General features: G+C 40.8%; 8 protein-coding genes across 15 annotated transcripts; 2 read left to right on the top strand and 6 right to left on the bottom strand.

The window, feature by feature from the left end:
* Positions 1 to 4,313: 4,313 nt before the first annotated feature.
* On the bottom strand, positions 4,314 to 9,048 carry inab (internexin neuronal intermediate filament protein, alpha b). Its single transcript, XM_010734202.3, has 3 exons — positions 7,807 to 9,048; positions 7,149 to 7,273; positions 4,314 to 7,008 (listed from the first exon to the last, which is right to left on the bottom strand). The coding sequence occupies exons 1-3, from the start codon at positions 8,848 to 8,850 to the stop codon at positions 6,738 to 6,740; spliced, it is 1,440 nt and encodes a 479-aa protein (XP_010732504.2). The 5' UTR covers positions 8,851 to 9,048; the 3' UTR covers positions 4,314 to 6,737.
* Positions 9,049 to 12,707: 3,659 nt separating this feature from the next.
* nt5c2b (5'-nucleotidase, cytosolic IIb) lies at positions 12,708 to 32,264 on the top strand. 2 transcript variants are annotated; one of them, XM_019260180.2, is made up of 18 exons: positions 12,708 to 12,963; positions 14,162 to 14,281; positions 18,321 to 18,394; positions 24,679 to 24,796; positions 25,012 to 25,107; positions 25,220 to 25,311; positions 25,392 to 25,449; positions 26,051 to 26,144; positions 27,051 to 27,104; positions 27,286 to 27,369; positions 27,487 to 27,528; positions 27,626 to 27,733; positions 28,117 to 28,183; positions 28,270 to 28,440; positions 28,735 to 28,786; positions 29,138 to 29,198; positions 29,425 to 29,601; positions 30,276 to 32,264. In XM_019260180.2, the coding sequence occupies exons 2-18, from the start codon at positions 14,181 to 14,183 to the stop codon at positions 30,534 to 30,536; spliced, it is 1,710 nt and encodes a 569-aa protein (XP_019115725.1). In that variant the 5' UTR covers positions 12,708 to 12,963; positions 14,162 to 14,180; the 3' UTR covers positions 30,537 to 32,264. The 2 variants fall into 2 exon arrangements, with proteins under 2 accessions (XP_019115725.1, XP_027138564.1); XM_027282763.1 differs by lacking the exons at positions 12,708 to 12,963; positions 14,162 to 14,281; positions 18,321 to 18,394; ... (1 more) ...; positions 25,012 to 25,107; positions 25,220 to 25,311 and having other exon boundaries at positions 25,889 to 26,144.
* A 3,127-nt stretch (positions 32,265 to 35,391) lies between these two features.
* cnnm2b (cyclin and CBS domain divalent metal cation transport mediator 2b) lies at positions 35,392 to 73,741 on the bottom strand. The gene is made up of 8 exons (XM_019260110.2): positions 71,712 to 73,741; positions 47,892 to 48,035; positions 46,267 to 46,404; positions 44,107 to 44,276; positions 42,856 to 42,949; positions 41,588 to 41,650; positions 39,188 to 39,366; positions 35,392 to 38,789 (listed from the first exon to the last, which is right to left on the bottom strand). Exons 1-8 carry the CDS (start codon positions 73,207 to 73,209, stop codon positions 38,508 to 38,510), a joined length of 2,568 nt encoding a protein of 855 aa, XP_019115655.1. The 5' UTR covers positions 73,210 to 73,741; the 3' UTR covers positions 35,392 to 38,507.
* A 467-nt stretch (positions 73,742 to 74,208) lies between these two features.
* as3mt (arsenite methyltransferase) lies at positions 74,209 to 79,385 on the bottom strand. Its single transcript, XM_010734204.3, has 11 exons — positions 79,243 to 79,385; positions 78,899 to 78,947; positions 78,615 to 78,742; positions 78,376 to 78,526; positions 78,094 to 78,230; positions 77,401 to 77,470; positions 77,215 to 77,296; positions 77,000 to 77,131; positions 75,944 to 76,083; positions 75,732 to 75,854; positions 74,209 to 74,790 (listed from the first exon to the last, which is right to left on the bottom strand). Exons 1-11 carry the CDS (start codon positions 79,257 to 79,259, stop codon positions 74,683 to 74,685), a joined length of 1,137 nt encoding a protein of 378 aa, XP_010732506.3. The 5' UTR covers positions 79,260 to 79,385; the 3' UTR covers positions 74,209 to 74,682.
* A 257-nt stretch (positions 79,386 to 79,642) lies between these two features.
* wbp1lb (WW domain binding protein 1-like b) lies at positions 79,643 to 95,147 on the bottom strand. Of its 3 annotated transcripts, none has more exons than XM_019260105.2 (4): positions 94,697 to 95,147; positions 89,157 to 89,259; positions 85,523 to 85,684; positions 79,643 to 84,109 (listed from the first exon to the last, which is right to left on the bottom strand). In XM_019260105.2, exons 1-4 carry the CDS (start codon positions 94,781 to 94,783, stop codon positions 83,262 to 83,264), a joined length of 1,200 nt encoding a protein of 399 aa, XP_019115650.2. In that variant the 5' UTR covers positions 94,784 to 95,147; the 3' UTR covers positions 79,643 to 83,261. The 3 variants fall into 3 exon arrangements, with proteins under 3 accessions (XP_019115650.2, XP_019115652.1, XP_019115651.1); XM_019260107.2 differs by lacking the exon at positions 94,697 to 95,147 and adding an exon at positions 94,341 to 94,684; XM_019260106.2 differs by lacking the exon at positions 94,697 to 95,147 and adding an exon at positions 91,008 to 91,168.
* A 567-nt stretch (positions 95,148 to 95,714) lies between these two features.
* poll (polymerase (DNA directed), lambda) lies at positions 95,715 to 102,650 on the bottom strand. 4 transcript variants are annotated; one of them, XM_019260216.2, is made up of 9 exons: positions 102,585 to 102,650; positions 100,962 to 101,105; positions 100,493 to 100,790; positions 100,267 to 100,378; positions 99,840 to 100,178; positions 99,491 to 99,664; positions 97,992 to 98,120; positions 97,195 to 97,363; positions 95,715 to 97,096 (listed from the first exon to the last, which is right to left on the bottom strand). In XM_019260216.2, the coding sequence occupies exons 2-9, from the start codon at positions 101,074 to 101,076 to the stop codon at positions 96,735 to 96,737; spliced, it is 1,698 nt and encodes a 565-aa protein (XP_019115761.1). In that variant the 5' UTR covers positions 101,077 to 101,105; positions 102,585 to 102,650; the 3' UTR covers positions 95,715 to 96,734. The 4 variants fall into 4 exon arrangements, with proteins under 4 accessions (XP_019115761.1, XP_027139049.1, XP_027139050.1 ...); XM_027283248.1 differs by lacking the exon at positions 102,585 to 102,650 and adding an exon at positions 102,011 to 102,137; XM_027283249.1 differs by lacking the exon at positions 102,585 to 102,650 and adding an exon at positions 101,860 to 101,985.
* dpcd (deleted in primary ciliary dyskinesia homolog (mouse)) lies at positions 102,240 to 106,004 on the top strand. Of its 2 annotated transcripts, XM_027283250.1 has the most exons (7): positions 102,240 to 102,337; positions 102,799 to 102,929; positions 103,573 to 103,653; positions 103,763 to 103,887; positions 104,009 to 104,142; positions 104,301 to 104,403; positions 104,911 to 106,004. In XM_027283250.1, the coding sequence occupies exons 2-7, from the start codon at positions 102,866 to 102,868 to the stop codon at positions 105,013 to 105,015; spliced, it is 612 nt and encodes a 203-aa protein (XP_027139051.1). In that variant the 5' UTR covers positions 102,240 to 102,337; positions 102,799 to 102,865; the 3' UTR covers positions 105,016 to 106,004. The 2 variants fall into 2 exon arrangements, with proteins under 2 accessions (XP_027139051.1, XP_010732508.1); XM_010734206.3 differs by lacking the exon at positions 102,240 to 102,337 and having other exon boundaries at positions 102,797 to 102,929.
* Positions 106,005 to 106,705: 701 nt separating this feature from the next.
* On the bottom strand, positions 106,706 to 112,090 carry fgf8b (fibroblast growth factor 8b). Its single transcript, XM_010734207.3, has 5 exons — positions 110,925 to 112,090; positions 110,783 to 110,819; positions 109,981 to 110,161; positions 108,343 to 108,449; positions 106,706 to 108,047 (listed from the first exon to the last, which is right to left on the bottom strand). Exons 1-5 carry the CDS (start codon positions 110,981 to 110,983, stop codon positions 107,751 to 107,753), a joined length of 681 nt encoding a protein of 226 aa, XP_010732509.2. The 5' UTR covers positions 110,984 to 112,090; the 3' UTR covers positions 106,706 to 107,750.
* Positions 112,091 to 117,309: the final 5,219 nt, after the last annotated feature.

Here is a 117,309-nt window from a genome sequence, read left to right as displayed (position 1 = left end):
CGACCTTCCCCTTTGTTCTGGGAAAGACATTTTCTTTCAGTCTGTCTGTCTGCATTTCATGTCTCTGCTGGCTCCTCTGTCTCTGCTATTATTAGCACCAAAGGAAAAAAAAAAGCGACAGGCTTGGTTAACAGAGAAACCGCTACGTCACACACAGGGCCTACCTCAAAATGATTCAGCACTTTGTGGCAAGGCAACAGATTGAATGGGTAATTTAATGCTAAATACAGTATGTTTTGAAGTGTTTTATCCCAACAGGATAGTAAGATACTGATGCTTTACAACATAATTTTAATTTTTTGTTGCTTCCTCAGGTTTTAGGTTTATCTAATTTGCATTAATCTATCCTCTGTGTGCTATTATTATATTTAAATTTGACAAATCTGCTCTCCGTCATCTGTTTTTTGCCATCATTTTGTTTTGTGTATCTGTGTATGTGCCTCTGTTTAGACCTTTTTGTCTGCCCATCTGGACGACAGTGTACTCTGTCTCTCTCTGTGTGAGTGGTAATTCCCCAATGCTGCCGAAGCACAGCAGGATGCTAGCAACAGATTCCAAGGCAACAGCAGCAGAAGCAGCAGCAACTCACACATAACACTTTGTTTACAGGTACAAAGGGTGAAAGTTGCATAACCATTTGTGACTGAGTCAAATGATACAATGATTCATACACTGAATTGCATCAATTACATTTAGGCAGATGCACAGAGACAAACAACCATTTACACTAACTTTCACGCCTACGGGCAATTAACTGCTAAGTGATCAGCCAGTAATTTGGACTGTGGGAGGAAGGCAGAGAGAAAACTTGCAAACTCCATACAGTGGATGGGTTTAAACCAGGAACCTTCTTGCTCTATGGCGACAGCGCTAACCACTGCACCATCTCGCCTCGCTCAATACCTCAATACTTTTACAGTTTTCTGAAGTACTGCTGTGACTGCTGCCATCTTGGCAGTCCCGCCTCCTTACGTGTAAATCCATAAATAAGCAAAATAATGGATTGTGGGTGGAGCTGAGGCGGGCTAAATGAAGTCTGGCTGCTAAAACAAGCTGCCTGTAAACACACCCACCTGTCAATCAAAGTGGCATAACTTCAGGCCTCATTACAGTTTTCATGACTTATGGGGACCGACTCATTCTGTAGCCAGCCTCAAGTCTCAGTCATGTTTTTAGCACTTCCACATTGGCTTCACATCACGGTCGCCACTTGGTTAAAAGCAGTGTAGCAATGATAATGTAAGGAAAAAAATGTGTCATAATTAAATACTATTTTACATCTGAATATATTGCCACCAAATAATTTGCCAAACAGAAGTTAATATTCTCTGTTAGTTACTTAATCATATGTTTATATACAATGCAGTTTTTGATGGTAAATAAAGAAAATGTTTATTACATAAATAATCACTATGTTCATACATCCAACAGCAGCCAAGATGGAAATATTGCAGCAATACAAGAATGTTCATGTGTTCAGGATGTCATCTAACATCATAATAATATAAGATTTGATACTTTGGGGATCGATTAACCCTTCCCAAGATGTTTTTTTTGTTGTTGTTTTTTTGGTGGAGGCTAAGTGTTTGCCAATAATACTAATATCTGTGACAAGCTAAGCTTGCAAAAAGGATCTTTACATGTAATTCACCCGTAAGACGACAAACAAACATATTTCTCAAGCAGTCAATGTCCTTGACAGAAAGTGAAGTGAATTTTAATATCTTGTTATTTGCATTGAGCCTGTTTGTTCACCTCAAACAGCCAATTTACAGACTGTACAGATGTTAGCTGTAAGTTAATTAACAACCAACAATACCTTGTGTGGGAGTGTGCCCGTGTTGTTTGCATGGCAGCTCAGCTTCTGATGGATCTCACCAGAAAAAACTGTTTCTTTCTGTAATGTCTTTCGTCTTTTGTATAATTTATAAAGTTGATTCAGAAAGGCCAGGGAACGACACAAAGTCTTCGCTCACGGGGATGCTTCACGTCAGTTTCATGTCTCTCTTTACATGCAGTCACGCCACATCTGAAATTCACCCCTCTTTCTGTCTAAACAAGCTTTCACAAAGATTAAAAAAAGGATGGGACTATCTCCCTCATTCAGGGAGTAGCATCCTTCTTTTCTATCAGTGTGATACTTGTGTTTGTGTGTCTGTAAGGTCACACACAATCACAATTTAATATGTCTGCGGAGACGACAGTGAAGAGGAATAGCTTTGAACCGAAAGACACTGACAAACAGGTGAAATTTATGACCATGGCCCCCTCGCTCCACCACCTGATTCACATTTCCACCACCATCAAAGCCCCACGCAGACACTTATTACCAGACAGAACATAAAACATGCGTCTCCCTTAGCACAGTCTCCTTTAACCCAAAGGGGATGACATGAAAAGGAAAGATTGCCACAGTCAGTAAGGAGTGTGCATGCACAGATGATATTTATTAACCTCTCAAACCTCTCGTACTATGCCTTTAAACATAGATTGATTTTAATTGATTTTAATTTGTAAGGGAGATCCCAACATTTAAGAACTTGTTCAGATATATCAAGCTAAATTTTGTGAAAATATGTATAAAACAATGCACGAGAACAGCTATAAAATGTGCATTTGACGGAAGTGCGTAGAGAGATGAAACAAGTCATTGGACAACCTTAAATCTACATAAGGGAAAATAAAATGAGGAAAACTGGATGTTAATACAACAATAAAAAATGTGTGTTTTGTATCTATGAACTTTATGTCTCAGTTTGTTCTTAGCTCTTTCTATATCAGCATAAAAACAAAGATTTCACAAAACAATGCGAGTGCTTTAAGACAAGCATGTGTGCAATAATTATAGAATGACACACTTGAGAAATCAGCCGACTGCAACATATGCTGATTGCAGTGGGACTGCATGCTAAACACCCACAGATAGCTTGTAGCAGCTATAAATCTGAAATTAATCCCAGAGTTTGCAAAATTCTTACGTGGTGGCAGTCAGTACAATTTCTCATATGATTTTATAGCCTCATAATGCTCCCGTGTGCTTTCTATGGTTATGAAGAAAGGGCAGGGCAGCAAAAAGTGAGACTTAAAGGAGAAAGTTGAAGCGCTCTTCAAGTTTGAAGCCAATTGAGGGAGGGCTGTTTCATAACGGTTTCACTGTATGTCTCTCACCACACCTTCTACTCAGCAGCATTGCAGGGGTATAAATCTTTGAAGAACTGCAACCTGCGTCACACATGCACACCCAGTGCTGAGGTTGTCCCACCCAGTTTGGTGGTTGAGGAGAGATGAGCTAATCAGAGACGATCCAAGAGGCCCAAGGTCTCAAGGTCTGTGGGACTGTGTGTGCGTGTAAGGTGTGGGGCAATGGCGGGAGGTACAAAGATCAACATACAGTACAGCAGCAAGTCATACATCATATCATTTCAACACATATCTGCACTGTGGCCCTGAGAAGCAAGAGACATCTCCAAGGAAGAGGTCAAGGTGACATTGCAATGTGATCTGTATTGATCCAAAGCAATATTTACTTTCACAGATAAATCAAAGCAACAAAATTATTTTCCTCCAGCTTGAAAACATGCTAGAAGAATATTACAATGCAATATTGGCACTTAGCATTGAACCCCAGCAGGTTAATGGATGAAATAACTTTTCTTTAAATACATATTTTTGCATATGATTTATTTGTTGCATCATTCTAAGTGTGCAACAGAAAGAAGATAGCTAAGAATATTATTATATTATAGTTGTTGGCGCATTAATATGTACAGCACTTTAATGTTGCAGCTGGTAAAGGTAGAGCTAATTCCAGTTATTTTATATCCCACTGGGTGGCTTGGTAGCTTCCACACAGGGGGTCAGTATCTTATCTTAACCTCTAATACATCAATTCATTTTCTGTAACCTCATCAGGGTCACGGAGGGCTGGAGCCAATCCCAGCTGACTTTGGGCAAGAGGCAGGGTACACAAGTCACCAGTTCGTCACAGGGCTCCTTTAATGCATCATTTGTTTATTATATTTTGTCTGATTCATCTGAATCTGCAGAATACTGAAGTAAAGTACAAACACAGAACACAGAATACTACTTAAACACTTCAATAAATCTACTTAGTTGCTTTCCACCCATTAATCCTCAGTTATCACCAATCAACCAAGTGTGGTTTGAGTCCATGTAATTTACTGTGATATCATTAATGGGATTGATCACATGTTTAAGTAATATGATCTGTTCTACACTTTTCAATATGGTATCCTTGCCTCTAAAGTGTGCGATGCATACAAATAAACTCAACAAAATCATATGCAGCCTCATTAATGTCAAGATCTTTATTGATATGGTGTCATACAGCAATACATGAGTAGTAATAACAGTAAAGAGAATAGCATGACAACTACATTCAATCCCTATGCTTTTTATAGTCATGGAAGCTTTCATAAACACTAATAAAGAGATAATAATGATTAAACACCCCACTGGACAGAATAATACACATCACACACATGGCCAGAATAAAAGCTGCTGGTGTTTTAAGGCATTTTACGTCCTACAGTATTTGTTCTATGGCTAAATCTTTGACTGTTGGTTTTGGATAGGTGACGTACTGTATCTTGAGAAAATACTTGTCATGAAATGGTGTTTGCGTGTGCACTTAGAAAAGTTTGGCAGTGCTGTAAAAGTAGTATTGACACAGATGCAAACTCGCTTGGATTACAGTGTAAAGATAAAGGCTTGACAATTGCACCCATGCACCATTCACCCATTGTTATAGCTGCATACTATAAAATGCTGCTTTCATATAAGTTCTTGATATTTTTTCACTTTGCACTCAAACAACTTTCAGATTTGACACCCTTCAACTAATCCCAGTTATGATAGGCCACTGAGTAGAGATACAAACAAACAGCTACAGTACTAAGATACGTCACAGGCCTCAATTAAACTAACAGAAACCCAATCCAGAACAGTCTTACGTACAATCACTAGTTTTTTGTTTTCTTTGCAAGTGTAGTTTGTCAGGGCCAGCAGCAGCAGCAGCAGGAGCAGCGACAGAAAAAGAAAACTGTGTTAAAGTTGGCAGTGCACAAGCAGAAAAACAAGCTCTAAGTCTCTCATACTAAAGAATTTCTTGTGGTGATATCACACTACAACAGACATTTTATCCAGTCATGGCCACAAGTTATAAAGAGTGAGGTCAAGTTGTTTCAAACACATCGTGGTCTAGAATCCTCTGACTGAATTTGTGATGTATTTTGAGTGTCGATGGTATTTGCTCTGGCTGAGTGGTATGGTACATATTCTGGGGCTCAAACGCGTCATCGATGGCACATGGGAAATGATGTTTCAATGGATGGATCATACAGAATATTGTACATTTGTGCTAAAGCGTAATTTACAAAAAAATCACACCCTCTTTCTTTTTATATTAGCTGCATTTTGCTGGTCATTATTACCAAATCAGGTAGTTTTGACAATCCTACATAAGTGCCTTAAAGAGGACCTTCACTCCTTCTCCTCATAGCATCAGCAGCAGAGATCTGTAGCCTACCTACGTCACACATCTTACAGTAAGAGCTATAACAGTAGTCTTCAAATCAAGCCTACAGGCTAACAAGCACATGTCTATTACAAATATTAATGAGCGCTGTGTGCGATGATGCTCAGCATGGTAGATGGCCGACGTTTTTTTAACTCCAAACAACGAGATTCGTGTCGAATGAGCAATGGGCTGATGGATTCCATGCAAGCGTGACATCTACAAACACCATGCAAATTATCCTCCATTAATACATTTTGTTTTCTTGTTGGCTTCTCGTTTAAATAGCCACAGTTATCCACTTTTGAGTGAGATTTTACGGGGAAGTTGCAAAGGAGGACTGAGGATGTACATCCTCCATCATGCAGAGCTGACTGTGATCAAAACATTTGTGCAAGAGGAGTTGTTTTGCTTATGAACTCCATTTTTAGGAAGGAGACTCAGAATAATGGCTCAGCAAGACATTATCACATGTTCATATTTATTTTTGGCTGGTTTGCTTTAACTGTAGACTGTGTGCTTCTTTGCTAAACGTGTTATTATATCAAGAATAATTTTTTATCGTATCGTATAAGTGGATGCAGAAAGAGTAACCGACACCAGCTGATGTGTTTTGAGTATTTTGTTCTTTAGACGCGCACAGGAACACTCGCACACACATGCTTCCATTGGAATGTGTTGAGAGTATCTCACAGCTTGTGGTAGTAGTGAATGACCAGTTATTGTCTCACATATTGATGCAATGTTTTCCCAAAGTGTGAAAGACCAGTTGAGTATTACATTTTGAAAAGACAGATGCTACCTAAGTGCTTGTTATTGTCTGATGTTGAGTGTGTGAAGTCGAGACAACAGATAGTACAGCGGTTTTTGTGTAGAGTGATGCTTACGGTAGAGTTACAATGGATTTCCTTTGGGGAACACATGTGGGGGACAAAGGGGGACGAGGAAGAGTAAACCCACGTAAAACAAACATCCAGATGCCACACTCTACACACTTGTGGACACAACAGTAGTTCAGACAGAAACTATGATGATCTTACCGTGCTTATAATAAGAAGGCAAAGCTATCGTATAAGATCCCCACAAGTGTTCAAGTGTAAAGGCTCAGGGTTTGTTTTAGGATGGGGAATGATGAGAGGTTTGGGTTTTGCGGGGACAGGGGGGAAGCTGCAGGGGTCAAAAACAGGCTTACAGTAGGCTTTTAGTTTTTCTGATTGGTGGGAATATCACTGGCCTCTTGCGGCTTCTCGATCTTCTTAGTGGTGACCACTGTCTCCTCATAAACTTCACGCCTGATTCCAGACTTGCTCTGCTGCTGCTGGTGATCCTCCTCTTTGCCTTCCTTCTTGGAGCTCTTGCTGGAACTAGTGTAAATGCGAGGCTGGTAGTTGTAGCCTTGCCCAGCACCTGCGCTCATGGAGGGATAGGTGATACCTGTCCCGATGCGGGTCTCTTCGCCTTCCAGTAGTTTCCTGTCAAAGGAAAGGTTTAGAAAGGATGAGATGAGATGAGAGTGACTCCCAACATTACCAACTAAAAATCTATATCTTAGTGTTATAGAGGTTATCACAACTGATCTGAAGTGTGAGTTATCTTTGAGAGAGGAGCCTACCTGTAAGCTGCAATTTCAATATCCAGAGCCATCTTGACATTCAGCAGGTCCTGGTATTCCCTCAGGTGGCGAGCCATCTCGCTCTTAGTGGTCCTCAGCTCATTCTCCAGCTCTGCCATGTTGTCCTGAAGACAAATACAACAAGAAACGTAGGGCATATTAGGGGAATAAGGTTTATATATATATATTTTATTTTATTTTTTTAAAGAGAGAAATTAAGTTAAGTGTGACCCGTAGCATGCAGAGGAATGATGGTAGAAAGACAAAGAGCTCTGTCAGTCCTATTGTTAACCTGAGCAGTGTGTAGCTGGAGATTTTAGTCGTTTATTAGCAGTGCGAGTTGTAATGTTTGTCCTAAAACCTATTCTCAGCTGTGAGTGCTGAATCAAACAAAGCACTTGAGTATGAAATTGCTCATTTAGTCTCCACAGATTCACTGAGTGGGCGTTGTCAGATGCAGCTGCTGAGCCGCGCTGTCCCATGGGAGAGAGTTTCAGCACCACGGACAGAGCCCGAGCTGCAGCAGCTGCTCTGATGTTCAGAAAATAGATAAATTAATAAATACAAATACTCACTGATTCATTTCAATGTACGTAAACTAAATCTTTTTCTGTAACCCTTCTGATAGGCGGTTAACAAGTCGTTAAAATCTGATTACCTGGTAGTTTGCAACCTCCATACTGTGCCTGTCCTCCATCTCCCGGAGCTGCTTTTCCAGAGACTCGTTGGTTCCCCTCAGACTCTCTATCTCGATGGTCTTGGATTGGACCTGCCTCCTGAACTCGTTTATCTCCTCCCTGCTGGCACGCATGGCCTCGGTACTCCGGTTTGCCTGCTCCGCCAAGTCGGCGAACTTGGTCTTGTACCACTCTTCGGCGGACTGCAGGTTCTTGGACGCCATGGACTCGTACTGGCCTCGAATCTCCTTGAGGGCGGAGGTGAGGTCCGGTTTGGACACCTCCATCTCCACAGACACTTGTGCAGCCTGGATCATCTCCATCAGCTCGGCCACCTCCTCTTCGTGCACCTTCCTGAGGAAGTTGATCTCGTCGAGCAGAGATTCAACCTTCTTCTCCAGGTCCAGGCGCACCATGGTGGCATCATCCACATCTTTCTTGAAAGCCTTCAGGGTGGCCTCCGCCTCCTCCCTGGCACGGAACTCCTCTTCGTATTTCCCCCTCAGCTTCTGCAGGTCATCTTCAATACTGTCCCTCTCGATCAGGAGATGGGACTTCTCCCCGTTCAGCTCTTCGAGCTGGGAGCGCAGTTCGCGGATCTCTTGCTGGTAAAGCTCGGCCAGGCGGGCGGGCTCGGTCTGCCTCTGGCGCAGCGCACTCAGCTCCGTCTCCAGCACTTTGTTGTGCTGCTCCAAGTTGCGCACTTTCTCGATGAACATTGCAAAGCGGTCATTGAGACCTTGCATTTGTTCCTTCTCATTAGTGCGGATGATTTTAAACTCATTGTTGAGGACGTTGCTCTGTGTCAGGTCGAAGGTCTCCACTGGCATGGAGGAGGAGCGGCCGGACCTTCTGTTGTACGAGCCCAGGGATGAGACGTTGCTCCGGGATAGAGAGGAGGACCGGTACCCTCCTCGGGAGGAGACGATCCCCGTAGTCCGTGATGGAGAGGATGCATAACGGGGAGATTCCCCGAAAATCTTCCTATAGGAGGAGGAGGAAAAGACTTCAGATCCGTAGCTCATCTTGGCTTGTATGCAGACAGAGAAGAGCAGTGGGCGCGTCTCGTTTATATAGGGGGACCTACCCAATCACTAATTAATGCCCGATGGCAACATCCGGATTTATCCGTTCCTCATGCGTCAAGTAGCACAGTGATGAGGATAAATGATGAATAATGTGCCAGAGATGAGTTTTTCCTTGATCATTATCAGTCGACAATAATGCAAATATTAGTGCAGATGTGCGCAGTTCTTTGTGTGGAGCAGATGGAACTGTCCTTTTTGGCGCAGTGGTGATGCGTCAGCGTTTGATCGCTTGTTGCACTGAAAACTAAAAAAAAATAATATTGATACGAGGCAAATTTTCAACTTTTAATATCAAAGTGACCTCCAGCAAACTTTGAGTGTTTCTGCTGCTGAAAACAGAGGCACCTCAAGTGCAAAATAGTGCTTTTCAGGCTATGATGATGGTGCACTTTTCCTCAAAACTTTTTTTCTGTTGCACATAGTTGCAACTGGTTGCTGAGAACTACCAATATCGCATAGTACTGTTCTCCAAAACATCGCACTGACAAAATCACATCTACAGTTATTTTCTGGTGACATGTGAACTTAAATCAGTGTTGTTTTACAGGATTACATTAATGTAATCTTGAATGAACATGTGTGTTTCGTATCTCATCTCCTCAAACTAAAATGGATGAATGAAGAGATGCTTAAAATGGTGAGAACAGAAGGGAAGAGTTTCACTTTTACTTTCAGACTTATGCACCTGTTGACCCTTGAGATAACTCTTCAAGAGTTGAATCATAAAGCACATGAATTAATTCATTCCTGTTTAAAGTTAATAAATTATTAAAGTTTAAAATTATTAGTTTTGTTTGGTGTGTATTTATTTATCCCTTGAACACAGCATTCCACTGACAAGCCTTTGCTGCCCTCTGTTGTCAAACTACAGGACACTGCAAGCCAACACGAATATATCATTAGGACCACTTGGTACTAAATTATAATAGTGAACACAGCCTACTGGCTACTGGATGTTCAAGTTAATTGATGATGAACTGACATATAGATGGATGTGTCCCCAACAAGGAAACAAGGAGCCGAGACAAACCCCATCAAAACAACAGTCCAGGTTAACGCAGGTATTAAACCCTGTTGGGTTTTAAGGTGCCAGAAGGGGTCATTGTTAATTAACCTGAGCAGCTTAAACTAATATACACACGTTACACACAAATAGTATACACAAGTATGTAGAATATTCAAACCTGAGACAATGAGATGCCCCACTAGTGCCCTGAAGAAGTTTTTGTGCTTTACTCACATTTTTTTTGCAGATGTCAAACAATGTGATAATAAAATTTGTGTGAATAAAATGACGCTCTGCAAGCCAAAGCAAATAAGCTTGTGGCAGAGGAGGTATGAAGTTATAATGACAATGTCAATAAAAAAGCTTTTATTTCCAAAATTATCTGAAGAAATGCATTTTTGCCTTTGTGCTGTCTTGAGGAAGTGTGTGGTTCTCTTGAGACGTAGGTCAGGTCTGACCTCCATGGAGGAAATCTCTTGTGATGTTATTGAAACTATTGTAACTGAGTATTTTAGACCTCCAACAAACAATGTGTCATTGTCCAAATATTCTTACTAAAAAAAGTCAAGTAACTTATTACATTTATAATATTATTAAATACTGCACAAGATTATGAGGAGAGTATTTCCATTTTCTGCTGCTTTATACTTTATACACTGTATTTATATTTACACTGGATTATACTTTTTACTCCACTATAGCATAAATTAAATAAACCATTAAGAACATGGTTAGAAAAAGAAGAAGAAGAAGATAGAAGAAGATAAAGATAAGGTTAAAAGCAGTAAAGCAGGCAAAACTCTGCATAATTTCACTAAAGATTAGATAAATTTATAGTTTTTTTTTTTATTTCTGCCCCATTAAACATGTCATGACCCCCCAGATTAATCTTGTGACCCTTTGTAGGGGTCTGACCCCTATGTTGGGAACAACTAGGATAAACCTGGAACTCTTAAGTAAGCACCACTTCAACCATGCACCATGTATTAACGACCTAATTATGTCATACTGTACATATAACAGTTACAGGAGACTTTTTTCTGCAGAACGAATACTTCTGCTTTAGGTACTTTTGATACTTGAAGTACACTTTGTTGATGACACCTGTGTAGGATTTTGAATGAAGGACTTTTACTGTAACAGAGTATTTTTACAGTGTTGTATTCATACAAAAGTAAAAGCAGTGGTGCCTGGAGAAGTTGGTTGGTTTACTCTTGATGCTTTTCAAAGTGGCCCATCCAGCAAAGTCAAAACGCCCTGTGTTATAAACACTGACATAATTACATACGCTGGCATGTTTAAGCTTGTTCACCCAAAAATAGGTCAGTAGTATTTGCACATTGTCACTCAACTTCTGTTGCTTGACTTTAAAGATCATTATGAAATCCACATTAGCCACAGAAGAGGTGCAGATTTTATAATAAATACTGGCTCACAGATGAGTGAGACAACATAAATATACATTTTGTTTCTCATTCCTTAAAATCAGACAAATATATCATGCCTTTGCCTTTCTGAGAAAAATAAATAAATTTAGCTGGCAGAACACTGGGTGTGCATCAATGGGGATTTAGAGGCTGGTATATTTATTGTTTAATACAGAGTATGCTTCACCAGAAATATTGATAATATTGTGTGAATGCATGTAAGTAACCAACAAACATGAGACAACTAATCTTTAGATAGATAGATAGATAGATAGATAGATAGATAGATAGATAGATAGATAGATAGATAGATAGATACTTTATTGATCCAGAGGGAAATTCAAACATCCAGGAGCATAAACAAACATTTAATTTGACCTATAACACAGTAACCATAAATTGACCTCGCAGAAATGTGAATTTAGATTAAAATCGGTGCTAAAAAACTTCATATACGCTGCACAATGTATACCCGCGCTACACCATACCACAAATATTGTACATTTAAAAATATTGTTGCGTGTACGTGCATTTAAACAGGTGTGAATGCATGTAAGTAATCAGCAAACACGAGACGACTAATCTTTACTTTGACCCCTATGGATGGAAGGAAATCTCTTGTGATGTTGTTGAAACTATTGTAACTGAGTATTTTAGACCTCCAGCAAACAATGTGTCATTGTCCAAATATTCTTACTAAAAAAAGTCAAGTAACTAAGGCTGGTATATTTAATGTTTAATACAGAGTATGCTTCACCAGAAATATTGATAATATTGTGTGAATGCATGTAAGTAACCAACAAACATGAGACAACTAATCTTAAGATAGATAGATAGATAGATAGATAGATAGATAGATAGATAGATACTTTATTGATCCAGAGGGAAATTCAAACATCCAGGAGCATAAACAAACATTTAATTTGACCTATAACACAGTAACCATAAATTAACCTCGCAGAAATTTGAATTTAGATTAAAATCGGTGCTAAAAAACTTCATATACGCTGCACAATGTATACCCTGCACTACACCATACCACAAATATTGTAAATTTAAATATATTGTTGCGTGTACGTGCATTTAAACAGGTGTGAATGCATGTAAGTAATCAGCAAACATGAGACGACTAATCTTTACTTTGTCCGTGCAGTTTTTTGTGATTGAATTAAACAAATAAAAGCAAATCCATTCTTGCAACAAGACAAACGCCTGCAGGTCATCTCCTTGTGTGTCTCTCTCTCTCTCTGCACCCAGATGCAATCAACAACACCGTGTGGTCACGTGTCTGTGCCACGCAGCCCGATGGTCCCGCCTCCTCTTGATAGACGTGAATTAAACACCGCCCCCTGAATGTCTCGCAACAACAGCTGGCTGCACACACACAGACACACACACACACACAGAGAGAGAGAGATAGCAGAGAGCAGAGAGCAGGCAGAGCACCAACACTCGTCTGCTGCCTGTCTTCACAGTGTACACCTCCGACCCTCTGACTGCCGCTTTGCTGTGAGAAAAACAAAAACACCAGCAGCGACTCCGACCGACTTTCACACAGCTCAAGGCGCATGCTCAGACCGACTGACGGTGCAGTTGTTTTATTCAGGAACTCAAGAGGTGAGTACAGTAAGAGCCAGGCACAGCTGAAAACAGACAAATCTGACCGGATACTTTTGTGTTTTTTGTTTTCAAGCAGAGTCAGCTAACGCGTTAGCCTCTCGGCAGTGTCAGATTAAAAACAAACAAAACAAACAAAGAGCAGTAGCTTCACAGGACAGAAAATAACAAGACGAGGTCCCGCTACGACGCTTTTCTTCTCTGTTAGCTTGTAAAGATACTCGCACAGCAGCCTCAGCTAACCTCCCACCGCCGCTTTCCTTAGCTGAGATAAAGCATTCACATAAATGACACTTGGCGTTACGTCCACTATTGTCGAGACAACACGTCAAACCCTCTGCGCGGACACTGACCCGAGGCAGCAAAGCCCGTGTCACAAGTTTCGCCTTGTTTGTGTTTGCAGTGCTGCTGTGCAGGTTTTGCTTATCCAAGCCAGAGCTCCCCTCAGACCCCAGTGGACCAAGTTCACACCGTGGGCCAAGCTGTGACAAAAGAAAGACATGAGCTAAATAAATAATATATAAGAATGCATTAAAACCAGGTCTGTTATCTCTAACATATGTTCATAATGCATCACAGGTCAGATGTGACAACAAACATGTTAGATCTTGTTTGCCCTCCTGTAAAGCTGTAAAGTTAACACCGATGACACTGTTTCAGTGCTGTGTGTGTTTTTTTTTGTGCCTTGATGAGAACAAGTCTCATTTGCATTTGTGCTGGCACCGATCACAAGAAAGCTGACCTTTCCCTCTCCAGTGACAGCAGGAGAGTGACAGAGTGTCCTCACGGGAGGAAAAGTAAACTTACATCTATGGACATTTAAAAAAAGAAAGACCAAGACATTCTTTCCACAGATTGTTTTCTTCTTTGGTTTAAGATTGTTTGTGTGTGACCCGATCCATTAACCAAACAAGGGTTTAATTATATGCTGTTTCTGTAAATATAGCCTACCAGCGTCACCCTGTGTCAAATAGTTTCATGGGTCTTAGGGTCGGCCTTGCTCTTGGCTTTTTCTTAGACTTTGCCTTGTGAGTTAGACGGGATGTTTGTGTGCCAGACTAGGTTGGATCTCAGTGACTTGTTCACCGTGACCCAGCTGACGCGACCTCTATTCTCTGTTCGAGAGCACCATGGGAAAATCCCGAGTTGATTGACGATGATTAAACTGTGGATCTGTGTTGCTTTCGTTCTCCCTCAGACACTGAAAGGCTTTCAAGATGACGACTTCATGGAGCGACAGACTGCAGAACTATGCAGACCTGCCTGCCAACATGGACGGGCTGACGATGAAGAAATACAGAAGAGAGCCATACCACCGGTGAGAGACACACGTGTGTAGTACAAGGTCCATTTCTTATTGGTCAAAAAATCTGTGATCAAGACTACATCAGGTCCACTGCTCTATGCAGCCTCATCAATGACTGAACTAAACGTCACCGAGCAGTAAGAGAAACGGGAAGTTCACCACGTAGAACTGAGTAATAAAGTTCAAGTGTGTCACATAACTGTTGAGGCCTTAGATGAAACTCAATGTGACCATATTTAAAGTGTAATCATCACGTCTTTCTAAGAATGTTTATTCCCTACTAGGGTCGGCTCATATAGCTAAACACAGGCGCTCTCTGTTCATTTCACTGGGACAGCACGACTGGAAAAAAGTCAATGCGTACACAAGATAATGCTTCCATTAAGAAATATTTTTATGCAGTCGTGATGAAACCGAGATTCTGTTCAGACGCGGAACAAATGCAGACACATCTTAAAAGTACCTGTCCAAAGACCTGTCATGTGATTACAAAAGGAAGCGGAAATACGTAAAGCCCTGTGAGTGTCAATCGATAATACAATGAACCATGTTTGTGTGTAATTACTGAGACAGAACGAATCAGGCTATGATCATCACATTGTAGAAACTTATTGTTTAGCTGTAAAACTCCCATTAAGACCAGAAAATGTTGGGCTGAACTTTTGACATTGCGTCGATTCTTTATGCTCATTATAACAGAGTGAAATGTCATGACAGACAGTGAATATGGCATTTAGTTTTTCTGACATTTACGGGCTTTTAATTGGACAATAGCAACCCAACATTATAAAACGTTTCTCTACTTTGACCTTTCAAGAGGCTGAACTCTTGATTATCACAAGTTATTGAGGGTTGCTATTACTGTGCAGTCTTTTTATCCACTTATTTGCGGCCTTTCTTCTCACATGCCTGTCATTAAGTGGAGCAGGACTTAGGCCGCATCGACGATCTTTGGAGCTTGAATTGTGAAATAAAGCTGGCTTAGATTTGACATACTATCGCGTCTTGGGTGTGTCTTTCTGGCTGTTATGCAAAATTCCTCTCCGTCTCATGGCAAAGTATCACCAGGCTGTTGAGGTCAAGGGAGCGAGTGCATGAACCCAAAGCTTGTAGTTGGCTTGAAGCTAAATACCACCCTCTACGTTTACTGTAAATAGATTGCGTTCTTTTGACACTGTGTTGTTTTATTAACTCGCGCAATAGGCAAGTCCCACCAGAGATAGACTCCATTGTTTCCGTACCTGTTGACTGTGGTCATACAAGTTTGAAAGCAGGAAATTCATTCCATGTCAGAGTAATAAAACGTGTGTCGCTGTTTAATGTTTAACTCAAGCCCCTCGACTGTTTAATCACCTTTTTTTTTTTTGATTCAAAGGACCATTTTATGCAGCCTTTTATCTCACAGACAGACAAAGACTATTCCTTCAAAGTAAGAGCTTAGCTGAAACAATGCAGCCCGATAGTGAGCTGTGTGTATCACATAGCAGAGGGCTGACGACTCTGCCCAGCGCAGATAAACTCTCTGTCACAGGCACTCAAATCACTGTCTCTGTGAGATTAGAGAGCAGTGGAAAAAATCTGGCAGATTGTCGCACAGCTGCACTCAGGCGGAGGAAAAGTTGTTAAGGGATTCTGCTGTAGGTGTGGCGCGGCCCATGTGGCCTGTTTGAGGCAATAGTTTTGTCAGCAGGACCAAAGTCGAGGCTCACTCTGGTAATCAAGTCGTCTCCACCCATCCCCACCCACTGTCAATAAACTCTAAGGAGTCACAAGTTATTATTCATGGCTGTCTTTTACTGCACTCTGCTCACTCATTGTAAAGTATTACACATATATAAACTGTGGAGGCCATAATGATTTGATATTTAGTGCGTACTGTTGAAACTTAAATACGACAGATCGCATTGAATTATTTTAACATTCAAGATTTGCTATTTCAAAAACAGCAGAGTTCAAGAATTCAGATAAAATAAATCTAGTTTTTGTTGCTCATCTGAGCTTGTTTTTCTTGGATCGGAACATCTGACATCATTTATATAATAATGTAATAAGTTATTGCAATTTAAGCCACTGGCAAAATACTTAGATTTTCACTTAATTTATCTGGATTTATAAGAACTATTAAAACAAAAAACAGGTGACTAGTGATAACATTTCTCAGTCAGTCTGTTTTTGCTTCCATAAAAAGAATCCACGTCTGATTTAAAATAAAAATAAAATGAGAAAAATCTGCTGCCTCCTGCTCCGAGATGAGATTGAGATTCTTCTAAAAAAAGAAGTCAGCTCCTCCCGTAAGTGTTTACATTAAAACCAAACCTCAGTATGGTAAGCAGCTGTCGCTTTGGGGCGGGTGGGCCGGTTGGGGGGGCTTGCTTGATTCTACCTGACTTGTGATTGTTCTGGATGTCTTTGAGGGCCCAACAAACATCATGCTGCACAACAACAACAACAGCCCTTGACTGAGAGCACACAGCAACAACAGAGAACGACGCGGAATAGCCACAATCATTTTTGCAACAAGTCAGAAAATTTCTGAATGGCAAGAAGGCAAAGAGAGAGAGAGGAGGGGAGGGGGGCGAGCATTGTTTGTGGACCAGAGCTGCCCTGTGTTGCTGGAGCAGGTCAGACCAGTGGAGAGTCAAACTGAAGTTTAATTTGGCACAGAATGCATCGCCAGTCGTCTGCTGGACTAAGATCTAAATGGGAACTTGTTCACTATGGATCTGCTGCCAGGTATTTGACAACTGATTTAGAGATCAGCGGAGATGTTATGGTCATCGTCACAGATTAATGTCAAGATGAGTTGACTTGCAGAGTCACTTTTGAGCTTGTGTGTCAGAATGAATGTGCTACCTGTGAGTGATGTAACCTAGTTATTATTTTTTTGTGTGTGTTAACTTTAGCTGATGTACATCTTATTTCTAGCATGACTAAATATTGACACGGTGTGGAAATATCCAGGAACACAGCTACACATCGAGTTCAGTCACAGATGTGGAAGATAAGCTATGTCGGTCTGTGCCAACAGTCAGAGTTGAGCTAGCAGTGCGTGCTGTGTCAGCCAGGCTGTGTAAACATTGTCAGTATCACTGTGCCCACCGTGGACCCCCCCAGTCTATGGGCTGATTTATGAGAGCCGTTTCCTGGAAGATTGTCGTACTCAGAGTTAAGTCTGTAAGGTTTTAGGGTTTTATCGTCTCCTGACTTACCAAAGTTCATTGTACTGCTGCACTGTTGTGTAATATTGTGAATTCATAGTTTCTTTTATTTAGTGTGCGGTCACCACTGTGTGGTGAAACTGAGAACCAAAATTGTAAAAGCACAGTTGTGCCTTGTGATATTCAGTGTTTCACTGTACTTTATGTACCAATGTTTTCAGATATATGATGGATAGATACGAGGTAAAATGGGCTTAACTTTTTTGAATGGTTACTGTTCATTTTAGAAATCCTGCAATGCAAAACTCTGCCACCTTTTGTGACAAAAATGATCTATTTTTTATGATTGAATCATTAAAAAACGTAGGCAAAAGTCAAACTTAACTACTAATTTATATACAGTTTATGCTTGGCACCTTTTTAGGTTTATATGGGCTCCACTGACAGACACTTGACAGATTTTATTGTTAGCCCAAAGCCGAAGCATCCAATGTTAACATTCGACAGATATAAATCTAACTGACACATAACCTAAGGACTATTTTAACATGTCACGATGTCCACAATGTGTCCACACACTAACCAACATGATATACAGGAAAATAAATTGCTTAACTGAGCTAACATTCAAGACACTTTTGCTACCCAAACATTATTTTCTTTAAGTCTGACTGTCTCTTTGTGTGTGTAATTGACTTATTCAGCTGCAGCAGTATTTTGGTACATTATTCTGGACACTGAATAGACCCACTGTAGTCCATAGTCTCGGTTAGAGAAGGTCTATTCAGAGAATAGTGTCTCCTTTTGTGTCTGTCAGAATAAATGCTAATCTTATTATCGAATGTTGCGTCACAACTAAAACATTTACCTTCACTTGTTTTTTTTTCCTCTAGAGTGTTTGTCAACAGAAGCTTGGCAATGGAGAAGATTAAGTGTTTCGGCTTCGATATGGATTACACTTTAGCGGGTAAGTTGAATACACATTCACCTAACTGATCACATGCTTGTTTACAGTGTGAGGATAGAAGTGCTTTATCTCTTTCAACATTGAATTTAGCTTTGCTTCTAATCATACAGGTACAGTCATAGTGAAATGTTTTCATTTACCTCCATCAATCATAACGCTGTAAATAAGTGATGATGATAGTTGATGAGTAAATAAGTAAGTAAAGGGAATTTTAATCTTAATAGTAAGCTAAACAAATATAGTTTTAACTGAAAGACAATGATACATTGATTGGTAATTAAATAATCATCAGCACTGCTATTTGTGCTTTTAAATGTTTGGTATTAAGTCCAAGTTTGCTGCAAGATCCTCACTTTAGACAGGTCCAAATGATCCAGATGAATCCAGTGTGACTGAAAAGCTTCATAGATACAGTAAATGTATCAAAAAGAGAAGAAATGTCAGGGTACATTTTGATTTTGAGGGAGCATTTTTCTTATTTGTCACCTTTTGAAACTGAGAAACAAAACCCTAGTTGTTGACTCTCATTTGGCCTTTTGTGTTTTCCTTAGTACGGTATCACCTCTTTTCAACTCTATATTTGGTTACCTCTCCATCCCCCCAAAACTTGTTGTCCACAAAATATTATTTAGGTCAATGCTGGAGACACATTGAGCAGACTATAACACTTGGCTAACAGGGCGTTAAGCATAGCTCCCTGTAAAGTTGATAGTACAGGGATGTTCTTTTTCCTACTGACCAGTAACTGGGCCAAAAATATCCGGATTTTTCATGCTACTTTGTTCTGTGACTCAGCTCCAGTTTTTGGTCTCTCTGTCTCTATAAATAAATCCTCCCTGACTTTGAAAAGCAGGTCACGTTTGTTTGTTAAGTTCACCAGTGATGGCTCCCCTGAGAACGGGGATCACTCGTAGTCCCTCTGTGGCTCTGTACCCCTATCTCAATTCAGAAGGCAGGAGATTTCATGGACGCTCAGCTGTTGACATGCCTCTCTTTATGGGAGCCCATAACCAAGTGTTAATGTTTGCTAGAAGCGTGGCTATCATGTATCTTTGGAGGGCGTTCAGGTTTTAACCACAGACGTACTTCATCAGCTCTGAGGAGCTGGTGGTGTCGCAGAATGGCTGCTGCTTAACCACAGCACTCTTACCCGACTGCAGCATTTATTTTTAGGGGCTGTTAACAGCAGGTCAGATGTGTTTAAAGTATCTCCTTTAAAAAAAAAGACTTATGGATGAAGCTAGCTGCCATTATGAAATGTTGACACAGCTACTAACATGGAAATGTGCCGATCTGATGATTTAGTATGTCATGGAAAGTTGCGGGTGTATGATTTAAAAATATGCGGTGGTTTCTAATTGACCGGGACACAGCAAACATAACTCCTGTCAACAGTTTACACAGTTTAATAACCTCTGTCAATCAATACTCATGGTAGCCTATTAGACTTTAGGATCAATACCAATGTTTACACTCTACTGGAGCTCATACAGAGCATGTCACAGATCATCAGGTCATCTGATGTTTAAACCAAAGATAAATGCCATATTAGTTTTCTTTGGTAAATGATGACCCTGTAAAAAATATGGTGAAAAACTGCGGTCATATATAAAACCTATTTATATGAATAGTATATAAAGTAGTATTTTATATTACAGACTGCTGATTGTACAGTAAAACACTGTAATATTTAATGGCAAAACCTGCATTCATTAGGTATTTTCATGTCAATAAAAATAAGTAAAATATGGAATAAAATGCCAACCATAACCATTTATTCAATTTGATTAGCAGTTGCCTGTCCCCAGAAGCAAACAAACCAACAACTCTCATCATATTCTGATTCAAATATCGGTGAACTCTTTTCTAATCGAGCTCTGCACAGTTCAAATCCTATTGTTCAGTCATGACGCATGGTTCGCACAGTTTTACACCACAGCCACGCAGTCCAGCATGATGGTGTTGCGAAACACACACAATCCTATTAAATCTCATTAAACGTTGTCGTTTTGAGCAATAGGTTTGTTTGCCACCTTATCAAGTGCAAGAGGTGAAGATCTTGGCAGGCAGAACTCGGCCCAACACACTTTTATTTTACTGCTGTAAGGCACTTCCAATAAAATAATAATGATTCATCGCCCAGACAATTAATGGTGAATGATGAAAACATTTACAGCTATTACAGTGCATGCAGGCAGATCACATGTTTTAGGATTTGTAAACGAAATCAACATTGCCTTGTGTGTTCTTCGTGCTCCCTTTTTGGAGCACATAACAGCCTGCAGGAAAAAAGGTTGCTCAAACACACATTTAGGTCCAGATTGCATGGCGAGATCCACACAGTTTTGTCCTAGTTTTCCAACAGACTTTTGGCTGGAATGTAGGCCCCCGAGGCTGTGCTTAGGTTTTCTAATTTTTCCACAGTCTGCTCGATAGTGCCATAAATCTGTGACAAAGCCCTACATTTGATTATTAATGGCTACAGATAACATATTTAAAGGTGTTGGCTGCTAATATTGCTACATGACATGGTTCTGATAAAGTCTCTGTGTGGGACGTTTCTATTAGTGGAAGAATGCGGGTTGTTTACCGTGTGTGAGAGTGTGTTACGTGCAGGCTTGCGGTGACCTGGCCCCTAAACTGTGAAGGGACACCACACACCTCAGCAATTGGAGCAGTAGGAATATAATTAACTGGCAACAATCTCATCAGACAAGCAAAGTAATAGATCCCTGAAGCTATGACTACTTCTCGCCTCAACTCTAAGTAGATGATCATGTGTGTGTGTGAATACTTTGTGAATACTGACAGCGTGAGAAATAGGAGAAGAAACTCGCAGCAGGGGAGTAAGGACCCCTAAAGAGAAGAAATGCAAGAGAGTCAAGGACACTGTAAGCAACAATAACACGACTTCCGGTGTGCACACAACCGCTGTAAACACAAGTTTTCAATAACATCTGTTGATGATATTTTTTTATGCCCCATTTACTAAAATATGCAACTTTCCATGACCGTAGCTTCCAGTGTGGTTTTCATGGGAAAAAAAAAAAGATCTACAAATCACTCCACAGGTTCGAGTCTTCAAACATGTGAAATAGAGCAGAGCTTCTAGAATTACTTTAGTAAAGGATATAATGTAGGCCATGGGTGTAATGTGTCTGGAGTGTTTTTAAGGGGGGGGGCTTGTTGCTCAGAAGTAAAATGGTTTTGGTGTCATTAAGGTCACATCTGAAGGGAAAAACCTGAAGGATAAAACTAGAGCTGTTGTGCTGTTTGCATCAGTGTCGATGGAATCTGAAGTCACAGAGACGTGATGAGGCAAATTCAAAAGTTTGAGTTCTAAACTCTTAACAGACAATAACTTTTGCTTGGACATTGAAGGTTTTTAGAAAAATAGTACAGGCTTGAAAGTTTTGAGGGGCTTTTAAAGATATCAGAATCAGAGATACTTTAATAATCCCAGGGGGGAATTATTTTTGTTACAATACTCCAGTATACAAACAAACAAAAACAACAACAGGACACGATGCTGACATGCAGGATCTCTCTCAGCAGATAGTATGGTCGGAGTCCAACGGCTAGCAGGTCAACATCCAGGCTACAGAGCTGTTCTTTGGTTGTGATGTGGCCAGGATTACACCATCTGCTGTTAGCTGGAACGGCAAACCTCTCACCTTTCTGTTTACCGCTCTTGGTACAATCCCGGTCGGCCCGGACAGTGTGGAAGCCATCGACAGAGATGTTCTGGTCCGTAGTGTCCCTGTGCAGCCATGTCGTTTCATGTTGTTCCATGTCAGTTTCATTTCTAATTGTTAAACCCTTTTTAAAAACACAAGAGTAGTAGTTGTGGTTGTACAATAGTTAATGTAAACTGTGGCCAGTATACATTGTGTAACAAAACAAGTTCCTCATCCTAAATGACTAGCCTGACGTTTTTTATTACTTAGATTGAGATGTGACTTTAAGTTGTGAAAGTGTAAGACACACCAGTGTCCCACCAAGGTCGACATGTGAAAAGCACCACCCGGTGAACTAAAGAAAGAGAGAGTGATGATAGAAAAGGTGACAGAGGGTGACGAGTGAGGAGGGAGGAGGAGTAGGAGTAGGAGGAGGAGAAGGGAAGGCAATTTAGTTGGTGTATGCTACTGCTCTGGGCAGAGGGCCCAAACCCTCAGTTTTTTGGGAGACCACAGCGGGGGGTGAGAGAGAGTGAGAGAGAGAGTGAGAGGCAGGGGGGTTAACTGCAAGAGGTTACGTGATTATAATGCACAAACAGGCTCAGGCTTACAGAGTAGGGCTGTCAACAAAAGGACAAAAGCTTTACTGAACCCAAGATTTTCCTATAACTCAGTGCACGCTCATTATGCTTCTGTGTGTAACCCAGCATTAGACACAAGCGCACTCTCTCACATTTCGCCGAGTAGGACACAGATGTTTTCCTGTTTGTCCTGCTGTTCTGTGTCCCCCCCCCCCCCCCCATCCAGCCATCATCAGCCAATAATTCTTCCCCTCCAGGGGCCTCGCAACACGCCTCTGGGAGTGCAGGCAACAACACAACTGCATTCTCTGTTTCGTATTTATAACATCTGACATATTCTTTTCCCAGTGTCAGATAGCATGGTAATCCTCTGCCAGCCTTTTTTTATCCGAGCATCAATCTGTGTTATTTTATTTTCAGGGCCCTCCTCTGTCAGGGCTTTAGGTTTGGCCCCTGGGTAAATATCTCTGGCTCTGGCGGTGACAAGGTGGGGTGGGGGTGGGGACTCGTCATCTCAGCACGTCTCATTAGAGCTGCCGCTGAAAGTTGAGAGATTTCTCATTCTCACGCCCGATCCCATTTCGTTTTCGATTTGCGTGCAGAACATCGAGACTCTTGTTGATCGCAAGGAGACAGAAGGGCAATGAGTGTGTGTGTTTGGGGAGGGGATTACTGTAGAGTGAGAAGATGTCGTTATCAGAATCCTGAGACAACCCCACAGACTCTTGAGTGTGGGTGCGGGGGGGATGCTTAGAAAAGTCACATGTCTGTGTTGTGTAACATGAGTGAGCTCCACTCACTGTATGTCACCTCTAATGAAACACAGTTTGCTGTGTAATCACAGCTTCACCCAGGGGTCAGGTTCCTTGACTGTATATATATACACCACAGTGTTTTATGTAAAGGTGATGTGTACCGTATGCACTCGATGAACTCTTCTGTAAGCCAGATAACAAGTTTAAATAGATGATTAGGCAGTTTTCTTTCACAGGGCATGTGTCACTGTTTACCTGATCTCACCTTTTGCAAAAATGTTTCATCCATCTGGACACAATCTGGATGAATATAGTTTATCATGTAGCTGTGAATTGATTTTGTTTTATTATTTTTATATATAAAAAGGTCATTCTTGAGTTTTAATTTTTCTGTTTTTTAGATGAGCAGACAGGGTCTTCAACTTGTTTGTTTTGTTTGAACAGTCCAAAATCCAAAGATATTCAAATTACAATGACCTGGAGCAGAGAAAGAAGAAAGCCCCTCATGACAGGCTAAAAATCAGAGAATGTTCATGAACAGTCAATCAACGTTACCAGGCCTTGTTCAGACTAGCAGCCAGCAAATTGCGATTTCTGCAAATCTGATCCAAGTCACATTTGGCCGTGTTTTGAAAGGCAATTCCTATCAGTCCACACGCACTGGCTGCTCATATTGGATTTCAGTGTCTTTGGAGTGACTCGAACCGCAACACACAACAGTGACATCTAATCCAGAGTGACGGAAGTGCAGCGGAACAGCTGAGCAGAATCGTGCCACTAGTAGCAGAGCTGCATGGAGGTCAGCATGGAGAACAACAGTCTGTGGACAGACGCTGGAATACGTTGTCTGGAGGCTTCTGTACAGATGAAGCTGCACCGACATACGTAGTTACTCGTGTTATCGCAGCAGCTCGTGTAGATAGTTTTGCTGGTTTCCGGACACAAATGTGATCTGATCGCTTGCAAATAATCATGCAGACAGTCTGTCTGAATTTAATTTGAGAAACTAATCTGAAATGCCGCAGTCTGAACAAAGCCCGACTGTTTCTGTTCTGATTCAGTTTACAGTCACGACAAACCAATCGATTCATTCATCGGTCATGAACAAACATCATGGCACAAGCCTTTAGACAACTGCAAAATTATTTGCAGCTTTTATATAGAAGATTAGACACCAAACTGCACTGTGTGTATTGTGCGCTCCTATTGGGGCAAAATTTAACATTAACTGTGTCTGTGTGTGTGTGTCTCTGTGTGTGTCTCATTTCCAGTGTACAAGTCACCAGAGTACGAGTCACTAGGTTTTGAGCTCACAGTGGAGCGGCTGGTATCCATCGGTTACCCTCAGGAGCTGCTCAGCTTCGTCTACGACCCGTCCTTCCCCACCAGGTCAGACCAATCACAATCCACCACACAGACATGATGATGATGATGATGATGGCCATCAGGGTCGTGACCCAACTTCTGCTTCTCTAATCATTTCAGTCTCTCTTCAACTATCCTGATAACTGTAAATAACAACAGTTATAAAGAGATGAGTTATAAAAGTTAATTTAATTCCGTGTTGTGGACTTACACAAGCGTTTATTTCCTCTTTCTTTTAGGGGCCTTGTGTTTGACACCATGTATGGCAACCTGTTGAAAGTTGACGCTTATGGTAATATCCTGGTCTGTGTTCACGGATTTAACTTCCTCCGAGGGTAAGCGCTTCCAACATTCTGCTTCCAACGATGCAAGGATCTCTGAAAAAGATTGTACATTAGACCTGTATGTCTGATTGTATGACTGTTTTTTGCTTTTCTCTTTGTCCAGCCCAGAGATCCGTGAACGGTACCCAAACAAGTTCATCCAGAGAGATGATACTGAGCGCTTTTATATCCTTAACACACTCTTCAACCTGCCAGGTGAGATCTCTGAACGCTGAGGAAGATATCAAGTGACTGCTAAAGAGAAATTAATTTAATCTTTTTCTGTTTCTTCACAGAGACCTACCTCTTTGCATGCCTCGTGGATTTCTTTTCCAACTGTGACAGATACACAAGGTAAGAGACTGTCTGTAACACTACCCGTCACACAGCAAGTTTCTGGGCACCGCATGGTGACACAAAGACAATTGTGGGCCAAACAGGGTCGAGCCCTACAGCATGGGAGGGTCCAGGTGTCTCAACTGCTAATCTAAGCTAATTGTTTTAAAGTGGAAATCAAATGAGTTCAGTCAAAGAACCCATTTTTCTTTATTTGTAACATAATTGATTAATCTCTTCTACTAATTGTAGAAAAGCATGGATTCTTATCAGAATAAGATAGGAATGAAAAAGTGTTCTCACTAACTATTTTCAGAGAATGAACTCTAAGATAACTATAAGATAATCGTTTAAATGTTACTGTCAGGTGATACAATGGCCTGTAAATTTGTTGAGAATGTAATCTGGAATGGCTGCATGTCCTTTGTCCTCTGAAACCTGGTTGTTGGTCTTTTAGGGGGAGATTGCTTTCCTGTTTGGCTGGGGACCCCTCCAACAAGGGAAGGCTATCCCATTTAAAAGCAAACAAAAAACAAATGTCATGTTTTTGAAAACCTTCTGTAAAGATGTGGCCTGTCCGACGGCTCTGTACGTGTGTGTCTTTGCTCCTCTCCTCCAGCTGTGAAACTGGCTTCAAAAACGGCGACCTCTTCATGTCCTATAAGAGCATGTTCCAGGACGTCCGCGACGCCGTCGACTGGGTCCACTTCAAGGTAAAACCTCATTTTTATTACACCTTTTTACAGGTGCTACTCAATATAGCCACAGTCTGCTTCTGTCTGCACATGAATATGGTCAGTTGTGTATGGGGAAACGTGCCAAAGTTGAGTTCAAGCAAACAGATCAGGTGTGACAGCATATTAAAGTTAATCTACTTGGACTGCAAATCCCCACATCCCTAGTAAATCCCAATATCAAGGCAACTCGTCAAGGGGAAAGCTCACCGGATGGTGGCAACAGACCAAATGTCAGCGAGTCATCAAAATCATAAATAGTCGCCCTCTGGGGCTATTAATGTCAGTGACAGCATTGCAAAAAAAATAAAAATAAATAGCCATATGAAACATCTGTGGTGGACACACAGTAAGTTGTTGTTGTTGACAGAGTCGAAGAGCAAGCATGTCAGGGTGTCCCTGTGGCCTAGTGGTTAGGGTGCACACTGTACTGTGGGACAGACGTCCCCAGTTTGATTCTGTACGGGGACTTTTGTTATAAATGTGTCAGCAGTAAAGAAACACATTCAAATTCATAAATACCAGCACAAATACACTTCATCTGCACATGCATACACACTGAAGTAATGTAAAAAAAAAACTATTATTTTTAAATGTTTATTATTAAATTGAAGCAAACACGACAGGGGTTCATATATTCTGCATGTATTAGTTAAAAACCATCTGGCTTCATTATCGCTGCCGTTATCAGTGCTGCTCTTTCCGCTTCATCCTGTAGAACCCACAGCTGAAACCCACAGGTCCTGACGTGTTCTGCGTGGGTTGTCACTGATGACTGTTACTGAATCAAATGACTGCTATTGATGCTGCTAGCTTCAGGGGGTGATATTTGTGCGTAACTGAAATGTTTCAGTGTTTGGTCTGACTCCTCTGTCTCACATACAGGGTACTCTGAAGGAGAAGACGGTGGAGAATCTTGAGAAGTATGTTGTGAAAGATGTAAGTAGTTTGTATTCATCAAGGGCGCTACGAGTGTAGAGAACACACACACACACACACACACACACACACACACACAGTGTGTCACATTTTTGTTTTATTTGTGAGGAGGCTGGTTTGTAAAGATGCTTTTAGAGCTTCAGTCTTTTTTCTTTCTTTGCTTCTTCTCTGTTCCCATCAGGGGAAGCTGCCTCTTCTACTCAGCCGAATGAATGAAGTCGCCAAGGTTTTCTTGGCTACCAACAGTGACTACAAATACACTGATGTGAGTTTCACTTTTTACACAGTAAAATGTGCGTTTTTTAAAATTTGAGACAGATAATCATGAGTTAATCCTGCTGCGTTTGGTTCGACTGACAGTCTATCTGTTGTGTTCTCACAGAAAATCATGACCTACCTGTTTGACTTCCCCCATGGCCCAAAGGTAAAATACAGCTTTCCCTTCACCACACTTTGAAATGTGAAAAGTTTTATCTTCATATGTGTAATTTATGTATGTCATGTGCTTGTATCCGCCGCAGGCTGGTTCCTCCCACCGGCCCTGGCAGTCCTACTTTGATCTGATCCTGGTGGATGCCAGGAAGCCGCTGTTCTTTGGCGAGGGAACGGTGCTCAGACAAGTCGACACGGTGAGCAGACGCAGCTCAGAAGACAGAGAAGACGTTACTTATAGCTGCAATGCATGAGAACGTGACGTATCTGGACATGTTGCAGCCTTGTGGCCTGTCAGCTTTTTAAGCAACAAGGGGGAAAAAAATGTGACAAAGCGGTGAATGTTTCAGTCAGAGGGGTAACGCCAGCGTGACTTACAGCAACAGCCGACCATGAGGGGCCATTGCCTCCTCGATTCTCTGGTCTTTTAATTGTGCTGATGATGATTCTGTGATTGAACACAACATTGAACAGTTTTTTTCATGTGTTGAAAAGTAATCAGTCTTATTAAAGGACAGATATTAGAGATTATAGAGGGTCCTCTCACTAATCTGATGTATATTTGTTGTCTTTATTTCAGACCACAGGACGTTTAAAGATAGGAACCTACACGGGACCTCTGCAGCATGGCATAGTCTACTCTGGAGGTGGGACTTTAGTTTCTTGTCATTCATGTCTGTCGTTGGATTAAGATTCTTTCAGTTACGTTAACGTCACATCATTTTCCTTTTAGGTTCCTCCGACATTGTGTGTGACCTGCTGGGAGCCAAGGGGAAGGACATAGTCTACATCGGGGATCATATCTTTGGAGACATCCTCAAGTCCAAGAAACGTCAAGGCTGGAGGACGTTCCTGGTTATACCCGAGCTGGCCCAGGAGCTTCACGTGTGGACCGACAAGAGCTGTGAGTCTGTAGACATGAATGCGAACATGAACGCGTCTATGTGCAGCATGTAGCTGCATTTTCCAAGTACTGCAGTCCTACATTAGAAAACAGTCTCAACAGGGACCTGACCTAGAACGGCAGCTGTAACATCAGACCTGGAAGTTTAGAAGGAGACATGAGTACATAAGTTAAATGTGATGGAGATCATAAATTCAACACCGACTCCTCACTCTTAACTAATACTAGGACACTGTATATGCACGATGAAGCAGCGAGAAGACAGAGATTCACTCTTTTCTTGTGTTTTTCCAGCGTTATTTGAGGAGCTTCAGGGCCTGGACATTTTCTTGGCAGAACTCTACAAGTAAGTTATGACCTTTTTAACTTATTTTTCTCCACCCCCTTTCATCCTATCCTACCTCATCTCTTGCAGCAGTCCTGCTGCTCTTTGCTCTCTGCAATAACGGTTTGCCGGTTTGTTTGCGTGCATGTGAGCGCGTTTGAAAGAGAACAAACAGGGTCAACAGGGTAAAGTCTAAAGGGTCGGCTCTCGCAGGCCGCCTGATAATCGCCTCGCACTGATGTTATTTATAGCTTGGCTCCACTCACTGTTGCAACCTCCTCTTTGACACATTACCTTTCAGCAGTCTGATATCACTGTCCTCTCCTCCCCCCACCCTCTCATGTACTCGTCTTTCTCCCCGTCCTTCCCTAGACATCTGGACAGCAGCAGCAATGAGAGGCCAGACATCAGCACTATTCAGAGAAGAGTCAAGGTACGGCCTTAATCACCTCTGTCTCTATGACAGCAAGAGATCTGTCCACATGTTTTTAACAATGGCCGCCAGAGATGGCGTGCTTATCAGTGCCCGTGTTTACATTATGTCTGATACAGTATCTCCTACAGTGTAACCATTAACAATAACCCACTTCCTTATTGTTCTCTCGGTTGCTAAAGATACTACCGGTGTCCTCTCTTCTTCTTCTTCTTGCCTTTTTTAGAAAGTGACACATGACATGGACATGTGCTACGGCATGATGGGTAGCCTTTTCCGCAGTGGCTCCAGACAGACCTTGTTCGCCTCTCAAGTGATGCGTTACGCCGACTTGTACGCAGCCTCCTTCATCAACCTGCTGTACTACCCCTTCAGCTACCTCTTCAGAGCTGCACACGTACTGGTGAGTGTCAGTGAGCGTAAAAACCGCACGACCTCAACAATAAACAATAAAGGAGTGATTGTGGTGACCAAAAGCCAAGATTCTAAAACTTTCTTTAGAGAGTCATCGGCCTTGAAACAAAATTTAGAATCGACATTTTTATTGTCCACTCATGTTCTCTTTCACAGACCTACATACATACATATAATATCCTACTTTAGCCTGCAGCATTAAACTCTCCGATTCATTAATAGCTGCCCTTCTTCAAGGAACCAGTCTTATCCTTCCTTCTCAGATTATACAACATTAGACCTCAACTGATTTTAGACATTAAGGTCTGTTTTCAGCTCTTGGGGAGTAGATATGACTGCATATGTGAAAAACTTGACAATAAAGAAGAATGTGGAGAATAAAATAGACGATCACAGTAGTGCATTATTCCTTCAAAATAGCTGTCAGCGATATTTCTGTTATTGATATTGGTGATGGTCATTCTGGGACAGAAGAGGAGTGATTTTATCTTCCTCAGTGAACAGAGAGAGGCTTTATTCATAATTACTGAATTTTACATCCGAGGGTAACAAATTAAGATTTACCTGCTCTGTAAGACAAAAATAAAGCACAGGCTCTTTCAGTAAGTCAGCTAGTGTTGTCAAGTAGCTTCTCACATTTTGTCCTACCTTCTCCCGTCCCAGATGCCCCATGAGTCGACGGTTGAGCACACCCACGTGGATATCGACACGGAGTCGCCGCTGGCCACACGCAACCGCACACACTGCAGCGACTGCAAGGACCTGGAGTGCAAACGCAACCAGCTGACCCGCTCCTTCAGCGAGATCAAACCGCCCAACCTGTTCCCCCAGACTCCCCAGGAGATCACTCACTGTCACGATGAGGATGACGATGAGGAGGAGGAGGAGGAAGAAGAGGAAGAGGAGGAGGAAGAGGAAGAGTAAAAGCTGCACAAGGAGAGAATAGCCACGTTCCTGTTTTCCTCTTCCTGCCTTAGATATATTTTTTTTGGCCTTTTTTGAGCTTTATTGTATAGAGACAGCTGAAGAGTGACAGGAAATGTGGGGAGAGAGCGAGAGAGATGGGGAATGCAGGAAAGAGCCACAGGTCGGATCTGAATAGATTCGAAGGACTAAGCCTTTGTACATGGGGTGGCTGCTCTACCAACTGAGCTAAACAACATCCCCTCTTCCTGCCTTCTTATGTTTCCCAGTAGAGTCAGGTAGTTATATCTTTCAAAGTGAGGCAGGGAGGAAAAACGTGTGTGTGCTTGTGTATGTATATGTGTATATATATATATGTATAGATACACACACGCACACACGCATGTTCTGGAGATTTCTGCGAAAAGTAAAAAGGACCAGTAGCGAGACAGATTATATGTCAGAAAACAGTATGCATGCTTGGTCCACTTAATTTTTCCGAGCTTCATTATCAAAAAAAATAAAACATAAACAAAAAAACAAAACAAAAAAAAAAAAAACATTTTTAATTTGATTTTTTTTAATGATTTTTTTGCCCATCAGACAGACACATAACTCCATTATTTTATAAGCTGGTTTTTAAGGCCCGCTGGTGGATGAAGTAGATGTAGTCACATTTACATTTAAGTCCATCAGTCCTAACAGACTATCCTTGCTGACACAGTGTGCAAGCTATAATCAAACAAAAAACACTTTGCAGTCACAGTGTTGAATAAAAAGGGAAAAAAAAGATGCACATACTGTATGCAGATCCTTTTTTTTTTTAATGCAACATGGGAACAACTCTGTTTTTCATCTGTTTTAGATTCATTTTTGTTTTCTCGCTGTTACAGAGGAGTACTTTGTTCTAACTTCTTCTGTCTGTGTGCGTCTGCCAGAGTAGACTCACTCGGACGACAGCAGCCTGAGCGACAGTAAGCTAAGAGTCCATTGTACTAAAAAACTGAAGCACAGGAGCACTGAAGCACAAGCTGGCGTTAAACCAATCAATAACCAGATGCATTTCATGTTTGAGGTCTGGCTGAGAGAGCATGTTGTGGTACACGAGTGGCTCTGGAAGTGATATTTTGTTACCAAGCAACAATAACGCACTGTAAAAAAAAAAAGACGCTATGACAACCAGTCATGTTTCTGTAAATATCTATCAGGTGAATGGTTTAACGCCACAAGCAACCAACATGCAGTATTTTCTCTACTTGGCTGTTTAGGAAGATGAAACTTATTATATTTCAGAGGGTTTTATTTTGGTACAATGCAAAACAGTTGTGATCTGTTAAAGCAAAGTCGTGTGAAGTGATCTTAAGTGTGTAATAGCAGCTTGAAAGTGGTCTCAGTATGCAAAAAAAAAAAAGGCTTTTTAAGATGTACAGTATAAAGCTCAGTTCAGTAGGTCTGCTTGGCTTCAGTCTGCGATTATCTCGCTTCGTTTATCGCCTCGCTTTTGGAGCTTTGTTGGCTGTTCTTTTTATCTGCTGACCCTGAATCGTGGGCGTCATCCACCACGGGAGTTGTGTTGATAGAGAGTGTGCTGTTGAGTGTGTACAGTATTCTTCTGTTGGGCCTCTGAATAGACTAAAATCTACTTTTGTACTTAATTTGGATGGAAACCTTGGTAGTGACCAAACAACTCACCAACGGTCCTCAAACGCTTCGCTAAATTGTTTAAATTGTTGGTGATTAGGAGAATATGACATTAGCTTTTTACAAAAAAAAGCCCCACACACACTAGCGAGAAGAGCCCAGAGAAAAACAGAAACTCAGATCTGTTTAACACGCATGTCTATGTCCAAACGCATCAGTGTTAGTGTACAGAACAACAAGAGAACTGCCCTAAATTCAAACACGACGACTTAATCGTTTTTATTTTCTTTCCATGTATCCTGTATGTTAACTTTCCTCACCTTTTTATATTTAGTCTTGACACGTTTGCATCAGTCCTGTAAGTGTTGAATTGGCCTGTTGATTAAGGCCATAAAAGGGAAGGAACATGCCGTCTACTTATGTTTTTTGCATCATTTTTGGGTTTGGCTTGATGTGGCGTGGAGAATGATGAATGTGTTTAACTGTAACTCTGTGATGATTCATTGGATAAAACCTTGTAGGAACATTGTAAGAAACATTTGTTATCTTTTCTTCTTCTTCTTCTTTTTTTATTTTTACAAGTGAAATATTTGTATTCTCGGTTTTTCTTTCATTTCTTTAAAAGAAAATAACTGGATGTGCTATACGAGGCAGCTGCTGTGCAAATAGTTGAAATAGTTGACTGTCTTTTCTTTGCATAATTTGCATATGCATGTGACGATAAGCATATCTGTTCTGGGTTATGGTAGCATTGGTTTTTACTTCTATGCGGCCTGCATCATTTTAGGGAAAGCTTTTGACATTTGTCATTGTAGTTTACATGCAAAAAACAAAACAAAATAAAACTGCAAAGCTGTAAAAAAAAAATAAATAAAAAACTTAAAATGAAGGGAAATGTGAACAGCATGTTAAGTATCGTAACAGAAATGTTCCTTGTATCTGACACCATCGGGTTATTTTTATTTTTCTAAGCTAGTGTTTTTAAATGGTCCTGGTTTACAGAACTGTAAATAGACATTTCCATTTTCTTTTCTTATCTTTTTTTTCCCCCAGATGACTTTAACTTTTTCCTTTTTTTTTTTTTGGTGTTAACTTTTATATCATAAAAGTCTGACTTTGAACTTACTAAAGCCTGGCGGACAGGTTACAGTGCTTTGGAAGGTTTTTATCCATTAATGTGATGCCCGCAATGCATCCACATTAACAACAGGTGCCAAACACAGTCACCTTTTGATTTTCCAAACCACAGTAATCTTTCATTTTTATGCATATCAATTCTGTTCTCCCAAACATGTTATGTTGTTTGTTTGTTTCCAGAAATTATCCTACAGAATGTACATTGAGGTTAATTACATAAAAATGTAGAATAAAGATAGTTTTTCATAATTTTCTTGTCGTGCTGTTGTTTCTATCCTTCTTTTGTGTACGTTGGTAGCAATTTAATTAATTTTCCATTTGTTTGTTAATAATATATTCACTCTAAAAACACAATATAAACTGGGTAAAGTAACAAGTTCTTTAGGTGACGCCTACAGTAGTACCTAACATGGTATGCACATTATGCAACATGTGGTCAATAGGGGCCCTCGGCTCATTTCTGCCCCAAGGTTAATCCGGCCCTGTGGCTGTTGTAACATGGCAAAGCAGTCGAATGAAACAAAAAGACGGAGGGGGAGAGGCTGTGGATGCTTCTAGAAGTTGATATTTTCATTGTCCTAGGACTTATGTAATGCATCTCATGGTGGTTCACGCACAAGCTCAAGTTCAAGGACGGCAATGACAAAACATATTCATTCTGTGCGGCCAAACACCGCTCAGACCTTTTCTTCTTTTCTGTGAAAAGTTGTCCTACGGATGTCAAAGCCTGTAACTTTAGCTGAAAAGTAGCAGCATTGGTAACTAGTCACAATAAGGGAATAATAGTATGTTAAATGGAAACACCTTACAGTAGCAGAGGTAGAGAAAATAAATGATATCGTCAGTCATGGTAAAGTTTGTTAACATTAGTGACTGCTGGTCATACTAGATCAAGAAGGACCGTAGCAGCAAAAAAAAAAGTGTGCTGTATTAAGCAAGTGTGTTTTCTATTGCAGTAGTTCAACTTCTTGTTTGTAAGAGGAAGACTGTCATTTCTCCTTTCTAAAGTCAGTGTCACTTTAACGTCTAAATGCAACAACACAGCGAGTCGTAAACAAAGTATTCTCCTGGGTTTAACGTTCAGACCTGTAAACTTCTTCAAGGTTTCATTAACTCACTCGCTCCATTAGACTTGAAGGCGTTATCGTGTAATGGTTTGTCACACTTGTAAGTACAGGTCATGTTTACATATCAGGAGGGAGAGGGTGCTGCTGCAGCATTTCCTGACTCAGCATTTTGCCTCAAGTCAGTACAGAAGAAGTTTCTATCCTTCATCAAGCGATGACAACAACAAATCCTGAAATTATACATAGATGCATAGATTTTATACTGCACACATGTATCTTATTACTAGGTAATAACTAAATATTCTATTTCCTGACATGCTGCACTGTATTGTTGCTTATCTGCAGGTAGCTTTAGCTGAAAAGCAGCCACTGTAGACAAAAGTGACAATTATGGGATAATATTAAATAATAGTGTAACAGTAGCACAAATAGAAAGGAGTGCCATTTTTAGAAATATTTAAAGTTCAGTAAAATTAGCCACTGCAAGCTTCTGGTCACACCAGACCAGGTAAGGTTGTAGTGGAGGAAGATTGTGTTTTTTCTTCATTTAAGTTACATAGTCTGACTTTAACTGTCGTATTTAAACTACTCTGATGTGAGCATGGTGTGTTTATTATTAAGAAGAAACCCATATTTAGCATAAATCATACCAAAAGCCTGATAAGAGAACATTTAGAAGCAGCAGATAGAGTACATTGAGCCATCAACTGTCTGTCTGTTAATCATTCACTTTTTTATTAAACCACCAGCTGGTGGAGGCAATGGGAATGTTGTCTTCAGGTAGAAGAAGCATTATGGACAGCATATGGGTACAGTAGCAGCATTGGGATGGACAGAAGACCAGTTAAACACAGGCCTGCAAAGCATTCACACAATGGAGGGATGATAATCTGTGTTCAGCAGAGGACGGAGTGTGTGTGTGTGTGAGAGAAAAAAAAAAAAGACAATATGTATGTATCTGTGTGTGTGTGTGTATCACAGGAAAATGAAATAACCCAGTCCCAGCTGATGCTTGCGTTTGGACTTTTTGCTTCTTGTTCTCCTGTCAGGCACTGAGATCCACCAACTTGTAAAGCAAAAAACAGTATGATCACAATCAGGTCATCATTCATTGCTTCATCTGTGGAGTGATTGTCCCTGCAGAGCAGAGCGGGCCTGCTGCATAGGAGCACGTTCAAGTAAACAATAATAAACAACAGCGAACACAGCTGCAAACAATGCAGACGTACTCTGTGTCTGGTTACACAACCGAGACGCCCCTCATGGCTGAACAGATGGAAGGGCTGTTTGTCCATGTGTGCTGTTTTCAGAGGCTGTTACATGTGGAAACAGCGACCACCAGTGGTTACAAATGGCAACTGAATATTACAAGAAAGGCATTCAGCTGTAGGACACTGATGTTGCCTGTAAGGTGGCAAAGAAAATTGCCAGCATACAGTACATATAATGTTAATGAACAGGCCTGGAAGTGAAATCAAAGTACTTTCATAGTTAAGGAGTTAAAATCTACGCACCTACAGATATGAAGTAAACAGAATTATTCTACGCTAAGACTTAGGAAGGAAACATTTCAAGCACACGTACAGTATCTTAAAACTCATTCCTGTCTTTATGAGGTAAAACAATAAGGGCAAGAACAAAACAAACAAGACTTCAAGGAATAGATCGACATTCACGCTTACTTGCTTTCTTGCCAAGAGAAGATTGACACCACTCAGATTAATTTACACTAAATATGAAGCTGGAGCCGAGGGATGCTAGCTTAGCTTAGCATAAAAACAGCTAGCCTAGCTCTGAAAAAAGAGTTTGCTGATGTCACTGTGATTGTCCATTAAATCTATGAAATAGTTGTTTTCTGTATTAATAAAACAAAGTGCTAATAATGTGCTAATTTAGTGTAATGTTGTGGTATTACAGGGGTCATGTGCCGCACTATTTCTTCACCTTTCAGCAGCAATAACTGAGCTTTAAAGGCTAGCTGTTTCCAGATTTTATGCTAAGCTAAGTTAACCAGCTGCTAGCTCTAGCCTCGTATTTAGCGTAGCGACGTGAGAGCGATATATCGATCATCTCTTCTAATTCTCAGCAAGAAGGAAAATTAGCGTACTTCCCAAAATGTCAAACCATTCTTGAGTTGTTGGTGTTTTTGAAATAGTGGAAGAAATAAAACATATATGGCTACAGTGTCTCTAGGATAAAATGAAATCAGTATAAATATCTCTCTTTAATAGCAGCCAACATTTGTGAAGAATAGTTTAGTTTTTGATCTGAATTAACACAAGAATTAGAATTAAACCTGGATTATAATCTACATCATGTGGGGAGCCAAAAACAAGTAAAGTCTAGTCTCGTTCACATTCACTACTGTCAAAAAATAGCCTTCATGAACCGAACCGCCGGGCTATGTTTTGTAAGACACAGACATGCGAGTGCCACGCATGCAAAAAAACAAACAAACAAACAAACAAAAAACAAACCAACAAACAAACAAACAAACACGTTCACACACATAAACAGTGGAAAAGCATAGCTGTGTATCATTCATGGACATGTTTAATGTCGAGGTTACTTTTTGTGACGTTGATGATGCTCAACATGTTAGATGAGGTCATTAATACTGTGCAATTATCAAGTTTGATTATGCGTAAAATTGGCAAAAAAATAAAATAAAATAAAATATATAAGACACATGACCTCCACATGCATAGGTGCCCGTGTTGGCACTTTTACACACCCCCACCACCCGGTAAACCTACCCCGCCCTGCTGTGGTGAATAGTCTAGGCATCATGACATCATCCCATATGAACTCTATAGTAAGACATGTTTGAGGTCAACAGATGCAAAAACATGGAAGAGACAAAGAGAAAGAGAGACTGACTAAGGACAATTTTGCTTGTGGATGGCTGCAGTTTAGCATTTTTCAAAAACAAATATACATATACATACAGTACACACATACAAACAAATATATCTGTCAATTTATAATACAGTGATTTTCTTTTTTTATTCATAATCATCTCTTAAATAAATTGCAGTTCATTGCACTTTGTTAAAATAATTAATTATATGATTTCTCTTAAAGGCAATAGTGTGATTTTTTTTAAAGGTGAAAAAGATAGTGTACCATAAGCCTGATTTAGGATAATAGTAAAAATAACAAGATCTGTAATATACATACTGTATCTGTAAAAGACCCTCACCTCCTCATATACATGAATGGATGTTCGTCTCCATATATGTAGCATGTCCTTTTTGATATGACACGTGTGCCCTACGCACACACCTCTGTGTTACATGCTCGTGCATGCTCGTATGCCAGTTTATGTCATATCATGTCTCCACGCATACATATATACATACAATATTATAAAATAAATAAATACAGGAAAACATTCTTGGTTCGTGGTTTAACGGTTTTCTTTCAAAGCGGTTTTTGGTGCAGTCTTTGACCAACCGTTGCTCTCTGCGTGTTTGGGTTTGAGTCCTTGCTGATGGGATCAACAGTCGACTGAGCCTCCCTGAAAGCTGCACGGGTGTTGGGGTGGGGTTCATTTGTGTGTGTGTGTGTGTGTGTGTGTGTGTGGGAATGTGACTGTGTTTGAATATATGTGCGCAAATATAGTCCGTGTCCAGTGTAAGAAGAGGGGGGGACCAAAGTCTTTGGCCTGAGGAGAAAATACAGCAAGTGTTGTGTTATGTATGTATGTATGTGTGTGTATGTGTGTGTGTGTGTGTGTGTTTGTGTGTGTTTGTGTGTAGGGAAAAGGGGGACAGGGTTTGCATGCACTCTGTCATCCTCTAGTCCAAGTCACCGCTATGAAAGTGTCAGATTGTCCCGAAGAAGAAGCTCAGTCACAGGTACTGTCCAAGTGCGCCCTCTGGAAGAGGGTGTAGTACAGCAGGGATTCTGACAGCGTTCAGGTGGGGGTGTTCAGGGTGACGCAGCACCCGTCTTCCCCACTGCCCCCTCCATGAAAGAGTCTCACTGACTGACTGACTGGGGGCTACTGGTTGGAGCAGAACCCTCACTCCACCTGCCTCCGCTTCCCCACTTTCCCTCATCTCCATCTACGCCACCGCTCCGCGTGTGTGTGTGTCCATGAGACAGGGTGGAGGGTCTGGGTCTCCACCGGGCTCGGCGGGGTCTAGATGGGTCCCTCGTTGTGGGCGCTGTGGTTGCTCCTGCTGAGGCCCACACAGTTCTGCTGCTGGTTGAGCAGATGGGACGTCTCGTTGGCCACGACTACGGACACGGCAGGGGTGGTGCTAGTGGTGCTGGCTGTGGTGGTGACGACGGTGGGGGTCTCCACTCCGTCATGGAGCTCCGTCAGCGTGAGCTCGATCTTTGTGAACTCGCTGTCTGTCGACTGGGGCGTTTTGTCCATCCGTGACGCCATTACGGCATTCTGGTACTGCTGGCGTGTTACCTAGGAAACAGAGACGAGCCATGAGGGCTGTGATTGGTTGAACTTGTGGGGATGGTAGGTACCAACAATCCTTTTATATAATATAACCTCTTTTATATTGTTTTTAAACATATCTTATTCTACGCTTTGTTTTATTTATTCATCACAATGACTGTTACGTCAGTAGAGTAACCCTACAACTAAATGAGGTGGTTTTCTGAAGACTGTACATGAATTAATAAAAGAATAAATCAATATCTCACCAAAGTACATCAATATTGTTCATTTAGAGTCCTGTTTCTGTCAACATGATGAATATAAATCCAATATTTATATTACACATACTAATTGGTCCGATCTTTATGTATACACATGTGAGCCTCAGTGTGTATTTCTTGCTCACCCGTGTGTGTTCTCACCTTTATAAACTGCAGGTCTGAACGCGCTCTGACTGAGTAGTCTGGTACGTAGATCTGCAGGAAGGAGTTGAGCTGGTTGTTGCTGCTGCCAAGAGTCGGGGTGATGGCGTCGATACGATCACTCCTGTTCAGGGAGTCTGAGTGGTTGAGTCCAAACGGCCGCGGAGGAGATTTATTCTCTGAAAGGAGGTGATGTGAGAGGTAAATGCATTTAAACCCCCCCCAAAAACATGAAAGACCAAGTCTGAGTAAAGAGCAATATAAGATACGTAACATAGAGGTATTCCTTAAAGGGAGGAGACACATGATATTGAGATATCGCAGATATCAGAGTTGTCTCGCTGCAGGTTATTTCTCATTACGATTGGTTTGGAGCCACTAAAATATTCCTTTATTCCTTCACTGTTGTCTTTCTTTGCTATTTGTCTTGTTGCCGTTCTTTGCCTGGTGCTGTCACAATAAATCCTACAGCTGATGCAGCTAGTCTTCCTCTAGTGCTACCATGAGATTAAAACCTGCAATGAAGTGATTTTAACATGTATTAGATGGAATGGCAGAATATTTGGTACAGATATTTATGTCCCTCTCCTTCTCTGACTTTTCTTCTAGCCGTTCAAACGTGTCCAGAAATGGATTATGATCATATAAACATTCCCAACAGCCTCAGTTGTACTTTGAGTTGAATGCTAATTAGCTAATGTACTAACATCCATCCATTATCTGTAACCGCCTATCCCAGCTGACTTTGGGCCAGAGGCGGTGTACACCCTGGTCAAGTCACCGGCTCATCACAGGGCACAACCATTCACACTCACATTCACACCTACATGTAATTTAGAGTCACCTTAATTAACCTATGAAGTGCATGTCTTTGGCCTGTGGTAGGGAGACACAGGGAGAACATGCAAACTCCACACAGAAAAGCCCCTGCCACTGCAACATACAATTACATGCTAAAGAAATATTGTGAACATAGTAAACATTAGCAGTCTCACAACGATGCTATCATTGTTCCTCTAATCTAATACACCTCTAAGCTGATATGCCACTTGCTATTGACCAGTTTGGTCTGGTTAGGGGCTCTGTATTACCTGGATGTGTTAATAATGTTTGGACATATTTGGCAGATGGAAAAACTCTTGTGATGTGCCTGCTCGAACTCACAGTTCTTTGAAAACTCGTTGAGCTGCTCAACAGCTTCATCAGCACTTAGGATCCTGTGTTTTGGTGACATTTTTCCGGGTCAAGTGTCAGATCTTAGCACAGACGCTTGCTGTGATGTATGGAAATCTAATTTCTACATAAGTCTTGAGTTGGTGGTCTCCAGTGATGCTGCTTCTTTCTATGTGCAACCACATACAAGACTTGTTCTGTTTTTTTGTTTTTTTTTTGTTATTTTTTAAATTTTTTAATTAAAGCCAGATTATGTTTTCCACTTCTTAAAGAAGCCTAGTGAAAATCACACACAACAAAGTGGAAACGGCTTGGCCAACACTAATGCTACTACACCGACTGGAATGTATGTAATCCCATGTAGGAATATGTGTGTGTGTGTGTGTGTGTGTGTGTGTGTGTGTGTGTGTGTGTGTGTGTGTGTGTGTGTGTGTGCTGACCGAGCGCAGTGGGCCAAAGACCTGGCATGTGAACTCTTGCGGATTAGTACTCCACTTTCTAGGGGCCGCAGGGCCAGGTCAATACAGAAAACGGCGGTGCGTGTCAAGGACACACACTTAACGCATTTACGTACACGCAGACACACACTCAAACGTGTGCGCGGCGGGGTGCCAAAGTGGGTGAAAAAAACACGTTAAGAGGTGCACTGCAGGTCACTGCTAAAGAGAAAAAAAGAGAGTGTATTTGTTCAACTGCATTTCCGGGTACATGTGGGTGTGTTTGTGTTCCTGTGCAGCATGTCTGTAGTTATGTGCAGTGTGTGTGTGTGTGTGTGTGTGTGTATGCGAACATATGTGTACGTGCATGTCTTTGTATGTGCGCTCAGTGGTGTCCGGCAGGGGGCTGTAGCTGTAGGTCTTGTTTATGTAGTCGGAGGGTTAAAGGTTAGGGGCGAGTGGGGCGGAGCCTGGGTCTACTCTGGGGCCTCCAGTCTCCAACACCATTCAGCCACTTGACTAATGGCTCAGGGGACGAGGGTGTTAAAGTCTCAATCTGAATCTGTTTTCCTCTCTCCTTTTGTTTCACATACACGTTGCATTCAGGTGCTAACGGACATCGGGGCCACAAAAACTTAGACTCTCATACAAGTTTACACAAAACAATCTTCTGTGCATCTTTAAATTTCAGTAATTAACAGATGGTATGATGTTAGTATGGTGTTAGATTTGAACGTGTGTGTGTGTGTGTGTGTGTGTGTGTGTGTACAGAAAGAAAAGGTCACTGTACCTGGAGATCCTGCTAGCGATTCAGCCCTACTGACAACAAACGTACGTGACAGGGACAGAGGCACTTCATGGGAGAGAGGGACGATACAAGAGAGGAAAAGAAAGAGGAGAGTCTGTCAAAACTGAGAAATAATAAATACATATACACAAACAGTAAACTAGATTAAATCTGGTAGAGAAGCATCTGTAATATAGCCACAACGGGAGCGAACTGTCGCTCAACTGCACTGCTACTGAGCAGCCAAAGATGAAGAAACAGAAAATGCCTCATCATAAAGTATCTGATTTCTGACTGCTGAGCACCTGCACTCACGCCATGAAGGTCATTCTGCTATTTCACCAGTAGGTGTCTCTCAGATCCCACCGCCCATGTGAATCAGAATAGTTGGGAAAAGGCTGAGAATAGTACTGTAGTTTATGAATGAACTGAGAGGACTGAGCGGATCGGTAGGTGACGCTTTCTCATGATGTCACTGCAGGAGAGCCTTGTCAGTCTTGCAGTCATTGTTGATCGACATTCATCGAAAGGAAATGAACGCTTTTAATCCGGAGATCTTGAACTGATGAGGACTTTGCTGGCTTGGTGACTAACACAAATCATAAGTGGCACGCTGTGACGAATTTAGGACATAGAGGTGACACAGAGGTGATTAGCTTTCATCAAAACATTGCTAGTTAGGTCAAGTTACAACACGGCAGATTTGATGTACATTGCTGGCAAACATCTTGCTTGTTTATAACATCAAGCAATGTGCAATGGTCTTAAAGTAAAGACCAATAAATATGTTATAAATATAGTACAATGTGAGTGTGGCTATTGCCGAAGGATTTTCAATATTGTGTTAATATTACAGTTTTAAAGGAATCAAAATATGTTTCTCTATAAAACCCTTTTTTCATTTAACACAAGGAGCCAGAGTTCTCAAATGTTGTTCTCAAATGTGACGCTTAACTTTGCTTTAAACTTCAGCCTGAAATTATGATTTGATCAGAAGCTGTCTGAGCAAAGAATACATAAAAAAGGACAATGAATCAGAGCCAGCTTTTAGGTGCTTGGCACTGTGGACACATTTCAATGAGGTGCTTTGTTTGTATTGGACATAAACTACAGCAGATCTCAATATGGCCCAGGTTTTTTATGGTGTACTCACCAACAACATCTCAATCCAACAGAGGATTTTCCAAATGTCCAAATTTTTGAAGAAACACTCAAAGAAACTTGACGGTGCTCTTACTCTGAACAAAGACCAGGTGTGTCAAAGATCTTACCTGGCGAAGCTGTCAGAGCCATCATCCCATAGAAGGAGAACGGCCCCGCTTCAAACTTCATCCCCTCTTTTCCTGCCTCCACCTCCACCTTCCCCTGTGACGGTTAAGATTCAGAGATGACAACATGTTACTTAAACAACACGTTATATTTCAAATACAACTTTGTTCACGTGTTAAACCACGAATAACAAGTTTAACTATGCGTCTTACTCATCTTTTTCTTGTCTTATTACACATTTTATTTCTAATTAACTCTCCTGCACAAATTACACATTTATCCATCCTGCCTGTGAGTTTAGAACAAATCTATCCACCCTCCCCTCTTTACTTCTTGTAGAACATCTGTTTAAAAGCACCAAATCTGATCCTAAAAAAACGGCCTCAAGGGTAGTGAGTGACCCAACACTTGTCCTACTGGATCCAGGGATATTACACACATATTGACTAAATGGACTGAAAATATACAAAGTATGTGAGTACCAATCTATGTGCCAATCTATTTAAGTGGCGTTCCAGCTGCAGTCCAAGTACTGATGTTAACTACATGCATGTTATGTAAGTGTAGTATTTCACAGACTTCCCTTGATCTGTTCAAAGACCTGATACTCTCCCTGAGGCCAAAGAGGAAGACTGTATGTGTCACACCAGCAGGATATTCAGATACAGAGCACACACTTTCAAACTGTAAGGCCACTTAAAGGTCAGCAGCACATGTTTTGATCTGCTTTTGAATAAAGAGATCAGGATTTCTTTTAGGTGTCTGCAAAGAGAGAGAGGAAGGGAGAAAAGAAGTGGGATGGGTGTACAGTAGAACCACTACTGATGTACTACTATCTTCACATTGTGAAGTGCAGTAACACCACAATTTATGACCTGAAACACATATTTCACTTTCTGTTAGCGGTGTTGATGACAACTAACTGTGTTTGTTTTGAAGAGCTGTATCTCTTCAGCCAGGAGTTACTAGGTTTATCTATGCTATTGTTGTTTGCTTTAATCCGCACTGCCCTGCAGTACAGTCATACCATGCATACCTTTTTTAGGTATTGGTAGGCCCCTGTGGGAACAAACCTGCAGTACAGCTCTGTTAGATGGATGCCTATAGTGTGAAAAACTGTAGGACGAGTAAAACAATAGCTTGTAGTATTAACAGCAGCGTGTCACTGTCTTAAATGGGTTCAGCGTATCGTGTAGTGTAGTTTCCTTAGGTGCAAACACCGTGACAAATGTCTTCTCATTGCGCCCACATACCTGCAGTACAAGGATGAAATAATCCACGGGCTTGTTCCTGTGGAAGAGGTAGTGCTCTGCCGCCCGCTTGTTCTTCTCATCGTATTTCAGCTCCTGGATGACGTTTGGATGCTTTAACAAGCGCAGCAGAATCTTTTCTGACATTTGCACCGGTGCGAACGGTTCGACCTCTGAAAAGACAGAGAGGGAGAATATTCATTACTGTCCAACTGATACCAGGTTTTGGGGCTGACATCAATATCAATATTATTTTGTGAAAATAAAAATACGGACAGAAATTCAGTTAGTTATATATTGGCCAGCTGTCAATGAATGATTCTGATGTGAAACAAAAATTGTCAGTCAATAAAATGGGCCTCACATACAAACAGATGTGTGCACGTGCAAGTGGCTTTCATTTTTCTAGGTACGGAAGAAAATGCTCGGGTTGTGCTAACCTGTTGTACAACTGGTGGAAAACACACACTTAAGGATGATAATGTCTTAATCTGAACCCCCCCCCCCTTTTTCTTATCACATATGACTAAAGTCCAGTAGTCGTTGCAGTCCAGGTGAACATCCCCGTCTAGTATCTAAGTGACCGTCACTGCCTCCCATCCAGGTCACGGACCAAGACTTTTTATAGCATCTAACTTGATGTCGCCTTCTTGTTTCTGTTACTACTACATCCTACTTCACACCCACGGATGCTGCTTCATTTTTTAAATGATTCACTCACTCTAATGTGTCAACTGCATCTTATTTTATTAGATACATTTTTTATTTTCATTTTATGTTTCAGGTCTCCTGCGACTGCAGTGTGAAATTCTTCTTACTGTTGGATGTCATTTTTATGAACTTGCCCAACAAAACAGGGAAAAAAGCAGCTTTATATAGTAATTTTAGATGCATTAATGATAATATCTTGATGTACATGCATCATACATACGTCCTCATGAACACGTTCAATTCATCAGGTTGAAGCAAGCAAATCACGACAAGTTTGTGTAGTGAAAAACTAGAAAAAAAACTAAAAGAAGAACTAGAAATTTAGGATGAGGCCTAATGTTTCTTCATATTATAATTTTATTATTCTATATACTCTCTGTACATATTCTATTGCATGTCTGTGTGTGTACTCCTGATCTTCCTTTGTGTCCCATTAAAGAGTTTATTTTGCAAAATCTAAGTTGACACATTGTATTTAAATAAATAAAATGAACTTGACTGGACAACAAAAAAAAAAAAAACTAAATTTAATCTTATGCTCTTACTGTTGGTTTTAAGCTGTTACTGCATCTGTCAAACGTGCCCAAAAACTCATTTCTAACTTTTAAACACTGTAATCAGATTGTGACTGGTCTGCTTCAACCACCTAATGGGCCAATCAGCTTCTTCAACTCAGCGGCGGTGATATGTGTCAGCTGGCTGCTGGCTCCACCACCAGGAACTAAACTCCCTAATAGCCTTTAGAGGAACTTAATCAACGCTTAGCTGCTAGGTCAAAGTTCTAAAGCAAACCCATCTGCAAGGAGGCTGTAGTCAAGTGCTGCTGCTGCTGCTGCTGTAGTAGTACTTGGATATCCTGCAGCCTGTTCAGAAATCCATTTCCCAAGGGAAAGCGGGTGAAATATTTCACATTTTACACTAAGTATGCCGACTTGTGTGAGAACCCCGATCATAGGCCAAAAATGCTGGACGTGATGTCACTGAGGAACGAGAGTAAGCAAACAGGGTGGTGTTTTTAAAGCTGTGAGCTAAGATCCCAACATGTAACCTCCAGTGCATGACACGCAAGCAAATAGACGCCTGCGTTTTCCTTTTTTTTTTTGGATCGGCGCACAGTCTACACAGACATCCCGTGCCGTGCTCCCGAGAGGCCTACCACCTCCTCACAAACACACACACACACACACACACATGCAAACCAACACCCTTGTTGTGAGTCCTCACACAACTCATTCCCTCACACACACAAACAACAGATACTCATTCTACACACATACTCACTCCTCCCTACACCCACTTGCCCAAAACTCAAAGCCCATACGGGCACATACACACACAAACAGCTCTCTCTCTCTCTCACACACACACACACACACACACACACACACTTTCCCCACAGTGAGGGGCTGAGGGCACACTGGGGGAAGTCAAGCAGCAACGCAGCCCACTTGCCTGTTGCTAGGAAACGCAGGGTAGCCAGCAGAAGCTGAGGTGATATTTTAACCTTCATTTCATTGTCGGTAGGCTTGAAGGCCGAGAAATCCTGCTTCCTTTCCCGATGGGTGATTTTCTTCTTCGTCTTGTTGTCAGCTGAGGAGGGAAAATGAAAAGCCGAGCGTAAGACAGGACAGCAAACTTTTTGTGCAACAGGAAAAGGACGATCTACTCCACAGATATCGAGCGAGTCCTCCCGGGTCACCGGGTGACTAAACTTGAGTTACCCAAAGCTTATTGCTTTTTCGAGAAATGTAGCTGTGGCGTCCTTCTCAGAACTAAAAGAGAGCTATAGGGGGCTACACTGTCAGCTTACCACATTCTTAGCATTACTTCAAGCCATATGTATTAGGGCAACAAATAGACTGGCACGTATTTCATGTCTGCAGGCCATTAGAGGTGTAACAGTACAGTACAGCTGTACTGTACAATATGATACATGAAACAGAGTTTACAGAAACTTTTAAGAAGTAAAATAAATAATGTCTATTTAAAAAACTAAAAACAAAACAAAAACAAAAATAGTATTACATTGCACAATACAAATAAGATAATTTCTTAATTGAAAAACATAAAGCAGTTATTTATTTATCTTATCTATAAAGGATAAATCAACTCTTACTGATATGCAAACTGATTTTACATTTCTGGTTGAAAACATTTTTAACGCCCCTACAATCAGTATTTTTGAATTAAGATTAATGCACATGTAATGTCAAAGAGGTCACTCGTAGTGATGAATCCGCAGCTCCCACAGCTCTTTATCATTTTAGCATCTTTCAGCTCTTTGTTTTGGTTTTTCCGCCACACAACTTGACTGTTTCTTTTCAGTCTCACAGCTCTCGTCAGTGTTTTTTTTTTCCAGACAAATCTGTAAAAACCAACCTGCACACTACCTACTCAGCTCGTAACAACAGACAGACACAGTTAGCGACTACCTGTAGATGGTGAACATTTAGTCGCTAAAGAGGCTGATATTTTCTCAGTAGTTGGTGGAGAGCAAATTAGAGCTACAAAGGTAGATAGTATTGCAATAAGTCTGTCAGGTGGACACAAACACAACTCCAAATAAATTCTAATGCTCTGACAGTTCAATGTTAAAGTCGTTATGGCTAATGCGTCTGCAATCAGTTTCTTGTTTCCACCTACAGCAGACATGGAGCAACATGGACATTCATTTGCAAATTTACGTTTTCGAGTTGTGTACATTCGGTTTATCAGAGCTTTTTCACTGACAGCTGCAAACAGCGTTGATGAAAGCAGAATTTTAGGACCGCAAAACCAAAACATTGCCCTGAAAGACACTAAAACACTTGCTGTAGGAAATTACAGGGTCAGGTGATAATTCTCTGTGGGTTCATCAATATAAAAATACTGATTAGTGCAGCTTTAATTGTGGACTTTAATGTATGCAAAGTGACCAAATTGACCTTTTCCACATTCATTTCTCATGATATATTACCACTATACATTTATAAACATTAATCATAAAACCTTTGTTAATGGTCAAGCAGAGCTATTAAATAGAGCCCAATTGCTGTGCCTGGATCAGTGCTTGGAGCAGGTATGAGAGGGGAACCTACTGTACAAGTCCGTCTCGTCCAGGATCTCTGACTTGATGATTTCTTCAATGACGTCCTCTAGGGTGACAATACCCAGAACCTCGTAGAAAGGGTCTCCCTCACCCTCATTGTTCACCCTCTGAACTATGGCCAGGTGTGATTTTCCTAGAAAAACATACATGCACACACACAGATACACAAAGACAGGTTAAAAAAGTTAGGTTCATATAATGATAAAGAGAGGTAAACATAGGTCAGGCAGTGAAGGTAGTACAAGGGAACACACATGGCAATATTTTAGTGTGATTTAACGTGTATCACAGGTGTTTTATACTGTGAAATAAGAACTTTAAATCACTCATATATAGACAGATAGTGTGACTGTCATAACAGTGATGCAGTCTGACAATCCAAATCACAGACATAGCAGGTGACACAAAGCGATCTGAAGGACTAACTGTTCTCTGTATCAGTTGAATGACCAGGGATGCAGCAGCACAATGTGTTAAGAGTGCCAGCACAAACTCGAACAGCCAGAGATACAGACAGACTGACAGTCAAACAGCCTTAAATTTCATCATACAAGTCCCCTCAGCCCCCCCCTTCCTTCACATCTGTGTTTCCCAGGACCCTCCTGTGAGCTGTACCATCTGAAAAAACTGCCGTGTATGCAGAGAATACTGTCAAGCAAAACGCTAAACAAATTCTTTGCCTTTTCTCAGCTTGTGATCATTTAAAAGGAATTTTCCAGAGGCCCGGGCTAATATTAGCCCCTGCAAAATGAAGTTTCCATTCCGCCCCGGCGATATTCTCACCGAGCGAAGGAACAGACCGGGCGAAGCCTCCACTGTGTGATCAGATTGTCTCGAAATGGGCCGTTTGCATGCAGATACACCTGGGTGTAAATAATGGAGGACGTCAGTGTGCCTGTGTGTACGTGTGCATGCACGTGTGTGCATGTGTGTTTATTTTTGGAGAACACCGGTACATCACTGAGTCAGTGCTCAGATGCTGTTTCAGCTAATGCCCGTGCTGCTTTGGTGCAGACAAGCACAGACTGAAAGGACTGAGGGCTGATCACCAAGAGTGTTTTATTGCACTGCAGCTCGCTGCTTCCACACAACACTATGACAACACGCCGATGTGCAGGGTACAGAGCCGGAGAGTCTGAATATGAGAATGCCGTGAGCATTAGACACAGAATTGATGCTTTCAAGAAATACACTCAGGTTACACCTAATAGGAGGGCAGAGTAAGATCACCAAAGAGAGATATTAATAATGTAAACACCAAACATCCACCATTACAAAGCTACATTACATACATTACAAATTTGCCATTGCAAATGGCAGGCAATACTCTTCCTGTTATTTTCAAAGTGTCCAGTAGTTTTCATATTTCTATTAAGGTGTCGACGATATCTTAAGCACGTCTCTTTATTACTGAGGGTTGGATTTAACTAGGACAAACACAAATGGAGCCTGAGTGGGTTACAGCAATCAGGCCTCAGAAGTCCTTGAGCAAGCAATTACTATAAACTGCCCAGAGAGGGAAAGAAGGCAAATGGAGAGGCCAGCGCAGCACAGTGAAATAATCAATACTCACTTCCTTCTCTTTAATGGCATCTCCTCCACTAGTGTCTGGTTTGTAAACAGAGCTTCTAAGTTTAGTCTTCGGGGGAAGCTAATGTTTGGTTTTTCCTTTAATATGGAAGGTGTGAAAATTCAGAAAATGTGCCAGCAAAGTGTGTGATTTAAAATGATTCATTTTGTTTTGTTTTAATGAAACTGATGTCATGTTAATAATACACGTATGATGATATCATGTAAAAAAAAAATTAAAAAATCCAGCACGCTTCTTTACATTCCCACTTTGAGGTTCACACTCTGCAAGTTGGTTGCCAGTGTTCTAGCCAAAAAAAGAGACCGACACAATAAAAGTTAAAGGTCATGAGTTTGACTTGAACAAAATCTCCATACATATTACAATAATATCATTATTGATATTGTGACAGACCTAATTTCAAGATTTAATTTTCCAAAGTATCATTACAGTCTCCTGTATTTGTTTCATGAAGGAATAGTTCAACATTTCGAGAAACAAAACAATTCTCTTTCTTTTACTTAGATGTGACGGTGGATACCACTGTCATGTCTGTCAGGTAAATATGACGCCATTGTCAGCAGCCGGGTAGCATAGCTACATAGGTAATCGCAGGTCCAGCTTTGGAAACAGCCAGTGGTTTCTCCCTGTTCATATGCTCAGCTAAAAAGCTTCTTGTGGATGACAGATCTACAACCTGCAAGTCCAGTTGCTCCAGATTTAACCCTTCTCAAAGAAAGATGACTTGGACAACTGAGAACCTTCACAGACCAAATTAACCAGCTTCTTGTCAGTCTCTGGGCAGAACCAAGAATTAACCCTTCCACTTACGTATTACGACTATTCTAACTGATACATCATCACTGTAACTACTGTTAAAAGCTAGCGAGTGGACCTAGGATAGAGATTTTACCAAAGGAACTTTCATGTTCAAGAATCCATAGCAGAAAATGTTTGTTGTTTTCCAAAGTAAAACACTGATTCATATTTAACATAGAATTCCCAAATTCCCAAATCAGCAAAAATTAAATACTCTTTAAACGCCCTACAAAATAGACAAAATAAGAGAAAACGTCTGAACAAGGTAACACCACAGACCACAAGCCCAACAATTAAAAGTTAGAAGTGAGATTCATTCAGTAAATCATTTGCAGGGATGCAGTATTTGAATATATTGTTACACTGTTCTTGTTAACGTGTCCACCTGTGCGTATAGGAATGACAGGTTCAGCGTTATCAGAAGAAAAAGAACAACCAATAGAAACGTGCGTCAACATAACCTCACCTTTCTGACACGAAACAAGGCCTGACCTCCGACCTTTATGTGAGGTAACTGATAAGAGTCGGGGGTCATCGCTGAGATCAACACACAATCCGTTCTGCTCTTGAAGCAGCCGTGTGCTTGCGAGCACTAAACACACAAATGTAACGGCACGGCTCACTTGTTTGACAAGTTAAACTAATCCCGTCAGGATGTTTGTTCACATCAAGAACACTTTCAGTCACCTCCCTTTCTACTTTATTTGGGGTTAACCATTAGAGATGACCTGCTGTAAGTGCTCTAACAGAGAATGCAAAGGTCACTACTTAGAAAAAAAGGAAAAAGGATAGAGGAAAAAACTGAATGGGAAGTTATTCAGTAGAAATGATAGAGAAAAGCATGTTTATGCAAGTTTAATAGTGTTTATTCATAGTCTGTCCATCGAATATGGTAATCATTAATTTAACTTGTGACGTGTAATGTTTAGGGTGAACATTGCGCTAGTGTCGTGGCTCTAGGGATGAAAATGTCACGTAGTGGACTGAATGACCACTTTTTTCCAGCGAAATATCGCAACAACTACTGGATGGAGTAAATGTTGTCTTTAAATGTTGTGTAACCAAGAGGTAAACTCCGTAGCTGTGGAGTGAAGCCAATGCTGACATGCAGTCAAATAAAACAAAACGTGTTTAAACAAATATTAGCTACCTGTGTCTTAACCTAGCGAGAACCTCCGTGGCTCTGAAGCAAGGCCAGTGTGGAAGTGCCAAAAACTGCAGTTCCTTGAATGGCCACTTGAGGCTGGCTACAGAATGAGTCAATCTCCATAAACCCCTATATTAAAATGTTCACAGCAGAAATAAACATGTTTACAACCTGGTACAAAAATCAGTTTTGGTTTCTACAGCAAATTTTTCCCAATCATGACAACTTTACTTTTTTTTATATCTCCAGTTTAAATTATGATAAGGCTTAAAGTTAATCATAATTATCAACGTGATTTTTGGCATGACTGCCAACATGGCAGCGGTCAGAGCCACCACACTCTGAGCTCCAAAATGGCTCTTCGGAAACCAGTGGGTGATGTCATGGATGTTCATTCTACTGTCTATAGTGCTAACGTCAAGTTGACCTCACTTTTTGTTCAGAGTGACATTCAAGTACTCCTCATTATCAGTTGTAGTTACTTTGGTGATTCTACATTTTTCATCTAGCACCATTATCAGTTCAAATTTTAGCCAAACACCTGTGAAACTAATGACATTCCCATTAGCATCCACTGTACTCTGTGTGCAGACCAGACAATGTATCTCAGCCTTTGAAAAGATGTAAAGATGTTTTGCTACATTATGTATGTAGGACAGAAAGAAGGAAGATAGCTTTTGAGTTTTGATTCAAGGACAGACAACTAGCTTTGTGATCTGTGATCTCTGAACCAAGCTGAAGTGGATCTAAACAGGAGAGTCAAGAGTCAGAGCGACCTGCTAGAACCATTTATGAAAAAATCCACTTTCGCTCACAATCACTGTAAATCAATTTCAAATATTATATTGTTCATTAATGACTGTGTAACTGTGTTTCAATACAGGTTTTTGGACATACAGAATTTCACTGGACAGCGACGACATGTTAGCATGCCAACACATGGCAATTGAACCATTTTACTAGTTGTTGAGATATTTTAATTATTATTTAGTTATTTTAGGATGTTGGATAGCATTATGTATATTGCAATACATATGTCAGGAGTAGTTAAGCCATATAACTGAAGACTGGAGCATGCCATGTCATAGTGAGATAAAGAGGCATCAAAGTATCATCTGGTAAAATTGGACTTGTCTTGCTGACAACCATCTCAGGGTCATGAATGGACAAACAGAGTTGCATACTTTCTTGCTTTAACTGCATTACTGTTATTTGATGCCATTTACAAAACATACAGGAGTGACTGTTTTATGTAAATGATCTAAAAGTTTTAAGAACGGTGCCCATGTAAACTCCTCTGCTGGTGTTGTTGTCTGCAGTCTACCCAAAGTCTATTTCTGTCCCTCTCAACGTTACACACACACACACACACACACACACACACACATTTTTTGCACAGTAGCTCCACGCTGCATCATTTTGTCTCACTGTCTCACAAGATGAATGCATACTTTTCAGTTTCCCACAAAGACAAAATACCACACAAGCGACAGAAAAAAATGCAGCTTCTGTCTTCCATAAATATATTATGAGACAATGACAGCCTGTTTATTCATAGCTCTTTAGCTGCTGTTATGGCAGTGCGTTTTGTTTTGTAGGGGGGAGGGCGGTGGATTGGAGGTAGAGTGGGGAGGCTGACCCTCTGGACCCACTGGAGCCTGGAACTTGGAAGTAGGCCATGGGGAGAGCGTGTCCTTGAGAAGACCAGTCGTCTGGGGTCCTATAAGCCACCACTGCTGCCTGACATCTGGGGCTGTCTAGCTGGGCTGAGGCTGAATGCATGCTGGGTAGTCCAGCACACAGGCATGCTGCACACATCAGGGTCGGGGGTCAATTCACTTTTCTTTTTCACTATTTTTTCACAAAGTTTTTTGGGGTCAAAAACTGCAATGCGTTAGTCAACATTTCTGAGAATGATGGTTGAGTCATTAGACCTATAAATGGCTGTTTCAGTTTACACACACACACATACAGGATTATTTGGTTTCCCTTAACAACAAAGAGGCAGATGACTATGGTACCAGGAAGTGCTAAATCTCACTGAGGAGACATTCAGGGACCAACACACGTGTTCAGTTGTGTGCATTAAAACACTGCCTGCAAAAAGATGAGCATCCACAGCAAGTGATCTACTCCACAGAGCTGAAGCCCCATTCATTTTTAAAAAGTTTACCTGCTTTATTTGATCTGCTTTTTGTTTGATTTTTTATTCATTATAAACTACATGTCCCAGAGTTACCCCTCACAACATTCTTTTAGCTTTATAACAACTTTTTCCCACCTGTTTACAGGTGAGGTCACAGCTCTGTGAAGCTGTACTTAATGCTTTAAGATAAATGCTAATGGTGGAGCGCTAACATACTCACTGTGACAATGCTAACATGCGATGTTAGGCAGGTGTATGTTTACTAGGTTCATCATCTTAAAGTGTTAACACACTAATGCTAATTAGCACAAAAACTAGCTGTGGAGGCCTTAAACAGCTCCCACCATGTAAGAAGGATGCTACCACAGGTCCTTCATTCCAACAGCTGTAAGACACCAGCATCACTTTATGACTTTATTCAGCTTTACCTTTTTTCTATATATCTCTTTTTTATTTCTTATCAACCTTGTGTATACGAGCTGCTGTGATAAGTGCATTTCCATAGTGTGTGATCATTAAAGTCTTAACTCTTATCTTATCTTAGTTTGTACTAAAATGGTGGACCAACTGTCCGACTGACCGCCATCACTAAAAACCATGGCTTAAATTGGGCATGAACCACAAAAGTCCCACCATATTACATTAAACTGTAAATAATATGTGTAAATTAGACACCATGTCCTTTAATTCTCAAGAAAAAACTCACAGAATATGACTCTGGCATTGGATTGAAGATTGAAGATTGATGGCACACAATGGTTGGAGACAAAATGAGAACCGGGAGAAAATAATAGTATAAAAACATAACTTTTAATGGCCATTGTGCCAAAAGTGTCTGTCGCCGCAGTAATAAATACAGTGGAAAATACTCAACTGAGAATACAGCAATATTTTCAGTGGACTCATTTCACCCTTGCCCAAATTAAAAGCACTCCAGTTCTTGATAGCTGCACTGGGCCAAACCAACAATCCATTTATCCATCTATCCATCTATCCATTCATCTGTAACCCAAAGCCAAGCCTGAGAACCTCCACTCAGGCCTTCAGAGACCGAGCCGTGTGCTCTTTTCCACCATTCCCAGCTTATTTATGGAATGCAGCTTTGTCATATTTTTCCATAGCGCAATTTTCCCCTATAAATAGGCATGTAAGGCTCTGAGCTGGGGTGGGAGTATGAGGGGTCAGTATCTGTTGTGGACACTCATCACTGCCCCCCTCCCTGTCTTGCTCCCCCCCCTATTTTTCCAAATATTTGAGCACTGACAAATATAGTGCAATGTTAGGGTGATGGGAACCCACTGGATAGTCTTTCTTCTAAATCTACCTCCAGTGAAAGTTTCCAGTCATTCTGACCCATTTTTCCATTGACATGGGCAAAACCTTAACCCTGATGGCAGTAACATGTCGACTATTTAAAGATTCATTTACATAAACATTTAGTCTGATTACACATGCAATAACACAATTCTGCGTCTCAGACAGTATTATTGGGAGATACAAGTGGAATGTGTGCCTGTCTGTAAGTTTGTGTGTATAAGTGTCTAGTGTTTAGTGTGTTTAGATAACACAGATAAATGAAATGCTTTGTGAGGCATTCAGAAGATTAATATAAATAAGGGAACAAATTAATCTCAATCGGGCACTTAAAGGGGAAGTAGGGCTGCTGCTCTGGAGAGGTTTTGTAAAATTCTGAGAAAATACCACAAGTGATGTCCAGTGAAAGATTTAAGGGACTCTTAGATTCTCTCAGTCCACAATGTTTTGATCTGACACACCTGTCAATGAACATTTATTGTGTGCAAGAATTGTGTTGAGATTGTTACCTGTATAGATTACAAGTTGGGTGCAGAGTTTAGAAGAAGTTGGTGTTTCCCTCAGAGTATTAGTTAAGATCACTGACAGAAAGGACGTTGTATCCGTGATGTCACTTACAGGTTTGCAGTCAAAATGTTTAACCGTATTGACCAATGAAAAGATGTTTTGTTACATCATATACATAAAATCTAAAGAAGAAAGAGAGCTTTGGATAAATAACGTTTCACATATTGATCATAGACAGTATAAAGAATGGACGTCATACCCATGATGTCACCCACAGGTTTCTGAAAAGCCATCATGCCGCCATGTTGGCAGTCCTGCCCATGGCTAATCTAAAACTCAGTAATGATGCCTGGGTGCTCAAATAATCCACCTGTAAGGGCACCCACCTGTCAATCAAAGCAGGCATGCTGTTAATTATGCATTTTTAAGTTAAATCAACCAATCAGCTTGTTTGACGTGGTGGGCCAGCATATTATTGAGTGTGCACGTGTGTCTTAGCAGAACTCTAATTCTTGTGTTAGTGTAGTAGTCGGTTGGTATCCCTCAGAATGGGAATACTACATGACGGGAACACGGTCTGCAAAGTAGCTTAGCACCAACACACGTCATTATTCCAACAGTCAGTCAGTCAGGCACCTTCTCTCCAGTTGCCTTAGAAGGAATACAAAGGCAACCCTCATGTAACAACAGGACTCAAAGATATCAGTATATTTAAGGTCAGGAACAATAATATAACAATGGCGGGGCAGGGTGTTCCACAAATATTTTTCCTGTTTCCCCACTTTGCATTTGAAAGTTCTTTTTTTAATTAGAACCATAATGATCCTCAACAAAGGAACACAAGAGTCAACTAGATAATTAACCAGTGCTTTGGTATTATGGTTATTTGTTTCATTAAGTCTTGCTGGAGCTTTGATAATCCTCTTCTTTATACACTTTGCATCTGTATCTGTAGAAAGTTGTAAGAAATTGTGTTTGTCCATCTGTTTGGTATTGGGAATGAATACTAAATACTACGTTTACCTGAGCATCAGTGGACCAGTTTAGCCCGTCGTGCCAAAAAAAAAAAGCTGGCAACATTTGTACCACAGTGTTTTGTGCTTTCCCCTTAACAGCATTCATAAATTGCTTTGGAGCTCAGATTGTATTAATCGTCACTTTTTCACAGAGTCATGCGCAACATGAAGAAGAAAAGTCCAAGAGCAGAGCACTTCATTTTCTTGTTGACATATAGATGTCAACTTCCATGGCAATTATACTAAGTTACAGGGATGGTCTGTAAATCACTGGCCATCTTGCATACACACACACACACACACACACACACACACACACACACACACACAGCTCAGGCAAAGATGAAAAAGACCAACCTAAACAGTCCTTGACAAGCAGACACAAAGAATTACAGATGAAAAGCTAAAGCTCTATTTAAATTTAATGTCACCACATTCATATATCCTACTACAACTATTACATGTATAATGTATATATGCTATTATTCCACCTCAATACAAGTGTGTGTTCAGATAGAGCACGGAGACTGAAATGACTACTTCTGACCTAAGAGGACCTGTAACTATTTTGAAAACCCGGATGGACTGAGAACCTGAAGTACTGTAACGACAGATCGTAATCACATAAAATAATTATAATAGTGTAACTACCATAAACAAGGCACAAACAGATGGCAGCTCCCAGTTTCTACACTGATACTGGATTAACGAGTTTCTTGAACAATTCAGCTTCAGTGACTAACACCACAAAGGGAGATTTCTTTATGGTGGACATGTAAGCGTTCTTATTACAAAGGGGGTTATGGGAAATGTAGTTGCCCGCATATAGGAAGACATGGTGGTCCACAGAAAGTCATAAGCTTTTCGCAAGTCCACTCTGTGTGTGTGTGTGTGTGTGTGTGTGTGTGTGTGTGTGTGTTTTTGTAAAACAACAAATCAATCATCATCAACACTGGGAAACTGAAATGCACCATAATGCTGGAAGGATTATTTCTGTGTGACGTAAACCGGCCTGTTGTTTGAGTTCAATCACTGATGTGTTGATCCCTGTGCTGTGGTTGGCCTTTGGGTCAATAATACAGTTAGCAAGATATGGACTAATCATTGTAGTGCCGAGAAGTTAAGTCTGCTCACAGCTCCTAACCGTCATTAAGGGGCCTTGGTCACAAGATCACTCTGCTGCTACTAGCCAGTGGTGTTTCACTACACACACACACATACAGTACAGTCACACACACACACACACACACACACACACACACACACACGCTCACACTGCTGGAATGACATTGTTGTTCATTCAGAGAAGCAGCTTGCTGTCGTAGCTGGCTGCGTTTGTTGTTGAAAGGTCCCCTGGGTGGAGATTCCTTTGGGCCTCAGTCATAAGGAGAGGCATCAATGGGAAACCAGTGGGGATAAATGAATGGGCCTGTGGTCAGGTGCTGCTCTGTTATGTGAGTGTTTCAACTGCTGAATGGTGAGCATATCACACAACGATGACAAGAACTCAGTAGCAAAGTAGCAAAACACAAGTAGAACTGTGTCTGTTAGAAATTTGAACTTTAGACTTTGAGCAAAACAAAACTGTCTTCTTATAAGCATCAAATATTTGTTTACCAGAGCTCAAATAAATTAAATCAAAGTCTATAAATCATTATGTTTCATCACTAATTCCTGAATCTTTTCATTTGGTCCAGGTTGGAAATGCAAGTTTGGCTGCTCACATCTATCTACACTAGCAGATGTTAGCGTACTTTCTTTGACAACGCTCAAAGAAATGCTCTAACTTGGTGCAACAGTGACACCCTGGACATGAGGTCAAGATCTGCAACTGCAGTCGGTTGCATTTTCAATAAAGTCTGTGTTATCTCATGATTGTGGATCGTGCTGAAACAAGAAACACACAAAGATCTAGTAAATGCTTTCACATGGTCCTTTATATTTAAAAAGAAACGCAACACTTCCTGTCTGATTCTACAGTTTTGTACTGGGGAAGAGATGATCAATATCAATCTCTTTTCTGTGCATTGAGTACAGAGCAGAAATGGATGTTCAGGCTAGCTTGGCATATAGACTGGAAGCTGGGCAAAACAGAGTGAAAGTAAGCCTACCGAGAGCTTTAAGTCGTGTCTTGTAACATGACTTGTACCTCATTTGTTCAGCATATATTTGGTGGAACAATTAATGCTGGGTGTCTTGACTGACAACAGCTGGGTGCAGTGACTGTGCACACATCCCAAAGTCTTGTCATCACCGAGAGGTTAACAGATTTGGCACAACTGTGCTGGTAAAGACGCAATAACAAAAACCTGTTCTCACTGAACAAGTGTTGTAAACTACAACATATCTGAAAAAGCACAGAGTTACGGGGCAAATGGGTAAAATTGTCAAGAAATAGTTACGGCATGCAAATCTCACTAATATCAAAGATTTTCTAAACACAAACTCGCACCAGCTCTGTAATTGAAAGTAAATATTATATTCAATCTCTGAAATATTCTGTAATTAGAACCCCCTTGATGTTACACCCACAAACCTGTAAAGACTATGAGAACAGCAGACCATGTAACTTTTTTACAGAAGAAATAAGACAGATAAATAAAAGATGGATCCATTAGCAATACAACACAGTCTTACTGCTACAGCCTTTCGTGTTCTTTCCAACTTGGTCTTCTGTTCCAGATAAACATTTCAATAGTTTTATCACAAAAGTAAAACAAGCAACTGACTCGGGGGAATCTTGTAAAAGACACATTTGCTGCGTCATTTTCCTGTAATTTCCACTTCCCACAGCCACTGTGGCTGCTGTTTGGTAAAAGTCTTGCTTTATCTTACAAAACACAGAGATATCAGTACTTTCACCTCGTTTTCGGAATAACAATAAACAAGTATAAGGTAACAAAATGTTTAATTACGTCTTAAACAGTGTTCTGGGTAACAGTACTCTAATTACTTTTTTACACGTGTAACGATTAACGTAATGCGTTAGTTTCATGCGTTAAGCAATCAGTAACTTTTAACAATTAAAAATAAGGAAAGAAAAATTCCGACAGCAGCCTGCTTTTTGTCAGACAGTACTGTGCCACCTGCAGATGTGTCAGCGGAGGCGCAGCGCTGTGATGACCTGCGTTACCTGTGTGTGTGTGTGTGTGTGTGTGTGTGTTTTCGAAGGCAAGATGGCAGAGAGGACAGCTTTCGAGTCGTGGAAGTACGCACATTATTTTCAATTCACCAGCGAAAAGGTCAAGAACAGCATAACAGTAAAATGCACACTGCATTGGTAAAAAGCTTCTGTCGACAGCAAAAAAATCCACTTCCAATTTAAAAAAACAAAACATCTTGTATCCAATGCTGACTGTCTTTCCTGTTATTGTTATCCTGCAGAGTTCATTTGGTTGGATGACTGACGTTATTCATTGTCAGGATGTCTCGGTGCATTTAAAGGAGGCTGTGTGTCTGTCAGTGAAGTTGCAGCATGTGTGAGGCGCTGCAAACGGCTTTTCATTTTTGGTAATGTGTGAGTACTCTAACATTCATAGGTGACGCTGTAACGTAACAGATTACTTTTAATTGATGGTAACGTTGTAACCTAATTAACTATTTTCCAGAGTAACTATACCCAACACTGGTCTTAAAAGACATTACAACAGTTCTTCGTCTTTTGTCCCTGTGTTAATTATCCCATTATTTTAGTATTTAGAGTATTTTCTCTTTTTTCCTGAAAAATATTTCTGATCATTTGAACTTGGGGGGCATATACATAAATGAATTCAATAAGTTATGATTTGAGTGATCAAAGACTGCAGATAAAGTATCATTTTTAAAACATTTCTCCCTCATGCAGCATGATGCATGATGGCTGTAGGTGGAGGAAAACGTATTTGTACAGCCCTGTAGCACGCCATATTTATTGAGTAACATCCACCTTTGAGCAGTCCAATCGAATTTAAAGGATTTAATACGAAGCCCATGCATAATTATACTGTACCCACTATGGTGTTTCACTTGAAAATAGTTCATGCTGTGCAAGCTAAAGACACTCTTCTGTTTTTAGTTTTGATTTAATCCCCGGCTTCTTCAGTGTCTCTCCTGATGGTCAGACCAGTGCACTGCTGCCACTGGTGTGTGTGAATGAGAGGCCAACTGTGAGGTGCTTTTTGACATAAGTGCTGTACAGGTATTCACTCTACAGGTGTGATACTGTATTAAAACAATGGTGCAATAAATCACTAACAGTTTTTTTTAAATACTTCTAATAATAAACTTTGTGAGTGAATATCAACAGAATCAGCAGCAGTAATACGCCTCACAGCACCGTCACCACTGCAGCCGGATCACTTGATGCACTCTTCACTTGTGACACAGAACCAGCGAGCTAATTAAACACCTGAAAACACACATTTTTGGCACAAAGTACTTGGAGCTTTAAAACTCATAATTAATACCTCAATAAAAACAATTAGCCGTGGCAAAATCCTTAAAGCTAGAATGAGCTAAGTACACAATAAAAAAAAGCTGCCGTGCTTTGTGCAATAAGCTTTGAGAATGTGGGTTGCTCAAGAAACCTCCAAGAACGTCCTGCATCCTGTGTGGTTTTTATTACAGTACCCATCCACACAGAATCACCTGCCAATGCTGATTATCCTCAAACCTGACTCATCATTAATCCTCAGAATAAGAAACATATGAGCATTTCTTTCTCAATATATGCACTCAACATCATTTTTGGTTAAATCTGAACAGTGTGTTAAGTTTCATGTGCTCCCTGTTCAAAAGATGACCTTGTTATTATATACAGCATTTCATGGTGTATTAATGGCTGGCTGAAGAGAGAAACTGATTTTAGTATCTCCTTTAACAAATGTAGCTTATCGCCATGTTAGTAATATATCAACATTTTAACTGAGTATCAATCAGCAGTGTAAAAAGAATCATTTTCACTGGGGTAAGTTTGTGATCACTAAAATGCATCAACACCACGTTTTCTTAATGCATTTCCTAGAAATGATCTGAATTCATATTGTTCAAACAATTACACATTGACCCAAATGTGTTACAATTTGTGTCCTCAAAGGGAAAATCCACCCAAGACCAGAACTGCTACTCCAGTGATTTTGTCCATCAAAGTAAATATTCTACCAACACTGATAGATAGCAAGACTTGAACTAGCGAAATCACCGTCTGCAGTGGATGCAAAAAGGGCAGGAATAATAATTTAAGCTGCAGGGTCAGATGTGGATAGACTTGAAAGCTTGGAGGACTGGATCTGGGTCTGAGGGTCAGCTGGAGCAGTGGCAGGGGTCTGCGGACCATAGTGGGGCTCTACTAGCAGTTTCCCCCCCTTGCTGTTATTTAAGTTAGGAAACACCAGAGAGGGAAAAAGTGCAGGCATACTAAAGAAAAGGGAATTACCTTTAAATACATCTGTGCATTTACAACAAAGCGGCATCGGCACATATTTTGGATGTGGTACAAAACTTAAATGAAAACTCAAACTGCTTTTTGTCTGTACATGTCCCATCCATGTTACAACACATGTACTTCGTTTAAAATTTGAATTGGTGATGAACACCCTGACACTAACGTTTTCATGTGAGCTGTTATTGGCTTTATATAAAAGTAGGAGAGGAATGACCCTGAGCTGAACAGTGTGAAACTATTTTAATTTGCAAAAACACTGCGAAAGAACATCATGTAATGCCTGCAATGTCGGTGTTTTGCAGGGCAGAAAGAAAAAGTCACTTTCAAATGAACCATGAGATGCCACTTTTAGTGGAACTACTGTAATGATATCCATATATTCTTTGTTTGTGCTTTTATTATGTAAAATCAAATGAGCTGATGTAGTGTATTTATTCTCAATTTAGAAAAGTCCTAGTTGTCATTCAGGGTGGATTTTCCTTTAATATTACTTTGGCAGTGTGAAGACATGAAATAGTCACATGCGAACTTTTGAGAATCACACTTCACGGCTCATTGGCTTTTGCTAATAAATGCTTACGGGTGGCTGCTGCCAATTTCTCAGAAACCAAAACAGTGGTGTGAGAATTTTCCAAATGTCCCCCAAAATGACTTTGTTTCCCACAGACATCTAAAATTCACAAGCTTTCATAAATAATTCAATCACAAGGCATCGCGTAAGAGTAAGCATTAAGACTGGACGATCTATCCTTTTTTTGTTTTATTTATTGATGTGTTTTACATGGCCGGCTGAAATGAAACACTACCGCTGCTGAAGTCTCAGAAAAGTAGGCTCCATCAGCTGATTGTAAAAAGCGCTGGTGTCTTTCGGGCCTGTGAAGGGCCCGTCTTGGGCTTTTCCTCCTGCCAGTAAATGGAGAGACGGACAGTGTGCCCGGTGTTATCAATGAAGCCAGCCTCTTGGCTCTCCAAAAAGTGCAGCTTGGAAGGCGTCCATGGCAGGGCATTAGGCCTGGAGGTTTGTGTCGTTTGTAATTTATAACACTGAGGGAAATGGGCAAGAGGACAATATGGAGAGAAGAGGGAGAGAGGGAATGTGGGAGGAGGGGGATGGGACTTGCTGCACAAGCAAGTGGCTCTGCTTCCCTGAGTGTGCTGCACAGAGCCTGGTTACTAGGCTGACCAAGCTGGAGGGCTTTCTGTCCCTCTCTGAGGCACAGCCTGAATGGGCCTTATTTTTCCCTTTTGCTCAAGTTAGACAGAAACGATATAAAGATATAGTTGTTCATACGTATAAGTGCAAACGCAGACACAACTAACTGTGGGAGGAAAAGAGGCCTCGGTTCTAAAACAGAAATGAAATATCGTCAGGCCTACGCTGTACGAGACACGATATGTTTGATAGCAGCTAGCAGCAGCTTTAGTGTTCATCAGAGACTCGGAAGATGTCAAAGAGAAGGCAGTAAATCAAAATGGACGACTTTAATAAAGTAATGTAACACTCCTGCACGGTGCCTCTGGAGCTCAATAGCTTAAACCACTGTGACAGACCGTTACTGTGAGGAGAAATGGGCCTGATTTTCATAGCAAGTACAGAGCGAGCTTTATAGCTTTGCACATCTCAACCTCAGCTAATAAGACATGACGATCACTGTAGCACATCATCATCATCATCATCATCATCATCATCATCATCATCATCATTCTTCTCCTCTTCCAAATCATCACACAGAGACACTAATAGCAGCAATTTCCCTTGATTTCATAAGAATGACATAACACACAACACCCAAATTACCATGATAATATCTTAAAGACATAACTGCAGTCAAAATAACCACGTCTATGATGTTTTCCTCTCAGGAGAGACAAAAAGAACATGACTTTTTTTTACTAAAGACAGTATCAGATCAGATTTAGGAAAATATATTAAAGGACCCATATATAAGAATTTAAAACATTCAAAATGAACTGAAATCATCAACAGCATGTGAACAATAAGAGTTTAAACACTATGTGAAAGATGTCTAATGTGTAAATGTATAGTGTTCTGTCTCGTAATACCACTTTGTACCTCAAGAGATGATAGTGAGTGACGTCCAGTTTGCCCTCAGTTCAACATGAGTGGATAAAAAAAGTAGCGCTGCCCCGAGGGAAAGAAACTATGTTCAGCAGCCAAGAAAAAAGTAGCCTAATAAAAATAGAAGCAAAAAAAAAAAAGGTTAACACTGGCGTTGATTTCTGCCCCTGGAGACAGCTCTTGGTGAGATAAGGGATTCAATTTAATGTTGAACAGCTACGGTGCTAATGTCGGCTATTTAGATAACATTAACAACAATGTTAATATACACGCTAAGACCTTTAGGAGCGACTGTGCTTTCCTTACACCCCGACTTTCTGGTGATATGCTGCGACCGAATTAGTTTGGAGTATGAACTTGACCAAATTGGCCAATTCTTACTCGAGTTTCTAATTTTATTTCCTCAAGCTGTTGTTTTTTGATGATTGCATTCATGTTTTTGTGTTTTTTTTTTAGCTCCAGGAGAGGCTCAAAATGACATTCAAAATGATTTAATGTTTTTTTTAATACCCTTTCATTGTATTCCTAATTATATTTCCTTTTAGAGTTATGTTATGTTATTAAATTCATGACTGCCCTTACATCACTCACGTTGCCTCACAAGAGAGACCACAAAACTAAAAACTGAATCTGTAATGTGTTGATCAACATGGACATGCTCTCATTTGGCATTTAATCAAATAGGATATGTGAAACTGAAATGTTGTTAAAAATGAAGCACACACTGTTTCCCAGTCTGCTGTTATAGTAAAAGCTCTCCTATCATGTCACTTATAAAGTCTAAATAACGTGTTAACACCTAGGCCCTTCGAAAAGAAAAAAAAAAGAAAAAAATACACAAGTCTCTGTTTTGGGAAACAGCTTATTAAAAGGAACGTGGGGGTGGTTGCATTCTGGATTGCGTAATAACAAATTTTCCTCAGTAGTGCATGGCTACAGATCCTTGGCAACATGTGCTGGAAGCAGACTCAGCTCCTTAACTACATCCACAACACAAAACTACCAAAGCCTTTCTCCATCATCAAAAGCTAAAAGAATTTAAACGGTCACGTTATTAAAGCAACATTGCTCAACTTTTCTACTCTAAAATAAGAGATTTTAAATCATTTTGTTGCTACACTGATGAGTAATGTGGTGAATGGTGTCTGTCAATCCCACTTTGTGTCCCGTAAACCTGTTCTTGCACTACATAGCATCGTTCTCCGGGCATGATCACCCGCAAGAAGTACGTAATGCTTCACAGGACTAAGTCACACACCACCAACTACAACCTACAGAGTATCCAGATCGAAAAGTCACCTGCTGCAAAATATAGCTGCTGTTAGTTAATGTTGGCTCACTCTGTAAGCTGAGCTGTCCGGTCTGTGAGCTCAAAGCACCAGTGAGTGCTAGGGTCCGTTCAGGCCCAGGGCAAGGGGGAATGCTGACAGGGAGCGGAGCCAGTGTCATGCCAGAACTGGAGCTTGGCAAGTAGGTAATGCAACAGAGCTTAGCAGCCTCTATGTACATAATGGCAGAGATGAAGAGCATGAACAGATGACATTTGCTTGACATTTGGCTGTTAGCAAAGTTGTCATTTGCTAAAAAAAACTAAAAAAAAAACCCAACAATTTCTACTTTCTACGCAGTGTTGCTTTAAGAAGAAAAGATCTCAACTAACATTTATAACTGCTGAAAAACAGAACAAAACCAACTGTAGCTGTTGAAATTTGTGGTATATAGATATTTTGATCACTTGAAACAATACATTACAGTGTTATGATTTAGATTTCCAAAAAATTCTGACCGAATAGTAATACAGAAAGACCCCAATACCTCCTACATTAGGTGCCTCAGATTTATCCTACGCACTTCTTTGGTACAATATGAGACTTATTCTTCATTGGCTCGATCCTAGTAGACATTTATAGCAGCCCATTGTCTCTCTGCCATAAGCAGTCTTTTGATAAAAGAACTTCATACAATTTGCTCTTGCAATGTGAGGCTTCATAACGTGATGTTCGAAGCAACAGGGAACTTGTTATGTTTTTGTTTTTTTCACTCTACATTCTATTGCACCTATTGTTGGTCGCACACGTTTGACAAGTGGGAAGAATTTGCAGGGGTTAGGGTTATGGTAAAGTATTTTCCAGCTATTGCCAAATATATAGTAACAGGCTGACACTGACACGAGTGTTTGTTCAGTGAACAACAAAAGCACGAAAACATGGGTTGTAGGGCATAAATGGCATAGTCTTTAGACTTTACTACACACAAACCAAAAACACCTTCTCACCTTAGGAGACACAGCTCTGAAAAGCAAATCCAAACCGCTGCAGACACACTGCACTGGTATTTTCGTGTTAAATATCCATAGTATGTGTTGCCCAGTAGAAAATAAATGTAAAGTAAAAGTCATAATGCCAGATCAGACAGGCTTTGGGAATGCACTGCGCCTAGATTCACACTCCTCAACTGTTTTACTAATCGGGTCTTAAAAGCCTACACTCCATGTTGTACCAGAATCTGAAGAATGTAGGCCAATTCAAAAGCCAGTCCTTTAACACAACAAACTCAGGAGTTCAATCCAGACAATATAGAAATCACCAGAAGTCAACCGTGTATAAATTCATTGCATTGTGTTTTTGAATAAATATTACACCACATGTAGCGTTCCTCCCATGTTCTGCTACGTTCAACACATCTGCATCCTGTACCAATACTATATTAATGGATTTAACACCATTAACTACACATAGCATATACTCCTACTTTCCTAGAGCAGGATACTTTACAATAACTTCAGTATAAAATTCAAAAAACCTTTTAAAGACACCAAACTTGAAGACGAAATCCACCACAGTAAACATTTCATCACCTTATTATTTTGTCAAAATGATGTTATTGTGGGCTGCTGAAACAGTCTGAAAAACAAGGACACTGACATCTCGAGCTGTGAGATGTGATTTAAAACAGGAATAAAAAGAGGAATGTGTCTAAAAAACTAAATTGTTCCAACTTTATGGGCAACAGTGTATATTTGGACCAGTTGCTCATAGTAACTCTTTTTTAGCATCTTTGAGCATAGTGTTTTGGTTTTCCTTGCCACAAACTTCACGCTCAGCTGTGTTTCCAGCAGGAACAGATGGTTGCTTTCAGTAAGAAAGCTAAGATAAACTCAACATCAAACAGCAGACAACACACTGGCTGGTAAACATAGTGGAGCATTCAGCCGATAGCGTCAGATTTTTCTCGCAAACAAAAGCAGCTCGGAAAAAGATAAATTGACTTATATTTGCCAGGTGGCTAGACAAAAATGACTCCAAATGAATTCTAGTTTCGTGACATGTCTGCTTGATGTGTAAAGTGAAAAATGTTTGTCAGAATAACTTCTCTCGAATGTTTATACTAGTGCCAAGTGACAAAACAGATGACCACATTACAGTTAGGCTAACTACACAAAAACAAGGAGCGAAGACAACAAAATCCTAACTGTGATGGATCGCCTGCAAGTCTCTGCAGAACTCCGTTTTGGAAAAACTGCTGGCAGTAATGTAAAGTATTCATCATTTGTACAATAATGGGCTAAAACATGCAAAACAGCTTGCGGTCCCTTAGATTGAGAGTCAAGAGTACAATAGAGGAGAAGTAACCATTCAAAAGGTTTCTACAACAGCAGTTTTCGCCTTCTCAAAGTGTTGCCAAGGGGTTTTGCATAATAATATATAAGTGCAGATGGAAACTCAAACACTTAAATGACAGACAGGGGCTAATTATACAGAGGAAAATGCTCAGCAACACCTTTCAGAAACTATGTAGTGGAGCTCACATCCCAAAAGGACAGGTGACTAGACAAATGAGTAGGAAACATGATTGGTCTGATATTGAAAAATTACAGTAGCACAGTTTTATAATGACACTGCATTCCATACAAAAAGAAAAATCTACTACTAATGCCGTCACCTCTGACGCAAAGTATAGTGAAATGCAGACAACCTTTGATTTGAGGTAATTAGTTCTGATAAAGTGAGCGGCTGGCAGTAGAAGTCTTGCTGAGTTCAAAGGGGTGTCCCTCATCAGGAAACATTAAGTGTTCTTACCAACGTGATGCCATTTAATCCCAACACTTGTTGCAGCATTAACACCAAGGGTTACCAAGCAAACACACACTTTTTCTAGACATTTGCTATGATACGCTCCACACAAACACTCGGAAAAGAATAAAAGCATTCGAGGCAAACCACAAAACTCCTGTCAGTATTTCAACAAGACGGACAGAGAGAGGGAGAGAAGAAAAAAAACGAGTTTCGCTTTAAGACAAAGTACTGAGCAAAGAGACCATGAAGGCTGTAGAATCTGAATTAAGCATAGATTGGCCTATATTGCAGCAATCGGGGGAAGTAGTTCAAGACGTGCCAGGTCTCATGTAGGCTCTGTCACACTGGGGACCTTACTCTCAAATTGTGAAGCATATACATATGTGAGCTATGAAACACTAGCTGAGCATGAGATAACACAGCAAGCTGCGGACTGAGGTTTTGGTTATCTGGTCATTACTATTGTGATATTCACTGATTTCAGAAGAGGTTGTAAAATGAATAAATTGTTATGTAAGATGTAAGAAGAACTGAGTGTTAGCAAGGCCTCTGTTGGGTATTCAAGTTAGGCAAGTGGCCTGCCTTCCCCAGGGGGAGAAGAATACCTGTGCATAACCTGACCTGAGCTCTCCAAACATCCATACAGTCAGATCCCTTCCTCCTCTCTTACAGGGCTGGTTACACTGCATGTGAGCGAGTGAATAACTTTCACTTTCAGGAATATCACAAATAACTCAAAGTCAGACGGGCAGCTAAATTCCTGTTTCTGACCCCACTACTTGGTTTGGTCCCAAATGGCACTCACTGACCCACTCATTAACTGGTAAAAGCACCTGCAGCTTGACAAGCAGCCCCTGGATGACAGTAATTGTTGCAATCGCAGACGGAGAGCAATTAATGAAGGGGTCAGAAATTTCCAGAGGGGGTGTCTGGATGAATTAAAAACCTCCCGCATGAATCGGACCTTAACCCCTAACCTAGGGAGCCTGGATCGAGTCAGGTAAAACATGAGCATGTGCACGAGGTTGGGATCAGGATTTTATTTTCACTACCGGGAAAATGTTGAACAAATGTAATATTTAAAGCAGTAGCTTGCTGTTCTTAGAATTAATCAACTGTTTTTAGGATTAGTAAACTGAGTAAAAGAAAAATGCGTAAATACAAGGACGATGTGAGCGTAAAGTCATCTCCTACAAATCCAAACTGCAAAGAAAAGTTTATATCCAATGCTCCAACACAGTCTCTAATATTGTGTTTTGTGAGTGTTTTGGGGGATTTTTGTAACAGACTTCAGACGTCTATGCAGCTCCGCAAGCGGCATCAAATTAATTAACAATGACTTACAATACAAAGCACTTTGAACTGAGTGTACGCTGCAACCAGAGCCAGATTGACTGGAAACTTTGACCCCGCAGCCCTCCCTACAACAGTTGCTTATGACTTCCATGAGCGGCTGAAGGCGAATTCCCTCTGGCACAGGGCCAACCCATAGAAACACTCGGCCACGACACACCAGAACTGGACCGATAGGATGAACTACGCTGGCAACACAATGTGAACATGGTTATGTGTTTGTCTTTTAGTGGGTGGAAACTAATAAAATTCACAAAATACCACGAGTAAACAAATAAACACCTGAGCCACATTAGAAGCTACACAACACATTTGAAGTATTTGAGTTGATTTTAACTTAATTAAATTAATCGGCTAAATGCAGATTTACAATTTAGGCTAAGTTTATTACATACTTGTGTGGTATCACTATACGTTTCACCACAGTGTGCGAAACTTCTTTCACTTATCATTCCATACTCCACTTTGTTTGATTTAGTATAGTATAGTTTAGACAACAGAACCGTGAATGTCCGTGAATGTGGCAGGTCCTTTAGTTATAAATTAAACTTCAATATTGATGTTTCACCGCAGCACACCTCTGATGAAAAAAATGTCAGAAGAGGTGTTCTCTAGTCAAAACAAATGACAAAGATGCACCACACTGGGACTGGACACTGATCCTGCATCAGGATCACTCATCTTCCGAGATGCTGCCGATCACAAACGCTCATTTTAAGTTTGCGTGAGAGCAAAAACTGCAGTGTGACGTGTGATTTTAGTTGCTGGATGTGTGCTGACACTTTAATGTAGAGTGACAACCTACCTGTCCTTACACACAGACTCACAGGTCACAAACAGTCACAATACTTATAACATATCAGCCATCTAGTGAGCTTAGAGATATTGCGAGGGTCATATTTGATAATCATGTTGCTGTAATCATGTAGCCAAACATGGCACAGTGGATCACTCATATTGTGTCTGAAAAATGATCGACAAGGTCAAGGGGGACTGGTGTTTTCTGCCAGCTAGTGCACGTCTGTAAATAGTCTACGGTGATGAAAACAAACAAACCCTCCCCCTTCAACTAGTATATTATGTAATGCTAATTTGGCATGGAGAACTACACCTAATTTCTGGTAATGGAGCTCAATGATCTGTTCAGTTTTTCCTCCCAATTAATCCTCTTAAAGTAACGTGAATACTCTAATGAGCACACAATGGTGTGCAATGCAGTGTTTTTTGTTTTTTTTCTTCCACATTTGAACTATCGGTAAATCAGCTGATGAACAGGTGCGCCCATGTATCGCTGGGTCACTCCTATAGCTGAGGATTTGGCCATACAGAAACAACAGACTTGTCCTAAAACCTACAAACAGTGCCAGGAATAACTTAGTCAGAGGCAACAACAGAGAGGAGGGGGGGTGGCGGCGGCGGCTATGCAAAACATCAGGTAAACCATGGGTGAGGTAAACATCTTTCTCAAATGCCATGCGCATACACACACACACGCATACACACAACACATGGGGTGGGGGGGGCTCGAGGGTGTTAGAGGCTGTTATTCATTATCCACACGACTGCATTCCAGGGCTGGACAAAAGGAGTTATCGCCACCATCATTCAGAGGCAAGCACAAGAGAGGTAGAGAGGGATTTAAGCAGGTTCTCAAACAAGATGCCCCCACCTGATAACCTTAGCACTGCCGTTGCACCATTCCCACATGTCCTAATGCATTCACAGATCAGAGAGAGAGAGAGGGAGAGAGAGAGAGAGAGAGAGGGAGGGAGTGAAAAAGTGAGAAGGCAAGAGAAGGAAAGCAAAGAGCAGGAGGAGGGAGAGAGAGAAACTGTGTGAACATTAACAGTGAATGGAAGCGATGGAGGAAAGATAAGGACACTTCCTCCTCCCCTTTGCTGGAAGTGACCGGTGAGGCTGTGGCAAGTGCACCTCACTACTGGTGTGGCTGCTTCAGTGCCCTGGGAGGCAGGTAGGCACGATAAGAACTATCAAAACAGCCCCATCCTCCTCCTCCTTTACCTTCCCATCGCTGCCTGGAAGTTCTTGTGAAATCTGCTTTTTTTTTCTCCCCCTGAAAATCAGGTTTTAAACATTTCGGAGTCACTCACACACCTTGACCTTTGGCTGCTTTGCTGTGGCTGCTTGTAACCTGAAATATAACTATTTCAGAACTCACCTGTCCTCCCTCCCTCATCCAAGTTAGGGGGGAGGATGGTGAAAGGGCCAAACCTGCTTGTGCAATGAGGGTCAGAGAGAGGTTAAAGTGAGAATGAAGGAGCGCTCTCTCTCTTCTCAGAGTGATAAATGAATAACACGTGATGAATGAATACATGACACTCTTATCAGGCCGTCTCACCTTTTTTGAACTCCTCCAGCATCGCGTCCAGCTTGGTGTCATTGAACACAAAGTGTAACGGGTGGCTGTAAAACTTTGTGATGGTTTTGAGAGGGGTGCAATCATCCGGGTCCACAAACGCCAGGTCTTTGACAAAGAGCAGATCCACTATGTTGGACCTCTCGCCCTCGTAGACCGGGATGCGCGTATAGCCGCTCTTCATGATCTCGGACATGGTGTTGAAGTCGAGGGTGGCATCCCCGGGGATCATGAAGCAATCTCTCAGCGGCGTCATCACGTCCTCCACGGTCTTAGTCCTGAGCTCCAGCGCGCCCTGGATGATGTTCAGCTCCTCCTTCACCAGGTCGTTGTAGGGGTCCGTGACGCGCAGCATCTCCAGAAGCTTCTCCCGGTTGTACACGGTTCCTATCTCCTGTCCCAGAAGGTAGTCCAGCAGCTTGCTCACCGGGTAGGATGCGGGGAAGGTGAGCAGCATGAAGAACTTGGTGAGGAATATGGTGTTGGCGCCCACGGCGAGGCCGTGTCTGGAGCAGATGGCCTGGGGTACGATTTCTCCAAAAATGACTATTCCAATGGTGGACATGACCACCGCGATCAAGCCCGAACCGGCGATATCATCCAGCAGGATGGTCAGCGTGGTGTTCACCAACACGTTCCCGAGCAGAAGCGAGCAAAGCAAGTAATTCCCTTGACTCCTGACCGGCTCTATTTTTTTGGCGTAATTCTTCTCCTTCTCCGTGCCGCAGTTCTGGACTATCTGGAGCTCCATGGGGTCCAGAGCCATGAGCCCCAGGTTCAAGCCGCTGAACATACCCGACAGGCAAAGCAACATGGAGATGAAGATGACCTGGAGCCAGAAAGGCAGCAGAAACTTTTTCTCCTCCACCACTATCACTTTGGTGTCATCCCCATCGTGGTAGATCCAGGTGTTCTCCGTCCACGGGTCGTGCATCCCGGGCACGGCCGGTGTCGCGGTGGCGATGCAAAGGTAATACGCTTTACTCCTCTCCGTCTTTCGCAGAGGTTTGACCTCGATCTCAACTATTCCGGACGTCTTTCGATTCAGGATGATGTTGGGCAATATAATTATATCCGAAGTCCTAATACCGCAGGGATGCAAGCCGGACGAGTCCTCTTGGCTCTGGTTATCCCCTGAGGAGCTGTCAAGGCTCCCTACCGTCCGGCTCCGCTCATGTTCCGTGAAAGCAATTTTGGACCAGGTCTCGTTGTTGATGTTCTGCCCGTACACCCTTAATTTCACCCGAGAGCGCTCACTCACCCGCAGGTAGCCCTTATCCATGAAGGAAATGTCGTCCGTGTCCTCCAGTCGGAGCCCTATGATGACGGTCTCCTCGGACCCTTCCTTGCCACTTGTCGGGGTGACACAACAGCCAGTGACAGTTAAGAAAATCATCGCCAAAGCTCGGACCCGGTTAAGTGACGCCATTTTTGCAGCGGTGGGTGCTTGGGATAACGGCTCTGCCATATTGATAACCATTGGCAACCAACCTCCTGAATGAAAAGGGCTTTTAAAAATCAGAGCCAGTCGGAGTCCGCCTTCATCTCCGCCGAGGGTCGCCGTGGCTTGTGCATCGGGACCTGCTCGTTCCCACTACGTGTCCGACACTGATGACTCGCGAGCGCAGGCTTATGGGCCAACTCGTGCCTCCCCTGATGTCCCCGAGACAGGCGACGGCGGCGGCCAATCAGGAGCGGCCCTTGCCCGAGGGGCGGGGCGTCCGCAGCCTCCTTGGCGAATCAAATTCCAAAACAAGTGCACCTCATGTTTAAGAGACAGACAGGGCTCTGCTCGTGACTTTTATAACATGTACATCTACTAAAAAAATGTAACAGGAGAAAAACAAACATCTGCATAGACATAGTGCGCACAGTATAAGTGATCAATTAAATCATTTCTAATGTTAGGTTTATATTGAGACTGTCAACTACATGCTCATTTTTGAAATACTTGGATTATTATAAGGCGTGCTGATGCACTTAAATACCCTCCACAGTGATGCAAAACTACTGTAGTGGTGCTCACATTTTCTGACAAGCAATCCCTTCATATGAAGCACTCTCTACTTATGAGCAAATTGATCGCAGGTTAAGGCCTTAATGTGGACGTGAGTTACAGGCAGTTTAAGCAAAGCATCATTTATATTCTTTAGATTGTTTTATTTGAAGTTCAAAAACCCAAAGAGGTGAAAGTATTCTGTATTTCATGAGTAAATGCAAAATTTAAAAGAAAATCGTCATAAATAAGTTTTGTGTAATAGAAATATATATTTTTTTGATTTTTTATCCTTCAGATTTATGTTTGGACCCTATTGAATGTCACAACTCACAGGTTAGTAACTATTGCCTACAGTATAGTTTCATAATGAGTGACCGTTACCAATGGTTTATTTCAAATTATTCATGCATATAACATTTCTTTTTAGACTTGTTCTTGGCTTTAAAACACTTACAACACTGAAAAGAAAATAGAACATTCTACTGATTGACAATATTTATTCTCCTATACAAGCAAATCATATCAATACACTGCCTGAACAAATCAATAAAATTAGTAATATGCTATAACAACAGATAGTGTCATATGTTGAGGCAAAGATGGGAAAAGTCTTGATAAAGGTGTGAATGGCAGGGACGTGAAACTCAGATGTCTAAGAGATTTTTTTTTAGCAGTGCTCAATACTTTTTTTTTTTTTTTGCCTTGATACAAAGCCACAGTGATTTTATTCATGCAAGATTACCATCTGAAAAAAAATGAAATTCATACAGTCTTTTCTGTTTTCCATTAAGACACATTCATGTCAGCAAAGATTCATTTCATTTGCTGCAATCTCATTTGAAATGTTAATTAAGACACAAACAATGACATAATTAAGTCTGTCCCTCTGAACTACTATTATCATGCATACGCAGCATGATGCTGGGCCTGTGTTTCACGGTGCTCTTCCCACCATCATTTGCAGCAGGAGGCAGACTGTGTGCTGCAGCATCCCCCTGTGGCTGAACCTGGACTCTGTTTCCCCAGCTGAAGGACCAGCTCGAAAGGATCCACAACGCCTGCCTGTATCAACAGTTCAACATAGTAGAAATCATTAGGAGTTTACATCCTACCTCTAGTTCCATTTAAGTACAACATAGTGATTTTGTTTCATCCGAAATAACTGTAAAGAATGTAGAAAAGTTTCAAAGTGACTCTATTTGTTGTTCTTTTTTTTGGAATGGAATACTAATATTCTGAACAGTCTATATAATGGCAGAACGAATAGTTGCACACTAAGCTTTGAAATATATATTTAACCCTGGTGTATGGCTCAGTGTCTCCTTTATCAGATACTGGTTGTTCATAAAATCAGCATTTGACAGTAGCTGTGCTGTGAAAAACAAACCCAAAAGCTTTTTATTGCTATTATCACCAACTAGCCGCACTGATTAGAAATAATTATCTCAGAACTGAGAGTGACAGTCCAAAGATTAAAACACAATTTGTAATATGTGATTTTCAATTTACTTCTTGGCTGCTTGAAAACAAAAATGGACAGCCATAAAGGCAGAATAAATGTGTAAAATGAGTGATTACAGGATTAGCGTAGCCGTTGAAAAAATGTGTAGATGTGTGTGTGTGTGTGTGTGTGTGTGTGTGTGTGTGTGTGTTCACAGAATGACCATGAGAGCTGATAAGATGGTATTCCATTAGCCAAGAAGAGAACATTCCTTCCTGTCCAAGGTTCCCCAGCATGACTCCACAGTCTGGTTATGACTCCAAGACAGCTGCTTGACCTTGTGCATGTGGGTGTGTGCGTATGTATGTTTGAGTGGGTATGTGACTGCGTGTGTGTGTGTGTAAGAAGTTGCAGCATGCGTCCTGGTGCACACATGTGTATAAGTCTACGTGCACAGCTAAGACAGTGGTCACACACTTGAAAGTGACCTCTGACCTCTAGTGCTCAAAGACAAATCAGACACAGACATTTCCACATCCAGGAATTCAGTTGTGACACTGACCTTAGGCTTGACTCCACAGGACTTAGAGGGGCCTCCCGGTGGCTGGCAAGTGAAGTCCTCTGTAAATCTGGAATTTGTCAGGATGGTTGCCACCTCTGCATCGACCTCCACCACCTCATCGACCTGTGCAATACACCCACATCTGACATCATCTGCGTAGAGTGCCTGAGCAGAAGACATTGAGCTATTCTTGTACTGCGGGATCAACACACCTTGAATGTGTACTGACAGTCAAACTGGAAGCTTTCCTCCACTCCTGTAATGGTCCCGTTATATATGATCTGACAGGGCTTGCTGTTGCCTTTAGGGACCTTGAACAGGCGGTATGTGGCAGAGACAAATTTGAAGTCACCTGTATTACCGGAACAGGCAAGAGAAAAATCCATAAATTCATTGGACTCAATTTGAAATTAAACAATCTGTTATATCTTGTGTAATATATTCATTGAACAATTAACATCTGGCAAGCATCAATGCAATCAGCAGTGTAGTAGAACTGGGTTTAACATATGTTAAACATTAACCAGAGCTGTGTCCAATCTATGTAAATCTAAATTATGAAAGTCTAAATATATCTAAGCCACGATAACAGTCAATAATTTTAAAGGGTTTACATCATTCACAGTGGAGCAATTACAACATGAAGTCTATTTAAAGACAAAATAATGTTATATGTTATGTTATTATATATTAAAACCACATGATTTTTGCATATGGTACAACACTGTCCCACAATGCAGCAAACAATGGAAAAGTTGCCAATGTGATTTTTAAAAACTGCAAATATGGCTCCGAGTAAACCTCTGAAACCAAATATAGTAACACAGTGGCATTTCTGTATTTTCCATATTAGAATTTGCCAGTTTTATTCCAAGCTCATTTGTCTGTTCTTTGACAGATATCTTCTATATCTATAATGTCCTTGTACATTTACGGGATACTAACTGCCATGTCAACTGTCAAGTCCACAATCACCGTTATTACATAGTGTATATTTGTTTCACCATAAACATGAAACTGATAAAATGAGGGAAAAAACCCCAGCCATGGTCCACTAACATTCCATTTATTGTAGCAGAGCCTTTCCAGTGAGCCGACCTGTATGTGTGTGCAAGGCCTTTACAGGCAATATTTTGAAGGTTTTTGGATCGATCTAGACTGAAAGACTTGACTAGACTTGTCACTGCAAGCCATCCTGAACAAGCAAATGAGATGGCAATACACAAATAGAAATAAATGAGTAACAAATGAATAAAAAAGTATCAAACCCAGAACGTCCTGCAGCTCTTTGTTGTCAACAGTGATGACACTGGCCGTAACCAGTCGTGGTGGGCTGAAGCCCACTTCTTCAGCCAACTGCAACAGATCCTTCCACCACAGTGCTCCACCAAGACACTCACCTGTCAAGATAAACTACACTGTGATATCCTGGCATGTGTCTGTGAGCTTTTATGGCAGTAGGATAATATAAATTTTGACGCACCCCACAGGACTTTGTGATTTTTAATTTCCTCTGTTAGTCTTCCACTGCTGTATATGTCACTGAAGTACAGTTCACCGCCGTCCTACAATCAACAATGTCGTGTATGTCGTGAATAGCAATGCAAACATAGGCTGAAATGATCAAAAATGTAATTGGAAATGAAGTGAAGTGAAGTCAGAAGTGTACCTTGAGCACACTGTAGGCTTCAGCCAGGACTCGCTTCTTGTCTGGAGAGAGATTCACCACACAGTTGGAACTATCGCAGAAAATCCATATTTTAATACAACCTCTAGAATTACACAGCATTCAAAAGAACGGATTATTCTCTATCAATGGTTCTATCTTTATATAGCTATATGTTTTTTATTTCTTCTCCTTTATCATATCTTTTGTGCACTCAAGCAATATGAATCAAATGTAATAAAATACAGTACCATTATCAGCCTCAGATACTGCCTAAAATGCAGGATTGGGTATCGGCAAGTAAGTGCCTGCACACTTTACACAATTCAATACTACATGATTTATTAGCCCCAAAATCGGGAGTGTCCCGTTCTCCCTTTTTCCCTTAGCATGTCAAAGTCATGACCTGCCCTACTCTGACCCTAATCCTCACCAATGAAGGCAATGAGTACTAGCCCATCTGATGCACTATAGAGTGGATCATGTGTGTGGTAATGTGGTAAAGCAGCAAAGAAAGAGGTTTTTTTTCCCGGTAGTGTAATGTTAACTAGAGATAGCTAAATGTCAGCAGTTTGATTGACTGTCAAACTAAGCAATAAAAGAAAGTTCTATGGCATTCATCCTCTTCTGTATTGGATCTGTATTCTGTATTCGATCAGGAAGGAAAGAAGAGAGAAAGAAAGACACAAGTCTTACATAATGATATCAAAGGAGTTCTTTTCCAGACCAGCTTCTGTGAGAGTCTCTATGAAGCCCTGGACAAAATTGACATTGGGCTTCTTGTAGCCAAACTCTTTCGTGTGATAGTCCACGTAAGTCCTGGCCACTTCAAGCTAGAACAGAACACAGACTAGAATGAAATGTTAAATGTTAAATGTTGTCTAAAGAACAGTCCATGTGAAGCTGGATTATGAGTCTTTAGCAGTAGACAGATAGTGGGGAGTGTTGCAGCCACTCTATGATGCTGATGCACAGTACCTGGTCCTCGGTCATGTCGATACCAGTGACATGACCCTTCTCCCCAACCAGCTGACTGAGCATGTAGCAGTCTCTCCCACTTCCACTGCCCAGGTCCAGTATCCTGCAGCCCTCCAAGCACTCGGGCACCACCAGACCACAGCCATAATACCTGTGGGAGAAGGACACACACATACAGTACATACAGAGCGAGTATGCGTGTAGATACATCTGAAGCAACAACAGAGAGTGTCAGTGACCTGTCAGTGACTTCAGGGTGAACTTTCTTCAGAGCCTGGCGGATGAAGGCAGGGATGGGCTTGGCTGGAGTCACGCAGGCATTGGTCTTCAGGTCTGAGGACTTCTTCAGCACTTTGCCGTAATAGTCCTGTGTGAGCCGAGAGAAGCTGTCTGTACTGTGCTCATCTACTGCTGACTAACAATGACGTTACATTACTGCAGGACTACAAAATGACGTGTCTTTAATAAAAACATGCTCGGCATTTTAGCCAATTAACGCTGTTAGCGATGCACGTAACATTACCTTGACGTCTACGTGAACGGCGCTGTCTGCGCAGCTTTTCGCGCATGCGCTTTAAAGAAGAAGTCAACACGTTAACTATAAATACTGTCACTTAGAAAGCTAACTGCTAAATGCTAACCCAGGGAGCTAGTCGGCTAACTACGGCAGATAAAGTCACATTCAGCAGGCGTACAGGTATTAGTTATTATTCAGTGCGTAACATTACGCAGGTTAACTAGTTACAGCTGTTTGTGTTTACTATTTAGCAACAGTTTGTGCGTGCAGGTTGAAATCTGACACACGCCACTCGCTCCAGTTTATGATGCTGCATGAAAACGAGACAGAAACATGAAGCGTGTGCTCACCTCTTTCCTTCAGCCATCGTGTCGACTGCTAATAAACTGAGTCCACAGTACAGAAGCTGCTCTCTGATCAAAGTCAACTCTAATATCGTGTACCTTTAACTTCCTGCTCAGCAGCACACCCTGTCCGGCCCCTCTCTCTCTCTCACACACACACATTCATATTCACTCAAACACAGACTGCTTGAATTTAAAAGGGCATGTTTATTGAACATACATCCATCGTGGTTGTTGTAATAAATGGCTTATGATCAGAACATTCAAAGAATATGTGCAAATCCACCTTACACACACTGGTGAAGAAAAAAAAACAAAAACAAAGAAAACAACAACACGTGTCTTTGGCGAGAGGCCCCTGATCTTGTTAACAAGTTATCTACTGTATTGTTAGTCAAACGTACCCTTCACACAACTTCAGGTCTCAAAAAAAGTCTCAAAAGAAGTTCAATCTTTTCTTAACGGAACAAAAATAATACCCATAATGAGAAAAAAACAATAATAAATCTGTCCATATCAATAAAGCTAATGATTTCATAAAAATTATGAAAGCAACTATTTGGTTCACAAACATGTTACAGAATACTATACACAATTTGAAAATATAAAGTGGTTCTGAAATTTTATACATTTCCAATAATTTGCTTTAAGGATTCAGCTGATATGAAAAAATAGCTCATCTTGGTACTAACATGTACAATTACACAATGTTACTTTCTAGCTCACACAAAGCATTAACATATAAAGCACTTCAGAGTGTGTTCAGGCATTGATGGGAAAAATTCAGTCATCTTACCGTTAATACAGAAAGTTTAAAACTTAAACTTGTGCTAGAAATTTTGGGAGACATCTTGATTGTTTTAAAGGGGCGTATGTAGTATAAATCTGTAAGACCAATGGCTGAAATATTTGTGCTTTGCAGACATTGCAATGTGGGTATGTTTTTTAAAGATACTCCAAAAAGATTTTTTAAAAATCATTTAGCACCAGTTCCAATTAATTTCAGAGTGGGCAAACGGTAAACTTACTAAATTCAATTTGTAAAGGTTTCACACAGCATGTTCGCTATATAATCAGTGGCATGTTGCATGGCACATCCATCAACATCTACTGTATTTAACTGTAAGATTTGGATTAAATGCTTACATTTAAAACATTCAAGCTCTTAAAGGCAGTTTAACCTAATAAATCTTCCAAAGATACATTAATAGAACTGATAACTTTTGTTATTTCTTCTTCTATGTGGTCTTGGGTTTCTTTCCACAGTGCAGCATTATAAATATTGCTTGTTAACTTGTACTGTTAGTCCATCATAAAAACAAACATATGCGGGGCGGTCGGTGGTGTAGTGGGTTAAGCGGCCGCCCCGGGTGTAAGAGGCTTCAGTCCCCACTGCAGCTGGCCCCGGCTCGAATCCCGCATCGGACGGCCATTTACTGCATCACTCCCCCTCTCTCTGCCCCCTGCTTCCTGTCTATCTTCAGCTGTACTATCAATAAAGGCATAAAAGGCCAAAAAAAATAATCTTAAAAAAACAAACAAACATATGCTTCTTTACAACAGATACTCAGATATTAAGAATAACCAAGGATGACTATCAAACTGTTATTTTATTACATCATCTCATTCTTTGTTGACTTGTCTTTGCTTGTTGTTTTAGTTTATTTTCTATCTAAACTACAGGTTTCAACTGATATTGATATTTTGCTCTAAAATTACCAGTTAGGGTTAAATACTTCTATTACAAATATATTTGTGTGTCTCTGGTCAGTGGCTCTACAACCATGACTATCATGGGATTAATTACCTTCATGTAAAGTTGAGTCAGGGATGAACACCCTTTAATGATTAAAATGCAAAAATGACTTTACCATTACTGTTTTTGTCCTAAGGGAGCGTTTCCTTAGGAGCAGTCCGATTGTATAACACAAACGCAGTCAACTGACATGGCCATTTATCTGTAATAAACCATATTTATGTGAAAATCGCACTTGTCTTATTGACTGAAATCAGCCTTAAAGTCCATGTAAAGACTAAATATGTGTTCTGAGTTTGTCAGACCAAAGAATAAAGTTATTAACCACCTAGCCAAACTTGAATGATTAAAAATATCGACAAGTTTATGAAATTAGGTGTCACAATCGGGTAAAAATTAGCAGTATTGACAGCTCCAGGTCTGTGGGGGCGTGTCCACTGAATGTGCTTAAGCCACACCCACTCGTGGGAGCAGTCAAGCAGTAACTTTGAATTGACTGAAACGTGTCAGAAGTTCAGAAAGCTCAGAAAATGACATGACTAACTTTGAAACGTTCTGAGAGAGATTATTGTTTCTCTATCTCTCTGCTAGGGGTGCAGGGGTATGCTCAGGGTGGCCTCAGCGTGTCATCGAGCCACCCAAGAAATCCTGGACTGAAAACTGGTGAAAAACTGTTTTAACCTCCAACTCCACATTTGAGTAATATAGCGTTCATATCATTCATATCGTTCACGTTTTTAGCAACTATTTTCCAACATATTTAATGTATTTTGAAAGAAATCTCAGAATCTGAGAATGGATTCTTCAAGAAACTCTTAAAATGTTAAATTAAAAAGGACCAATGTGTAGGATTTAATGATGTAGCCGTTGATTGCAACCGCCTCGCCTCACTCTCATCTCCCTAGCATGCTGGAGAAACTATGATGGCAGAGTCTGTCTGTAGATATAAAAGGTTCATTCTAAAGTAACAAGAACATATGCATGTATTATATTCTGTAAATAGAGCCCTCTAAATCTTACACACTGGACCTTTAAAGAACACTCCATCAAAAGCATGGTAAAATTGTGCTAATGTGAAAATCCAATACAAATAGTGTAAATGTGTATGTTTTCAGACTGTAGCTGGTGAAGTTGGTGATCTAATGAAGAGACTGACACAAAGGTTTGAGGTCTGATGTTGCCCATCTCAGTTGTAATCTCTAAGAAGCTTAATAGTCTTTCCTTGGTTGTTTTTTTGGTACCTGCATTCTTGTGGTCGCTCAGCTTTACCGTCATTGTTCATCAAAAATATGATTTTTTTTTTGGGTAGGCACATACTACAAACATTCATTAAATTCATTTTTAAAAAATGATTCTGTATGAGGTTCATTCCCTAACAATTCAGAGGTCCATTTCTTACACATGTTGCAACAAAACCTTAAGGGACTTAATCACGTACTGCAATTTAAGACTGAATTAATCAAAGTAAGCATTTTGATTTTTTTTTCCACTAAAAGCTTCATTTATAAAGATAAATACATTTTGTGCAAAATAGGAACTGCTCAAATGAAGACTTGTTAATGCACTTCTTCTCTATCACTACCAACGCAGATAGAGAGCAACAAAAATGGACACAAGGCAGAGCGGTTTTTAAATCGCTGAAAAAGCACTTTAGAAGCATGAGTCTACCGGGACGTCCCACACAGTCTTGTTCTAGTGTCCCTGTACAGTGTCAGATTGCATAAGCACACGGTGTGTTGATTCCACATTGCACTCATCCAAAATGTTCCTGCTGTGTGTACGGCTTTGCAAAATCTTTGCAAGCACCTGGTGAGGAGAGCTGCATTCATCCTGGGCAGTGATTGTCCTGTCCTGACGTCACAGCTTCAGCTATCAAGTCTGTGACTGTGTATAAGTAGCTTCCGTTACACGAGAAGGACAACTGAAGGACTGTGTGTGTGTGTGTGTGGTGTGCAGTGTGAGAAGTCCCAATTGTCACAGTCTGTTAAAGGGCTTGTGCTGCCCAAATAAAACCCCAAATACACAGGTAAGGCCACTGTTCCAGTGTGGGTAGGAGCAGGCTTACTCAACCTTTGGTGACAATATTTTTAGCCGAGATTCCACTTCCTGCTCCCACACCTGTTTTATCTAAGATGCACACATTCATAAAAAATACTCACCTAGAAAGTATTCAGACATAAAACACTCAGATACAAAAGCATATGCCTCCATGCTTTGTGTCAAGTGCTCTCTCCGTCCCTCGATGACACAAAGGTATGTTCACTGTGTCTCAGCCCTGCGGCTCAGTGCTGGTGCTGTGGTGCGGCCCCTCCTGCTCGTTGATGGTGTGGAGGAGGAGGCACACCGGAGGGTGGAGGGAGGCGCTGCCTATCTGGTGAGCCGGCTGAGGGGGTCCTGAAGGCCCACGTGCGACTCGCCTCTCCATCCCGCCTAGTGCTTCCTCCTCCTCCACACTGAAGGAGGCACGCTGACCACAGCTGTCGCAGAAGTCGCCCACTTCCTCCTCCTCCTCCTCCACCTCCTCCACCTCCTCTTCCTCTCCCTCACGCCCCAGCAAGCTCTCCAGCTCCCTCAACTCCTTGCCTTCCTGGCCTGTCCCTCCAGCTCCACTAAAGCTGCTGCTCCCACGTGTGCCGCACACACACACCTCAATCCCAGAGTCCCCTGTGAATCGCCTCCTCCTTCCATTGGGGAGTCGATCTTTGTCCTCAGCGCAACTCTCTGACAGGTCCTTCAGCAGTGGGTCCTTACAGGAGTCGTCCCCACTTCCATTTCTTTTCTCCTGACTGGCAAGTCCCTCCGTGTTGAGCCCATCGGACAGCAGTATCACACCTGAATCTTGTGCCGTCTGCGTGGGTTTATTATCAGGCTTTGGCCTAAAGTCTAAAGTAGGGGGCTGTGGTTCTTCTATGCTGGGTCTGCAGCACAAACTGTCAGAGACCGGGGGCGCCGGAGTGGGCTGGATGGTTGGACAGTGTCCCTCCTGCTGTTCAGGAGCCAGTGGACTAGAGGCCACTGACGTTGGCCCTGTGTGTAAGGCACTGTAGGGAGGGGGAGGAGTCGGTGGTCGGTTGACCACCTCTTCATAGTCAGGCAGGAGGTAGTTTGGCAGAAACCCTGAAGAGGGGGAAAAAAAGAATAAATCACATATTTGCATATGCACTGAAGATATTGCATACAAGTAAATACATTTAGCGTTTATAAACAACACTGTCTGATCCCTTAAACTTTGACTGTGACCTTACTGAACTTCCCAGACCACTATTCAAGTATTCCCAAAGCAATAGCGAGCAAATGTGACAAAACAAGCTAATTTCTGGGTCAATTCTGTGCTGAGGGCTGTTGCAGCACTGGGATGGTGTTGCAACACTGGCAAGGTACCAAGAGAGCAATGCTGGCCGTTTCCTGAAAACTGGGGCATGCAAACAGGGAAGGTTCTGACGCTGTGTGAAACCAGGGATACTTCTCAGTGCAAACATTACATTTGTGTCAGGCACCACAGCTTTGCTTGTCACTAGTCTGAAATTCTTTGGTTTGATGTACTGTAACTGGACTACAACAGATACACTGTAGCTGGTAGTAAAGAGGTCAGGTGATAAACATTTATACAAACGGATTTATATATAATGTATATACTGTGAGCACTGGTGTTAAATTAAATCCAGGGTACTAAGAAGTGTTTCTGTACAACTAAACATGTATGATTTAGTTAGTTTTTTCTACAAAGGGAAGGATAACATATGACAATGATAGGAAAACCAACGTTACTAAATATGTCAACAAATGATACTTTTATACTTCTAAGTTCCTGTTTTTTATCCTCATCATTATTAGGAATTGTTTGTTTGACATGATGCTTATTGACACCTATTTGATGTATAACAATACTTGTTTCTATAATTACAAAGCTTGACACGATAAAACCGATTTATGTTTTGCCACTTGGGGGCAGTGCAGCCAAGCTGTAAACGCAGCACTTGTTACAACACCGTTGTCGTAGCGAGCTTGTTAGAAAACAGTTTTTCTACACGTTCCAGCAGACATCGAGAAACATCAGCATTCATTTGGAGATGTGTTTCTGTCCTCCTGGAAAATTCAAAAGTCCAATATTTTTAATAATTAGCTCTACTTTTTGGTCTCCAAGCTCCTGAGAAAAATCTATTTAGCTGCTAAGCTTTAACAGAACTTTTGACTCATTGTAGCTGGAAACAAAGCAGACGAGAACTGTGAGACTGAACCAATATAGTCAAGTTTGTGGTTGGAAAACGGAAACAATGAGCCGAAAGACGCACAACTGCAGCGTCAAGTGAGAATTCTCTGTGGCTGCGTCACAACAAACAACCCCTTTCACACCATATATAGTCATTGGCTTCATTGGTTATATGAAAATGATCATTTGTGCAGCCTCAAGGACTCACAACTTGTCATCAGTCATCACTTCAAGTCATTCTGATCTTAAAATGCATACAACACGATGCTACACATCACGTTCTGTCATAATGTTGTGCGTGTTCGAGTGGTAGCTCTTACTGAAGTAGAAGGGCACGGAGGGGTAGTTGTGTGCTTCGCGGTAAGCGATGAGGTTGATCTCGTGCTGCCGTTGTTGCTGCTGCAGCCGGTGTTTGGTGCGGCGATGGTGACACACACAGCAGCAGCTCAAAATAAAGATGATGGCCCAGACCAACCAAAACCCTACAGCAAGAAGAAGATCAACACAGGTGTGTTAATGTTCACAGTGAAACTGTGTCTGATTAATATCAAACAGGAGAGATTATACTCTACAATATCCATCACGTTCTAGCTTGTGGGGATGTAACAGAAAACACCCTGCTGCTAACACAAACATAACACTGCAGATCACATGCCGCCAACATCTGGTTCCAACATAGTAAAAAGATACACATGCTTGTGTGCTGTATGCATTGTGTGTGTTGCGTTATGAATTTTTTATGGCATCAGTCATCACCGAGAGGTCAAAGTTCATCCTTATCTCTCTGACAAAACACTGACAGATTTGAAGCCTTTCCCAGTTCTTTCTATTGAGCAACATATTTGACACCACAGCTGTATCACATGCTGAACTCTGACTTCTCTGGCGTCATCCTCGGAGAAAAAAAAAAGGCAAAAAAAATGGTAGCTGGATCATCAAAATGTTGAAATTTTGGGATGACGATAGAGATAAAACCCATTTGTTCTCCTTTGGCATAAACACAGTGACAAAAACAACCCAACACAATGTGATTGTTTAAGAACAATTTCTACAAAGGAATTATTTGTGCAACTCTTCTATCTAGGATCCAGTCTAAACAGCAGCATAGTTTGTGTTTACTGTGTGTTTGAAATATGTGGGACGCCACAACATCAACACAAAAACAAATGTGGGAACTTCACTTCAAGGACAACAGGGAATAAGAATGTAAACTGGACCGTATGGCACTCATCGAGATATAAGCTGAGTTAATCATTTCTTGCATTTTTCATTATCGACCTTTTTCACCCCACGATGCCTACATGTATTCACGACTGTACAAATTCTTGAAAGGGATACATTTGAACCCAAATGTCTGCAAAATGTGACATTATACAATCTAATTCAGATTTTACATCATGCTGTCAAGCTTTACCACAGCCCTTCCTGCAGGTCAACTCAACAACATACTGAGTTAATCTGACAAGACATCCAATGTTAGAGAGTGTGAACCACAAAGTTGGAACGGAAATTATTTAAAAGGCACTGGATTATGAAGACAATGTTATCACGTGTGTATTATTAACATGATATCAATATTTCATTTTTAAAATATCATGGTTATCATCACTACTGGTATATCATGACTAAAGTTTGTATCGACGCCTGCATTAAGTCTCATGTTATATCAGGAAGAGAGCACCAGACCAATTGCAAACAGTATCAGTGAAGCACATGTAGCACAATTACTGCACGATCTTCACACCCTGCTGCAGTTAGCGTTTTGTTAACTGATACAGACTCCCTCTTTTACATACGCAGGGACTTTTTGATTTTTCACCCATATATCCTGTGACAGAGTCAGAGTCACTACTAACATATTTTTCTCTTCTCCCTCTAGACGTTCATTTCAGACACTTGGTGGTAAATGTAGTAATAGGTCAGTGAACTTAAAAGCTCAAACATTTGATTCGGCAATTAAACACAATTATTAGGGTGCATCCCATGTTAACATGTTCAAAAATCAGAACTACACAGTTCAGTAAACTCTATACTTAAACATTCAAGTCCACCCTCCACTGAAAATGTGTTTTGCTCATTGTTCCTTCCTTAGTTTGAGCTTCATTGTGCAGACTGCGACAGCTGTTTTATCTGCTCAAGTTTCTCTGTTCTGACATGTCAGGAAGGGATCTTTAACATTTTCAAACAACTGGAATAAGGTACAGCGGATACATTACACCGGGCAAGTAAAGAGCTGTATATAGTTTTATGGTAGACATTTATTTTGACAAGGTGAAAAAGACAATTGTTAAACACAGGAACTGGGACACTTGCACTCTAGCCTAATAACATTTCTTTTAGGTAGATGATTTTATAACTCATGGAAATCTTCTATTTTAACTACTTTATGGTAGTACAGAGTATGACTAAAAATTCTTGAATTCTGAATTTGTCTTATTTTATGCTTGAGGTTCATTCTGAGTTTGAGCCAGAGCTTCATTCTCCATGCAAAAATAAACATTTTGGGAGATCTATGTTCAAAAGAAACATCCAGTTCTGGGTGCTCATCTGATGTCCACATGACTGGCTTACAGATCTGTGTCCCAAGACAGATCCGTGTCAGCTGGATTTGAAAAAGAGATGTACAATGACTGAATGAATGAATTTTATGGAAGTTCATTTAAATCTGTCACAACACTGCTAATTAAACATATTTTTCTTCCTGGTGGTAGAACCCACTCGGCCCATCGAGAAAAGCATCACACCGCCTGTCACTCAAGCGTCTTATATCACCATTTGGCCGTCCAAGAAACTCTTTGAGTGCAATGACACTTCATCTCAAGTGTAAGTCTTCATTCGGAAGATTCAGATTTATTTTTGTGGATAAGTAGTACTCCATTTGGAGACTTCTTTGTTGTGTTGGCAGTCAGTTACAGCTTCCGTGCATGATGTCGCAGTTATGATGCGCTTAGCTTAGTTTAACACTCAAAAAAGTCAGAGACTTTTTCTTGGTTAGTGCTGTAACGTGTTCTGGGGGTGAGCAGATGAAATATTGTGCCCATTGCAAAAGCACTGACGCAACTTTCAAATTCTGCGTCATCCTTGAAAAGTTTTGGGAACCTGTGTAATCTGGATAAATGGAATCTGGTTTCTGATGTTTGAAATGTTTGTGCTTCACCTTTTTCAGCTTACAGTCTTCCTTTGGTCGTGCATTCCACCTCCTTTGCACACATGATATTCCTGTCATTTCACGTCTGACTGTATACTCGGCCACATAAAAAAACTATTTAAAACTATTTTTATACTACACTTGGCACAAGATTGCAAGCACTGGAAACAGAACAACAAGTTATCAGAAGAGACATCACTTTTACTTTCCACAATATTACAGCTGTGTGGCTGCAGGACACGAGCACCCTGCTGTTCATGACTCACCTCATGTTGAAACTAAAACCCGTGCCTGGTATGCAAGATGGAATCAATGCAAAAACAGCTACGGCTTATAAGACATAATAGAGCAAAGGAACACATGACCTTCATAACGTGTGAAGACCTTAGACGCTTTAAACTGGAGATTTATCATCTCATATTAATCTTCAGGTTCCCAGCTTTCAAATGATGTACACTCATTATATGTGATATATATTGTTGATCTGCTACCTCCACCTGAATTTCCCCAAAATATGTTTATTATAAGGAGGGTTGGAGCGGAAGAGGTTAATACACAGCTGAATGTTTATACAAGGCCACCTCTTTAGGTCATCCTCCCTCGATGGTAGAAGGTGGATGTTTGATGATATTATCTTGTTTAAGTTGATATAAGCTGAATTCTCACATCATTTACTCTGCAACAAAACTGCAGCATACCACAAAATCTGTGCTGACTGGAAGTCCATCCAGTATTACCACAAGGAATTATGGGGGATAGGGATATTGTGGACACAATAAAAACTTAAGGAGAAGTCGGATACTTACACCAGAGCTCATAGTAGTAGCTGCAGCACTGAGACTCCCCGCAGCAGTGTCCGGACTCGCAGATGTAGCTGTGGTTGTTAACGCCTTCACAGTGCAGTAGGCTCTGCAAGAGAGAAGCAGGGTCCCTTTAAAAAGGAATCTATTATTGACGTCTCAACTTTCCAAAAAATAAAACACCACCGCGAGGCATCCGGTTACGGCGTGCAGCGCCAATAAAAAAATATAACAGAACCCCCCCCCCCGCCCCATTGCCCCAAATCATGTTTCATGTTTTACTTTTTGCCTCACAGAGGGTGAGCTTACATTTGTTCAGTGTTTTACATTAATCAACAGAAACAATGTTTTTTTGCCAAGCTACATAACAACCAATCCTGAGATCACCAGAGTGTAATTAAAAAAAGTGAAAAGGCCAAATTATATATCAGGCTACTTTCAGCCATTAATACACGGGCCGGTCGAGTGAGCACTGAGCTGGGTTCTGATAAAAAAATGAAATGGTCAACTAAGGCCATGAGATATTTGTGTATTTTTGGAGTGCTGCTAATCCCGTTGATGAGCTGTCATCACATTAGCAGAGCACCGTAATCACTCTGAGGAAGCGCCCATCAGGAATGTTTGCAATTTGTCTTATTGCCACTTTTAGTTTTCTGTCGTCTCATTTTTAGATCTACAGTTAATGTTTCATGCTAGCTTCATTTCCATCCTTTTCTCTTTTAAATTTCATGGCCCACAGTTATGGGATAAGAGCATGCAACTGCTGATCACTGAGGCTAAAACTTCTCCTACAAAACAGTTCTTACAGTTGATGGTAGCTCCTGGAGTCTCCCCTCTTTTGCTCGCATTTCATCAAGCAGAGGTGTTACTAATACCATTAAAAGCTCTGTTCGGTAAGTGTGCCAATAAGCAACGACAGTGTGATGGCAGAGCCAGCAGGCACAATACCAAGATCCTGAAACTCAAGAAGCTGAAAGGAATCCAGCCAGCGTCATTTCATAATTTACACTGTGACATGTCAAACATCGCCTGTGTCTTATTGTTCTGGAGTGAGTTCATTGTGTACATTTTCTTTCTGTACACTGGTGTTCAAGTAGCAGTACTGAAGTACAGTATGTACAAACTGCAAGAAACAACAACCGTTTCCTCGAAGAAAATTAGCATGCATGCGTCTGATGCTGACAATGTCCACAAAAAATAGGGGCGATGCTCAAAGTTGCAAAAATAAATTGAATCAATCTGGTGAATGAGGTGGAAAAAAAAAGTGAATCTGCTTTCTCTTTGTCATATATTGCTGATCCTCCTGACAACACTGCAGATCTGTAGAAGCCAACATTTATACTTAGCTATGAATCTGAAGTAAACAAGTCCTAACCACTTGTGCTGGTTAAGCTGCTAGAATATCATCATCATCAGTGTTTAAAGCCCATATCAAGTGCAAATTTTTGAACTGCGGCCAGCACAAAACCATTTGCTATGCAGCAACTTAAAACTCAAAAGGCCTAATCTGATGTTGGAAAATTTCGGAATGTGTTTGACACAACAGTCCACTTTTATCCAAAATCAATAAGGCGTTTGTCTCCGCTCCAACAACAGTCTGTTACATGTTTGAACTGTCAATATGGCAAAATAATAGCTCCACCTGATCAAAAGTTAACCCCGACTAAGCATATCACATCACGCCCATGAAAAGTTAAGCTGTGAAAGGTCACAGGTGACGATAATCATATCAGACAAATCTGCATAGTGCCAAAAGAAAAGGCAGGAATGATGCCTCGGATGTTTTCTCCTATATTATCTTAATGATGAAGCAACTAAAGTTCCATGTAAGGATATCTTATTCTCTCTATAGATTACCGGTGCAGGTCCCAGATTGCGAGACATGATGATCCAGGGTCCAAAAATCCCAGACAAGTCACCTCCACCTCATGGGTCATTATCCCACCGAAGAAAAAAGTCTAACAGCTCTTAAACATACTCTCACTCTCTCCCCCTGTCTCCCTCTCTCTCTCTCCCTGTTCACCCTACACACACATAGACACACACACACACACCTCTCAAATCCAGGCCCAAACAGTGGACAAGGATTGCTCTACGGAAATTTCCAAGCAGCAGCGGTGAGCAACTCCTAGCTGGGCCGCTGCATGATAATAAGGCGTACAGAGGAGTGAGGTGTGTGTGTGTGTGTGTGTGTGTGTGTGTGTGTGTGTGTGCGTTAAGTGTGAGGCTGGGAGAGATCGGCAAGAAAAGCAGTGAGAAAGCCAGACACAGAGCAGTAACACAGGAATGATTGGTCATGCCCGCCACACCAGATCAGCACAGACCAAACTTGCTGACATTAAACCTTGTTTCTTAACAGCTGTTTCAACCTTATCAACGTGACATTTGTTTCAAGAACCCTGAGCACAACGTAGCGGGATTTCATTCTCTGTGTAATAAACACATGATGTTCTGTTCCTCCGCTTTGTCTCTGATAACTTGGGCTGTTTTCACTGACTCACCGACCGCTCTGTCCACTTGGCCCGGCCGAGCACTTTTTGCAACACAGTACCGATAACTAGTTTGTTTGGGTCGTCGTCCTGTGCTGCGGTCGTAAACAGGCCTTCAAAAAAAAAGATAACACGCACCATCGAATCTCTTTTGAAAAATTAGGATATATGATGTCAACCAAAAACTTACATCATCCATGAAGATCCTTGATTGACTGTTTTTTTTTTTTTTTACTGACACTACGAGACAGACAGTGACCGAGCGAAGAATCTGGAAAGACTAGAATCCTCTGTCTCCCATCCAAAGAGGCAACAATGAAACAATCCACTGCTCTCATGCTATACCACCAGATTAAAAAGGCGGATTTGGTTACCCAGAAATGATTGCTGAGTTAGAAAATAATCAACTTTAATAATGAGAAGCTGTTGAAATGAGCAGACTTGGTGACTATCGAATGCTGTCCCCGGAGATAAGTGGCTACAGTTCTTAGTTAATTCTTGACCGCACAGTCAGAGTTGATCCACTTAGTGCAGGCCGGTAGGACTTGGCAAGTTAACTGATGCACGTAAAGACCTCGCTGACCTCTTATTTATTATTCTGTCCTGCAACAAAGAAAGGCGCTCTTTCATAGTCATCAAGGTTATGCAGAACAAAACACTACTGACACATATCTAAGCAACCGTTGACAGCAGACATTGCCCTGAGGAATGTCTTGAAAAATTTCAGCAGCCGAGGAGAGTCAGTTCAACAAACTTCAGCTGCCTGATTTTTATCTAAAAGTTAGAACAGGCGGTATGTTTGCCAACACTTTTACGTACAAGAGTTACTATTTAATAACCACAATCAAGCTTTGGTTAGCTGGTGGAGCTAAAGCAAATACTGATTTTTGTCATTAGATGAGAGACTTTCAAGGTTTTTAAGATGCCTTGAGAATGTTTCTGGATGTTTGGTTTTTTTTTTTAAGATGCACAAACATAAAACTTGAAAATATGCTGGGAAGCAGTCGTGTTAAGAAACAGACCTCGTTTCTCTGGGGCAAAACAAAACGCAAAAGTATTTATGGGGTTAAGATGCGTGTGGTGGTGGGTCTATGGCTTATACTGACAGCAAGCGTTATTTTACCCCATTATGTCATGTGACTGCGGCAGTTAACTCTCAGCCTCTTAGACAAAGTATGAGGGTGTTTTGTTTCATATAGGCGATTTAACCGGCTACAAAGTCACAGTGACAGTAGGCTGTAGCATGAAGTGGAAAATGTGTGCTGTGAAGTAAGTAAGAAAGAGTTCATGAGAAATGCTAGTGAGAAAGTCTGACAGTAACATACGATCACTGGTCATGATGAAATATAGTTATTTATATATATAGATATATTATATATATATAGCTGACTCTGGGTTGTGTTTAGCATTAGAAGGATGAATGCAAATAGTAGATATAGTTCAGGGTGTCTAAGAGTCACCAGCTTTATGTGCAACAAGGATACATTTGTTCCTACGCATGATTTTACTATCCAAGTTCATCTTGAAATAATGTCAATAACTGAGTGCAGATATGTGCTGTCCCACAACTCTATGGTTTAAACACAAGTGCGTGCATTGATAACAAACAGATACAGACACTGCTTGATACTGCATGTGATAACAAAACAGAAAAAAAGAAAAGTATACAGCCCACTTAGTCTGTTAGTTTGTGACCCTTGACGTCCTATGAGCAGGACAGCAGAGGAGCTTTAAACCTTCAAGCCTTATACAGAGGGGAATATCAAACTTGATTTCAAAGTGGAAAGACAAATAGCCAATATTTACAGTAACAGCTGAACAACACTGCACATTTCTAGGGCCAGAGCATACAAATCATTGCTTCATATGCACTTGCAGTGATGGGGATGCAAATTCTGGTCTAAATTTATATAATTATGAAAAGCTTTGTACCAGATAACATATTTTTCATTCCAGCTCTTCATCAAAAATGCTTGACACATCATAATATGTGCTTCTGCACAGTCAGAAATGAGTCCTACTTCATAGTTTACACGTTTACAATTTCATTCTCATCATCGTATCGTATCATACTTGTGACATCGCTCAATAGATAGAAAAAAACCCACTATACAGCTCAGTTTTAGTGCATCGCCTACGTTTTCACTGGAGTGTCTGACTAAGTATACCCGATATTACGTGAAATTTAAAAGCTGATAAGGAAAAGTACCAGATGCTGACTAATAACATCATCCCACCCACTCAAATTATACACGTGTAGTCATAACAAACACAACAATATGTGCATGACTCTCAAAACACGTAGCATCCAAACACGCTCGGATTGAATATTAAAACTTGGGCAGGTGCAATTATTTTAAGAAATGGACAAATCTAATCTGACTTTTCTGAATTTCTAAGCTCCTCGGCTGTTGCAATGTATGAACACAGTCAGGTTGAAACTTGTGGACTGCAGAATGAAACAGAAAGTCTGGAGATGGTACTTTCCTCTCTGATACTCAAACACAATAAATAGTGATACAGTAATTCTCTTTTTAAAATACTTTTTTATGAAGAATGAACCTGCCATATGACCTGATGAATACTGTTTACACGTTGAAAATAACTTGACAATAATATCTTGACACAGAGCTGTTTATTAGAAAAGTAATGCACCAATAAGTGCTACTAGTTGTTATGTCTACTGTGGCTGCATACATACCTTCATACCTGAAGAACTGCTTTTGTTGTTTATGCACTTGTGGCTAAAATGTCAAGCCTCTACCATAAACACAACAGAGCAAGGCCCCGGCTGCAACAAGAGCTAGTTAGCTCCCGAGGCTAGTTAGCAGCCAAACTTAGCAGGCAGGCTAACATCTTTCTTGACAGCACGGTACACTTTAAAAACCAGCGACTACCTGACGACAACACGTCCACTAGTCTGTAACAGTGGTCCGGGGTTGTTGTTCATGAAGCCAATACGTGTCTAGCTAGTTGGACAGTCCGCTAACTTATCCCGGTAAGTAGCCAGCTAAGGAGCTCGGAGGGAGCGCCTTGTTTTTGAGTGCTCAGCCTTACCCCTTCTGCTGCGGACTCGGTGGGGGTGACAGACCCGACAGCGTGCAGAAACAATCCCATTTTGAGAGCCGGACATAGGCCTCTCATTCCTCCGAAAAGTGGCTTCAGCTACGGCAAAAACACACGCATGTAAACAGTGTCGCTCACAAACTGTCCCCCCCCCCCTCCCCGAATGTCTCTATTTCTCGGCCCCCGTCGCGATGAGAGGCCGATGAATGCGCCGCCTCCTCTGCGTACTGGACATTTCAACAAGGCACGGTGCTGCTGGCGCAACTGGTTGCCGTCGGTGCCACTGGCTGATACAGCTGTTACACAAGACGCTCCTCCAGCACAGCCACTCTGCCTCGGTCTGCTGGGTGTGGCGTGGTCACCTCGACCCGATCCATGTGCGCAACGTGACGGGCGTAGAGTTGAGTGGATCGCCACTGGTTTTGCGGACTGACCAGCGATTGGATAACCGGGACCAGCTGGGAAGAGACTAACCAATCACTGATCGGTGCGTCTCCAGTGCATGGCCTTGTTGTCTTCCTGGGTTCCTCTTCTCTGGTTTATGGGAACACATGTTCAAAATGTTTATCCTCGTTATCCAATGTCAAAACCTTGTAATTTTGTTATCCACACATATAAAGGGGGGAGTATTCAAAGTAAAAGTGATGGGAGAGAGAGAAGCAAGTCAAATTCCAAATTACACGTCAGCCCCCATTGCAGCTAGAACATTCTTCTCATTTTAGTCCATTAATGTGAAGCAGACACATGAATGAAGACAGTTAATGTTTTATTATCATTACTCAAAATATACTATGTCAAGCATCCCAGATTTTAAAATGTTAATATATCAGTTCACTCAACTCACAAGACCACATTTAAAAAAATAAGCTGACATTTATAAATGTCAAGAAATGTATCTTTTAACACCCGTCTTAAAGGTCCAGTGTGTAAATTGTAGGGGAACTGTAGGCAGAACATGGCAGTAATGGAATATAATATGTCAGCATCAGCATGTTTCCATTTATCAATCGTGGTAGAATGAGTCTTTTATATCTACAGGTGCTACAGATGTCTTCTTCCACAGAGTGCACCATGTTGAACTGACATTTTTCCACAGTAGCCCAGAAAGGACAAACCAAACTATTCTATACAAGCGGCAACCTCCGGTGCTGGGAAATTAAGCCAATGTGAAAATGCTAAAAACTGTAATTCCTCAAGCGGCCGCTTACGACAGGCTGCAAAAGTGAGTCAATCTCCATAAGTTCCCATATTAAAATGTCCAACTTCACAGTAGAAAGGTTTACAGCCCTATTCAGAAAACAGGTCTGGTCTCTATTGTTGATTTTCCCATTCAGGATAACTGTACAAGAGGTGATTTTTTTGTGGTCAAATTATATTTAGGTTTAAAGTTGTGCATAATTAACAGCGTGACTGCTTTGATTGATAGGTATATGCCATTACAGATGGCTTAGTGTCATTCATCCCGCCTCAGGTCTGCTGATAGTCCACGTCTTTGCCGGTATTTAGATTAGTGCTGCATATTTTCAGCTTCAAAACAGCACTTCAGAAACCTACAGGTGACTTAATACTGTCATTGGTTCTATATAGAGCTTTTTATAGAGCCACCATAGGTTCCCCTACACGCCTGAAAGCAGAGGGTGAGTGGATTATTCAGCTGGGTTAGCCAGTAAATCCTAAACACTGGACCTTTAATCCAACTACCTTCAGCTGAATGTCCCGGAAAAATAATGTGATTTCCAAAAGCTCTGCACCCTACAACAGTAGGAGTTTCAGAGATAGACATCTCATAACCTTGGCACAACTAGTGTTAAGTAAGAAAATGTTGTTTTTGAGATTTGAGTGAACTCCCTTTAATTTGTAGAATAAAATTAGTATTCAAGTCAACCAGGACTCTTACATGATCTGTGGAGAAGTAAAACATCCTTAAAAATCTGTTGTTTGAGCATAATTGCAGTTTACATTGTCATCATTCATCATCGTCAACTTTTTTTTCAGTAAAACCAGACAAGGCATCGTGATTGGCAAATCATCACCAGTCCCTTTCATGAGGCTGTCTGTATGGTATGCCTAAAAGACTAAAAACATCCTTCTCTGTCAGTGTAGGAAGTGGACTGCCGCCATAAACCTTCAAGCTCCCCTGACGCACCACATTTTCATTCAGCGAGTGCTCCGATAAGCTCATGTTTCTTGTCTTTGCCATGGCTCTCATTGAGCGGTTGAAGTGTGCCGATCCGGTGAAATACATGAGCGAGCAGGCAAACTCGTTGTAGGGCACCACTATGATGTCCAGCCTGCGATGGCGGTGGCAAGGCCCTGGCAGACGGCACACACCCAAGTATTTCTTCTGCTCTCCGTTCTCCTCGTGGCTCACCAGGTCGTCAGTCAAAAACCCTGAGAAATAAACAGTTTTTCAGTTTCTCTGCTGAAGGAAAACAAAACTGAGTAAGATATGAAAACATCCTCAACAAATAGAAAAAGATGGCACTTACCACTGTCATGGAGGATCTGTAACACTTTGCTGAAAACTCCCTTGTGGGACTTGCCATCAGGATGAGTTATAAGTACATCAACATCTCCACATGTGGCCTTTCCCCGACGGTACGAGCCACATGCCATCGCCACCAGCTGTGTGTCTATGCCATGGACAGCGTCCCTCACCTGCACAAAACAGAGACTGTCATCTCTCCTAGAGTGATGGAGTATATATTTTTTTAAATGTTTGGCTTCGTAAGTTTACTTTGCATGTTCTCGTGTTTTTACCATGCCCTCTCCGCTGCTATCTATTTCCAGCCAAATGCTGGGAGGTAGGCTGCTAAAGCATCACATATTATTTTGACAAGCCTTAGGGAGTACACATGCTTTAGTCATCTATCTCATGTGCACTTTCTATCTGGCAGCGTCGGAGGAAAAAGAAAATCTAAGTAATACAATATGAAAACAACAAGCGTTGTACTCAGCGCTCTGGACTGAACGGGTATCTGGCTAACTTAAGATGCAGCAACTTTCAAGAGTTAGCTTTCCCCTTTGGGATGCTCCACTTTGTGAGAACACCGTCTGGTTTTCATATTATCAAGCAGTAAAGGAAAGCTGACACAAACTTTTTCCTACTTTAAATGTTCTGCTTCCAAATTCGTGTGGGTTAAAGTTGGAACCATTTTCAAAGATATCTCACCTTAAACTGGAACTAAGCCTATTGCTTAGTATTGCTCTATAGTGCTGAGAGATGCAAACACATTTTAATCGCCATCACAGGACGATACGTATACGACAAATTAAGATACATTACCACTTTCTCTATGGCTGCTGCTTCCTCTCTGGGCATTCGGTCTAGCAAGTCATCGTAGTGTTTGAGTCCTATTTTCTGAGTGTTGCTTAGGTTGGCTTTTGTGCGGATGTCCTCCAATGTGCGAAATCCCTAAAAGACATTTTTTTTAAAGAATACAGAATGTTACATATCAGACATTTACCCTTTACACTAGTTATTAACTTAATTCGGATTACAATAGACCCTGTTTGACCTGAACATTAAATAGTATCACCTTCATAACACCTGTGTTTATGCACTATTTTATGTCAAAATGGCTGCTGTAAAAAAAAAGAAGAAGAAAAAAAAAAAGATCTATTCATTTCCAACACCTTAAACAGTATTCCTTAAGGATTCTGATAAAGATCGCACACTATATATGTGTACTATATTTATTGTTTTGTTTTTATAGGCATTTCTTTAGAGAAAAATTTAAGCTTCCGATGAAGAAGCTACTAATTAAAATGGGATCCACAGTCTGACAGATACTAGATTTTGGAGGGTTGCACTCACAAAATCTGATAATGACACAATCACACATCATTTTTTACATGTAATATAAAGAAACATTTAGATAAGAATCTCTTTATGACAGTTTATTAAGATAAATACTGCGTGGGACATTTTACAGTTTAAAAATAAACTTGTCAGTGCTCTCTAGTGGACAAACTAGGTACTGTTTCTTAGTGATCTCAAACAGAGCTTTGGACTTTTCTGCACTGCAATGTCTGACACAAATACCAATATCATCGCTGTCCACATTTGATGATTTTGACTTTTTTCTATAAATGAATGTACATATTCTCTTCTGTCTACGGCCAGCATTTAGAATCTTATTGATCAATAAAAAGATACTTTGCTACATCGTGTATGTAGCATAGATAAAAGGAAGATAGCTCTGGGTAAATAACATTTTGAATTTTTATTCAAGTACAAACAACAAGCTCTGTAATTTCTCTGAACCAAGACAGACTGATGCACACATGTCAGTGATGGCCATTAACCTGGATTACGCTGATTTCAGTCTAAAACAGTAAAATAGCTTTGATTAGGCCAGTGCACTCTGTGAAAACATGTAGGATGGCCTTGCTATTGACAGTTTTCTAATTGAGGTTGAGTAACAGGAGAGTTGAGGCTGCACATTGTCATAACCCTTTATAAAAAAATGTCTATATCTACTTTCACTCACAGATCACGTAATTAAATTTAAAATATTAAAAGGTGCACTAATGACTGAAAACATGGATTTTCGGGGTGTCGTTTAGCTCAGTTGGTAGAGCATCCATAACGTTCTTTTTTGTCTGACATAACTTCTAGGACAAATATCTTTCCACTGTGTTGTAAATTGTACTTTGATGTGAATAGCCTTGGGGTTAATAAAACAACCTTGTTGCAAAAGAGGAAGTGGAAGCTTGAACCTGTCACGTCAAACATTAAAGTATGTCTGTAATATTTTGACTAAATCTGTGCGTGTGCCTTACCTGTTGGTACCACAGCTGTGCGGTTTTAGCTCCTGCTCCCCAGATGTTAGTAAAAAGCTCCAATACTGGTACAGCCTCCCCAATGTGATCTAGCTTCCGCAGGTGACCACTCTCCATGATCTCATCAATTTTGTCGGCCATGCGTTTCCCAATTCCTGTGATCTGACAGGCCTCCTAAAACAAATGGAAAAAAGGGTTCTGATTACAAGATGAATATATGCACAATAATCCCTGTATTTTACACTGAAAGCCTATCATTCAACAAAAAGTACTTGGTACGGTCCATCCAACAACGATACATATCACTGACACTAGCAACATAATATTAAAAGCATCTGCATTAGGCTACCTGATATGACGTAACAGGCTTGTGGTAACTCTTCAGTGCGTTGACAGCCTTGGAGTAGCTTAGCGCCCTCCACTTGTCCCCCTGGTGTGTGTAGGCCTTGGCCAGCACTTCTAGTTTGTCTGTGATGTGCTTGTTGAAGTTGTTAGTTTTGGACTGAGAGGACTGGGCACAGACCCACTTCCCCGAGACCACCTTCTGAGCAGCAGAATCTGGACCAGGGTCAACATTAGAGCCAGGAGTCTCCTCTTTGGGGTGCTGGCCAGTGATGAGAGCTTCCAGGTCACTCTGAGAGACTCCGTCTTCCTCCCCTTGCACTTCCTCTTTGGTGTCTGGGATCGTCTGTAAAATGCAATGTACAACTATAATAACAATCCAACACACACAGACGGTTGTTTTTATGTGTTCAAGGTCACGACTGGAAACCTACCATGTCCTTTTCTTGCTTGGTTTTATCAGACACTGGCTGTGCAATAGTTTCTGCAGCAGGCTCGACATTCTGTAACTCTTCTTTAATGGTTTCATGCACTGTTTCAGGTTTTCTAATTGGAGAGTAGAACAGTTTTGTAAATACTAAAAGTAGATACACTTTCAGCATAGCTTACTTCTCAGTATTGGCAAACATAAATCTTTGTATGTGATGAATTTGCATTAACCTCTCTGGTAAAAGAAGGCTGTAGCTGGCCACATCCAGCAGTTGTTTCTCACTGATGCACAAACTCAGCCATGTGCATTTTACCAGTTGGACTCCAGAGGGCATACGATCCACTTTCAGTAAGCGCAGAGCCCTGTCCATGTCCATGTTTTCATCTACAACAACATGAGTGACACTGGGACACAGTGAACTCTCTGTCTGTCCTCCATTCTGCTCAATTTGTCTTTGGAAGATCTGGTATCTGGCATTTCCTATTCCAGCAGGCAGGATGTACACTTTGACACCTTTAAACGTGTTTCCTGGGACAGAAGAGAGGAACACAGAGGATCATGTTAAAATGATGTTTTCTACTTGTGTTATTAGTGTTTGTTTTACTCTTAAGCAATCTCTCTTGCACAGCTTTATGTTTGTTTTCCAACCTTATTTTCACAATTTTTCACTCTCTCCCTCACACATGCACACAAACACACCTGTGATGTCACATTCATCAGGTTTCTTCTTTGCTGGCGGTGTGTCTCTTCCATGTAACACTTTGGCTCTTTTAACTTTGGGAAAGGCCTTCATGATCCCATGACGAGGCTCCATCTTGTGTCTTGAAGAGGGACACCAGTGGCCTGTGATATGAAGCAGTATTGTGAAGTTACAGAGTAAAACCCATTCACAAATCTGAAACACAAGCTGTGTAATCCTAATTATACACCATAAAATATTAATTATAGCAGTGCTGTGGGTCCACACCGGAAAATAAACTTTTCAACGTTACAATCTGACAACAGAGATATTAAAGGCCCTGCATTCAAAATGTTGATAAAGTAAAAGTATGTAAGCAGTATCATCAAAAGTAAAAGCACACATGATGCAAGCAGAGGGCCCGCTATTGTTATTGGATATTATAATAGTGTCTTATTATTACAAATGCATTCATTAGTAACGATAGACTGCAGCAGCATTACAAGCAACACAGTAACATAGAACACTATATAGATGCGGTAAAAATGGTGACACAGTACAAATACAATCGAATAAAACTACCTCTACATATACATAAGAAAAATATACATATGGACTCGTGTATAAAAAAAGTGTTTAAGTAGAAAAAAATGCAACAAAACAGAAGATAAATGCCAAAAATGCTTACGGGAGCTGCTGCAACAAGCTGCCACTAGAACGGTGCTTTTGATTAGCATTTTAATGAATTTGGTCAAGTGGGAGCGAATTGTAACTTCTTTAAAAACGATGGATAGTTTCATCTCTATTAAGCACATATTATAATTGGTTACATGATCTTTTACGTTGATGGAAAGTAGTTATGTGCAAAATAACTAGTAGCTGTAGCTGTCACATAAAAGTATTGCTGTAGAAATCTACCATTTCTCTAAAGTGTAGTGGAAATGTCAGTAAGAAGTAGTCAGTTCTTAAGTAAAGTTACAGGCACCTCGAATTGTCCTTAAGTACTGAACTAAACTCAAGTACACAAGTATACACCACTGTCATTTAATAGACAACTCTCACTGCTGACCTTGTTCACAGCAGCCATTTTCACATAGTAGGTAAATAGTAGGTAAACACAGGTGTGACTGTGCAACGATACTAATTAAGGCCCCGTTCCATTCAGGTCAAACTGAGTCAGGGTGCTGCTGTCGTGCTTGTTGGTGCATGCTGCTGCAATAAATGGAACAGAGCCTTAATTATCATCATTGGAAACACCTGTGTTGGCCCCACTGCGTCATGTCAAACTGCCTGCTGTAAAAAAAAAGGTCTATAACATTATCAGCGTTAGTATCTATCCCTCTAACCGTGTCAGTAGTGTGACTCGGCTTGTACTCGGTGCAGATATCCAGCTATAGTTAAGCTTGCTGACACAGCACTCAACTTAAAGCTGCTTCATGAGACAGACTGAGACTGAGAAATCAATCTCTTGTTGTGCTAACTACCTTTAGCTCACGCTAACGTCAGAAACAGAAAGCAGTCGCTCTTTCAAGTATCACTTCCACCCAATAATCAACTTAGGCTTTGATTCATTCGAACGTATCTAAATATAAGTGTACATTTGCAGCAGGAAACTCTTTGAAGCGTAATGTTTTGGCTCTTACCCCCTGCTCAGATGGAACCATGAAAAACGGACAACGTTCGACTCAAATGTTTCACTTCCGGGTCAATTATTTGGTTTATTTCTTTTTTAGATTAAATTATATTTAAATCATATCCACAAATTTACCACTACAACCCAATTAGATCGTGGTTGTTTGTAGTATATTTTTTTATCTGATAAATTTCGTTTAACTCTACAACTAGTTTTCTTATTAGGTTCTGTATATACCTCGGTTACTGTGGTTACGGGTTGAGTCCGGAAGTGGCCCTGACGAACAGAAACATGGCTGTGCAGAGCTGGATTGATGTCTTAAAGTCATCAAAGAAAACAGCTTTGATACACGATGGTGAGTAACTTACGAATAAGAAAATAAAGAAAAGATTTGTCGACAGATTTAGTCTCGTTTTGCGTACCGTTAGTTATTTATATTGCGATAACTCAGACTAATAGCTAGCTTTCCAGCTAACATTAGCTAATGTTACTAGGCAACAAGCAGGTGGCACAACTGGCCCTGTAGCATGTTACACACATAAATAGTAAAACACGTCTAATAAAAGACGCTATCGACAGCTCGTGTCCATTATAACACATTTTTTGAAAAAGCTGTGTCCTTAAAAAGAGTTACTCTCCGCCCTCTGTGTGTCTCTTAACTTTACAGAGCAGGAAAGCGTCTCATCTAGCTAATATAGCTCATGTAATATCTCTCTAATCAACTTTGCCACTTTTAGCATCTCAAATCACAAACTAATCCTTAGTAAAAGTACTCTTTATTGGTCTCTGTTTACAGCGATTACAGCTGTTTTATTGGAACAAAAATCATTACAAATTCTAGTTTTATCATTGAAACTCAGTACTGTATATTTACTATACTGAGAATAATCACAGGTAATGCTGTGTTGGCTTGTTAATCTCAAAAACACATGTAGCATCAGCATATCATTTTGTTTTTCTAGTTTGTATGATAAATATTTACAAATTCCACCTCGCAGGAAAAAGGAAGATCCACTACCTCTTTATAGATGGAAAGGAAATGGCAGAAGAGTATGACTTGAAAACAGACGAGCTCATTGGTAAGCAACAGGTTGTTTGACTTTTACACATTGACGTGTAGCTGCTGGCGTTCTCAGTTTCATGTGGCATGAGTTTATGTATCTTTATGAAATGTTTTGTACTTTTCAGTCCGAAAATGGCGACATAAAAGCACACTTGGAGCTCAGGGCCAATGGCAGGTCGAGGTTGGGGACCCACTTGTGGTTCCTGTCCCTTCTTTGGATTCAGATGTGATCAAGGAGAACTGCTCCAATGTGGGTCTTCTTCTATGTTCTCTTTCATTTTCTAATGTGAATTTTTTTGTTTCACTTTGATTATTTTTAAGGGAAATTTTCATGTCTGTCAAATAGATCTGAGTGATTTCTTTTTACACAGCCTGTGTTCACGCGCAAAGACACAAAGACCAGCTTTCAGTGGAGAATCCGCAACCTTCCCTACCCCAAAGATGTCTTCAGTGTGTCCGTGGAGCCATCTGAGAGATGCATCATCATAAAAACCTCAAACAAAAAGTAAACATGCATGAGAGCACTGGATCTTTTCACCCCTGCTGTGTTGTACACTTGTTGCATGTAATCCCTTTGTCCTCCCTATAGATGGCACTGTTTACAATACATTTGTCTTAATGGTGGCGTGATAAATCTGTGACATCCTCTCTGTGTCTTCCCAGGTATTATAAGAAGTTCAGTGTTGTTGATTTAGATCGCAGTCAGCTGCCACTGGACAACTCCGCCCTCAGCTTCACTCACACCAACAACACTTTAATTGTCAGCGTAAGTCTTATGCGGCAAATATGAATTTGTACATTCAGATACAAATTTTCATATATATATCTATAATATTATCTTACCTAGTGCTTTAAATAAAAAGCTGTAGCCATTGAAGGTTTATTCTAAGATGTGTTATATGGATCATTTTAAAATCTTAATAACTGCAAAATTATCTGAAAAAATATAAATGTATTTTATAAAACAAAAGAAAATCTTGCTGAAACTATCATTCCATTTTAACTTTGATTATTAAAGCATTTTATGCAAATCAAGAAAATGAGACGCTGATGCTTTTGTCTGATTTTGTATTGTAGTTTTTCCTCTGTGCACCTATTCTTGTTTTTTTTGACATTTCAACAATATTTGTATTCCTATTATCCCTCCTAATTGCTCTTTTTGCTATATTTGCATCTATTTGGCCCACTCTTTCAACAAGATTGCATTTAAGGATTTACATAAGGAAGACAAGAAAAATGTTGAAGTAATTCTTTTTTCTCCTCTCTTGTCCAGTACAAGAAACCCAAGGAGATCTTAATCCTTGAAGAGGAGCTGCTGAAGGAGCTGAAAAAACTGAAGGGGACCGGTGAAGGGGACGTCGACTGCAAAACTCAGTGAATTCGGACTCTGGGAGCAAGAGAGTGATTCTGCGTTGCATTTGAAGCAGAACCTCACTGCGTCATTTTCCACTCACATGTGAGCTCTCGCTTAATTTTTCTTTAGTGGACCCCTTCATTAAGAAGATCTCCTGCACAGTGCCTTGTCAATGGTTTAATACTTTTAATTGTGTTTACTGATGTCTGTCTGTTTATTACAGTGTTATAATTTGTCCTGCCATTTATATTTGAGACAGACATATTCCGTAAAACATTATTTCACAGTCCAACCACATTTATGATATCTGAACCACAAATGATTTCTTACACAGAAAATGTATTGAACATTTTACATAAAATATTTGTAGGGAATTTTTAAGAATTGTGTCTATTTTTGCAAACTGACTAAGGGGGCAATTTTGATAGGGGTCACTAACCTGCTACCCTCCTTTCATTGATGTCCTTGTAAAACACTCAAAACACACAATGCCTCATCCCTGTTCGTTCCGGGGTCACTGTTACGAGCACATCCCATTTGTGTTAACTGAATACCCTCATGTTCCTTGCATGTAGTGGGCCACCCTGAAAGCCATTACTGAAACTCTGGTCAGCGAGCAAGCTAGTGTTACTGTTTCCCTTTACAACAAAGGGTCACTCTGACCCTGTGGTCTCCAGCTAAAAGCCCACTGGCACAAGAAAGAAAAAGGTGCAACTGTTGCAGGGATTTGTTCCTAATGAATTTCATATTATTGTCTAATGAGGACAAATATAAAGAAGATATCTAACGCTTTTGGATTTTTGAAGTCAATGTGTGTGTGTATATATATGACATGTACAGAAGAAAAAGAATTGTATAGGTCGTGCTTCCAAAATGGGATATTTGTCTGCTTTACACCCAGTACAATTAAGAAAAAAAAATGTCCAGTCAGAAATACTTAGACAGTGGATAAAAAAAGAACAGTACTGTTTAAAAGAGACAATGGCATTTAAATATAGATCGTTTCAACCTTATGATTCCTTGCATTTTTTTACCACTTGTCCAAACCCATAGAGCAAGTGCAAAAGGCAGAGACAAAACCACAGGTCTCTCTCACTATTGTGCTTTGTCTTCTCCCAGATGGAAAGAATAGGAATACAAGCAAACATTTTAAACCCAGCCCGTCATGTTGTTTTGCAAATTCTTGTGAGGGACTTGATGGGTTTCTTCTTTTTTTTTTCCTTTTTTTAACGTTTGACAAAAAAAAATGCATTCATACATACTTGATTAGGTAGTGTTTGCCTGTTTGGTTTTTGAAGTGGTGCGGTGTTAAAACTGCTTAAATACATCATGTAAGATGTTTTTGCTGCTGAGCACATGCCCTAAATACCAAGCGACCGTTCTGAGGTCTTCATTTTCGTAGTTTGGTTTAATGCTTTACAGTCTTCGGAGCTCGAGCTGCTGTCAAAACAAATTCCTGCTGAAGCAAATGGCAACTAACAAATTGGACATCCAGCTCATGCACTGTGAGAGCAGCCGAGTCCCTCTGTTCAGGGTCTTCTTCCTCCCCTGTCGTTTGGCCTCTGATGGTCATGCTCAACTGCTTCTGGGAAGAGGGTTTCTTTTCTGCCTCCCTTTCATTCCCGAATGCCTCTTCCCAGCCATTCCCCCTCTTTCAGCCGATGCCACATTTTGCCACACAGGCCCTGATGCTTTTTCTGCCCCCTCCCACCTCCCCTCTCCCTGCCTCCAACCCCTTACCCCTCCCTGTGTGACTGGCTTCTTTTTGATAACTGACCCCTCCTCGTGTTATTATTCGAACCCACTATTGTATAACATGCCCTTTTATATGAGGTTTCACAAAGGGCCCATTTGATCAGAGGGTTACGGTGTGCGATCGTGAGAAATGCAACTACATGGTGGTAACCTTTGTTTGGGCCAAAATGGTGGGCTGACCTCATCGCTTTTAATGCATAGCTCGGGCCATTCAGGCCCAAGTCTCACTTGCTGAGCACATTGAATTCAGTAGCCTGTCACAGATATTGCCCCTCAGTTATCTGGGTCTCCAGCTTGAAGAAGAATACGAAGAAGAAGGAGAAGAGAAAAAAAAAAAAACAACAGTTTTTGGGGGCAACTAACAATGTATGCTAACTTTCTGTCCCAAAACAACCACACAAGAGAAAGGCCGAGCAGCTTGTGAAGGGATTCTTTAGTGGTTTTAATATACACTCTACAATAAATATTTCCATCATTTGACTTCATTTACATTTTTACAGTAAAAATATATTCATATACAGTATGTAGAAAAAAAAAAAACAGGTTAAAAATTCTCCGAAATGGCCTCCTAAAGGCATGATAGCATGTCAACTGAGACTCAGATGCTGTAACCACAAGAAAATCCACAGATAGCTGCCGTGTCTAGCTTCATTGTACTCATTTCTCTTTAAACATTCTTTGTTGCTGAGCTGGCTAACTTCTAACCAAAGGTATTCAACTCGTGACAATATTGAGCTCTTCTGTACTTTAATTGCCCCCCCTCCCCCTGATTTAATAAGTAAAAGTCTGTCCTAAAGTCTGTCTGAATTGGAAATAACTAGCAGATTAGATAGTCAATGTTTACATACAATCCAGTACAAAGAATTACATAAGTCCACAAGATGAGGCAAAAAGTGTATGGGCACTTGACTGTAAAAGTTAATTTCTCTGGGAGCACTTGTTTTTTCTCTTGTAGTGGTTTTTTCTGTGTTCGTTCCACAGTTCTCCCCCAGTGGTTTCAGTCCTCAGCGGCCCCCTGAGCGCTGCTGATGGGAATGTTTAGTCCGCTTGCTCAAAGGCTGCGCTGGGACAGCGAGAGGAAGGACATCAAACGGTCTCCTCTCGCTCAGCAAGTGCCCCCTGGGTAGACGCTTCATGAAGTGGGCCTCCCTCTGGTGCTGCTTGGTCTTGGAGGCCTTCCTTGGACGGCCCTTGCGCGTGAAAGCCATGTACCAGCCCTCGTACTTGGCGTTCTGAAGCGCCGTGTAGTTGTTTTCCAGAACAATCTCTGTGAAGATGCAGTCTTTGCCGCGTCCTTTCCGCTGGGGAAGAAAAGAAGAAAAAAAAAAGGAGGGGAGAGAAGTTGAGGTATTTTGGACAATTTCCAGGAAGTCGGAAAGTGGATTGTCTTTATTTCCAGACAATCAAATACCCTTTGAAACCTTAAGAGGCAACTGCTCAGACAAATCTGAAAATCAAATGTGCTCTGGCTGTGAATGTGTCTCAGCAACGTGTCGCCATAAGCTGCAAATCTGGAATAACATTTCCAAGAAACAAACAAACTTCAAGCTGTTGCTTCAGTCCTATGCGGCCACAGAACTATGAAATCCAGATTACCTTGCCGATCAGCTTCCCCCTCTTGTTCATACATATGTAGTATCCTGTCTTCACCCCTTTAATACGGATACGACTTCCAAAAGAGTCCGTCTCCACCTCCAGTTTAGCTGCACAGACAAAACAGATCACAGATAATGAAATGAAATGGTGCAGGAATGTAGATTATGATGTTACAGTGTGTGAGACGAATGGCACCGGCACATCTTTGGTAGAAACTGTAATAAACAGTCGTCATTAAACGGCATTAAATTGTTTTAAAAGGACATGACCGGTGAACCAGAACCATGCAGATGACATACACATTTCCTCTTAACCCTTTTATGATCCAGTAGCCGCCTTTAACAATGGCATGCGAGCCGTCCAAAATAGCAGCAAATGATAGTGTTTTTGCACGGCACGATTGTTGTTGAACGTCTGTAAATGCTGTGCTGTGATGCAGTTCAGACTGGGGATAAAGGAGAGTGAGAATACTGCGGTCAGGGACACAGCCACAAGCACAGAGCAGCGGTCAGATTTGGGCCGGTTACAAGAGTGACACCCACTTAGGACGTGAAGCCAATGTGTGCATGACTGACTCTCTCTCTCTCCCCCTCTGTGCGAGTGTGTGTGTGTAGGCCGAGATTTTTTAAAAGACAAAAGAGCACACAGGAGAGGCAAGGATAGGAAAAGGTATAAAGTGAAGATGCTGACTTCACCGCTCCTTATAAATTGAGTCATACATCGAGTTGTAATGCAATGAAAATTCCTCATAAAAAGAGCCTCCAAAAAAGCGCAGGCAGCAGGCACTGAGGAGTGGATGGGCAGTGGTGGCTGTGGTGGAAAGATGGCTAGACACACCAAAATCCTTTGGTGACAGGAATTCTGCTCCCTTTAAGATTGAGGACAGTTTTTTTTCCCCCTGCTAGAAGCAAAGAAAAAAAAGTATCTCCCTGAAGTCCATCATAACAGGTGTCGAGAACTTTTCTAGACGACCAACACATTAAAGAAATAAATCATCTTCATAAGGCCATAAAAGATGGCAACACTGATGCCACTAACGATGTTTACAACTGCTACTACTATTTCTCCTGGCTCCGAACGTTTTCCTACAGGCTGCCAAAAACTACATAATTTATACCGCTTTTCAACACCGGCCCGCGCACCATTGAATTTAAACTATTCTCGTGTTGGTAAAGGCGAACATGTTTCCCATTTTATTGTCTTCCTGAGGTTTAAACGCATTGAAATGTAAGACACGATGGCCTTTAGCTGTCATCGGTTTTGATTCATCTGGTCATAACACACAGGGGCTTCGAATAAAGTTGCTTCATCATTTCAGAGATAATAAAAAAACTGAATGGATTAACATATGTGGACATTTATTCGGCTATTTATTATATAACTGTGTTTAAATATGTAATTAAGCCACCTCAGGTGAGGCCATTTAACTAAATGGTGCAAATTACACGAGGTATTCTCGCGATATTTTCCACATTTCTCTCATAAATGGACTTAACTGCGCATGTCCCTCCGCTAACTTGTTAAATGGATGCTGATGGATTAGTCATGTTTTTCGAATCATAAGTGGAGTTATTGGCTCTTTAAATCACTTCTAGTCCACACTGCTTGTCTGCTAGCCTTGTTCTCCGGTTCTCTTACCGTGTACCGCACCGTCGTCCCCGTTGGCGTTGACCCTCTTGTTGGCCAGGACCTGGACGTGTTTCCCGCTTGTGCGGCTGTACAGCTGGTAGGTGCGTGTCAACCTGCGGCTCATGCGGTCCGACAGCCGGCTCTGCTCGGTGACATGGTGCTTGAAATTAGGAGGAGACTGCACAGTGTTCTGTCGGACAATAGGAAACACATGTCATGAAATATTAAATGACTTTTTAATGTTTAATTTTTTCTTTCTTTTCTTTTCCTTTTTTTTTTTTTTTAACTTTGCAACTCCTGAAAGAAAAAAAAAAATGTCAACTGTGAGCTTGCCAGTCAAAAAGCCAAGGCCCAACAGTTCATCATGTCATTCATCACATTCAAATAGTTCATCCTGCTTTTTATCCTCTCATGTATTTGTGCATATACGGTATCTTTTTTTGAAGATGCTTTCAGGGACCCTCGGGGATGACATTTCCCTCTGATAGGTTGTTTTTACCACCGATGATCTTTCACCCCTTCTTGACTCCTTCTTCTTTTTTCTCATTTCAGCCGTTCTCCATCCACATGTGTTTTCACGATCACTTTTTAGGCTGGAGCTTACCTCTTTTCAAGATGTTTGAATTGTTGCCAATTGCCATAGCGCTCATAATAAAATGTTTTCATTGTTATTGCAGGCTATTGCAGATGTAGAGACGCTGAACTATAAGCCGCTAAACGCGGCGCCTGCATACCTGTTAACTTTAACTTACTTCATTATAGAACTTTACGCAACATTAATGCTTTTTATTGAAGTGAAAATGTGAGTTACCTGTGCGTAAAAGCAAAGCGCCGTGAACTGAATTAACCTGAGGGGGGAAAAAGAAAAAAGAAAAATTAAAAAGCTCTAACCTGTTGCTCGAATTCAATGAGTTCCAAAGGCAACTACATTATCTTGACATCTCTTTACTTACAGATAACCTAACCTCGATGTTCTCAGTCTCATCTTGTAATAGTTCAAATATTGCTTCATGAATACTCCACTGATTCGGTGCTGGAAGCTCTCGGAAATAAAGTTCCTCCTGGTGGGGATTTCAGCTCACTTGGATCCCCCCTCTTGTTACACATACCAGGCGATAGCCGTGAAAATGAAGAGATCCAAAACTGTCAGGGTCCCATGCATGCACATACAGGATCCACTCTCCACTCTTTAACTGTTAAAAATGAAAGACCAGACGATTTGAAAGACGCTGCGGTGCCAAATCCAAAGTGAAAGTCCGGAGAAAGTATCGCTGTCACCGAACGACCTCCATCAAATCCTCTTCGTGTCAATCACTCCTCTCAGTAATGAAGTCCGAATAAATCCTCTCTGACTTTGTGTGACGGAGCAGTGGCGATTAGTTTTTGTTTTACGCACGGATCTTTACGCATCAGCGGTCAGATGCGCCGTGTGAATTTCCTGAAAATAAGTCACTCAATTAAAAAAGAAAAAAAAAGCTGAATGAATCCCACGAGTAGCGACGCGCCTTTATTTGTTGTTGTTGTTTTTTTTTGTGCGAAGTTACAGCGGTGGTGATACAGCTGTCCCTCTATACGATGCACACAGATAGTATAACTCCAACGTCAACCTTCCTCCCACACGTGTATTTCTTGTGGTCGCCTCCAGTCCGCATACAGCATCTGTCTCCCTCTACATTTAAATACTTTAACTTGCGGGAAAGTCAATATCCTCGGCGAGAGCAGGCGGAGCGTTCAGGCTGGAGCCAATTTGAAACTGAATACTTATTAAAACACTTTGCCTGCGCCTATTTGCTTACAGGTCCATAAACACAGCATTTATCAATGCATTGGATGTATATAATTAGAGTATCTATAAGATCAAATGTTATTCTAGTCTGTCAAGGTTTATTTGTGGGTTAAATCCACGCACAACATCACTAATATCAGTTTATGAGATGTTTTCAACTAGGCATGCACATTAATCTCATTCATTGTCATGACATTACTGCATCTTATCCATGTAAAATCACAGTCTACTTTTCTATAAGGAGAAATGTCCACATGGAAAAATTCCCTGGCATGTACTTAAGAAAATCTACAGTTACATTAGCTTATTCCCCGACTGCAGGTTAGAGGTTGTTTGGTGGTCCCTCAGGACAGACCTTGATGTACTTTTTCATCGTACATATGTAAGTAATATGTATTCCATGTGAACACATGACACAGAATGGTTTTCACATAACATCTAAAGCCTTCGCCTTGGATACAAATGCTCTCTCGCTCACAATCATTCTTCCATAACTTTTTCACAGTCCTGGTTTGATTTTCAAAAAGTGTGTCCCGGCCCTGGTCTGCTACTTTCACAGCGTGGTTTCATACACTACATCATGCAATTATATTCTAATTATTCTTTGTGACAACAAAGCAGCAGGGTTTCCTTCAAGGGGGACGCGACTGTTACACATTCGTCCGATAGGGAAGAAAGAGGGCGGTTGTAACATGGGATACTTTGAACTGTGACTGTCACGAACAAACTCTAAACTTGATCAGTCTTTTTCAATCCAACACAAGAAGAAAACGGCAGCGAATTAGTATTTTGAAATATTTTTCCCCTCTAAATCAAGTATATTTTTTGAATATGTCCACAGCTAATAACAGAAGTGAAGTATTACTTTTGAAACATTAATTTAATCCAGATTAAGAAGTTTACCTGTGTTAAAGTGAGACTTTGAGATAAACTAACTAAATTTTAATTTGGTTGTGAGATGTAACATATTTGCATCAAAGTTTATTTAACTTCACTGACTTAAATAAAGAAGGGCACATGAATAGCAGAGTGAAACAAATGTAAGATTCGACCCCACTCTCCACTGTTCCTGCGTGACACATGAAATAAACATTAAGACCGTCGTCCACACAGTTGTGAAAAATGGTGACTGTACATCAGCGTAAGCTGAACGCAAAATGGTGCAAAAACATTGGACACCTCCTCCTACAGTAAATCACTTCTGTATCCTTGTGACACCACGGGTGAAACAAAATTTAGGCGATGTCAGTGGCTATATGCACGCTTTAAATCAGAACAGAAGTAGTAATCTAGAGTATAGGTTTACTGACTTCAAGCCTCAAATCGGATTATCGTCCTAATGAGCCAAAACCAAGTTTTGGACATCGACTGTGTTCTTAAATGTAGGCCCATGTTCTCTGTATGAACTGTTTGGGAAACTCTTGCACCCTTCTCATAGAACAGCTGTATAAAAGTATAATATATATATAATTATGTGAGTTTGGTCAATGTCTTAGCAGTAAATCAGTCATTTCAGCCAATGCAGGGGATTTTTAGAGGGTGAAAATGGACCTGCCTTATTAGTTCCAGCGGGACGCAGCAACAAGTGATTTTGCCACCTGGAACAATTCAGCTTTGTTCTTTCATATTTTGACCCCTTACGAAGCAACGATCGCACATCCAAATATGAAATCCACATGCATGATAATTAAAAGATATCAAGTTTTATGAAGACCACACATTGGCTCATCGAACGTTTACGTTTGACTGTCAGAACACACACACACACAGATTATTTCTGTCATGAGTCATTTAAAGAAAATTTGATTAAGAAGAGGAAACCTGGAGTTCTCTAGAAGGAGGTGTAGTTAAAACCCAGTCTGACAGTCTTCACAGTCAGCCACATTATTGTAGAGCAGAAACCTTCTCGCAGCATACTGTAGTCAAATTGAAACAATAAATTTCATGTGATAGTACGTACAGTAATTGATGGAAATGATCAATATTCTTCTCTGTTTTCTGTTTTTTAAAGAACATGAATGTCATGAAACTCCCTTCAGTCTTAGCGTTTCATGGCATTGCTGTTTCATTCAAAATATGCAGAGCAATGAGTCAGTTTTATCCACTATATATATATCTGTATGTCAACAAACAGGGTGCTGAGCCTCATATGCTCGATACTATTTTATTGTGAGATTGCTTTTATTCACTCTGAGATACTTGCCAGCTCCCTTCCTTGTCTGCTGTCCTTGTCATGGCCTTGGGTCAGCCAAGATCAGACAATGACACAAGTCTTGTGTCTTGATTGCTAGGAAAGCTATCTTTTTCCCACATAGTCAGTGATAGTTGACAATAACAGCCAGTGAGAAGAATTCAAATACCTTGAAAAAATAGTTGCATACATTAGGCTTTTTTTCTTTGCTCAGTGTTTGTGAGTGTGCTGCCTGTGGACAAACATGGTTCGCTGATTTGTGAGTCTGTAAGATCCGTGTTTTGATTTTCCATTTTATAGATATTTATATGTTGTTTGCATGGCAGTCATCATGTGAAGTAAGTTGATTAAAGGTCTGTAGGAAAGAGAAACATTTGCATTAGTTTCGTTGAGGGAAAAAAGCCACTTCTACATGCTGGAGACTGAATCTTACCTGATCTATGTTCTTAAAGGAATGGTTTAATATTTTTGGAAGTAATCTTATTTCCTTTCTTCCTAAGTTAGATGAGAAGATTGACACCACTCTCATATTTGCACACACACACATCTTGGCAATAAAGCAAATTAATTAAACAATTTCTTTAATAACCCACAACATCTTGGTCTTAGCTAGTCATTCTCACATATAGTTTATACCCCATATTCTTTACTGCTTCTAAAAACTTGACTGAGAACATTTGTTCCAGTTTTGTACAGTCAATTCATCTCTTTGACTTCACTATAGTCTACAACAGCCACATACAATTTAGAAACAATTCCATCTTTGCAAACTTAAATGACGTTTGGTTAAGGTGACCTGTCAGACAGGTTTGGCTAAAATTCTCCAGACTATACATGAAAGGTTTCTCTGAAACACGATCAAAAGCTATCATTTTTTATTCTCGTTTTTTACATACCTAACTGTCTGCTGCCTCACTCCTGAGATTCTCTAGTGACCAGCTTTTCTGGCCTCTTAATGAGTTTGAGAAGAGTTGACACAGGTCCAAGTTTTGCCCCAGATCCTGATTCTTTTGCCTTTTCTCTGAGTCTCCCAATGCTGCTTTTCTCATTTGGATCACAGTTTGCTAACTAAAGCAAGACCCTGGTATCAGCGAATGAGGTACAAAAACAGCAATCATTGGACGCTGTGAAAAAGAAATCACAGAGAGGAACTTTTTGGCAAAGATGCACATTGGTTATTCTTAGAAGAGGAGTGACTGAATGTCTGAAAAGGCCCCAGAGCAGACTACCATTCAGTGAGAGGTATTATTCTCCCCAGCTAATGTGAGACATAAAAATACACACTCTTGCATAAGGCACAGCCAATGGAAAGGTAGACACCATAGAGGAAGAGAAAAAACAGAGCCAGAAAGGAAGACGGACAGAATACGAGTGTGTGTGTGTGTGTGTGTGTGTGTGTGTGTGTGTGTGTGGGTGTGTGTGTGTGTGTGTTTGGGTGGAAAGGAATATGTGGGATGTTGTGATTCTCAGTGTCATCTGGTAGCAGTGTCACTCACCGCCCAAACCTCAGTGGCTTTTAAGAAGAGAAACACTTCAATCAACCTGTTGTAATTATGCACTGCTGCTTTGTTGCAACAACGTGAACCACATAATGTGCCTGTAACCGCATCACCACACAGACACACACACACACACACACACACACACACAGCAGTAACTTACCTTGAATTGGCTCAAGAGTTTGCTGGCTCACAAATTCAACATCACTGAAAGCGACACTTTGTTCCTGGTGCAGGATGACATGGAGGATTAATGGCATACAATGTACTTACAATGTACACTTACTCGTAATTAAGTTTTTTTTTTATTCTAAGAAAATAGGTCGATGGATATCACCCTTTATATGTTACCATTTATAAATGTCTTTATTGATGTTAATCTAACTAATACTAAATAAGAACAACTATTGCCAGGTTGTGACTGGTGGTTGTCCTCTCCCAGTACTTGCTTTGTCTTCTTTGCACTTCAGCTCATCATTAAACAATCCAGTGGTTTATTTGACCTCTGACCTTCTGGAAAATGACTCTCCCTAGCTTTTACAACCTCTTAGCATTTACAACTGCGCACTTTATACTTTTATTAAAGACGTATCAGTATTTAAACTCACTTTCACTGTAGGCTTATTGGAAAATTGGAAACTCATGACCCTTTATGAACAAGTCATTAACATTTAGAACCCCTGACTTATTAACACAGCTAGAATTAACCTCCTAGGTTAGCTACAGATCCCCCAGCGACAATATTCTGTGCAGTGATTATGTCCGGGGCAACCTGCAGTGGAATGATCATTCATTTCTGTTCATTTGTGCTAATTTCATTACAATCAAAACTTCCTGTGTATTATTTAGAAAACAATAAAACTCTTCAAACTAGAGGCATGGCCACAAGATTGCCTCATAATGCAGGAACAGCCATAGTTGATATTTTAACTTAGTTCTAATCATAATTGGCAAATTACTAAAAACAGTTTTTATACAGTTAACTTACTAATTTTTAGAACTGCATACTGTACTTAACTTAACTTACTGAACTTAATGATTCATTAATGACTCAGCAGCCCGAGAGATGGAAACCCAAAAGTTGATGTCATTAATGGATGACATCAACTTAAAATGCGCAACAACATCCACGATGGAAGAGTCCATTTGTTCCTGGTGCAGGATGACATGGAGGATTAATGGCATACAATGTACTTAAAACACTAACTCGTAATTTTTTTTAATTCTAAGAAAATTTAACCTACAGTGACTCTGATAGGTGATGGATATCACCCTTTATAGGTTACCATTTAAATGTCTTTATGATGTTAACAACTAATACTAAATAAGAACAACTATTGCCAGGTTGTGACTGGTGGTTGTCCTCCCCCAGTACTTGCTTTGTCTTCTTTGCACTTCAGCTCATCTATAAAACAATCCAGTGGTTTATTTGACCTCTGACCTTCTGGAAAATACCCTCTCGAGCTTTTACAACCTCTTAGCATTTACAACTGCGGACTTTATACTTTTATTAAAGACGTATCAGTATTTAAACTCACTTGCGCTGTAGGCTTATTGGAAAATTGGAAACTCATGACCTTTATGAACAAGTCATTAACATTTAGAACCCCTGACTTATTAACACAGCAGAATTAACCCTTAGGTTAGCTACAGATCCCCCAGCGACAATATCTGTGCAGTGATATGTCCGGGGCAACCTGCGTGGAATGATCGTTCATTTCTGTTCATTTGTGCTAATTCATTACAATCAAAACTTCCTGTGTATATTTAAGAAAACATAAAACTCTTCAAACTAGAGGCATGGCCACAAGATTGCCTCATAATGCAGGAACAGCCATAGTATGCTATTTTAACTTATTCCT

This window comes from Larimichthys crocea, chromosome X (genome assembly GCF_000972845.2).
Source record: "Larimichthys crocea isolate SSNF chromosome X, L_crocea_2.0, whole genome shotgun sequence".
NCBI lineage: Eukaryota > Metazoa > Chordata > Actinopteri > Sciaenidae > Larimichthys > Larimichthys crocea.
Note: the sequence above shows the minus strand (reverse complement) of the source record. Positions and strands in the feature narration are given on the sequence as shown.

Coding starts and splice junctions, on each gene's coding strand:
- inab (XM_010734202.3), bottom strand. CDS start 8,850: ATGAGCTACGGATCTGAAGTCTTTTCCTCCTCCTCCTATAGGAAGATT. Junction 7,274..7,806: donor TGGAGGTTGCAAACTACCAG/GTAATCAGATTT, acceptor ATTTGTCTTCAG/GACAACATGGCAGAGCTGGA. Junction 7,009..7,148: donor ATTGAAATTGCAGCTTACAG/GTAGGCTCCTCT, acceptor TTCCTTTGACAG/GAAACTACTGGAAGGCGAAG.
- fgf8b (XM_010734207.3), bottom strand. CDS start 110,983: ATGAAGCAATATTTGAACTATTACAAGATGAGACTGAGAACATCGAGG. Junction 110,820..110,924: donor ACATCGAGGTTAGGTTATCT/GTAAGTAAAGAG, acceptor TTCCCCCCTCAG/GTTAATTCAGTTCACGGCGC. Junction 108,450..109,980: donor GGACGACGGTGCGGTACACG/GTAAGAGAACCG, acceptor TTGTCTGTGCAG/CTAAACTGGAGGTGGAGACG.
- as3mt (XM_010734204.3), bottom strand. Junction 78,527..78,614: donor CACCCTGAAGTCACTGACAG/GTCACTGACACT, acceptor CTTCTCCCACAG/GTATTATGGCTGTGGTCTGG. Junction 75,855..75,943: donor ACTGTCAGTACACATTCAAG/GTGTGTTGATCC, acceptor TGTATTGCACAG/GTCGATGAGGTGGTGGAGGT.
- cnnm2b (XM_019260110.2), bottom strand. CDS start 73,209: ATGGTTATCAATATGGCAGAGCCGTTATCCCAAGCACCCACCGCTGCA. Junction 46,405..47,891: donor GGACGAGACGGACTTGTACA/GTAGGTTCCCCT, acceptor TTCCCTCCTCAG/CTGACAACAAGACGAAGAAG. Junction 38,790..39,187: donor CAGACCTGCAGTTTATAAAG/GTGAGAACACAC, acceptor TCTGTTTCCTAG/GTAACACGCCAGCAGTACCA.
- wbp1lb (XM_019260105.2), bottom strand. CDS start 94,783: ATGAGAGGCCTATGTCCGGCTCTCAAAATGGGATTGTTTCTGCACGCT. Junction 89,260..94,696: donor CCGAGTCCGCAGCAGAAGGG/GTAAGGCTGAGC, acceptor TCTCTCTTGCAG/AGCCTACTGCACTGTGAAGG. Junction 85,685..89,156: donor CTACTACTATGAGCTCTGGT/GTAAGTATCCGA, acceptor TTCTTGCTGTAG/GGTTTTGGTTGGTCTGGGCC.
- poll (XM_027283247.1), bottom strand. CDS start 101,756: ATGTGCTTAATAGAGATGAAACTATCCATCGTTTTTAAAGAAGTTACA. Junction 98,121..99,490: donor CACAGCTGTGGTACCAACAG/GTAAGGCACACG, acceptor AATGTCTTTTAG/GGATTTCGCACATTGGAGGA. Junction 97,097..97,194: donor ACAGATCCTCCATGACAGTG/GTAAGTGCCATC, acceptor TTTATTTCTCAG/GGTTTTTGACTGACGACCTG.
- nt5c2b (XM_019260180.2), top strand. CDS start 14,181: ATGACGACTTCATGGAGCGACAGACTGCAGAACTATGCAGACCTGCCT. Junction 26,145..27,050: donor TCGACTGGGTCCACTTCAAG/GTAAAACCTCAT, acceptor TCTCACATACAG/GGTACTCTGAAGGAGAAGAC. Junction 27,105..27,285: donor AGAAGTATGTTGTGAAAGAT/GTAAGTAGTTTG, acceptor TGTTCCCATCAG/GGGAAGCTGCCTCTTCTACT.
- dpcd (XM_027283250.1), top strand. CDS start 102,866: ATGGCTGTGCAGAGCTGGATTGATGTCTTAAAGTCATCAAAGAAAACA. Junction 102,930..103,572: donor AACAGCTTTGATACACGATG/GTGAGTAACTTA, acceptor TCCACCTCGCAG/GAAAAAGGAAGATCCACTAC. Junction 104,404..104,910: donor ACAACACTTTAATTGTCAGC/GTAAGTCTTATG, acceptor TCTCTTGTCCAG/TACAAGAAACCCAAGGAGAT.